General features: G+C 45.8%; 2 protein-coding genes across 3 annotated transcripts; one reads left to right on the forward strand and one right to left on the reverse strand.

Annotated features, from left to right (window-relative positions):
• Positions 1-28,530: 28,530 nt before the first annotated feature.
• Positions 28,531-101,775, reverse strand: NCAPH2 (non-SMC condensin II complex subunit H2). 2 transcript variants are annotated; one of them, XM_068133871.2, is made up of 19 exons: positions 101,584-101,775; positions 101,271-101,402; positions 97,806-97,907; positions 83,737-83,792; positions 67,827-67,905; positions 67,617-67,682; positions 67,391-67,470; positions 67,162-67,277; positions 60,774-60,839; positions 60,055-60,143; positions 59,253-59,339; positions 57,291-57,357; positions 50,402-50,500; positions 43,505-43,549; positions 43,339-43,409; positions 43,071-43,221; positions 42,579-42,802; positions 39,951-40,100; positions 28,531-29,166 (listed from the first exon to the last, which is right to left on the reverse strand). In XM_068133871.2, exons 2-19 carry the CDS (start codon positions 101,388-101,390, stop codon positions 29,029-29,031), a joined length of 1,806 nt encoding a protein of 601 aa, XP_067989972.2. In that variant the 5' UTR covers positions 101,391-101,402; positions 101,584-101,775; the 3' UTR covers positions 28,531-29,028. The 2 variants fall into 2 exon arrangements, with proteins under 2 accessions (XP_067989972.2, XP_078623254.1); XM_078767128.1 differs by lacking the exon at positions 101,584-101,775 and having other exon boundaries at positions 101,271-101,575.
• Positions 101,776-102,056: 281 nt separating this feature from the next.
• LOC137438649 (stromal cell-derived factor 2) lies at positions 102,057-111,165 on the forward strand. The gene is made up of 3 exons (XM_068133872.2): positions 102,057-102,296; positions 108,963-109,156; positions 109,643-111,165. Exons 1-3 carry the CDS (start codon positions 102,125-102,127, stop codon positions 109,919-109,921), a joined length of 645 nt encoding a protein of 214 aa, XP_067989973.1. The 5' UTR covers positions 102,057-102,124; the 3' UTR covers positions 109,922-111,165.
• The last annotated feature ends 12,082 nt before the right edge of the window (positions 111,166-123,247 follow it).

The following is a 123,247-nucleotide window of genomic DNA, read 5'->3' on the forward strand; positions in this document are numbered from 1 at the left end:
CGTTTCCATGTGCGTCCTCACCTGCCGGTCCTTCGTCTCCATTACCTCTATCACCTCGTCCAACCTCGTTGTCAGTCCCTCACGTACCATCTGACATTCCCTCTTCGTCGCTACCAAGTCATTTTTTAGGTCATTTTGTGTCGCTTTTAACCCTCCTATTACTGCTGTGTTCTTCTTTACCTGGTCCGTTAGTTCTTTTTGTCCCTCTGTCAGTTGTTCTACTTCCTGCGTGAGGTCCTCTATGCCCCCTTGTAACTTTACAGTCCCCTTTCTCACCTCCTTCTCCATGCGCTCCTTACAGTGCCTCACCTCCTCGCGCACTCCTCCGACCTCCTCACTCACTCCTCTTCTGATCTCCTCTCCCATCACTTGCATCTCCTGCCCAGATGCCACCCTCATCTGCTCCATTTCCTCCCTGTGAGCATCCAGTTTAGTTTCTACCCCCATTCTGACCCCCTCTATCTGCTGCCCCATTTGTTTAACTTCCCTTTCCGCTTGGTCCCTCATGTCCCTCAATTTGCCTTCCATACTGTTTTCTAACCCCTCTAACCCCTTTTGCATCCCTTCCATTTGATTCTCCTGAACGGCCATTCTGTTTTCTACCCCCATTAACCCCTCCTGTATTTCCCCTAATCTATTGTCTAATTTCCCAAATTTCTTGTCTAATCCCTTAAAATTATTGTCTAACTCCTCACCGGTACCCCTCGCTTCGTCCCTCATTACCCCCATTTGGCCCTCCAATCGCTCACTATCAGCCCTCATTCCCACAATTTGGTTTCCCAACCGCTCACCCTGAGCCTCTATACTGTTTTTCAAACCTCCAATTTGGTCTCCCATTTGTTCCATAAGGGCCCTCATTTGCAGGAGGAAAAGGTTCGAATCCACCAGCGGCGCTACCACGGTCGCGGTCGCCGTGGCCATGTGCGAGGCGCCATTTTGTGCGTCTGCTACCCTCACTGCTTCGCTCTCCTTATGTCCCTCATTTTGGTCCTGGATCGACCCTGCCTCACTCTCTTCTACCGGAACCCAGCCGTCTTGGTCTGCCATAGCGCGACTTTCAAAATTCGGGTTTTTATTTTTTTTTGTAAAACACAATCAAATTTCGCTGTTATAATTTTGAGCGCGTGAAACGCGCTCCGGATCGAATCCCACTTCCCGACACCAAATGTTACAGACGCGGTTTTGGATGTTAGTTTACCGAGCGGTTTGGTATGACCGCGTCTGCACAGTTTACCCGATTCCACTCGAACGTTGGCCAAATCGCGCTACGCTAGATCAATGAAGGAAAGGACACAACGGCTAGGTTAAATGACACGACACCAGGGGTACAGTTCTCAAGACCTCCGGAGGAGGTTATAATATTTGTATGCAGAACGTTTTAGATTACACTGACAAGAGGTACAGCATAGGAAGGTGGGCACTTAATCACGGTCTTATAGTAGCCCCGACAGACCACAGATAAACAGGACAAGACTGACTCACACAGGGATTGATGGCAAGGAAGGGCAGGTAGTCGATGGATAGCACAATGTGCACCTTGGCTCAGGGACAGGATAAAGCGCGGTCCAAAAGATGCAAGGAGGTATCGTCACGCTGGAGGTGGCGTCTGTTTCTCCTCAAGCTGGGGGCGCATCTTACGTCACCTCCGGTAAGTGGCTGCGTATATCCAGCGGGGAGTGACACGCCCTCGGCTCGTTAGCGCCGCCCAGATGGAATCGGCCCGCCGCTTCTTATTGGGTGCGGGGGGGTTACCGGGCTCCGCCCTTGACGAGGAGCTGACAGTCAGCCCCTTCGTGGTAACCCCGCCGGAGCACATGGGCAATGGCGGCTAACCAAGCCGGAGTGAGGACGCACACTCCCCGCGCGTTGTTGTTGTAGTTGTTGTTGTTGTTGTAGTTTCATGAGGAAGATGGGAGGAGGTATGGGGAGGTCCTAAACTCTCTACTGGTGCCATACAATCACATTCTGGTGCAACGAAGAGTCAGAATTAATGGAAACGAGTCCTTAACTGACATAGACTAAGAATAACTAGCAAGATGTCCTATAGTTGTCTACGTGAGATGCGGTGAACCTGGGCACGACAGTTAATGGGGGAAAAAGGGGAAGGTCGGTTCTACAAAGTGTTGTTTACAGACAATGGGACTAGGGAATGGGGGATTGGGGATAGTTGGGGAGTATTGGGGAAATAGGGGAATATTTACAAGCGGATATGGATGGAGGCCAAATCCCATATCCGCAACAATATATAGAAGATTAAAAACACCTCACAGCCACGTGATTTAAAAACACCTCACCACCACATGATTCAAAACCACCACCACGTTATTAAAAACACTTCACAACCACAGAAACAAAAGTTTCAGGGAGTAGTTCAGTGACAACAGACACTGCCCAGATATGTAGATATATAGATAAATAAACCTGAAAATCGCAGAGCCAGAATTATTTTTTGGTCTGGGAAGCCCATGCGAGGTTTCTTCTTCTTCAGCCTCTCACAACCCTGGGTGAATATGCGATCTTTTTAAAAAAAGTTCGAATTTTGCCAAATCTGTTTTATTCGTTTGTTAATATACCTCAGCCACTGACAAATCTGGAATTATAATTTTATTTGAGGTTCAAATTAACCCGGGAGATTGTGTCAAACGATGCCTGCAAGTCTGTACATGTGATAAATAATTAATCGTCCACAGTCGAAGACTCTTGTTCTTCACGCAATAACAACTTCCAGCTTCCAGACCGTACATCCAATCATCTTCAAATTCTGCACACTTGTTACTCTTCATGACTTCTACTACAGTATGAAGTTGCACGTCGATCAATGAAGTGGTCCAAGAGATATAAATGTTTTTATTATTTGCGTTTAATTAACGATATCTGCCAAACCACGTGACCTATCGCAAATTCCAAAAGGACATTTTAGTAGACTGATATGCTGAACAGATTTCTGAAGTTTTCCCTCGATTGGATCACAAATGAGGGAGGAGCTAGGTTTTAAATGTTTGTGCTTTAAAACGTCATAACTCTGAAACCATGTGATGCATGACGTCATTCTCGCTGACTTTTTTGTTCGTCATGGGTATGCGATTCTGCCTGCAAAGTTTGGCCTCGATCTGTTCAGGCGTTTTGGAGAAAATTGGATTTTAGTGTTTTTCACTCAAAACAATATGGCGGCCGAACCACGTGACCTGTGACGTCATAATTACCATTAAAATATTCTGCCGACAGAGTCCCTCCTATGGTAAAAATTTGCTCTCAATCGGTCCAATTATTGCAGAGAAAATGGTTTTTAAAGGAAAAAAGAAAAAAAAATCCCCAAAAAACTTCCTGGATCCGGAATAATTTCCTGAGCTTCACCAAAAACTAATCAATTCTTCCTTATCCCAAGTGCAATCATCCCACCAACTTTCATCCAAATCCGTTCAGAACTTTTCCAGATATCTTGTTCACAAACACACGAACACACACACGGACACACACACGGACACGAGCGAATGCATTACTCCCTGGGGGGAGTAATAATACATGCATCTGCTAAACAGACAAAAATCCTGGAATACATTTAATGAGCACCAACTTAAGAAGCCCACAATATTTACTCATTGTCATTAGATTCCCTGTTACAACATGATGGGAATCCACAACCAGAGGTATCTGAGCATAGCAAGCCTGCCCGTTCGCACTTGCATCGCACAGTCTGGCATGCAGTTTTGCAGATCAATGATGAAGATTAGGAAAAAGCTGGCGCCCAGAACACTGCCTTGGGGGCACTCCTGCCTTGGGGGCACTCCTGCCTTGACAGGTAGAGAAGAAGAAAATATTCAGTTGAGAGCCATAAATTGGCTTCGGGAATGGAGGAAGTCAGTAATCCAAGAGTGGAGTTGGCCTTAAATTCCATAGGCAGAGAGCAGGGCGGGATGCTAGACTCTATCAAAAGCACGAGATATGCCCAGGGAGATGGTCCTGATCTCATGTCTGACATTGAGGGCCTCCATTGATTGTTGGGAAAGTAGAAGCAGCAGCATTGAGTGATCTGGTATGAATCCAAATTGATGATCTGAGATGAGGTCGTTGGAGAAAATGAATGATTTTATGTCAACTGTGATGATGGATTCCATGACTACTGACCACTACTGACCACTACCACTACTACAGGATTCCACTACTGACGAATGGAAGTATGATAATTGGTTTGTGGTTGAGGCGATCAGTTTTTGCACCTTTTTATGGAATTCAGTGATGATGTCTGACTTCCAAGCAGAGAGAAAATGATTTTGGACAAATGACAGGGTGAAAATGGCAGAGAGAAGAAGTAAAAGAGCAGCAGAGCAGGTTTTTAAGACACGTGAGCTGATGTCGTCCGGCCCAGTTGCAGAGTCAGAGCCGAGGGTTGAAAGAACCTCCTCCACCTTCTCAGGTGCAAAACACAGAGTCCATTAGCAGTTGGGTACGATAAGGATGAGTGTGGAGGGGTTGGGGACAAGATTTGGAAGCAAACACAGAATTGAGGCATTCGGCCTTCTTACCAGTGGAGTCGGCTGTGCTGCCATTTGAGTAGAGGGAAGGAATTGAAGTGGAGCATACACCAGAAACAGACTTGACAAGGCACCACCAGGTTTTAGACAAGTTTTAAAGTTCAATCTTGAGATTGGACACATGTTGTTTTTGGCTCTTTTGAGAGTGGACAGACTTGTTGCGGGGTCTGTGGAATGATCTGAGGTTGCCTTCTGTCAGATTTGCCTTTCAGGAGGAGAATGCAAGTTGTTTGACGGCAACTGCCTCACCACAGGATTCAGTTTATCATGAGCGCGAGAATGGGCAAGATAACTGAAGACGAGATGGGAGGGAAAATGTGCATAAGGGTCTTGGAGCTTCAACTACCAAAGTCTTTTGATACTCCATACCCTCATTACATTTGGAGGACAGGATTTAACATCAAAGCTGTTCAGATTACTTTTATTCCTAATGAGTGAAATCCTTTTCACAGCGACTCCTTCAGCATATGAAACAGGCTTGACTGTACTTGACCTCCATTCCATTGTTTTCCTCTTGTACTATACAAGCATCGTACTTATCACCAATTTGATTTTCACAACTTTCACCTGGTGCCAAAAGTTTTCATTTTTCAAAGTTTCAAAGTTGTTTTCATTGCCAGATTTACTCAATTGCTGTTCAAGCACACTACTGGGTCATTCGTTTTTCATATGTCCACACTAACCACATTTATAACATACTGTAACGAATGTGGAAACGTTACAATGTGAACGTTACAAAAGTACGGTAACACCCTGTTAATGTAAATAATGGTCGCAGTCGGCGTCCTAGTTAATTCCATGAAACTTACACGCAGGTCACGATATATCTTTTAAATAGTGTATTTCCTTATTCCATGTAGGCTAAATATGTGTTTCCCACTAGATTGACTTTGCATTGTATCAAACAAAATAAGCGTAGGCCCTTCCAATTTCCCCAAAACCTCCCTTCCAATTGCCTTCCGCATTTTGGGCGGTTTTCTTCAAACCACCATTGGCCACGAGGTAGGTTTGGGGAAGAAAGGCGTGTCTCCACCTCGTCATAAGAGGGAAGGAGTGAACCAGCCCTAACAGCCAATCAACACCGCGGTGAGCGACCCGGTAGGCGTGCCCTCGGAGCCGGCGGCTTGATTTCGCCCGAGGTGATAAAAGCGACTGTAAGGGACTGCTTTAAGAGATGACCCTGGGAGATGAGAAAAGAGGCTGCACCAAGAGAAGCGGTGAGATGCGAAACGCTCCAAGCCAAAGAGGAGAGGTACTCGGCCAGGAAACCAGCTTTGGAGAGACGCGCTGAAAGGAGGGAGACGGCTCCACCCCAAGAAGAGGAGAAGGTGTGCCGAACCAGCGCGTGACGTCTACCGCAGCGGATACACGACGGAGGGTTTCCCGCCAAAACCGCGAGGAATTGCGAACTGCGGCCTCCCGACCTTGCCTCCCTCTCAAGCAATCCATCTCAAGCCCTACCTGCCTGCAATATCCCCTGTGTAAGTGTGAACGTCCTGTCCTACTCGTTGTCTTGGGGCTAAGTAAAAATGAATAGTGTAAGTTAACGATTCGCTGTGTTACTGCTTCTTCCATCCATTGCTTGTGTGTGTATAATAAAATCTGTTCTTCCTCCGTATTCTTCTTCTTCTTCTTTTTCATTCTCTTTCGGTCGCTTTAGAGATTTCCCGATTGAATATCTGTGGGGCGATCTGGTCAACGTCGGGTGGAATCGGGTTTTAATCGGGGAGTAACTGTTCGGACGCGGTTAAATACACCACCGCTCGGTCAATATAACATCTAAAGCCGCGTCGGTAACATTTGGTGTCGAGGAGTTGGATTCGGACCTGGGACTAAATTTGTTAGGCCCAAATTTTGGAACACCAATTGTACTATTAGAGTAACAATTGGTGTCGAGGAGGGAGATCGGACCCGAAATCGGACCCGAAGCGCGCTTAACGCGCTCAAAATTACAAGCTGCCGAAATTTATTTTGTTTTATAAAGCAAAACCCGAATTTTGAGATCGCGCCATGGACAATCAAGGCAATCGGATGTCGGTGGGAGAGATAGACAGGGTGGAATCGACCCAGGACCTCGGGGAAATGTATGTGGAGGAAAGGAAGGAGGAGAAAAATAGCAATGTGGTTGCGGAGGTTTCAGACGCACAAAATGGCGCTCTCGCGCACGAGGTTGAGGGGGCCACGGCCGCGGAACCAATGAGCGCGACCCAAATGCAAGCCTTCATGACCCAATTCATGGTGGAAATGCAGAAAAAAAACGATAGTGGGAAAATAGAAAGCAGAAAAATGGGGGCCCTTATGGACAGGCTAGTAGCCAAAATGGGGGTAATGGGAAACCAAATGGGGGTAATGGGAAACCAAATGGGGGTAATGAGGGACGAAGCGAGGGGTACCGGTGAGGAGTTAGACAAGAAATTTGGGAAGTTCGACAATAATTTTGAGGAGTTAGACAAGAAATTTGGGAAGTTAGACAATAATTTTGAGGGGTTAGACAACGGGATAAAAGAGGTAAAGAATGGGTTAACGGGGGTGGAAAACAGAATGGCTGCCCAGGAGAATCAGTTAGAGGGGGTGAAAAATGGGTTAATGGGGTTAGAAAATAGGATGGAGGACAAATTGCGGGAAATAGGGGAACAATCTGCCAGGGAAATCAAACAAATGGGAGAGCAGATAGAGGAGGTGAAAATCGGGGTAGAAACCAAACTGGATGCTCAGAGGGATGAATTGGGACAGATGAGGGTGGCATCTACAAAAGAGATGGAGGAAATACGACGAGGGGTAAGTGAGGAGGTTTCGGGGCTGCGCGAGGAGGTAAAGCGAGGTGAGAAGCGTATGGAGAAAGAGGTGAGAAATAATACGGCGAAGTTACAAGGGGGAATAGAGGGTCTGACGAAGGGAGTAGAACAGCTGACAGTCGGACAAAGGGAACTAGCGGACCAAGTGGAAAAGAACACTGCAATCATCGGGGGTTTGAAAGCGACACAAAAGGACATTAAAAACGAATTAATAGCAACACAAAAGGAATGTCAGATGGTACATGAGGGGTTGACGAAGAAGTTGGAGGAGGTGACAGAAGTGATGGAGACGAAGGACCGAGAGGTGAGGACGCACATCGAAACGGTTAAGGTGGCGTTAGAGGAAGAGATAGAGGGGGCGCACCGGGAGATGAAGGAGGTAAAGGAAAAATTAGAGGAGGTGGAAGAGGGGGTGAGTGAAATTAAGAAGAGACGGAGGGAAACTAAAAGGGAGATAAAGGAGGAAGTCATGGAATATGTACAAGGTCTGTGTTCAAATCATGATGAGGTGCTCACTAACCAAATAAAAAGTTTGCAGGTGGCAGAGGAGGTGCGACGACGAAGTACGGAGGTGAGTGGCAATGTATATGATGTGAGGGGAGATTCAGTCGGCTTGGGGGGTGGTGTAGACCCGGGTGTTCGTGAGGGACCAATGGTAAGATGTATGACTGGTCCGGAGTGGATGGACAGGGGAGGTGTGCAAGGAGGTTTGGCTATGGGGAGTGAGGGGGGTGCTGGTGAGCAAGGGTGTGGGGGTATGGCGTGGGTAGCGGGTTGCGGAGGGGCGACCCAGGCATCGACACCAGGAGGGGTAGTGTTTGGAGGGACGGGGGACGCGCGGGAGCCCCCCGGGAATAACGTACTGTGGGAGCCCGAACGGGTTGGTCCCGCGTTGATCCCGCAAGGAGTGACGCGCGGGGTCCGACCTTCGGGCGCCCACAAGGTCCCACTCGCGCCGTATGACGGCAAGAGTGATTTGAGGGCGTACCTGGTGCAGTTTGAGTACGTATGTAAAGGCAACGGTTGGAATCCGGACGAAGGTGGAGTACACCTGGTGGGGGCACTGCGCGGTGCGGTGGCGGAGGTGCTGACGGCTTTACCACCGGGTGCTCTCACCCTGCCAGCTCTCCGTACGGCATTAATTAATCGGTTCGGCATTGAGCAGCAAAGCGAGCTTGTTAAAGCCCAACTTGCGCAGCGAAAATGCAAGCCCCAGGAGACCATCGGGGAACTTGCTCACGATATTCGCCTCGCGGTCGGGATTGCACACGCGGACATGGCAGCGAGTTCCCAGGAAAGCCTGGCGCTGGATCACTTTATTCAGGCCCTTCCGGATCTGGAGCTCCGGCAACAGCTCGCCATGTGGCGCCCGCAAACCATGAGTCAGGCGGCCGACGCTGCAGCCCGTTGGGAAGCAGCGAGGCCCCTGGCCCGGGGAGGAGAGCGCCACGCAGTGGCGGTGCGTCAGATGGGGCCCGTGATGGGGGGCGGCCCCCCAAGGGGGCCTGCCCCCGACGGGGGCCCTGACCTGGAAAGCATGGTCCGGAGGTTAGTGGATCGGCGCCTGGCGGGACCTGGACCATGGCAGGCAGCCCCAGCGGTGGCACCCGGTAGTCCCCGACAGAGTACCCCAATTCGGACATACAGGGGGGGGGAATTTGGAATACCGGAGGCAAGCACCTTACCAGGTGAGGTGCTATAATTGTGCTCGGATGGGTCACCGTGCATGGGAGTGTCGAGCTCCGCGCCGGGACGTTTCCCGCCAACCAATGCCCTCAACTCCGCCCCGTATAGATCGGCCTAGCCGACCTCAGACACCCCCCCGCCAGGACCCGGGAAACTAGAACGTGCCGGGCATGCAGGGCGGTGTTCGGCAGTCGGGGATGGGAAGAAGCCCTCGTTGACGCGACAGGTCATTCATTGTGGCCGAATTGGGACGGGTAGTTTGACAATTCGGTGCAAAATTGCCGGCGTGGGGGTGGACGCCGTGGTGGACACGGGAGCCAGCGCCACGATCATCAGCCCCGTGGTCCTTAATTCGAGTGCAGACGGCTGGGGTAAAATCCAGCGTCTGGAAAATCATAGTTTGCAGTTGGCTACCGGGGCAACGGCTCCGATCATAGGGTGTGGTTTTGTGACCCTCAAGTTGGGATCGGTAAAGCAAGAGATAGAGGTTTGGGTGGCGGAGGTGTGCGACCCGTGCTTAATAGGGTTGGATTTGTTGACTGCCAGCGGTTGTAAAATCGACTTGAGTCGGGGGATCCTGCGATGGGGAGTGGAAGAGCTACCATTGGAGGGGGTGAGCACGGCCGAGAGGGTGGAGCTGGAGGCTCCTGAGGCCGTGACCATCCCTCCGGGGGCCGAGGCCATCGTGCCGGCCCGATGGTCAGCTCGCCCGACATGGCAGGAATCCTGCGGCCTGGTCGAACCGGTGGCAGCGCTATCCATACCGGGTTTAATCGTGGGCCGTACCCTTGTAAAAACGGACGGGCCGGTGGTGGCCGTCCGAGTAATTAATAGTAGCACAGAACCACGCACTATAGTAAGGGGCACGAAGGTAGCTGGCTGCACCCCAGTTAGAGAAGTCGCGTCAGTGAGGGGCGAGAACGTCCAGCCGAGCCGGCCCCAGGGGGAGCCTTCAATAAGTTCTAGGAATTGGCCCGATCCCATTTGCGAGATGGTAAATCGTAGTAGTGTAGAGTTGGGAGGTACCCAGAGGGAGGCCTTACACAAACTGGTGGGGTCCCATTTGGACCTCTTCTCCCTGTCCACCGAGGATATTGGACGTACGGGCCTGGTGAAACATCAGATCCACACCGGTGAGGCCCGGCCTATTCGTCAGGCCGCCCGACGGCTCCCTTGGAGCAAGAGGGCGGAAGCTGACGAGCAGGTTGAAAAAATGCTCGACGCAGGTGTGATCGAGCCCTCGGGAAGTCCTTGGATGTCACCTGTTGTGCTGGTCAAAAAGAAGGATGGGACCACGCGGTTCTGCGTGGACTATCGCCAGCTAAACAACGTGACACTCAAGGACTCGTATCCCCTGCCAAGAATTGACGATACCCTCGATGCCGTTGCGGGCTCAAATTGGTTCTCGACTTTGGACCTCAAGAGTGGGTATTGGCAGGTGGAGATGGATAGGGCAGGGAAGGAGAAAACGGCATTTTCCACAGGTAAGGGACTGTATCAGTTTACTGTGATGCCGTTTGGTTTGTGTAACGCCCCCGCCACCTTTGAGAGATTGATGGAGCATGTACTAGGCGGCATGCCATGGCAATCATGCCTGGTGTACCTGGATGACGTCCTAGTACATGCCAAAACGTTCCCCCAGGCAGTAGCTAATTTGGACCAGGTGTTCGGGTGCCTCAGACAGGCAGGGTTGAAGCTGAACCCGAGTAAGTGCACTTTGTTTGCAAGAGAGGTGGCCTATCTAGGTCACGTGATCGGCCGCGAGGGGGTAAAAACGGACCCAGACAAAATTAAAGCGGTAGAGGAGTGGCCCGCACCACGTACCATCAAGGAGGTGCGGGGATTTTTGGGACTCTGCTCCTACTACCGGCGCTTTGTGGCGAAATTTGCAGAGTTGGCCCGTCCCCTCCACCGGCTTACGGAGAAGGGGACGCGATTTAATTGGACACGGGAGTGCCACGAGGCCTTCCAAAAATTGAAGGGGTGTCTAACATCCGCACCCCTTCTAGCTTACCCCACTAGTGACGGGACATTTACCCTGGACACGGATGCGAGCCAGGAAGGATTGGGCGCAGTTTTGTCTCAGACACAGGAGGGCGTGGAGAGAGTGATTGGTTACTATAGTCGGGCCTTAAGTAGGCCCGAGCGAAATTTTTGTGTCACTCGCAAAGAGTTATTGGCTATGCTGGCTGCCATGAACCATTTACACCCGTACCTGTACGGGCGGAAATTTTTGGTTAGAACTGACCATTCCTCCTTGCAATGGCTCCTTCGGTTCAAGGAACCAGAGGGCCAAATTGCAAGGTGGTTGGAAAAGTTGCAGCAGTACGATTTTGATGTGGCCCATAGGGCCGGGAAGGCCCATGGTAATGCGGACGCACTCTCTCGGCGTCCTTGTCTGGGGGAAAACTGCAAATTTTGTGCGAGACACGAGGAGAGGCAGCAATTGGGCGATTCTGCCCCGATTCTCGTCGTCCGGGCAACCCGGGTGAGAGGGCCAATTTTGCCACTAACCGCGGACGAGGAATTTGGAGATATGGCATGGAGCACGGCCCAGCAGGAGGATCCTGTCCTGGGGCCGGTGTTCAATTGGGTCAAATTGGGGCAAAGACCAAAGGGGGAAGAGGTCACCCCCCTCGGGGCGCAAACAAAGGCGTATTGGGCTCAGTGGCAGACCCTGGAGTTGAAAGGCAACATCTTATATCGCAAGTGGGTGGAGGTTCCCTCTGATAGAACTTCCTGGCTGGTGATAGTCCCAGACAAATTCAAGAACGTCATCTTACAACAGGTGCATGGTACCCGCTCCGGCGGCCATTTGGGTAGGACAAAGACAATATCTCAGGTCCGCCGGAGGTTCTATTGGGTGAATATGGGGCGCGACATACAGGACTGGTGTCGGAGATGCGACGCCTGTTCTGCCAAAAAGGGACCAGCACGGAGGATGAGGGCCCCCCTCCAATTACATCAGGTGGGGGCCCCCCTTGAGCGGGTGGCTCTGGATATTCTAGGACCGCTGCCCCGCACCCGCCAAGGTAATAAGTATATCCTCGTTGTAATGGACTATTTCACCAAGTGGCCGGAGGCCTATGCCCTCCCCAACCAAGAAGCAGGGGTGGTAGCACAGGCCTTCGTAGAAGGATTTGTATGTCGGCACGGGATTCCACAGGAGCTGCACACCGATCAGGGTCGAAATTTTGAAAGTCAATTGCTAAAAGATGTGTGCAGACTCCTGTCCATTCGGAAAACCAGGACCACGCCCTTGCGGCCACAATCTGACGGGATGGTGGAAAGGTTCAATTGAACATTGATCCAACAACTGGCATTGTTCACCACCACCCGTCAGGATGACTGGGACGAACATCTCCCGTACCTGTTGATGGCCTACTGAACTAGCCAGCACGGGGCCACCGCATGCAGTCCAGCGTTGCTTATGTATGGGCGGGAGTTACGGGCTCCCGCCGACTTGCTATGCGGTCCCGTGCCAGACACCACGGATACACCGCCGAGGGAGGGTTACGCACGTCACCTGGAGGAAGGCATGGAGCGGGTCCATGCCTTCGCCCGCCGCCAGCTCCATCTGGCGGGGGTCAAGATGAAGCGTAGGTACGACGACCGGAGCCAGGGGAGTCAATACGCTCCGGGGATGAAGATTTGGTTCTTTAATCCCCGGAGGCGGAAGGGCAGGTGCCCAAAACTCACCTCCCCCTGGCAAGGCCCGGGAGTCGTCCTGTCGCAAATCTGTGACGTGGTCATTAAGATCAAAATGGGGCCACGGGCCCCCCCTCGGATCGTCCATGCCGACCAGATAAGACCTTATGCCGGCGAGCAGGCGCCCTCATGGATCGCCTCGGCTCTAGATGCCGAGGCAGGACCCAGTACCTCTTGCGACGGGGGCTCGTAGCGTCAGAGGACTGGGGGGGATGATAGTGGGAACGTCCCCCATGTGGTGGGATGGCAACTCTGTCATCCCTCACAGAGGGGGGCAAAGGAGCACTAGGTTTATGGGGTTGATGGCAGTGAAAACTAGCCCGGGTGGGTTAGGATATTGTGTGTCGGGATCTAGCGAAGATGACCTTAGGTGACGTTAAGGTTAGGTAGTGACTGATACCTGTAGTGGGGACGCAGGTAGATTAGAGTGGATGATAATGACGTGGTATGTGCTTAGTTTAAAGGGAAGACGGGGAGCACTAAGTTAGCAGGGCAACAGGTAGTTTAGATGATGCCGTGTGAGGATTGAAAGTGTGTGAGGCACAGGTGTGCAACTGAACAGGTGTATGGAGCAGTGTATGAGGGAGTAGTGGTGATTGCGTGTTGTGTTGACCAAATGGTCCAGGAAGAGGAGGAGGGTGCAGGTGGCACCAGGTGTGAGTGCACAGGTGTGCAACAACAGGTATGGAGAATGGTTGTGTGGAATACATGGAGTGTGGAGTATATGGAGTCTTGGAATGGATGGTTGTGGAGTGAGTATGGTGGAAACAATGGAGTGGAGTGGATGGTGCGAAGGTGTGAATGGGGGAAGAGTGGACCCCCATCACGAATACCCGGGGCGGGTAGTGTAAGTGTTAGGTAGAGGGTATAGGTAAATTGTGGTTGGATATTGGCATCTGTGGTGCGGGTGGAAGAATGGTATTTGGATGGGTGCATTAGTGTTGTGGAAATGGCTGGGCGTGTAGCCTGTTAGTGTGTGTAGTTGGTTTGAGCACTCCACCACTGTGAGGATGTCGGCCAGGTGAGGCCGCAGGTGGGCTCTGGGAGCCGGTAGTTGTTGTGGATGGGGCCCGAGGATCCGGAGGACGGACCCGGGTAGCCCAGTGCCAGAGGGCACCAAGGGGTGACAGAGCCAGGAGGGGCCTTCCCCAGTTAGATAGGTTAGGGTGAGGAGCGAGGTAAGCTCGGGTGGCAACTGCAGTGGTGGAGGTGTGCAGGTGGGTAGACCTGCTGGGAGAGCTACACGTCGAAGCCCAGAAATTGTGCAAGGGCACCGGGAGATGAATCGGGGGAGTGAGACCCCAAATTGAGAAGCACCACAGTTTGGTCAATGGGAATTGGTTTTTAGAACCCATAGTGTAAGTTGGCCAATGGATTGGCAGGGAAAGTCCCCGGGTAGTGTAAAGTGTGTTAAAGTCATTTAGAGGATAGTTAGGAAGAAGGATCTCCTCGCACCATCTGCATCCACTCACCTGAGGTGACAGGTACTCCGCACCATGCCATGTTTAATTATTTTTGATGCAAATGTTTTGGATTGTGAGACGCATCATGACGTGGGTGTGACATTGTGCTTGATGTTCCATCTCTTCCTCCTTATGAGGATTGATGACGAATTGGGTGATGGCAAATTTTGGATAGAGGGATTGTGGAGACGAATTTGGTATAAGGGAAATATGGGGAGACGTGACAGTAGTGACGAATTTGTAAATGTGTAGATTTTTGTACATATGGGGTAAGGGCAAGGGTAGTGTAGGTGACAGGGGGGTGACGTACGGTAGGGACGAGCTTTCTCACTTCGCCCTCCGTACGCATTTCGCCTTGCATTGCCTTATTGATGTGTACCCTTATGACCTTACCCCTCGCTCATTTGTCTCTTTTGTCTCCCACATGATCTGTGCGCCATTGGGCGCCGAGGGGAGCGTGCGTGAGTCCTCCATTGTGCGCCCGGAATTCCCAGAACCAGCTGTCTGCATCGATGCACCACATTATTGACCACATGCCTGTGGCCGAGCACCACTGATGGACCCCATGGGTTGGGGCATGGCCCTTCTGCTGGAACCGGCCATGAGGGCCCGAAATCTTGCTGGCGGACCTTGGCCACAGGGCACCGATGCCCCACAGGTGAACCACACATAGTCGGCCCCTGTGGGCCATAAATAAAATAAAAACGGACACGTTAGGTGCATTCTTTTATTGCAAATAGGCCGCCAGCAAGGGAAGATGACAACACCAGGAAAATAATGATAGCCAGCAGAGGGAGCCGAAGAGCAAGAGACCACCTGCAGGGTTAGGGGTTGTTGATTTATTTTTTATTATTGAACATGCATTGAACACTGATGAACTGTGGTGACTGCACCGATTGGTGCTTGAGGGTGTGTTGGTGCGTTTTTGGGTGCTTTCATGGTGCGTCGATGCAGAGCAGACTGTCTCCCCCCCAGAAAGAACAATTACAGGTCCTGGGTTAGTTTTGTAAATAAAAGCAGAGTCAGTGTAAATAATGCTCCCCACCGTCAGTGTGTAGTTTGAAGACCATTCCGCAATTCGGTTAACTGTGGGCGTAAGTCTGTTAGGCAGGGTGCAATGGAGCAGCGGGACACATTTATTTATGTTTTAAAAACTGTCGCACTCAGGGTCAGGTTAAAAGTAGAGGGAACTACACCTACGTGTCACATTAAATAAAAAGTTGTAGGCCCGGGACGTGCCTAAGAGGAGGAGGGTGCAGTGTTGCGGATATGAGGACTGTATTTTTTTGATTGTGTTGTATTGTGGTAAATTGGTGATGAATATTGCTTGAGTCTGCGCCTCCTGCCTCCGGAGCTGTGTAAAGGTCAAAAGGGCGTCCCATAATTAGTCCACAAGCATACACGTCAGCCAATCATAGAATACCCCTGTTCGATAGTTATATCTTATTCTGTGTTTTAGGGTAAGGCTGTGTCTCCCATTAATAGAAGTACTCCATTGCACCAAGTGAAAGAGATAGATTCCCTTCATTCCCATTCCCAAAACCTCCATTCCCCCTTTTCATCGATTGGAAACTACCTCCGCTCCAATTGCCGCCATTGACCACGAGGCAGGGTTGGGGAAGAAAGGCGGGTCCCCACCTCGTCATAGAGGGGAGGAGTGAGTCAGCCCCACTCAACCAACCATGAACAAGGGGTTGGACTTGGAGAGGGTGTGGAAAGAAACATCGAGGAGGTTCGCGAAGGTGGAGGGGTGGGGCCTATATAACCCACGGCAGGGCGTTTCCCAGCAGCAGAGAAGGGAGATGAGCTTTGACGACAGAGAAACTGCGAAAGAAGTCCAGGGTTGAACTGCAGCTCGAGCCACCGAAACTGCACTCTCTGCAGCTCGAGCCACTGAAACTGCATTTGCTGCAGCTGGAGCCACCGAAACTGCAGCCACAGCAGCGTGAGGCCTGGACGGCAGTTTGGAGCAGGGCCGCGAAGGAGCGGCGGCTGCCCACGAGTCGATCAGCTGCAGGACCAGTTGGACCTCCCTATCCCACAAGCCATCCATCACCTGCCATCCCTATCATCATTCCCCGCGTAAGTCTGTCCGTGTTTGTTCTGTCCCTGGGTTAAGACTGTAGGTAAGCTAGCGTTGCACTGTGTATCTAATCTCGTCTGTAAATAAACGTGACTACTTTCTTCTTGATTATATGTGTAAATAATAAATCCAATTACTCTTCTGTACGTCTCCTCGTCTTATTCCTTTTCCTCTTTGCATTCGGTCGCTTTAGAGTTTTCCCGATTGAATAGCGGTGGCGCGATCCGGCCAAAGTTTGGGGCAAATCGGGTATTAGTCGGGGAATAACTGTTCGGTCGCGGTAATACCAACCGCTCGGTAAATAACATCTTTAACCGCGTCCGTAACAATATTAAGGGATGTGTCTTTATTTACCTTTTAGGAAGCTTGTTAGTTTGGTATATAATGTTGAATGTCATTGACATATAATTATGTTATAGGTATGAACATATACAAGGGGTAGCTCACATGTTTTACAAATGGATACAGGTGGGACAAAGGAAAAGACCTTATCAAGACAAGGCGACAAATCAGGGGAAAACAAAGACTTCTACTTCGGATACTCCTTGAAAATGGTGATATTCATCCTAGGAATGAGTTCTCTAGTAGTGGGGACTCTGTGTTGCATGCATTACTTCGGGGTAATGAGAGAACAAAACGCAACATTGGTGGCCGACATGCAAATATATGATTATGCGGTACGACATAAACAAAGGAGAAGTTTGATGGAAGATAGGGACACACCTTTAGAACCCGATGGATTACACGGGATTAATACTTTTTTTACATTTAGCCCACACAAGGGCTGATATAGCAAATGAAAGTAATTGTTGGATATGCACACAAATGCCACATTCTAGTGAGAACGGAGTACCATTGGAGGCAGTTCCTTTTGGTTGGGATGAATTATGTAGTCGCTTCCCAAAGAGGTTGGTAGCAACGATACCTTATTTACCAATGGCGATGATGCTAGGGAATGTTGGTTGGGAAAAAGGGGGCTATCAATGTGAGAAATTTGCAGACAGTTATAGGCCTAAATATGACAATGAAGTTATGCCCCCCTCCGTAACTATTCAACAACAAATGAAAGGGCTCCTATGTTTCGTCCGACATCGAACCAAAGAGAATAATAGGTTTATGGGAAACTCCACCTGCCACCATTATAGTTACGAGTTGGGCTATATAAGATTGCTTGTCCCAGTAAGGGACACTAGCTTAAAGATGATATCTTTGTATTGGGAAGGAACTTGGATGACAGATACTACATGGACCTATAATAATACATACACAAGGCGTATGCGTATCTCCCACTGACATGGTCAGGATCGTGCTTTCTTGGTTTTGTACTTCCACACATGCGCTTGTTAACAGTCACCAATGCGCATCCTACATGCTAGGCAGAAAAGAACTGTTAGTATGGGGGAATGGGTTGGAATGGTAGTATTTCCATTTTATGGAACCTGGAAGGCAGGACATGAACTACGGCAAATGGCATTGGCTATAGAAACATTGGTGAATAAAACAGCTAGTGGTTTGACACAACTTACAAGTGAGCTGGGAGCAACACGAACCATGGCATTACAAAATCGTATGGCATTAGATATGCTATTAGCGGAAAAAGGAGGTACATGCGCAGTGATTGGTACAGATTGTTGTACATATATACCTGATAATTCGGGAGACATTTATAACATAGCCGACACAATAAGACAAGAGGGAGCAAGATATCATGATTATGTAAAAGGGGTGCTTTTGCATGGTTGGAAAATACATTTGGAGGAGTGGCAACTAAGATACTCCAATACTTGTTTGTTGGATTAGTTGTTATATTGGCAATAGTTTTAGTGGTGGCTTGCTTGAAAACCTTAGTGGTGGTGGGTTTGAATAAGATAACAAATAACACTATGATAGTGCATGAAGCACCACATGCAGAAATAAATGAAGCAACAAATGAGGAAATACATGTGGAACCACAAGAGTAAGACTTTTATGGCAACATAAATGTTGAGATTAAAGATTGAATCAAGTGATGTTGCAAATGAGTACAGTAGAGCTAAGATAAGGACATAACAAACCATTGTGAATGGTGTCCGTTTTACGAGTTAGTGAACTCATATCACCATAAGTTACACTATTAAAAGAAAAAGTGAGGAGGACTATGCTAATAATACATTATGCATAGTTTGCTGATTTGAATCAAGATTTGTTGGGAATTAGATATTCCTGTTGATGATTTTACTTATATACACTCAACTAATAATGCATTTATTTTCTTTGAGTAGTGTTACAATAACTGCATGAGTTTAATTTTTGAATTATGTTAACCTAAAAAACAATTGTGGATGTTATTCTTAGTTTAGTAGTATAAAAACACATACCTGATTTGAATATTATTCGTGTGAAGTTGTTATAAGATATACACGATTAGTTAAAATATAGTGATTTCATGTTACAATGTACCCCATCTGATTCAATCTGTGTGGCGAGCAGATATAAATGTGGCTGAGTAAAGCAAAGACCAGGTCCCATTTGAAATGGAGTGATAAAGACAACTGGAAAGAAGTTCGAAAAAGAAAATTTGTGACTAAAAATGAAGTTAATCTTGGCATACACCCTCCTTCTCAAAGAATGGTGAAGACATACTCCTTTGTAAGATTGGAGATGGATGTTTACCTTCACCAAGGGAGATTTATGTGACCATTGGCCTGGATCACACTGCAACATATGAAAGAAGGGCGATCACCTACTTTTGTTTGAATGCCTCGAACATTCATCACGTCAGCAATTGCAGGACGACGACATTTTACCTGCAACTTCCACGGGATGCGGTGACGTGTGTTATTACTTCACCAACTTCCGGGGAGTCAGCATGGAGCTACAAGCGAACGGCTGTGCCTTTTCTTCACAACAGCTGTGCACGATTCTGCTGGGTGCTCCTGGTATGGACCATGGACAACTTGAGTACCATGGTCCCAACATCATCATTGCGGATGCATCCGGCATCCCTGTTCCACATCTTGCTGGCCAATCAACATCACATCAACACTTGCTCCATACTCATGATGAGTGAGGAGGCAAGTCAACGACAATTGGATGAAGGCCTTGTTCAAATCTACTATGGCTCACAGCAAGAGTGGCAAAAATGTTACATGCAAAGCAGGGTCAGTTTGTGACTCTGCCCAGCTATCACAACAGCAGAAAATCCTACGCAAAACAGTGTAGGTGCCATGAAGACATCAGAAGATAATGTTTCATACTTGAATTTCAAACACGACTGATCAGCTCCTTCTTTTCAATAAAAAAAGTCAACATTTGTGTCAAAGCAAACGTATTGCCAAATGGTGCAGATGTTTTATTATTTTAATGGTGAACTGAAATTATTGTGTTTTGGCAAAGGTGAAGTGTTATATGCTTTATGCAAATGAAGTGAATTGCATTATCAATATGGAAAGAGAAATGTTTTGTGATCATATTCTTCCAGAATGACGGTGTATGCCTTAAGAATGGGAAAATTGGATTACCAAATTTATGGTTCGAATATTAAATAGGTTGATGTTTAGATTAATGCTTAATATAAACAACAAAAGAAAAAATGAGGGATTGTGGGAGAATACCCAAAATATATGTGTTCATATATTTCTTTTTCCAAAAGATGTGTTTTGTATAAATGGAATCTGTAGGAGAAAGAGCTTGCATGCACAGGTCAAGGAGTGACCTACAAAGGATAGATAAAAAGGTGTTTTATCACTTTAACTGTGACAGCTGTCTAAGAAATGGTCCTTAGAATTCTCCAAGATAGAACCCAGACTGTTCCACTGCCTGAGCCGGGAGAGTCTGTTCGGAGTCTTAAATTCCATACCATATATGGAAGTGAACATTGATAATATAAGGTAAATGGGACTTGGAGAAGGGAGAGCTGCGTTGGCCAAGAGTGAAGGACGGAGGAAGAGCTGCTCAGAACCAGGATTGGAGTGCCATGACCGGCAGGGAAAAGATGTTTCGTCAAAGCGCAGTTCATGTCTTCGTATAGTGATTATCTTGAGTCAGTACATTCTGCCCTTCCCCTTAAAGTTTAATAAACCTATTAAACCCAGCAAAAGTGGAGTCTTCCTTTTTACAGTTAAGGATTAGAACACTTCAGCACAGGTGTCTGTGCAAATGCCAACATTGATTTTCGGATTCTCCATGCTCTGATGATTCCAAAAATGTACAGGTTTGCTAATCTCCCAAAATTTTGAACGAAATTATATTTGTTAACATGGTGAACCTGATGTGTCAAGGGAAGTCCAGCTACAGCGCAAGGAACATTACCCAAAGTGCAAAAATTATTACCGGCACTAAATGCGACAAAGGCTGGAAAGGAAACGGATCGACTATGCCAACGTTTTCTAGTGACGGGGAAAAGCCACTGGCAAAGGCTGGGAACCCTCATGACGGAGTTGTACATTCACTGCGCCAAATGATAGATCAACAAAACCAAGAGGAACAGCATATGGTGCAAGGAATGTTTCCAGTGCATACAGTAAGGTTATATAATCACGTGGTCGGAGGATTTCAAAATGAAACAACATATCACCCATGGCGGCCTAGCAATTTGCAGGGTATTCGAGCCATGTTACCGGATGACAAGGAGGACCCAAATGTGTTTATTACAAAACTCAGAGAAATCATACTTTCCCACCATGCAATACATCCGGACATGGATCCGTTTGTTAGGGTAAATCTATTGCTCCCACAATATAAAAATACACAGAAGGAGCACACAAACAGCCACCTTTTTCACAACTAGATGGTATTCATAGAATACTTACCCTGAGCAGTCAACTTAGTGTGAGCCAACTCTTCTGTTTTTGAACATTTTTTTTCCTTTGACCCAATATGGCTGCCAGACCACGTGAGTGATGACATCATAAATTTATATTCTCTAATATAATTGTTGCATAGACCACGCTCAATACATTTCAAACTGATCAGACTAAGCGTTGTCCCTGTAGAATTATGACGTCATAATTATGGCACCAATGACGTAATTGTTAACAACACCTATTTCCCATATGGAGTTCTTTACAATGAGCCATGTTTCAATTTGTTTCCATGGAGCAGTTTTGGAGACATAGAGGTGCAACATTTTTCAGTTTTTCCAAGATGGTGAATGTACCACATGACCTATGACGTCATGATTATCATTAAAATATTCGAAAGGCGGAGGCGCTCCTATGGTGAAAATTGCATGTCAATCGGACCAACGGTTGCCGAGAAAATGAATTTTTAAAATGCAGACACGTACGGCACATGGACGCACCTGAATGCTTAACACCGTTTCGCTTCGCGAGCGCAGGGTAATTACTTGAAGATTGGTATTCCTGTCAGTAAAACGATGAAATAAAGTAGGAATACAATTTTAATTTCATCCACTGGAGAAATGTAAAAAATACGAGTGGGTACTCCAGCCCTCCGGGCAGGAGTACCATTGTCGGCCCACCTCCTGTGGGCAATGTGCTTCGACACAGTTTTGGAAATGCACTTTATAATTTTGTCATTTTTGAAATAAATTTTAGTGATCACAATGTATCATACTCTATATAAAACAAGACCGAAAGTCTAACAACGGTGTAGCCGCGCTTATTTGATACTTCAGTTGAAGAGGATAGTAAAACCTGGGTGGGGATACCAGTTATAGCAAATAATGTAAGTATTAATTACCCTGCGCTCGCGAAGCGAAAAGCGGGGTTAAGCAATCGGTAAGTACGTATGCCTTATGTGTGCCATGTCTGCATTTTAAAAATTCATTTTCTCGGCAACGGTTGGTCCGATTGACATGAAATTTTACCGTAGGAGCGCCTCCGCCTGTAGATTTTTTTGCTGATAATTATGACGTCATAGGTCACGTGGTACAGACGCCATCTTGGAAAAACGTTACACCTCTATATCTCCCAAACCACTCAATGGAAAAAAATTAAACATGGCTCATTGTCAAGTACACCCCATGGGGAATAAGATATGTTAATGATGATGTCATAGGTGCCTCCGTTATGACGTCATAATTCGGTTCGTACAACGCTTGATTCGATCTGTATGAATTTTTTTCTCTGCAATTCTTGGACCGATTGACACAAAATTTTCACCACAGGAGCGCCTCCTCCTGTATAATATTTTAATGATAATTATGACGTCATAGTTCAGCGGTAAAGGCGCCATCTTGCAAAAACCGAAAAACTGTGGCCTTCTTTATCTCCGATCCCGCTCCATGGAAAAAAAATTGAAACATTTACCTTTCCAACATTCCCTATCAAGCAATGCCAACTGTTGTCCTGTAGTCTAGTCAATCTGTAATTTGACCTCAAACAAATTGCAAAAGAAATACTTTCTTGATAAACATGCTTAGTAGTATTTCCTTAATGATATATCAAAAGTCTAGAAAAGTCTAGAGTGCGGAAACAGTTTTAAAAACGAAATAAATTTGACGGATTTTGCGTGCGACTTTTCGGCAGAGGTCAGATACAAAATAGTTTGAAATCTAAGGAAATTTGGTTTTCAAGCTATGCTAATACAAGTCTGTATCAAGGGCTGTCAGGGGACACTTTTTGGTTGACAAGGCCCTTAATGCTATGCTGATTTCAAAGGCATTCAGAGTACCCTTGTTTGAAGAGCATCAACATGACGACATGTCCAATGACATCAGAGATTCAAATGAACATGATGTTTCTGATGTTACGCCTAGGGAACCAGATATTGCAGATATTCCTCAAGTCATTGTCTCTGAAGATGAAGCAGCTCAAGGTCCTACCAGGATAACCAGCAACAATGTCTTGTCAGAATGTATTGAACTCTATGAATATCTACTGAAAGGAGACGTTACTGCGGAGTCAGTCTGTATGGAGAATGTTGTTGACAAAATGAATGAAAAGCTTGTGTGTGAAAAAGTAGAACTCATTCATCATCGCACGCCATCTCTTTGGCTTCAGTACATGGATATGATAGACATACTCCACAAGTTTATAAAAGCAGAACGTACAGGGAACTGGCATCTTCATCTTCAGTCTGTACAAGACATGTTGCCGTATTTTGCTGCTGCTGGACACAATTTCTATGTGAAATCAGCTTACATGTACTTGCAGAATATGCAAAATCTAGAAGCAGATCACCCTGAAGTGTACACCTGCTTTGAATCTAGACACCATGTACTCAGGAGAAGTGATCGTTTTTGGGCTGGCGTATCTACCGATCTTGTAATAGAGCAGGTTTTAATGAGAAGCATTAAAACAACAGGTGGATTGACTCGAGGACACGGAATGTCAGAATCTCAGAGAGCACAGTGGTTACTCTCCAGACCAGCTTGTGCAGACATCAACATTTCCATGCAGCAGTTTACAGACACTGAATTCTACACAAGTGAACAGCACAAAGAAGACACGCCAGCAAGAAAATCTAGAGATTACAATGACACCAAGACAATTTTGTCTTTCATTGAGGATAGAAATCCATTTGCAGAGGATCCAACCCTTCGGAACATAGCAACTGGTGTGACAGCAGATGCAAGTGTAAATGTTGACAGAGCAAAAGAAGTTGGCCTTCGTGTCCTCAAATCAATGGTTTCTCAGAATGTACAGAGCTACACCTTAAAGAAGGCAAACCAAGCTGTAACCCTTGGAGCCAAGACAGCAGTGAAGATAGATGGAGAATCAGTACAGGTTGACCCTCAGCTCCTGTTTCAACGTTTAATTACAGCAGCTAACGGCCTCTTTGATGACATCTCGGAAGTCTTCACTTATGAACTCTGTAGCTTTCCTTCTTCATTGTTTGACTCATCTGGTCTCCTCAGAGAGGCACAGAAGCCAGCACTTGCAGATGCAATATGGACTTTAGCCGGATATGACATGCCAGCACCAAACGTAGAAGATCTGCATCATGTTTTTGACGGTGGTTCTCTGCAACGCATACCATGGCCCCAAGGATCTAGTTTTGCATCCGTCTGCAAATTGTATGTAGAGTATGTCTTGAAGTACTCAAACCCCACAGTTGTTTTCGATGGGTATTGCAATGGCCCATCCACAAAAGACCATGCTCACATGCGACGCACTGGTGGAACATACGGACCTGAAGTCAGATTCACAGAGGATATGCATCTCAAATCCAAGAAGCAGCAGTTTTTGACCAACTCTGCAAACAAACAACGTTTCATCAATCTGCTCAGCAAGAAGATGGAAGAAAAGGGAATCAAGACGTTACATGCTACTGGGGATGCTGACCTGCTGATTGTCCAGACTACAGTGTCATCAGCATCTGTAAACGTGACAGTATTAGTTGGAGAAGACACCGATCTTCTTGTGCTTCTATGCTACCATGCAGACATCTGCTCAAGAGATATCTACTTCAAGTCGGAGGCCAAACAAACAGCTGTTAAGAAAAAGCGTGTGTGGAACATCAGATGCATCAAGCAAAGACTTGGCCCTGAAATATGTTGTTTGCTCCCATTTGTTCATAGCATAACAGGATGTGATACAACATCTCGTTTATATGGAATTGGAAAGGGAGCTGCATTGAGAAAACTTAAAAGTGACCCTCATTTCAAGCACCAAGCTGAAGTATTTTCCAGAAAAGCATCAAAGGAGGAAGTCGTTGTGGCTGGGAGAAAGCACTTACCTGTCTGTATAATGGTAATCCTGGGGAAGGCTTGGATCTATTGAGGTGCAGGAAATTTTGCAGCAAAGTCATAACTAATACCTCATTTGTCCATGTTCATGTCTTACCGCCAACGTCAGCAGCAGTCAGACACCACAGTCAGCGTGTTTACTTGCAAGTTCAGCAGTGGATAGGGCAAGATGGGGATTTGATTCCAGAGGACTGGGGATGGATTACAGCCGGTGACAGACTTCAGCCTATCCGTACCCACTTGCCTCCAGCACCAGAGAAACTACTGAAGATCATAAGATGTAACTGTAAAACAGATTGTGACAGTCGACGCTGCAACTGCAAGAAACATGGTTTGCAGTGTTCAGTTGGATGTGGAGACTGTCGTGGCATCAGTTGTTCAAATGCACCTTCTGTTGACCTTCAAGCCGACCTTCACGGGGAAACATAGACATTCCTAAGGCAAAGGAAAGTGAAAAAGGTAGTCCACATTATGAAGAAGTTTATTTGAAATGAGATTAGGCTGTTTAATAGATGAAATGATAATCTGATAATACAGTGATGTATAATCAAATTCCATAACAATCGGACTGTTTCATATCAAGGCGGTTAAAAACCACATACGGGGTGGGTCAAGGAAAACCTAATTTTGAAAATGTTCCCCAAGCTGAATGTTTTTAGACTTTTTATATGTCATGTAGGAAACCGTTCTTATATTGAAACAACTAAAATACATTCTTTTGCAATTTGTTTGAGGTTAGCATATTTTCGGTCATAGATTGACTGGACTACTGGGGGACTTTAACGATGATCAACTATCAGAAGCCAGCTCATCGAGACTGCTCGTGTTTTACCCTCCAAAGGCTTCTCACAACTTGTGAAAGTGTCCACCACAGACTCAGGTTTCTCTACTGGATCACATCTACTATAAAAGCACGACAACTGGCACTTTTTTGGATTTAGTAGATACGAACTACCCAGATCATGTTGCAACCTATGTTTCCCTACCTACATAGTCTGCATCACAGTCAAGACAAACAACTGAGGGATACATTTCCTGTCACAACCAAAATAAAGGTTGATAAAAATGACATGTCACGTGGTCTGGCAGCCATATTGGATCTAAGCAAAAATCTTTGAAAATATTCTCCTCTTAAACTGCTTAACTGATCAATGCAAATCTTTAACTAATTGATCAACTACCCATGGGAAATATAGTTTGATAAAAGTGACATCATCAGTCACTGGTCAGGCAGCCATATTGGATCAAAAAAAAACAACCTTCAAAAACAGAAGAGTTGGTTTGCACCAAGTCCTTTTCAAGACTGTGCAGGGTAAGTATTCTATGAATACCATCTGGTTTTTTTTTGCATTGAGATACAGGTTTATTCTATGTTTCGAGTCAACAATGAACCAACCATACACCGCTTCAATCTAGAAACTTTGCAATAATGACAAAGGGATTGCAGTGTTACAATTGTATTTACTATATTATTAGTATTACCCTATTATTATTATTATTATTATTATTACAAAAACAATACTACTGTATTAAGAAGCCTGGGCTAATTTTTCCAAAGTGGCCTGAAGGTGAGCCATGAAGGGATGAAGCCTAAGGCCTATAAGTACTGTGTCTTTGGAAGACCCGTAACGCCGATGCTTTTGATATTTGATGGTCATTTTAACAATCGGTTGGTTTGTGTTTCACACTGAATGAAAAACGTAAAGGTAGAGTATGGCGATTATGATATATGACGGGTTCGACAATATATTTGGCCTGAACGAAATTGGAATCAAAATGGCGATGTGCGGAGTCAGCCGCCATACCACCATAATGGCATCAGACGTAATCACATCACCCTGTCATGTGACCAGATCCTCAGCTCTGATTTGTATACGTTTGAGGGGACATACATACATACATACATACATACATACATACATACATACATACGGGGGGGCAAAGGGGGGCAAAGGTAATTGCTTTACTGGCTTATATAACTGAAGTGTATTATATACGCAAGTGCCATAAACAATCATGGGTGTGAACTGGAAGGCCTGGTCTGTAGGTTTGATGTAGCATGAGTGTGGAGTTGAGGCCTGGTCTGTAGGTTTGATGTAACATAAGTGTGGAGTTGAGGCCTGGTCTGTAGGTTTGATGTAGCATGAGTGTGGAGTTGAGGCCTGGTCTGGATGTGCATGTGTGCCATTCAATTGGATATCGATCACCCTGCGGTGCGTGTCATTGCCTTTTTCCATTTATTCAATAAATATTGCCTGGGTATATTTCCCAGAAAATAACATGGGAGGAAGGACATTCCTTCTACTTTGTGGTTGCTATTTTTCATTACAGTTTGTTACAATGTTATCATTATTTTTGTTATTACCCTCGCCTGAGGAGAGGGTATTGCATTTGAGTCCGTTTGTCCGTTTGTTACTTGCCGGAAAGATGGCGCAGTACTACGTTTGTTTGTTTCTGCACAGTACTACGTCTACATCGTTGCACATAGCATCGCCATACTTTACACACATATTTGTCTTGCCCTGGAATAGACTGTGCCCAATTTTTAACTCTCTAGGCCCAAGGCCTCCATTATGACGTCATAATTCGATAATTCGACAAGTCCAAAACTTCATCCAATCAAGATGCAATTTCTTGAGCGCCATGTCGGCATAAACTGGTGGAGGAAATAAATAATGATGACGTCATCGGTCACGTGGTTCGGCCGCCATCTTGGAAAAACCGAAAAACTTTGCACCTCTATATCTCCGAAAGTGCTGAATAGAAAAAATTGAGACATGGCTCATTGTAAAGAACTCTCCATGGGGAATAAAATATGTTAATGATGATGTCATAGGTGCCTCCCTTATGACGTCATAATTCGACAAGTACAAAACTTCATCCGATAAAGATGAAATTTCTTGAGCGTCATCTAAGGATAAATTGGTGGAGAAAAAATAAATAAATAATGATGTCAGCAGTCACGTGGTTCGGCCGCCATCTTGGAAAAACGGAAAAAATTTGCGCCTCCATATCTCTGAAAGTGCTGCATTGAAAAATTTGAGACATGGCTCATTGTAAAGAACCCTCCATGTGGAATAACATATGTTAATGATGATGTCATAGGTGCCTCCCTTATGACGTCATAATTCGACAAGTACAAAATTTCATCCGATCAAGATGAAATTTCTTGAGCGTAATCTAGGGATAAATTGTTGGAGAAAAAAAAAATAATGATGACGTAATCGGTCACGTGGTTCGGCCGCCATATTTGTTTTAACACAAAAGCCTTAAAAACCACTGAAAACACATCCTAGTGAGGGTCTGCAACCTCTGATTGCTCTTTCTTGTTTATTTTTTAATTGGAATGCTATGCCATGGAAGGACGTATTAAACTGCTCCATACACCTTAACATGGCACGTTAATTCTTCCGGAATCTTTACAGTTATTTAGCCTAATCAACTCAGGAGATCATAATGATCATTTGGGTGAATCACATTCCACATCAGAAAGCTCTAGTAGTACGCTGCAAAACAACATGTCTCACAAACACGCACAACTCATCCATTTATAGTTGAAGTTGGTTTGAGTTATCTCTTACGTAATTTTTTCCCTGAATCTCTCCCCAATAAAAACCGTTGGAATATCTTCATCGCCCTCATATAACATATTTATTTCTCACCAGTAAAAAAATGACAAAAAAATGCTTTCAGACTCAAGTAACCCTATGAATATGCAGATTAACCATTCCCTTGAGCACAGAACTTTTTTCCCCTTTTCCTCCCTGCATACCAATAGGGTTACTCAAGCCTGAAAGCATTTCCTCATATAGTGTGTGTAATCAATATCAAGGTGACATGTGACAAGAGGTCATCTTGTGTCATCGTTGTTGATGTTCCTTCTTGCAAGGAATAATACGCATCCATTTGAAAGTGAATTGAAACAACATCTTATCCATCCTCCAGAGGTTCATGCCTTCCGTAATCCTGTTAGTCAGATGGAAACCAGTCATATTAAAACCAACATATTGGTGCAATTAAACACCTGACCTTGCAGGGAAAAATATATGGCGACCTGGGCTGAATTGACACCGTGCAGCACGGCTGGACTCGACAGATATTAGTCAGGAATGTTGTTTCACATGCCAATCTATTCGATCACAGAGGGTGCTCGATATTCGTCGAGCATTTCATATCTCAATTCCTTGTGCAGCAACTGAAGCTCCAGGCAATCCAACGGCATATCTCCATCACCCTCGTGTATCAACTCCAAATTTCCATCATTAGCCTGCACAAAGATTCAACATGTTAACAGAATGGTGGTTTTATAACTTCACAAGTTAGTACATTGACCCTCTCCCAATACAACAACAACAACAACATGCATTTTAAAGGCCATTTTCCCTGCTAGAGCAGGGGTTAGCCTTGCGGTCCCCGTGACAATCTTCTCCATTTTGCCCTATTTTCTGCATCTCTCCTTGTTAAGCCCCTTGCCCGCATTTCTTCTTCCACCATCTTTAGCCAAGTCTTTCTCGGTCTTCCCCGTCTTCTACTTCCTTCTACATTCATTTCCATCACTCTTCTCAACCAGTCACTTTCATCCTTCCTCAACACATGACCAAACCATCTCAACCTGTTCCTCTTCACAGCATCAATCACAGGCTCTATTCCCATCATCTTTAGCAATTCATCATTTGTCTTCCTCTCTCTCAACGATACTCCACACATCCGTCGAACCATTCGCATTTCCACCCTTTCCAACCTTTGTTGCTGCTCTACGTTCATTACCCATGTCTCGCTCCCATAAATCATAACACTTCTCACACATGCAGCATACACCTTTCCCCTCAGCTTCAACGACATTCCCCTCAGACTCCTTCTCCCAATACACTGTCTTAAAGTACTCTGTAAACAAGAACCATTATCAATAAGTGTTAGCAACAAGGCAAGGATATATTTTACAAGTAGATTATGTAGCTGCCTTGTTTCTCAATCAATTGCTTTCCTCCACTCAGTTTTTTCTCAGACCATGGAAAACTTTGATTTTATATATTGTTGCGAATATGGAATTTGGCCTCCATATCCGCTTGTAAATATTCCCCTATTTCCCCAATACTCCCCAACTATCCCCAATCCCCCATTCCCTAGTCCCATTGTCTGTAAACAACAATCAGTAGAGCCGACCTTCCCCTTTTTCCCCCATTAAATGTCGTGCCCAGGTCCACCGCATCACACGTAGACAACTTTCGGACATCTTGCTAGTTATTCTTAGTCTATGTCAGTTAAGGACTCGTTTCCATTAATTATGACTCTTCGTTGCACCAGAATGTGATTATATGGCACCAGTAGTGAGTTTAGGACCTTTCCCATACCTCCTTCCATCTTCTTCCCCAAACAACAACAACAACAACAACTACAACTACAACTACAACAACAATTACAACAACAACGACGCTGCGCGGGGGGAGTGTGCGTCCTCCCACCAGCTCGGTTAGCCGCCATGACCATGCGCTCCACGGGGTTACCACGAAGGGGCTGGCTGTCAGCTCCTCGTCAAGGGCGGAGCCTGGTAAACCCCCCGCACGCACCCAATGAGAAGCAACGTGCCGATTCCACGAGGCGGAGCTAACGAGCCGAGGGCGTGTCACTCCCCGCCGGATATACGCGGCCACGTAGCGGACGTGACGTCAGATGCGCCCCCAGCTTGAGCAGACAAGACGCCATCCGAGCGCTGCGACCTCCCCGCATCTCTAGACCGGACCGGGTCGATCCTGCCCTGAGCCCAGGTGCACCAGGAGCCATCGATTCTGCCTTTCCTTGCCATCAATCCCCGTGTGAGTCAGCCTTTTGTCCCGTTTATCTGTCGTCTGTTGGGAATAATATAAGAGTGTGTCTAAGTGCTTGTCTTTCTATGCTGTACCTCTTGTAGTTGTAATCTAACCTTCCGCCTTAATATAACCTCCTCCGGAGGTCTTGAGAACTGAACCCTGGGTGTCGTGTCATTTGAAACCCAGCCGTGTGTCCTTTTCCTTTATTGCCTTTATTGACCTAGCGTAGCGCGATTAGTCAACGTTCGAGTATAATCGGGTAACTTGTGCAGACGTGGTCATACCAAAACCGCTCGGTAAATAACATCTAAGCCACGTCTGTAACAATATATTGTTGCAGACGCGGTTTTGGATGTTATTTTACCGAGCGGTTGGTATTACCGCGTCCGAACAGTTACTCCCTGATTAGAACCCGATTTCACCCGACGTTGACCAGATCGCACCACAGATATTCAATCGGGAAACCTCTAAAGCGACCGAAAGAGAATGAAAAAGAAGAAGAAGACAGAGTACGGAGGAAGAACAGATTTATTATACACACACAAGCAATGGATGGAAGAAGCAGTCACACAGCGAATTGTTAACTTACACTATTCATTTTACTTAACCCCAAGACAACGAGTAGGACAGACGACGTTCACACTTACACACTTACACGGGGGATATTGCAGGCAGGTAGGGCTTGAGGTGGATTGCTGGAGAGGGAGGCAAGGTCGGAGGTAGCAGCTCTCAATCCCTCGCGGTTTTGGCGGGAAACCCTTCGTCGCGTATCCGCTGCTGTAGACGTCACGCGCTGGCTCAGCACACCTGCTCCTCTCCTTCTGGTGGAGCCGTCTCCCTCCTTTCAGCGCGTCTCTCCAAAGCTGGTTTCCTTTCCGAGTACCTCTCCTCTTTGGCTTGGAGCGTTTCGCATCTCACCGCTCCTCTTGGTGTCGCCTCTTCGCTCACCTCCCAGGTCATCTCTGAAAGCAGTCCCTTACAGTCGCTTTTATAACTCGGGGCGGAATCAAGCCGCCGGCTGCGAGGGCACGCCTACCGGGTCGCTCACCGCGGTGCTGATTGGACATGCGACCCTCTGGCTCACTCCTCCCCTCTATGACGAGGTGGAGACACGCCTTTCTTCTCCGACGTTAGCACATGGGCAATGGCGGCTTGCGGGATTGAACACAACTCGCACCCTTTTTAAAGGAACTTTGGAGAGCGGAGATGTTTGGGGAAATTGCAAGGGCCTATGCTTATTTTGTTTGATACAATGCAAAGTCAATCTAGTGGGAAACACATATTTAGCCTACATAGAATAAGGAAATACACTATTTAAAAAGATATATCGTGACCTGCGTGTAAGTTTCATGGAATTAACTAGGAGGACGGCTGCGACCATTATTTACATTACCAGGGTGTTACCATACTTTTGTAACGTTCACATTGTAACGTTTTCACATTCGTTACACTTCCTCCAAAATTGTTACACTTCTCAAAAAACCGTTACACTTCTCAAAACCGTTACAATATATACATATTTCAAGTGTTTGTGGTTGTTTGTGCATTCGTACGTTATTTTTTCATGGCCGAACCATAGCACCTATATGCCACAAATTTTGGGTAGAGGAACTTCAGAATAACAGGAGCCATAGACTGTTTGTCATGCTATAAATTAAGAATGAATTAATGGATTTCAACGAAACCAACGATGGTGAATTCAAGGAACTCCCAGGAAGGTTTGTGAAGCAAAAAATAATAATAAAAAAGCAGGTTTGTATATGGGCGCATGGGCACACCGCAAAACTGCAAACGCCAACTGGTGAAGCTGTTTATCCCCACATGGAGGGCAGGATTTCCCAGGAATCATTTTTTGGTCTTGCCCCAAATATTAGCCATCGCAGCTTAGGCCAAGGAAATGAAAAGCCCAAATTGAAAAGAGTGCTCGAGATACGAGGAATCAGAGAGCACGCAGAGACGAGGAGACCTCAGAGTTTGTTTCCTGCCATGGCCGGTGCCTAGTACGTACCCCAGACAGTATGATCAAAATAAAGAAGAGAGAGGGCGAGAATCTTTTAAATTTTGATCTTCCTCTTAGTGTGTTGTATATTTTTTGCATCTAAAAAGGCTGTGATGAATATCCCATTAATACTCCCCCCTCCTCGTTCCCTGAATGTATAGCTAGGCCAGTAGCTATACACAGCCGAATTAATTTTTTTACCATCAACAACCGTTTTTATTGTAACAATTGCGCAAAGATTGGCATTTCCGTCAGTGAAGCGATGGGTCTTATATACTAGTATATGTAAAACTTTACATCAAGAGAGAATGTAAAACTATGTAGAATGCTTGTTCAAACATCTCACTTCGAGCAAATTCAAAACCTACGATGACAACTACTCGTTTATTTACCATTTCCCCATATTTATGCCATGAAATGAAAGGGTAGTTTACAATTTTTCCCTTGTTCTTGCAATTTTGGCAGGAAAGGACGGAGGCAATACAAAAACATACGGGCAATACCCCTGGTGCTCACCTGGTAGAATAAACAGTATACTGCACTGACTAAAGGTATTTAAAACCAATTTCAGTGGTTGCTAGAAGACAGGGCAGCATATTATAAAAAAATAACCACCTTTAGAGGCCATTTTTCCCCGCAGAGCGGGGGTTGGCCTTTTTCGGGAACCGTGGTTGTTGTTGTTTTTCGGTCCCCTTTTTTCGGGCAGCATGTTGAATCATACTAACATAATCATGACTTTAAACAAACAAACAAAACCTATTTTGGGGAGGCAACATCTCACCCCACCCCCCACCCGCCCACCACCCCGTGTACCTCCTCAGACCACAATTTTCCAATGCCTTGAACAAACATTGGTACATCACGAGTGATGAAAGTTGTGGTGAAGTATCATTGAAATCGTTTATGTACCTTATGAGAAAAGACAAAATACCTATTTTGCGGGCAAGTCTTTTTTGGGGGCAACCACATTTACAAGCTGGCCTCCAAATCCAGTCACCGACTGGGCATCCTCCATCGTGCGAAGTCCTTTCTGGGCACTTCTGAGCTCCTCACCACATACAAGGCTTTCATCCACAGCTCAATGGAATACTGCTCTCCCCTCTGGGCTGGTGCTCCTTCCTCACACCTAGCTTGGCTTCACGAGGTTGAAACTAAAGTATTCAGAATCATTGGAATCTCCCGCAATGAAGCTGATTCTGAGGGCTTTTCTCTCTCTCTCACCGTAGGCAGGTAGGTGGTCTTTTTGTCTTCTACCGACTCCTCTCTGGCCTTGCTCCCCGAACTCTGTCTGTGCTCTGTCCCCCAAATATTCCTGCAAGATGCACAAGATCTGCCAGCAACCCTCTTCTGGTGAAACTGCCAAAATCAAGACTCTCTGCTCACCTTCACTCTTTCATTCCCCTTTTCTCCCGTCTCTGGAACAAACTCCCACACTCTCTTCAATCCCTCTCCTCCCAACAGCTGTTCACCACCATCTCTTGTCTTTTCCCATCCAAACCTTGATCTTTTCTATCCCCCGTTAAAACACCCCAAATCCGCCTCTTTCAATCCCCAACTTCTTTCCTGAAATTCCTAGTAGTGAAATTCCTAGTAGTGTTCATTTGCTTTATACCGTGTGCCCCTCCCTCCTCTCCAGCCCTCCCCTTTCCACAGATCTACCGACGTCCTTGTTCTCTACTGTTGTGCTTGTGTGCTTCCCTCTCCCTCCCCCTCTTGTCTCCCGCTCCCTTCATTGTTTGTTTTATGTGTCTGTGCATGTTTTCATGTTCATTGTGTTAGCTCTTACACAAGCCTCGATTCTTTATACAAAAAAAAAAGTCCCCCCCCATCCCCCCATAAATCTTAGGCCCCGATTTTTTAAATGCCAGGAACAAACTTTGGAACAACACGGGTGATTATGGTTGTGGTCAAGTTTCATCAGAATTGCATGTGTGGTTTCTGAGAAGAAAGCAAATACCTATTTTGGGGGCAACCCCCCCGTAAACCCCTAAAGGGACAGATTTTTTTCATGCCGTGAACAAACTTTGGTACATCACAGGTGGTGATGGTTGTGGTCAAGTTTCATCGAAATCGTTTGTGTGGTTTCAGAGAAGAAAGCGATGTGTTGTGCGGCCGCAGGTGGCCACATAGAGATTCTGAAACTGCCAAAAGAGTGGGGTGCGACCGACTTCAACAGGACCATGTTATGTGCGGCCTGCGGTTCCCCAAGTGTGATCGAGCATCTGCTGATAAAGTAGCGTGGGCACACATCCACTCCTTCAATATCGTTGTAGTTGGCTCGTTAAAGAACCTACTATTAAGCATTGGATGGTCTTATCAAAACACTGCGCAGACGCTGGCAATTAGCAATGACTAATTTACGAGCTGTGTCAACATCATAGACAGCGTCTGTGAAAGGGGGGCACATTACCCCAACCGTGTTGGGGTTGTGGAATTGGTAAGCGAGCAGAGGCACAACTTTATTGCGGCTGTGCGGGGTGATGAAGTGCACCATACTGATACGCTAGTATACAAAAAGAAGAAGGCTCACCAGGTGTTTCAGTCTGTACTAGCAGAGCTGCTGCAGGTCCGTCAGACTATTAGATATAGTTATCCCTAGGTATATTGGGTCTGAAACATGCCAACTGTTAAAGACCTTCGTGCATTAGCACTGCAATACGGGCTTACAGGCATATGGAAGCTCCTTAAACCCGGCCTCATCAAAGTCATAGATGAGACCCGTACCATGAGCGGAAGAGGCTCGTACGGGCTAAAAAAAACCAGGCAGTTTCCTGTCCTATGGGGTGTTGAAGAGAACCCACACAAGAAAGGCCAGCGTCAAAGAAAGGCATGGCAGCTCGATGATGCTGTGACAGCTAGCCTTTGGGCTAACGCCTACAACCAGCGGGTCAAAAGGAAACCACTCTTGCGTCGATCGGCCACCCAGAGGATTGGAAAACGAGCCCGTCGATCCCATAAGTTTGGGCAGTGGCCCGAACCCCTTGCTCTTTCAATCGCTCGAGAAGGATCCCAGCTCGTGACGTCTCGATGGAAAGATGAACCACTCACTCCTCTGGCCATAAAAGCAGTGCAAAAGCTTGACCTAGCTGGCTTCTACAGTTTATATGTAGATCGTGTGAACCTACTGTTTACCGATGGCCAATATATAAAGAAGGGTAGCTACATCACTCTGGATGAAATTGCTGATTAGACAAGAAGCTCGTCTGCAATAATAAATTCAATAACTGTTCTCTGCCTCCTACACAGCCATTTTGAAAGCATGGTGTGATCTTGTCACGTGACTCATCACAGTACCGCTCAACTTAAAATGGGCGGGAGATGCAAACCTTTCAATGCGATCGTGCGCAGCTTTCCTACGATGATTTGGTTATGAACTGAGGGGTAAAAGGCGTAAGGCAAAATAAAAGACATGTGACAACCTCTCATCTTCTTCCACAAATGGATCTTTTGGTCGTAAGCCAAAAGTATCTCCAACAACTTCTGTCGCTCTACCTTTCCCTCCCTTTTCCGTTCCGATGATACTACAACTGTCACTCCAACTGATAAAGCAACTCTTTTTGGTTCTCTTTTCTCTTCTAATTCCACACTGGATGACTCCAACATTCCATCTCCCTCTGATGCACCTCTTACCAATCTGATGCCCCTCCGTATAATCTCTTTCCATGCAGTCAAAAAAGTACTCCTCTCTCTGGACACAAGCAAGGCACACACAAGCAAGATGGCATTGCTCCGCATGTCTTAAAGGAGTGTGCCTCAGAACTTGCTCCTGTGCTTGCTCGTTTATTTCGTTTTGTTTAAAAACCCAAACGTTTCCTTTCCTGGAAACATGCCTGAGTACAGCCTACTTTAATGAAGGGTGATCGTTCAAACCCTTCCAACTAAGGTCCTATTGCTCTGACTTCTACTCTTTCCAAAGTCTTTGAATGTCTTCTCAATAACCATTTCCTCAAACATCTTGAATCCCACAGTCTTCTATCTGACCAACAATATGGCTTTCACAAGGCAAGATCTACCGGTGATATCCTTTCTTACATTACAAATGTCTGGGCCTCTTCTCTGAGAGACATTGGGGAATCCTTTGTTGTAGGCCTTGATATCTCAAAAGCCTTTGACAGAGTTTGGCATTGGGGTCTGATATCCAAGCTTCCCTCTTTCGGCTTTCCTCCTTCACTCTGCCCTCTCATGCCAAGCTTTCTCTCCGACACTCTATATCCGTAACTGTTGATGGTTCAACATCTTCCTCCTTCCCTATTAACAGAGGTGTCCCTCAGTGTTCTGTCTTGTCTCCAACACTCTTCCGTCTTTTTATCAATGACCTTCTATCTTCCACAAAAAACCAAATGCACTCGTATGCTGATGACTCGACATTACATTCCTCCATGTTTTTTCCCATCTGCCCCATCTTCCCTCACTCAATCTACATCTTGTTTGATCACAGCCCCCTCTTTAAATTCAGATTTGGACAAGATTTCTCAGTGGGGCAAATGTAATCAGGTTAAGTTTAATGCTTCTAAACCTCAAATTCTTCCCATCTCTCTCTCTAGAACCCCTCTTAAATCTCCATTGAAAGCTCCACAATTACACCATGTGATTCAATAAACCTACTAGGTATTACCCCAACATCAAATTTATCCTGGAATCCATACATTACACAAATAGCTAAGTCTGCCTCGAAGAAACAAGGAGTCCTGTTCAGATGTCGAATATTCTTCTCCTCTCACCAGTTGCTTCAACTTTATAAAGGATTGATTCGTCCTTGTACAGAGTACTGCTCTCACATCTGGGGAGGTTCTAGCTCCACATACTTACTCGACAGAATTGAATCCAAAGCAATCCGACTAATCAACTCTCCCAAAACCTACTGGACCCGACTCCCAAAATCTGACCTCAAAACTCGACCTGCTTGAATTACTCTCCTTCTCTTCTCAACAAAGTTGGCTCTCCTTCTCTTTCTACAGATATTACTTCGGTTTTTGCTCACAAGAACTTGCTGCTTGTGTACCTCCACCATGAGCGAGACCACGGAATACTCAACAAGTCACTATCATCTGGTGGTTGGTGTTGGCTTAGCGGTTAGGGTGCTGGCTTGGGATCCTAGGATCCTGAGTTTGAATCCCGGTCGATCGCTAAATTAACACCAGGGGGGTTGACTCAACCTGTCATCCTTCCGAGGTCGGCAAATTGAGTACCAGCTTGCTGGGATGAATGATCCCGGTGTGTACACCAGTTTAGAATAGGTACACCGTATCCCTGCGCATCGTAAGAGGCGACTAAGGGTTGGCGTCAGGAAGGGCATCCGGCCATAAAAACATTACCTCAAACAGGGAACCATGATTGTCATGGGGCCCGCAAGGCTAACCCCCGCTCTAGCGGGGAAAATGGCCTTAAAACGATCATTCATTCATTCACTAACATCGCATGATTATTGTGTAGCCATTGGTAAATCAAGGGTGGGCTGTTATGATGTTTGTTTCTTCCCCTCCACTGACAAACTCTGGAACTCTTTACCTTCTCATGTCTTTCCAAACCTTCCAAACGGACCAAGTCGACCTTCCCCTTTTCAAAAAGCATATTTTTTACTTCCTCAAAAACTTAGACCATTCTCTCTTTCTTCACTTTTCTATCAATGCAGCTCTTTTATTTAAGGACTGGCCTCAATGAGGACTATATAGTCCATGACCGGAGCCTTCAACATTAAAAAATAAAAATAAATAACTTTCGTACCGACCCTCGTACATATCAAACTGCTAGCCATTATACCTAAATTTCCCTTAACTTCACTGCATTCCCGATAACTCTACCGCTTGCAAGACACACAAATAATATAATATAATTTGAACGTACTCCTTTACCACAAGTCACACAGGGCCATTTTCCACTCTCATTCCTTTCTCCTTCACAACTAACCATCAGTTTCATCTTGTTGAGATTAATCCTTAATCCCTTACACTCCATTGCTTCCTTCCAAATATGAAGCATCTGTTTCTAATTCTGTTTTTGCTGTCAAGGCTAGGTCATCTGTATATAATAGTTCCAATGGAAATCCTAAACTCACCTCTTTCGTAAGCTCTCCCAGAACTATTACAAAAAGCAAAGGTCTCAACACTGATCCCTAATGTAAACCTACTTTCACTTCAAGTAACTGTATATAGCCTCCACAAGATCTTACTGATGTTATTGGCATCTTATACATTGACAAAACTACCCTCACAAAATCCTCTGTTACTCCTCATCTCCCAAGTGTCCATTCCACAACTCCACTTAGTACTCTAATCGCATGCCTTCTCAAAAACTACAAACACATGGTGTAACTTATTCTTCTTTGCTAAATACTTCTCTTGAATCCACCTCACTATAAAGATTGAATCTGTCATTGGCCTTGCACTCACCAAGCCAAATTGGTTCTCATCTCTATTGACAACTCCTCTCAATCTGTTCTCAAGTATGGTCTCTTCAATGCTTAACCTAACAACTTCACGCCTCTGTTTGATAAAGTAGTAGGTCACCTTTCATCTTAAACAAAGGTACAGTTATACTGTCCAACCAATTGTCAGGGTTATATCCATTCCTCCATATCATCCCGCACAACTCAGTGATCCACTTTACACCCAACTCTCCTGCTGCCTCCACATCTCAAACACAAAAAACAGTCGGGTCCTGCTGCTTTACCTTCCTTCAATTTCTTCATAGCTGACTGAACCTGTCCCTCTGATATTTCCTCCTCTGCGCCTTCTACTAAATACCAACTAGAATGACACTGATGTCAAGACGTCAACCAATATGCCTTCGTCCACATCAACACATAATTATACATACTTTTATTAAGTTTGATATTAATCCCTTCAGCTGTTCCCAAGTATCACATTTTTACCTGACATGACCTCAGACATTTGACCTCTTGATGACAAAATCTAATCAGTTCATCTTTCCGTCACAATATATACTTTTACCAAGTTTAGTCATAACTCCCATCACTGGTTCACAAGTTAGCTCAGTAACAGAATTTTTGTTTTTACCTAATTGGACCTCCGACCTTTTGACCCCAAAATCGAATCAGTTAATATTTGCAAAATTATAAATATTGTACCAAGTTTGACTTTGATCCCTTCAGCCATTCTTCCATTATCGCGGAAACTAAAACCTATCACGGACGGACGCATACACGGACGGACGGACAACCCCCAAAAATAATGCCTCCGACGACTTAGTCAGCGGAGGCATAGAAAAGTAAAGTGACCTTCATACCATCTGCAGAGATGCAAGCAACCAGCGAGAAGCCTCATGTGGCTGCAGTCCTTCAACCATTTTGGCAAATGACCGCTGCACTCCAGGAGATCCCAAGGCATTCAAGATCTTCTCTTGATAAATGCGGATATCGCAAACACTTCTATCCTCCTAAGAGGCAGGAAAAAATGGATCAGAGAGCTAGATTGCAACATTCATCATCCTTTATCGTTTTGCTAACATGTGGTAAAAAGTGGGAAAGATACACAGTGCACTGAAACTGGTATACAGAAAGGCAAAACCTGGTGGCAGATTGACAGTTGATGAATGACCAAAGGTAAGAAGAAAACAAAACACATTCATAAGAAAAGACTCCAGTTAGAACATGCATAGAGTCAACCACATTTGTATTGCAAATAAGGATTGTTTAGAGGAAACTCCATCTCAAAGGAAAGGAAACCATCTCACAAGGAAACTCCATCTCACACTCTTACGATGTCTCTCCGAAAAGACCGACCGGACAACCCTCCCATCCACTTTCTGAATAATCCTCTCCAAGAATTTCTGTCACTCAAGCTTTTGGGTCTCACTATCTGCCATGATCTTTCCTGGGAAAACCACATTTCAAATCTGGCCTCCAAAGCCAGTCGCCAACTGGGCATCCTCCGTCATGCGAAGTCCTTCCTTGGCACACCTGAGCTCCTCACCACATACAAGGCTTTCATCCGCAGCTCAATGGAATACTGCTCTCCCCTCTGGGCTGGTGCTCCTGCCTCACACCTAGCTCGTCTTCACGCTGTTGAAACCAAAGCGTTCAGAATGATTGGAATCTCCCACGATGAAGCTAACTCCAAGGGCCTTTGACTCACTCACCGCATGCAGGTTGGTGGTCTTTCCGTCTTCTACCGACTCCTCTCCGGCCTTGCCCCTCCAGCTCTCTCTGGGCTCTGTCCCCCAAATATTCCTACAGGTCGCACAAGATCTGCCTGCAACCCTCTTATGGTTAAACTGCCAAAATCAAGACTCGCTGCTCACCTTCACTCCTTCATTCCTCTTTTCTCCCGCCTCTGGAACAAACTCCCTCACTCTCTTCAATCCCACTCCACCCTCCAGGTCTTTAACCATCTTTAACCTATCACGTTTAACTTTAACAGCTTAAACTTAAACGTTTAACAGCTTAACTTTAACAGCTTAACCTAACAGCTTAAAGGTTAACAAGGAGAGATGCAGAAAATAGGGCAAAATGGAGAAGATTGTCATGGGGACTGCAAGGCTAACCCCCGCTCTAGCAGGGAAAATGGCCTTAAAATGCATGTTGTTTGTTGTTGTTGTTTAACTTTAACAGCTGTTCACCACCATCTCTTATCTTCCCCCATCCAAAACCTTGATCTTTTCTACCCCCGCTAATTTCACCCCAAATCCACTTTTTTGAAATACCAACTTCTGTCCTGGAAGTCCTTGGTGTCCTTGTGTTTTATACTTCTCCCACCCTCCCCCCTTCCCACGCCTCCTCCCCCCAAGCCCTCTCCCTCCCACACATCTCCCGATGTCCCTGCTCTCAAATGTTGTGTTTGTGTGCTTCCCCTTCTCTCGCCATCTTGTCTACCGCTCCCTCTTTTTATATATTTTGTTTGTCTGTTTGATTTGTTTGTGAAATAAATGTTAGCTCTTTCACAAGCCTCGATTCTGTATACAAAAAAAAAAGGAAAAAAAGGGAAGTCAAATATACAAGGGCAGCTGGGATAAGAATATTCCCAAAGCTTAAATTATGGAGACAATTATCTTATGTAACACAGACTGTTTTTTCTCGCAAAAAAATTCTGCAGTCATTTATATGGCCAAGACAATATGTACCAAAATAAAGCACATCCAGATTTCAGTGGTAGGGAGGTCAATTACCACAGACCATTGAATGAGGGCATTTGACCTCTCGGATCCAATGCTTCCAGTTGCAACACTTTGCCATCCTCAATTACACCCCTTGAAATATCATGGTTTTGATTGTTCCTTCAGTGTAGTATGACAATAATTTACTTGAAGGCAAACTTTATTTGCCTTCAACTAGGTATAGTAACCTCTTATGGCATTGTCAGGCTGGCAGGATGGCCGCGAGGTACGCACAATTGCCTCCAAGCTGTCTAGCCTAAGTTATAAATTTGGCCCAGCAATAAACTGTCACAGGAAGGGTGATTCATCAATGTGTGTGTCATTCCTCGGATAGATGTTAAATGGGTGTCCCATTTGTTGGTATTAGTTGGTGGATGTTAAAGACCCCACGGTGTCCTTCACGAAGAGTAGGCAAGCTATTGGCAGCACGTTGAGCAAATTCCAAATTCCTGCACCAACTACTGCTCGGAAAGCAATGGCAAACTACCCAGTCAGTATAACCCTTGCTCAGGAAGCTGCTTCAGCGGCACCGACGCTGTGAACAGTATTGTACATCAACAAGAGGCACCTGCCTCAATGACTGCCCTCGGCCTACTGACCAATCCTACAGGCTGCGACTCCATATTGCTCATGTCAATGTGTGAATCTGTTGTGGAAGTTGAAGATCAGTTTTTTAAGATGGTCAGATTGATAAATAAAAAGAGATTTTATTTATCAAGAATAAGTACAAAAATGAAACAGATAATAAAGTCAGCTCAGCACCTGTTCCTGGAGTGCAGGGCAAACCATCTCCTGCCAAGATTGAACCCTCTTCGAGACTTGTGTGTCATTAGAGAACTTCTGTGCCTGTACAAGGTACAGCTCAACGCACTGTTGCACCAGTTCCTCGTAGCCTGCACAATGCTCTCTCCCCCCTCCTATGCCCTCCACTTCATTCACTGGGTGCTCAACATCCAGGCCTCCAGCAGATTCTAAATCTTCGATTGCTGAGGAGCAGGTGAGGGCAAAGTTGACAATTTCATTGAATTGATCATTAAATCTCCTCTCCTCCTCATTTATCACTAATTACAAAAATACTCACCAATTACTGCTGTCAGAGGACCTTGGGGGGTTAGATTCAGATCAGATTCAAAGTCATCACCATCGAAATAAAGAAATGAGATGGTCAAGCAAATATTACGCACAAGGTAACAAAAGGAAAAAGACAAAAGAAGGAAGTATTGATGTGGGGTGGAAAACGTTGACAAAATGTACCTGATTGTGCAAAAGGTAACTCCTCTTGCTCTTCATTTCTAAAGTGCTCTCTTTCCAACTCCAAACTCTCAATTTCATTTCCTTCGAGGTCTCGTGCTTCTTCTTCTTCTTGCCTCATTATCTCCACAGTCTCACTACATCCTTGCAGGATCTGTAAACACGAGTGGCACGGAAATGAGCAAATCCTTTACCCTGGGAAAAAACAAACTAACAACATAAACCAAAAAGCTAAACAGGATAGAACGAATTAAGGGAGGGTGGGAATTACCAGATGCTTCTGAAAGTGCTGCCGAATACTCAGAATCTTCTTCTTTCTCATCCAGTAAAGCGCATCAAGCTCTTAAAGATGACAGTTCAAAAGCCAGCATGTTACACCATATCCGGGTCAAAAGGAACATTTTAATTCAGTTGCCAAGTTAGTATCAAAAGCTTACCAGGCAACATGTACGACACAGCTTTCTTACACTGGGAAGGGTAATCTGTAAGAAATGGAAAAGTGGTTGAACATATTAAATATTATTTTTAAAAATACCCTCGAATCTGTCCCTCCTTTTTACATAAACAAGCAGAGTTCAACATTCCCTCACCTCAACACCTCTCCAAACTTAAGTACAACTTAGCAAATGCAATCCACATTTTTGTGCCTCATCCAGAAGGTCTTTGTGGGTTACATAGTTGTCGGTAAACACTGGTGGCTTGTGTCTATTTAACCAAACTATGATGGATGAAAAAAAAAAAAAGATTCAAATTAAAATATCAAAGTGAAAAAAGATCGATTTTACCTTTTGCATAATTTTTTTGGTTTTAGAATATATAATGTACCAAAGACAAACTCAATGCATTGTCGATAATTACCTTCGCAAAAGCGGAAGGTTATGTTTTGATCGCTGTGTATTTATTTGTATGTCTGTGTGTGTGTGTGTGTGTATGTTATTCGCATAACTCAAAAAGTATTCAACCGAATTGCATGAAATTTGGTGGGATGATTGGTTATTATACGGGACACATTTGATTAGATTTTGGGAGCAATCGGGTCAAAGGTCAAGGTCAAGGTCACGAAAAGGTCAAAATCGTATTTTTACCATAGCGCGGTCAATTTTTATCCAATTGGCATGCAACTAATGCCAAAATGTTCAGAATTCAATGCCCGATCTTGTGATATACGACATGACCCAGTGAAGACATTACCCTTGTTAGCGGTTGGGGGTCAAAGGTCAGGGGGGTCACGACCTTGCAAAATGTGCGTTTTTTGTCATAACTCGGTCAATTCTTATCCGATTTGCATGAAATCAGCACCAAACTGTTCACTGTTCTGTTCCCTACACTCCCATGCCAAGTACAGAACAGTAGCTGCGGCGAAGGTATGCGCTCTACCGAGTGCCCGTTCTAGTTTGCTTTGCATTCCAACATTCAGTGGTTCCAGTATTTCCAAATCATTCAGCAGTATTCGAAGCATCCAGTGATTGATTGAAATGCATACAAAAACGTGTCATGTAATACACATTTACAGAATGGAGTAATAACCTTCCCCAGTAATTCACGTACTTGACGAAGAAGACAACCGCTTCTCTGATAAAACAATAAATGCATTCTACATTTCTCTGAGCAACTATTCAATGTTTTTTTGTGTCTTTAGCTCTGATTGCTATGTAATATAACAACAGGATATGCAACTATCGGGGACGCCTCTCTTCGCGGTGGTTGTACACCCAATGCAACAACAACAACAACAACATGCATTTTAAGGCCATTTTCCTGGCTAGAGCGGGGGTTAGCCTTGCGGTCCCCATGACAATCTTCTCCATTTTGCCCTATTTTCTGCATCTCTCCTTGGTAACCCCCTTGCCCGCATTTCTTCTTCCACCATCTTTAGCCAAGTCTTTCTCGGTCTTCCTGTCCTCTACTTCCTTCTACATTCATTTCCATCACTCTTCTCAACCAGTCACTTTCATCCTTCCTCAACACATGACCAAACCATCTCAACCTGTTCTTCTTCACAACATCAATCACAGGCTCTATTCCCATCATTTTTCGCAATTCATCATTTGTCTTCCTCTCTCTCTCAACGATACTCCGCACATCCATCGAACCATTCGCATTTCCACCCTTTCCAACCTTCGTTGCTGCTCTACGTTCATTACCCATGTCTCGCTCCCATAAATCATAACACTTCTCACACATGCAGCATACACCTTTCCCTTCAGCTTCAACGACACTCCCCTCCTCATCAGCACGCCACTCAGTTTCCCGAAATTTCTTCCATGCACATCTCACTCCAGCAACCGTTGCCGAGTCTGATCCACCTTCCCCATGTCTCCGAGGTAGCAAAATGTTTTCACACCTTCCAGCTTCACGCCGTCTCCAGGATCCAACTCAACATTTCCTCCATCTGCAGCTCCCTCTGTGCACACCTTACATTGAAAGTAGCTGCCACACTGGTTAATGACCCTCTCAGACCACCACATTTTTTAAGGAACCCACTCAGCGCACATTGTACATTGAATGGAGTTCACTCTGACACCCTTCCTGCACACAGCACAGGGCCACTTCCCAGTTCTTTCCAACTCACCACATGCTTTACCACTTGCCATCACCTTCGTCTTTCCGATATTCACCTTCAGACCTTTTGTCTCCATACATTCCTTCCACTTGTTCATCTTTTCCTTCAGTCCATCCATACTTTCCGCAATCAACACCAGATCATCTGCATACAACAACTCCCACGGTAAACCCTCCTTTACGTTCTGAGCCAGCACCTCCATCACAGCTACAAATAGTAGTGGACTTAGTACCGACCCCTGATGTACTCCCACCTTCGCCTCAAACTCACCACTGTTCCCGTCCTTTGTCCTTACAGCTGTGCGCGCTCTTTTGTACATTGCCATCACTACTCTGATCAACCATTCCTCCACTCCTAACTTCCTCAATGCCCATGTCAATACTTTGCGTGGAACCCTATCGAATGCTTTCTCCAGATCAACAAACCCAAGAAACAACTTCTTCCTCTTCTCCTGCAACTGCCTCACAATAAAAAGCACATCTGTCGTTCCTCTTCCTGGCATAAATCCAAACTGCATTTCGTCGATCTTCACTTTCTTCCTTATCCTCCTCTCCAACACCCTTTGCAATACCTTCATTCCATGCTCCAATAACTTTATCGCTCGGTACGAGCCACACTCTAGAGGGTCACCTTTCCCCTTGTATAGAGGGACCAGGGTACTCAGTTCCCAATCCACTGGAATGCGGCCTTCTTTCACCGCCAGATTACAGATCTCTGTCATTCTCTTCACACCCCAACTTCCTGCTGCCTTCAACATATCTCCCACAACTCCCGTCGGCCCTCTCGCTTTTCTACTCTTCATTGCTTTTATCGCTTTGGGCCAGCTTCTTTGGGCCAGCACCCCTTTCTTGTGCCTCACCCTTCTTGATGCTGTGGAAAGCAAGGCCCTCAAAATCAATGGGATCTCTCACGATGAAGCTGAGTGTCTCGGTTTGTTACTTTGACATCGAGACCGGTCCGTGGCCTCTTTGTGTTCACCACATCATTTTTTGGTCATTCACCCTCTGCGCTCTCCTGGCTCTGTCCCTCCCAGGTTTCTGCACATGGTCTGCTCGGAACCCTCTTCTTGTTAAACTCCTCAGATCCAGCCTCACGACTCACCTCGAGTCATTTGTTCCTCTTTTCTCTCACTTGTGGAGCCAACTTCCCCAGTCTGTTCGGTCCCATTATTCCCTCCAGGGCTTCAAGAGAGCTGTTCACCTCTACCTCTGGTTATCCACCGTCCATAATCATGATATATTCTACCCCAAATGACCCCATTCCTAAGCACGGTTGTGAATTGTGGACCAGCCCTGGTGTTGGGCTAGCGGCTAGGGTGCCGGCTTAGGATCCTAGGATCCTGGGTTCGAATCCCGGTCAATCGCTGAATTAACGCCAGGGGGGTTGACTCAGCCTGTCATCCTTCCGAGGTCGGCAAATTGAGTACCAGTTCACTGGTAATTCCCTGCTTGTCGTTAAAGGCGGCAAAAAGGGTTGACGTCAGGAAGGGCATCCGGCCGTAAAACATTGCTTCAAAAAGGGGACCGAAAAACAACAACAACCACAGTTCCCGAAAAAGGCCAACCCCCGCTTGCGGGGAAAAATGGCCTCTAAAGGTGGTTTTTTTTTTGCGTTTATCGCTTCCTCAACTTCCTTCTCAGTTATCTTCTCTGCCGGTCCTAAAACTGGGTTACTCTCTATGTTGCCATCCCATTCATTCTCTGTATTCAACAGCATTTCCATATATCTTTTCCATCTTCCTTTAATTCCATCTGGGTCCACAACGATTTGTCCCACTTCATCCTTCAAGCAACTCACCCCCATCACATCACACCTCTCTTTCGCTATCTGCTTTGCAATCCTGAATACTGCTCTCTGACCCTCTCCGAATCCAAGCGTTCTCCGAACATTTTCCTGCATGCCTCCTGCGCCTTTGCTACCTCTTTCTTTGCAGCCTTTTTGGCTGCCTTATAACTTTCATGCTCTGCTGTTTCTGCTCCCGTACCCTTCGCCTTCTGCCACTCCTTGAACTTCTTCCTCTTCTCGTCAATCCTCTTTCCAACTTCATCATCCACCACCACGTTTCCGAGTGCCTCGGTGGTCCTTTTGTCCATCCACATACCTCACCAACGGCTCCCAACAGACTAGCTTTCATTGACATCCAACCACTTTCAAGCTCAACCACATCACCCTCTACCCTACTCAGCCTCTCTTTTAATGCCTCCCTTACTGTCACCTCTTCCAACCTCCACACCTTCATTCTCGGTTGGTACTTCACCCGCCGAGCTCTCCTCGCACCTTTCACCCTTATGTCGCAGACAACCAAGTGGTGCTGTGAAACAGCCTCCTACCTCAGGATCACCTTTGTGTCCCGGAGGTGCCCCCTATCTCGCCTACGCGCCATCAGGTAGTCAACGGTTGTCGTCGACCCACCTGACGTGTATGTAACAAGCTTATTATCCTCTTTCTGGAACTGAGTATTACAAATCAACAAATCAGCTCCATCAGCAAACTCCAAAATCCTTTCACCTTCTCCATTTCTCACACCATATCCATAACCCCCCATGAACTCCCTCAAAACCATCCATACTCCTTCCCACATGTCCATTTAGGTCTGTACACCCAATGCAAGTCGGGGGCAAATCTTCCCCATTCTTCCCTGCTGCCCGGATTCGTTTGTGCAGCTCGGTCATGCTCATAGTGACGATCAGTCTCCATGGACCAGTCCTTTCCTTCTTATCTGTCTTTTTTTCTTCTTTTTTTTTTCTTCTTTTTTTGTATGCTGAATCGAGGCTCGTGAAAGAGCTAACATTTATTTCACAAACAAATCAACCAGACAAACAAAATATATGAAAAGAGGGAGCGGAAGACAAGATGGGGAGAGAAGGGGAAGCACACAAACACAACATTTGAGAGCAGGGAGATGTGTGGGAGGGAGAGGGCTTGGGGGGTTGGGGGGAGGAGGCGTGGGAATGGGGGTGGGGGGGGGGGGTTGGGAGAAGTATAAAACACAAGGACACCAAGGACTTCCAGGACAGAAGTTGGTATTTCAAAAAAGTGGATTTGGGGTGAAATTAGTGGGGGTAGAAAAGATCAAGGTTTTGGATGGGGGAAGATAAGAGATGGTGGTGACCAGCTGTTTTAAAGACCTGGAGGGTGGAGTGGGATTGAAGAGAGTGAGGGAGTTTGTTCCAGAGGCAGGAGAAAAGAGGAATGAAGGAGTGAAGGTGAGCAGAGAGTTTTGATTTTGGCAGTTTAACCATAAGAGGGTTGCAGGCAGATCTTGTGCGACCTGTAGGAATATTTGGGGGACAGAGCCCAGAGAGAGCTGGGGGGGGGGGCAAGGCCAGAGAGGAGTCTGTAGAAGACAGAAAGACCACCAACCTGCCTGCGGTGAGTGAGTGAAAGGCCCTTGGAGTTAGCTTCATCGCGCGAGATTCCAATGATTCTGAACGCTTTGGTTTCAACAGCGTGAAGACGAGCTAGGTGTGAGGCAGGAGCACCAGCCCAGAGGGGAGAGCAGTATTCCATTGAGCTGCGGATGAAAGCCTTGTATGTGGTGAGGAGCTCAGGTGTGCCAAGAAAGGAATTCGCACGACGGAGGATGCCCAGTCGGCGACTGGCTTTGGAGGCCAGATTTGAAATGTGGTTTTGCCAGGGAAGATCATGGCAGATAGTGAGACCCAAAAGCTTGAGTGACAGAACTTCTTGGAGAGGATTATTCAGAAAGTGGATGGGAGGGTTGTCCAGTCGGTCTTTTCGGAGAGACATCGTAAGAGTGTGAGATTTGTCAGGATTGAAAGACATGTTCCACTTGTTTGCCCAGTCTGTGATTTTGTCCAGGTCTGGTCTTCTCCCTTTCCCTTTGTCTCTTCTCCCCCCCCCCCCTTTTTTTCTTTTCTTTCTCTCTCTCTCTCTTGATTGCCATGTCAGATTGTCATGGGGACCGCAAGGCTAACCCCCGCTCGAGCAGGGAAAATGGCCTTAAAATGCCTGTTGTTGTTTTGTTGTCTCTCTCTCTCTAACTCTAACTCTGCTGTGGCCCCGACTTTGTGAAGGCAGCGGTAGACCATCCTATATGTGGGGGGTCTCTGGGTCGCTCCTGGGAGATGAATCGGCTGTCTCCATGCCACGGGCTTGTTCAATAGAACTGTCTGGGCCTATACAACAACAACATAACAAAGTTATCCTCTAGAGCCAGCTGCAGACTGGGCATCCTGTGTTAATTGAGGTTTTCTTGGAAAATTAGAACTACTAATCATCTACAAGATATTTGTGCATAATTCAATGGAGTACAGTTCTTCGCTATGGGATGGCACCCCAGCATCACATCTGTCTCTCCTGAATTCCGTGGAATCTTTAGTTCTCACAATTATTGGAATATCCTGGCTCCCACACAGGGTTTATTGCTCTCTGGTCGGTGGTCTCTGTTTTCTTCCGTCTATTCTCCGATATCACTCCTTCGGCGCTCGATCGTCCAACCATCCCTATGTACAAGTTCTTACAGTAATCCCCTCTTCGTTAAACCTGCAAAATTCAGGCTGACTGCACGCCTAAACTCTTTTATTCCTCGCTTCTGCCATCTATGGAACCACTTTCCAGAGGCTGCTCTGTGTCCTGTTTGGTCATTCCCTTGATGCTTGTCCCACTGTTAGTTCTACTTTGCTCTTTTCTGAGCTCCCTCCTGTAAAGTAAAAACAAAACAACAAGTATAAACAAAAGCTTAAGCCAAATCTGAAGCATCCTCATGAAAGATCCCCAATTTTAAATCCAACCACCCCCAAGATCATACATGATTGTGCAAACCACTCGTGAAAGCCAGGTATCTTGATGGCTCCTTTCCTCTTCCTTTTGTGGCTGACAAGTGAATGGGGAAGAACCCAACACTTTCCTACAAGTGAAGGGTTGGGACACAAAGGTGGGGAAACAACAAGGATATTTTAACAAAAATGTTTCACATTTCCACATTAACCCTTGTGTGTAGTGTTACGTGCTCCTCCCCAGACCCTGGTCACGGTGTACCTTCGAGCCCCGAGAGGAGTCACGGCAGAAAGATGTGTTATTCTTTATGCCAAGGATCAATGGTGAAACCACACCAATTGTTACCAAACAAACAAGTATTGTATTAAGGTCACACAAGAATAACAGTACAATAACAATATTAATCAAAAGTACAATCAATGTATATCATTCCTATGATGGTACCATCAGTTTCGTAATATATAACTCACTGTGCTCCAAGTGAGCGAAAAGAACATCCCCAATGTCTCTTTCCCGGCTTCAAGCCAAAGTCGATCCACTCCAGTGATCGTCTGTACGATGTCGTATCGAGACCAGAATCCCGTTGGGTTGACAGTTACACTGCCAAAGATGGGCGAAGGTGTCCTCGAGAAGCGACGGGGAAATCACACCTTCAGGTATGGACGTTTGACGGCTCTCAATCGGCGAACCGCAGATTTCCCACTCAAAAGCCACGTTACACACACACACCAAATTAACGTCTGGATGCGGTGAGAATGGTTGAAGTGAAGTGAAAAACCTTGAGCGATGCGCAAAGCGCGCGAGTCAAAATGGCCGACGGCCCGTTCTCGTGGCGTAACGGCACTCCGATGATTCTCGTCGGAATCAACCACAAAACCTGTCACGCAGGTTTATCTGTCACAGCGATGACAACTCTGTCGCAGGAATCCCTTTCCCGGGAAACCCAAAGTTCACTCGTGACCCTCGTTCGCCAATCGTCCGACTCACTCGCTCCGCCTTCTCTTCCTCTTCGTCCGGTTCCGGTTTCATTTAAAACATTAACTTTTTTACCTTTTGAAAATAGTAATCTATATTTCCCTTAAACGACAACAATAATAGTACATGGAACCAAAAATGTTTACAGTGGATGAAAACCACAACAACGGAAGTGACGAATCTGTAACACTTCCCCCCCCCCCCCCCTCAAGAAAGAAAGCTTGAACATCGTGAAAACTTTCTTTGCAGGCAAAAACTCTTTTAACAAACAAAAGTAAAACTCACACCCAAATGGTCAATTCACGTGAACAACCATAATTCATATTCCCTAAAATAAAGCAACAAAACTTCCAAACCACCTACAGGAATTTCCAAAGTTAGTTCACTCTGGATAAAGCATCGGCAACGACATTGTCCCTGCCCTGTACATGCTCAATTTCCAAGTTGAACTCCTACAAAGCCAAACTCCATCTCATCAACCTCTGGTTTTTATTTTTCATTTTTTGAATGAAGGTTAAGGGGTTGTGATCAAAAATCAAAAGCAAAGCAAATCTATAGCACTTTCTGAAGGAGGCCGAGCTGAGAGCCAGGTTTCATGGTGGTTGGGTGGTGAGGCCTGGAAGTATTCACTGCATGGACGCATTTAGGAACATGGAGTTCACGGGTTAATCCGTGTAGGAATCTTGGCTCAGCTGCTCCTGAGCACTCAGTGCTTCCAACTCGTCTCTTGATCATAAAAATCATAATCACAGTTGTGGAGTCGGGTGTTGTAGTCACGTGAGTAGCGGTCCCCATCTCGGCTACCACCGTAATAGTCATCCCGTCGAGAGTTGCCAAAACTGCGCTGCTGCTGCTGGGAGCCTCTGGAGTAATCACGACTGCGGCCGCCACCAAAACTACTACTCCCACCCCAGGAGCCATAGCCACCCCTGAAACTACCTCCACGTTTTCCTCCTCTGTAGCTCCCTCGACGCCCATGGCCTGCCTTCTCTACTGTTATGGTCCGACCATCCAAATCCTTGCCATTCAAATCCTTTTCTGCATCTTTGGTGTTCTTTGTGTTTTCAAACGTGACAAAGCCAAACCCTCTCGACTTTTGCATCTCCCTGTCTTTTATCAGCAGCACTTCCAAGAGTGGTCCATATTTGCCAAAGATAGAGTCCAGAACATCTTCACTTGTGTCAAAGTTCAGTCCACCTACAAAGAGATTGCCAACATTGCCTCCATCCATGACTTGTGTGTGCTGACACTTAGTTTCAGGGTACTCGACAAGAAGTGACTGTGCAAAGCGTGACGTCAGTACCTTCTCCTTCTCTTCAGAGCGCTTCCTACCCATAGCACAAGTCGCAGCACAGGATGGAAAGATACCCGGAATCTCCTGCTCTAACTGTGCGGTGTTATTTTCCATACTAGGCTTTTCAACAAACATCGGATTACCAGAAACTCGACCACCGGCCAAATCATTCCCGATAACAAAAGAGATTCCCTTTACAGGAAGAGTGGCTTGTAAACCTACGGTGACCGGTCCTGACACCAAATCAGACTTTAAATGGATGACATGAAGTGGAGCTTTAACATAGCCACCAACCCCCTGTAAAAGAACACTAACACCAGTTGCCGTCTTCTCTGACAATGGCAAAATGCCCTCAAGCATCAAAGATTGATGTGCTCCTGTGTCCCTCAATACCCAAACAGGTCTCTGGTTCGTTAAGTTTCCATCCAGTGACACAAATCCCTCTGAAATAAAAGGTTTGTAACCCTCTTGAACAAGGTCGTTCTGTGATGCCATAACTTTGGCATGGGAACCTTTACAAGGCACTGTCCTCCAAGGACGATTTCTCGCATTTGCCAATGCATTCGGAGTTGTACTAGATTGACTCCGCTCCTGATTTTTCCTTTTCAGGACATAACATTGGGACATCAAATGCCCAGGTTTCTTGCAAAAAGCGCAAGTAGGCCCGGAGGAAAAACTTGTGGTCTGCCTCGGGCCCCCCGGAAGATAAGTCTGTCTTGGAACTGCAGGGGCAGGGGCAGGGGCATCCCTGACAAATCTCACTCTCTTACTATGTCTCTCCGAAAAGATCGACTGGACAACCCTCCCATCTACTTTCTCAACAATCCTCTCCAAGAAGTTCTGTCACTCAAGCTTTTGGGTCTCACTATCTGCCATGATCTTTCTTGGGAAAACCACATTTCCAAGCTGGCCTCCAAAGCCAGTCGCCGACTGGGCATCCTCCGTCGTGCGAAGTCCTTCCTCGGCACGCCTGAGCTCCTCACCACATACAAGGCTTTCATCCGCAGCTCAATGGAATACTGTTCTCCCCTATGGGCTGGTGCTCCTGCCTCACACCTGGCTCGGCTTCACGCTGTTGAATCCAAAGCTTTCAAAATCATTGGAATCTCCCGCGATGAAGCTATCTCTGAGGGCCTTTCACTCACTCACCGCAGGCAGGTAGGTGGCCTTTCTGTCTTCTACCGACTCCTCTCCGGCCTTGCTCCCCCAGCTCTCTCTGTGCTCTGTCCCCCAAATATTCCTACAGGTCGCACAAGATCTGCCAGCAACCCTCTGATGGTTAAACTGCCGAAATCTCGGCTCTCTGCTCACCTTCACTCTTTCATTCCTCTTTTCTCCCGCCTGTGGAACAAACTCCCACACTCCCTTCAATCCCTCTCCTCCCTCCAGGTCTTTAAAACAGCTGTTCACCACCATCTCTTATCTTCCCCCATCCATAACCTTGATCTTTTCTACCCCCACTAATTCACCCCAGATCCACCTTGTTTGAAATTCCAACTTCTTTCCTGGAAATCCTGGCAGTGTCCATATGTTTATACCTCTCCCACCCCCCCCCCCCCTTCACATGCCTCCCCCCCTTCACATGCCTCCCCCCCAAAGCCCTCTCCCTCCCACAGATCTCTCGATGTCTCCATGTCTCTCGGTCCCTGCTCTCAAATGTTGTGTTTGTGTCCTTCCCCCTCTCTCCCCATCTTGTCTACCGCTCCCGATGTTATTTGTTTTATGTGTCTGTTTGTCTTTCTGTGTGATTAATGTTCGCTCTTTCACGAGCCTCGATCTTGTATACAAAAAAAAAAAAAAAAAAAAAACTGTAGTCTTCTGATCCCTAAAATTCGTGGTATCAGATTTGTCCCCATAGTCATCTCTAGGCCACCTCCATGAATATTTGTTCTCCGCCCCTGATTTACCATAACTCCCCTGGCTAACTCTAGGCGGGAAGTTAAGTTTGTGGAACCCCATCCTGTGTGTCAATGCATAGTCATCTGCCACGGTTTCTGCCTCATACAACTCTGGTACTTTCTTTTCATCCAGATGTACTTTAATGTCCGCGTGGACACACTGTTTGAATTCCTCCACCAAGATCAATTGTCGCAACAGGTTGAAGTCTTTCCCAATCTCCTTCGAGTCACACCACCTATCAAACATGGTTTCCTTCATTCTGGCAAACTTCACATGGGTCTCACTCTCCCTCTTCCTGGCATTCCTGAATTTTTGTCAGTAAGCTTCAGGGACCAATTCATAGGCTTTGAGAATGGCTTTCTTCACTTTCTCATAATCTGCACATTGGTCAATCGGTAAAGCCGAAAATATATCTTGAGCTTTACCCACCAGAACACTTTGCACTAACATAGTCCAGGACCCCACAGGCCATTTTAGCATTGGAGCCACTTTCTCAAAGTGTAAAAAAAACTTGGCTACCTCCTTTTCATTGAAGGGTGGAACCAGCCTCACATGCCGACCAACATCCCAAGTGTTCTGACTAGTTGTCGAACTAGCCGGCATGGATACTACTTCTCTCCGTTCTCCCATTAATTCCAGCTCCTTGAGTTTAAGTTCCTTCTGATACTCCATGTCACGTTCCTTTAACTCCCTTTCGGCTCTCCTTTCCTCTGCTCTTTCCTCTGCTCTTCTTTCTTCTTCAGCTCTCCTTTCCTCTGCTCTTCTCTCCTCGAGATCTCGTTCCTGCTCTGCTCTTCTTTCCTCGAGTTCTTTTTCAGCTCTCCTTTCCTCCGCTTTTAACCTTTCCTGGCCCTGCAGTTGCATCTCCATTTTCCGGAGCTCCACATTTTCTTTTTCCTCAGGTAACCAATCCAAGGCTACCTCTTTCCATGTTCCTTGTCCCACCAGAGATTCTCCCACCAATGTCTGCATCTCTGCTTTCTTCATATTAACTCGGACCTCCAAGTTAAAATATTTGGCCAATATCAAGAGTTCCAATCTTTTTAACGCTTGGAACTGTGCCTCATTAGGGGACGCCGCAAACTTTTCTGCGTCAAACACCATGGTGACTATCAGTTAACACCTGTTAACCTTCACACAAAAAATTTCAATTTTTTTTTTTAAATTTGGGAATGTTAGAAAAATTCCAAATTTGGGAATTTTGGGAATGTTAGGGAATTCTATCCCGGACAAGCCCCCAATTTATGTTACGTGCTCCTCCCCAGACCCCGGTCACAGTGTACCTCCGAGCCCCGAGAGGAGTCATGGCAGAAAGATGTGTTATTCTGTATGCCAAGGATCAATGGTGAAACCACACCAATTGTTACCAACAAACAAGTATTGTATTAAGGTCACACAAGAATAACGGTACAGTAACAATATTAATCAAAAGTACAATCAATATATATCATTCCTATGATGGTACCATCAGTTTCGTAATATATAACTCACTGTGCTCCAAGTGAGCGAAAAGAACATCCCCAATGTTCTTTCCCGGCTTCAAGCCAAAGTCGATCCACTCCAGTGATCGTCCATACGATGTCGTATCGAGACCAGAATCCCGTTGGGTTGACAGTTACACTGCCAAAGATGGGCGAAGGTGTCCTCGAGAAGCAACGGGGAAATCACACCTTCAGGTATGGACGTTTGACGGCTCTCAATCGGCGAACCGCAGATTTCCCACTCAAAAGCCACGTTACACACACACACCAAATTAACGTCTGGATGCGGTGAGAATGGTTGAAGTGAAGTGAAAAACCTTGAGCGATGCGCTAAGCACACGAGTCAAAATGGCCGACGGCCCGTTCTCGTGGCGTAACGGCGCTCCCATGATTCTCGTCGGAATCAACCACAAAACCTGTCACGCAGGTTTATCTTTCACAGCGATGACAACTCTGTCGCAGGAATCCCTTTCCCGGGAAACCCAAAGTTCACTCGTGACCCTCGTTCGCCAATCGTTCGCTCCAGACCTCGAAGCAGCTCGGCTTCTTGTCCGACTCACTCGCTCCGCCTTCTCTTCCTCTTCGTCGTCGTCCGGTTCCGGTTTCATTTAAAACATTATCTTTTTGACCTTTTTAAAATAGTAATCTATATTTCCCTTAAACGACAACAATAATAATAATAATAACAAAAAAAAAAAAAAAAAACCCCCCCACCGTTTAGAGGCCATTTTTCCCCGCGAAGCAGGGGTTGGCCTTTTCGGGGACCGTGGTTGTTGTTGTTTTTCGGTCCCCTTTTTGAAGCAATGTTTTACGGCCGGATGCCCTTCCTGCCGCCAACCCTTTTTGCCGCCTTTTACGACAAACAGGGAATTACCAGTGAACTGGTACTCAAATTAGCCGACCTCGGAAGGATGACAGGCTGAGTCAACCCCCCTGGCGTTAATTCAGCGATCGACCGGGATTCGAACCCAGGATCCTTGGATCCTAAGCTGGCACCCTAGCCGCTAGCCCAACACCTTGAGCGATGTGCTAAGCACGTGAGTCAAAATGGCCGACGGCCCGTTCTCGTGGCGTAACGGCGCTCCCATGATTCTCGTCGGAATCAACCACAAAACCTGTTGGGTGTTGGGCTAGACAACAATAGTAGTACATGGAACCAAAAATGTTTACAGTGGATGAAAACCACAACAACGGAAGTGACGAATCCGTAACAGTAGCAAAGATGAAATGAAATAGGAGAGATGATGAGGTGAAGACAAAATGCTCTTCACCCTGTTTGAAGGGTTTATTTGCAGGGCCCAGGCTGTAAGCATCAAGGTTCTCCCATGGATCAGACACCTGTGCAAGAGGAAAACAACATTATAAATACAAATGTTTGAATTTGCAATAATTATTATCCACTTCGAAAATCAGCTTTAATATCAACATTATTACCAGCCATGAAAAATAAATTGCAGTTTTGCGAACATCATTTACATTTTGGTTGAGGTGGGCCAAAGGGCATTGTAAAGCCAATTGGTTTGAGGTCATAAAGTGATGGTTTAGACTGAGGCACAACTTAACCTGCTTGCCATGTTACATAAATGGAAATGGAAAGCAGCAATTAATATATGGATAGATGGATAGACAGACAGACAAAGAAAGATGTCGTGCCTAGCACGATACTTGCAAAATCCAAATAAACAGGAGTTGCAATGGAAACTGTAATTTGGTAATTTCCAAAATTTGACCTATCAAGTGTTTTACCTGATGGAATGTTGGGCAGAACAAATTTGGTTGACACATTTTCTAATTGCCACCTAATAGGTGTTTTACATGTTCCGGATGACCTTGACCTTTGACTGATTTAACCAAATTTTCCTCACGTATACTGCACATACGTATAAATAAGTTGTGGAAGTTTCAATTTGATATCTTGAAACATCATGAAGGTATGGTAATAATAAATTCACAAAAAGTCACATTTGATTATAATGGGGTGAAATTGTCGTCATGGAAACCATTGACATGTGACAAAGGCCAAATCGATCAGTTTGATTTTTGGCAAACCAATTCAGTTGCAAACTAGAACGGCTTTGGGTAGAGCGCATATCTCCGCCAGGCTGAGCAGTTTATGTTTTGTATCCCACTGACAGGCCGATCTGCATCTGGACGTGAACCAAAATCAAATCGACTTGATCTTAACACCTACTCGACTCGTCCACTGAGGTTTGTCACAACCCGTACATAACTTTTTAGAGATTATCGTACTACATATCATTTATCGCACAATTTATTTTAGCAATGCCACTCATCCCCCCTGCCCTCAGGCCCTAACCTTGGGTATTTCTATCTCATTGGCCTAAATCAGCATGGAGTAGATTCCCCCAAAAACTCCACTACACTTTTTTTTTTCTTCATCCTCTTGCCTCGTTGGATTTATATAAGCTGGATGTGAGCATGAGGAAAAAAATGAACTAACTAAATAACTGCACTAGAGGATTCTTAATCATTACTGATCATTATGTTTGTTCTTATGTCTTTCAGACCGTGTTCATTGTTGAAGTTGCAATAAACCGCCAACTGGATTAACAAAGAGAACTGGTCTTATTTATGAACACGGTCTGATATTGAAAAACACGCCTCTTGGGGAATTCCCACGTAAACGTGGAAACAGCTAGAGAATTGGATTTGCAAAGGTAAGGAATAGCGCAAAAAGACCGTCTTCACCGAATATGAAAATCCAATCGGAAATTAGTATTTAGAAATTAGTACACCGGAAGGAAGCTTCAAATTAGTATTTTACGATAATTTCTCAGCTTCCAGTCTTCATGGATTGCTTATGATCTATAAAATTGGATGTTCAATACATGTACATTCGAAATTATTTGCATTTAAAATACCTGTACACAGTTTTCATACATGTAAGCAGGTGTCAGGATAAATAAAGGGCTTCTAATTTATAGACAATGGAAACAAAAAAGCATTGTAATGATGTGCCGCATAATTGACGGCAACCAATTAATCTCTGTAATCGTTGCAGGTAAGAAGCAAATCTTTCCAGGGGAGGGAGGTGGTGGAGGGGTGGGTCATGATAAGACTTGTGTATACACCGAGCTACATTTTGTGTATGTCATGTAAAAATGCAATAATTTAATATCGTGCAATTTGGAACAAATCTACTTTTGTTGATGAATGTCCTGTGCAATCATCTTTTCATCTGCCAGTGTGATGCCAAAGTACTGGCTCCATACCTTTTTAGGGACTGCCTTAATACAATCAGGTTGATTGGGTTGAACCCTCTCTCGCAGCTGCATGGCACCTTCACATCCTCCAGCCATCTGAATATATGGAGGTGAAGTCGATGAATGCAGTCATGGGTAGGAAAAAGACAATAGATGATGAAAGTGGTGTATTTGAAATCTATATTATAAAACAGGAGTGTCTGTCTGTCTGTCTGTCTGTCTGTCTGTCTGTCTGTCCGTCTGTCCGTCCGTCTGTCTGTCCATCCCAAAACTACTCCCTCAGATTTGGGGCTAGCCCCGCCAAACCTTCTGTGGAATGTTTTGGGGGTCCCAGCGGATGTTGAAAGGTAGCTAGGTATCGAACACATTGAGCTCTTTTATCCAAGCTCTTTTATCTTCCCCTATTAATCTATTCAATTGTTTTCCTTTGTAATCTGTTGATGCGTTTCTTTTATAAATTGCTAAAAATGAAAATAATTACTTTTGTCTATCGTTTTACACTTCGACTATCCCATTATTAACGGTGAGCAATAGATAGTGAGAGATGGCCATCACAACTCAACTCAAAAACCATGATTGCTCAAAATTAAGCCCCCCCCCCCCCCCCACCGTGATAACTAAATCAGAGTACATAAAGCGGTCAGCGCAATTGGTCAAAAGCCACGATATTTGAGGGATTACTGTACTCCGAATGCTGTCTATTTAATGCTGCTATCTCCAGTTCTCTCTTTCAACCCACACAGCCTCCACCAGAAACCATCACCTCCCACACTCACAAACTACCGATTACCTGTGGCCAATTATTCTTTACCTGCAAATTCTCCACAACCACATCAACCATTTCATCACCGACGTCACAATCTGGAGGAGCCGCAACATCTTCGATATCCTCTTCCTCTTCTATACACCAACAAAAACAATAGTGATAAAATGTTTTGCCAAATCCATTTTCCCAGCATTGTCCCTTTTTTACAGCAACTTTTGAATAAGGAATAAGTTCTGACTACAAGCAGACCCCCGATGGCAGGGCATTGCCTCGTGAAGCATGCCTTCACTTAAGCCTTAAGGGAACGATTAATTCCGCCGTCACGTGGAAGTGATCTGTAAAAAATCCGTTTAACCAAAGAGTTGAACACAGTGGACCATCATAAGCTACAAACAAGCCAGTATTGCATGACCAGCACACAAGCTCCTACCTCATTGCTACCTCATTGATACCGAAATTGCTACAGAAAGGACATTTTCCTCTCGATTGCCAATAGATCAACTTATGGTCATAAGGTTCTAGTTTCTGAAGCTCCTAGAAAAGCTTTTAAAATACATTCCACAGAGGACAGAGAATAAGACCACTAATGCTAAGGGGTTTGCACCGAGGGTAACATATATCAAGACCCATTTTTTCCCCCTGCTAATCTCATAACTTTATCCTTCGATTCAAAGTTTTTTTATCATTTATGAACACCTGCCCTTCCCCCAAGCCGACCCCTCCTCTATAGCCTGAAACTTCACAACAATCTGCCTTCCTCCTACCGTTCTCAATCGCAGGTGCTTGATTGTCAGGAAGAATCGTGTTGCTTTCCACAGGAACCATGCAAACTGCACACACACACACACACATAGTGACATCATATCCAAATTCATAGAGGCTTTGGAAGGAAGGTAATTTAAATTTATTTTCTTGAAACTCTATAGACTTAGACGATCGTTCAGACAGTTCACCTTTGAGCTATCCATTTGGGATTCCATTCCTGACGAGACTACAAATGGTTATCGTGGTGTTTCCTAGGTACAGTACAGTGTTCCTTCAATCTGTGTGTGCTCTTTCAGAAGGGATGTTAAGCCAGCTGTCCCATCTGCTAGCATTCACATGAGGCCACCAAAAGATTCCACAGTACAAGGTACTGTTGAAAAAAGGCACGCCATTGTTTTACCGGTACCCTGGTCACATTGTTAATGAATGTGTCGTACGTACTGCATCAGCAACACAGCCTTTCCCTCAGAAGTAATTCGAGTTTGTGCACCTTCGCATATTTAAAATTCCAGGCTATGGTAGTATTTTCCAGGCCAATTTTACCACAACTCAACTCTTTTATTCTTCACTTCTCCCATCTATGGAAACACCTTTTAGAGGCTGTTTTGTGTCACTCTTCCCTCCAGGACTTCAACTTCAACTTCAAGCAAGGAGTGCACCACCATCTGTTGTCATCTCGAATTTTCACTTGTGATCTTTATTACACCCATTATCCCTTCCTGACTCAACTATCTTGCTAGTTTCAGCTTCATCCCCTACTCCCACTCCTCTTTTCCTGTCCTTTCAGTTCCACATTTCTCTTCCCTCAACCTCGTTTGCTCCTGTATACATGAGAAGTGTCCTTCGATCATGGTGTTGGAGTCCCCCTCCCCTGCTCTCCATTGTTATTCTTGTTCCATTATGTTCTGGCCCGTTTTATGTTCCAGCTCTTCCACGAGCGCCAATTTTGTATACAAAAAAGTACAGCCGATTACTCGACAGGTGTTAGCTCATTTCCTAATGGTCATTTCAGAAAAAATGGTCTGCGCTGTGAGTGGATGGGATGGACAGAAGGTTATGCCAGGGTTCAAACCACTGACCATTACGACACCGAGTCTGGTACTTTTTCTTTCAGTCAAAATCAGTTGAACTTAACAGAACATCAATGTGACTGATCTGGAACACCTACAGTACAATCCACATTCCACAGTATGTCAAACTAAAATAAGACGAGAACGGCACTCAGTAGAGAGCATACCTCCGCCTGGTTGGACACATCACTCAATGGTCATAAGGTTCTAGAATCACTTCAAATTTTTTACTAGCTGGATCCGGATCTGGATCTTCACCAAAATTGAATCGATTCTTCCTTGTCACACACACAACCTGTCCAACTAGTTTCGTCCAAATCCATCCATAACTTTTTGAGATATCCTGCTATGTATCGTTTTTAGCCTGATCTCCCAATGGTGACGAATCACTTAAAAAATTCTAGAAGCCGGATCCGAATCCGGATCTTCACCAAAATCTAATCATTTAGTCCGTGCCACATATGCTTCATCTATGCCAAAGTACATCCGAATCCGTCCACAACTTTTTGAGATATTTTGTTCACAAACGGACAGACAGGGGTAAAAACATAACCTCCATCCACCTTTGGTGGCGGAAATAAATATGGACACCAAATCAAATGGAAATTACATTCCTTCATTTTACCAACAAAATACTCAGAAACATAAATGTTCTTCACCAAGTGATGCTGCAATGTTGTCTGTGGCCTTACAATTAAAATGGCGCAACGCTAACAAATCAACCAGACTTGGTGGTGTAATGGTTAGAGTGCCCACTCTGAGTCTGGGAGGTCGGCGTTTAAACCCCGGCCGAGTCATCCTAAAAACGAACAATGACCTACTTGATGACCAAAAATGACCTACCTACCTTCGGCTTTCTTGCTTCAAGCTCGGCATTTAAAAATAAAGTATAGAGCACGGACAAACAACCATAGCCTGGCAACACCAGCGAAGGCTTTGATGAGCCTAATGGCCTCCTCCTGCATTGAAGTTAATTGTAAGAGAACTCATAACAAAAACTGAAGTTTTTACAAAGAAAAGTTTTATTTCCGAATGACTCGCTTTGTTCTGAATGGGTGATTAAAGCAGCTAAGTCATGGGATCTCACGGCATTTGCTTTCCTCAAGTTTTCCATGTTTTTCTGCAGCCATTTGGCTCCTTTTTGGATAGTGGAAGGGATGGGCAGAAGGTTCACACAAAACGGATCAACAAAAAACAAAGCAACAGATGAAAGATAATGGGGGAAATGCCAACAGCAGGGATGAGGGACAAAATAAATATAGACAGATAACAAAGGAGGCGGGTAAGAATGAGGAGTATGGGGGCACGCAGGGGTGGATAAGATGGATACAGAAGCTCTCAGGAAGGAAAAACTGAAAATTTGAGGGAGTGGGGGAGGGAAGTCTTTTATTATCCCCAATTTTTTTTTTTTTTTTGTATACGAGATCGAGGCTCGTGAAAGAGCGAACATTAATCACACAGAAAGACAAACCGACACATAAAACAAGTAACATCGGGAGCGGTAGACAAGATGGGGAGAGAGGGGGAAGGACACAAACACAACATTTGAGAGCAGGGACCGAGAGACATGGAGACATCGAGAGATCTGTGGGAGGGAGAGGGCTTTGGGGGGGGGCATGGGAATGGGGGGTGGGAGAGGTATAAAACATATGGACACTGCCAGGACTTCCAGGAAAGAAGTTGGAATTTCAAACAAGGTGGATCTGGGGTGAATTAGTGGGGGTAGAAAAGATCAAGGTTTTGGATGGGGGAAGATAAGAGATGGTGGTGAACAGCTGTTTTAAAGACCTGGAGGGAGGAGTGGGATTGAAGGGAGTGTGGGAGTTTGTTCCAGAGGCGGGAGAAAAGAGGAATGAAAGAGTGAAGGTGAGCAGAGAGCCGAGATTTCGGCAGTTTAACCATCAGAGGGTTGCTGGCAGATCGTGTGCGACCTGTAGGAATATTTGGGGGACAGAGCACAGAGAGAGCTGGGGGAGCAAGGCCGGAGAGGAGTCGGTAGAAGACAGAAAGACCACCTACCTGCCTGCGGTGAGTGAGTGAAAGTCCCTCAGAGATAGCTTCATCGCGGGAGATTCCAATGATTCTGAAAGCTTTGGTTTCAACAGCGTGAAGCCGAGCTAGGTGTGAGGCAGGAGCACCAGCCCATAGGGGAGAACAGTATTCCATTGAGCTGCGGATGAAAGCCTTGTATGTGGTGAGGAGCTCAGGTGTGCCTAGGAAGGACTTCGCACGATGGAGGATGCCCAGTCGGCGACTGGCTTTGGAGGCCAGCTTGGAAATGTGGTTTTCCCAAGAAAGATCATGGCAGATAGTGAGACCCAAAAGCTTGAGCGACAGAACTTCTTGGAGAGGATTGTTGAGAAAGTAGATGGGAGGGTTGTCCAGTCGATCTTTTCGGCAAGACATAGTAAGAGTGTGAGATTTGTCAGGATTGGAAGACATGTTCCACTTGTTTGACCAGGCTGTGATTTTGTCCAGGTCTTCAGAGAGTGAGGAGGCTGCAGACTGCCGATCTGAGGGAAGAGGCATGGAGGGGCAGAGAGTGGAGTCATCAGCAAAGAGATAGAGAGGATTTTCCAGAGAGTCGGAGAGATCATTGATAAAGACCAGAAAAAGCTCAGGGCCCAGCACACTGCCTGGGGGAACTCCAGCCTGAACAGGCAGGGGAGATGAGAGAAATCCATTCAGGGCCACACGTTGACTACGACCAGAGAGGAAGTCCGCAAGCCATGCATGGAGATTTCCATGGATACCATAGGAGGAGAGTTTGGTGAGCAGAGCTGGGTGCCAGACCGTATCGAAGGCACGTGATATGTCAAGGGAGACAGCTCTGATTTCCTGTTTGGCATTGAGGACCTCCATCCATTGTTGAGACAGCAGAAGCAGCATGTCCAGAGTAGAGTGACCTGGTCTGAAACCAAATTGATGATCAGAGATCAAGCCATTGGAGAAGAGGAAAGATTTCATATCTGAAGCAATGATGGATTCCATGACTTTGCTGATAATTGGGAGCAGGCTGATTGGTCTGTAGTTGCAAGGATCTGTTTTTGCACCTTTTTGTGTAAAGCGGTCATGTTTGCTGATTTACAGGATGCTGGCAGATGACCTTGAGCAAAAGAGAGGGTGAAAAGAACAGAGAGAGGGTGAGATAGAGCGGCAGAGCAGGATTTTAGGACCCGTGGGCTGATGCCGTCTGGTCCAGTTGCAGAATCAGAGTCGAGGTTAGACAAAAACTCCTCCACCTTGTCAGGAGAGAAGGACACAGAGTCCAGGAGCAGTTGGGTTCGACTGGGAAAGGTGAATACAGAGAGAGATGGGTTTGGGACTAAAGATTTTGAGGCAAACACAGAGTTGAGGCATTCGGCTTTGTCATGTGCGATGTCAACTGTGTGGCCATTTGAGGTAAGGGAGGGGATGGAGGGGGAACAAACACCAGAAACGGATTTGACCAGACGCCACCAGGATTTGGAGGAAGGAGACAGGTTTGAGAGTTAAAAATTATCCTTTCTCTTCACCTTCAGCCTCATTATTGTCACCACTATCCCCTTATATCCTCCCTCAATTCCTCCCAACTACATACCCTATGTTTAATGTCTTAAATTAAAAAATTAAAAAATCAAAATAAATTAATTAATTCCTCGCGATTATTATTTTTTGTATTAGTGACTGTCCCTATTCACCGGTAAAACGGGGTGAATAGGGACAGCCATAAAAATCCTATTTATTCCTATTTAACCCATATATGGGGTTAATAGGGGCTATAAGTTGCTTTTTAAAAAAACAAGAGAACACTTTCAACCCAAATATCAACAAATCAGTATGGTTATCAATTTTCAGCGAAAAAAGTTTCCTAACTTTTTTTCAGTTTGTGTCCCTATTCACCTTGCTGTCCCTATTCACCCCATTTCACAGTATGTGAGAAGGACGTCAGCCCAGGAGGGAGCCGCTTCATAAATATTCTGTATGTCAAACCCATGTTTGCACACTCGACGGTACGCTCAGTGAGTATCTTGCATATCTAAAACCATTGCCAGTTTGTAATCACCTCTATCCAGCCAATTATCCTGGAAACTCAATTTCCCCATTGTTAAGAAAAGAGCTCTTCGTCAGTCAGGCAGCTTAGGACCACATTCGAGAATGATGTGGACATTCCAAACAAAAGCACCAAATTTTTTCTGCAGGCTATCCATTGCCTTAGCTTTCAATTTTAATGGGAACCACTTCCTTAAGATACAGTATGGTGGCCATCTGGATTTCCAATGCAGTCGCCATGCAAAGACCTATAAGTACCAATATCTCGGCTTCTAAGCCATTTAGGCTCTCAATCTGGGTGCCTAAACATACATTTTCTGGGGCAAAGAATGCAATTATACCATTCAGAATATCATCAGATGATTATTTGCTCCAAGACTAAAGCAACAGGTTAATTATGGCAATATCAATTGATCATTTCTAATCATTTTCTGTGTTTTATGTTTTTGCAGATAGACTAGCAACATGGATGGGAACAAGTGTTTGATATACCAATAAAAGACTGCAGAGCCTTTAAAATACCCACTCAATGCAAAGGGAAGTGGAGACAAGTCAGAACCATACATCGCCTTTATGAATAATGTCAGTGCTTTCAGAATCCTGGGTACACCACCAGTGGCTCTTCACTTCCACAAAAGATGGAACGTTCCACATCAATTTTTGAGTTGTGGACAAAACGTTGTGGACGGATTCGGACTAAATTTGGTAGAGATGTAGCATATGTGACGAGGACGAAATGATTTGATTTTGGTGAAGATCCAGATTCGGATCTGGCTACGAGAATTTTTAAAGTGATTCATTACCATTGGGAGATAAGGCCAAAAACGATACATACAGGCCAAGCATGCCTCACCTGGCTGAGTGTCTGCGTTCCTCTTCATCAGCGGAAACCCATGGTGGTGTATTTCGCCATTAGTCCCGTGTCAAAATCTTTTATCCATTTCAAGTCACATATGCTGTGAATTCCGATCGTTTCCCATGATTGCGCAAAATCATTGCTTCGATAATTTGAACCATTAAAAAGTCACGACCATTTCCCTTTTTCATTTTCTCTTTCCAGGTTCAGAGAACAATGACAAAAATCCATGCTTTCAAGGCCTTGGATTTGAGGCAACAAAATTCCATACAATTCAATAATTTCCAGGCCATACAAACCCTGAATAATGCAACCAGCAGCCCTGTGATGCCTACTTGAGGTGAAGATTTGGAATTTATCCTGATCGCCAGTTAAAAAGGCCTCAAAAGCTGTTGGATAGTCGAGAAGGGAAATTCCAGAAGAACTCACTGACTTCCTGCTGCCCATCGCAAGATCCGACACTCTCAAGTAAGTAAACTCCGAGCTGTGGACGGCACATGTTCATCTTGTAGTCCTTCTGGCTCCCAAGTAACTCTCCTTTGCGACTAGTGAGAAGCAAAAGCACACCGTCCCACACACACATCGAGAAAACAGAATTGTGAGCTTCTGCATTTAAACATTTTGTGCCGGTGGATATAATTTTATTCAGTTAAAGTACCTGTAGAGTGGTGTGTTTCGCCTTTCTACATCATCCACCGCAATCAAAGTGATTGGGGCTAGCAGCAACAAGCTATCTCTCTGAGCATTCGAGTTGAATGAGGGTGGAAATAGGGGAAAAATGGAGGGCAATGATTGTCGATCTGAAAATGTGCATTATGGTTTGAGAAGCAGTGAGTGGTGAGAGATGTTGAAATATATATATTTAAATTAAGTGAGCATAGTACAGGCATGGGCATGGTTTCACGTGGTAGTTGTGTTTTTCCCATGGGGAAGTCATCAAGCATCAGAAACTGGGGATGGAGGGAAGAGAATAACCAGCAAATTAGTGGAAGCACTGTGGCACAGCAAAGCAAAATGAAGGGAGGAGGTTGGAAGAGGAAAGTGGGAAAGAATGTGAAAGGGGAGAGAGAGGTGGCGAGGAGGTGAACTACAACCTCCTCATTGGTTTCATCGAAGTTGGCATTGTGACCACTTGCACCGTCGTCTTTCCCCGATCCTTTCTGAGTTTGACGTCTGGTGAATGAAGCAAATAAATGTGAAAGAAGCTCAAAAGAAGGATTTTTGAACATCGTGCATCAAATTACAGAGGCAAAGCCAAGCACAATGTGGAGATTATGGACATGAGGAAAGGATTCAAATCGATAGAGAAACGTGGGAGTGAAATATATATATATATATATGTCATTTCCCCAGATTGGGACACATTGTGTGACATGAAAGTGAATTTTTTTAATGGCAATGAATTACATCCTCTTGCACCTCAAATGACAGAGTACATACATTGCTTTCATATTCCAAGAGATGTAGTGGAAAGCTTGTTGCAAAAAAATGTAAGCATGTTGTTAATGACTGTGTGTGCACATATTGTCATGTGGCCACCTTTGATAAAAATCAGACGGTCACGGAAGCCGATTGCGAAAGCCTTAGCTATTGAGGCGAAACTCAATGGCGGACTCAAAGACAGAAAGCTATACAAAATTGCGCGGGATGGAGGGGCAGCACGAGACCCCTGCAGTCTTACCTGTTCTCGGGGCGTCTCCAATGCCGCTGCAAATTAAATAAACCACACGGAAAACTGCGTTCAGGTATATACAGAAAATAAAACAAGGATTTATTCACAAGGATAGCGGGACAGGAAAATACGCGCAGGTAATAAATGTCCTAATCGGGACGTCCCCACACACAGATTTCGGATACGCCACAAGGGAAAATGAATTAAGGAAAATAAAACGTTCGTTATGTACGGGGAAATGTGGTGCGTCCTTATCTGTCTGTAGTCTTGTCCACCGTCCAAACGCGGCTCCAAGCTCCGGCGTGAAGAAACCCTTCGTCCGCTCGCTCGCACGCTTCGCCAGGCCCCGATGCGACTCGCTCCGCGGCACGCCACGAGGTCCCTCACTCCTAGCACCGATGCACCACAAGGAACCAAAAGCACCACGCGGAATCAACGCAGGGCCAGCGATCCCCACACGAAGCCAATCTCCAACCTGAAGGGGCCGATCTCCAACACAAGGTCCAGCGCGAAGAGAGACAAAAAGACAAAGAGCACAGAGAGACCGTGCAGCACCAGGGACCAAGAGAAAGAGAGGGCCAAAGGGAAAGAGAGCCAAAAGAGAGAGACAAAATGTCGTGCAGCGCGCCCTTTTATAACCTTGCGTCGAATCTTCTCCAATGTTCTCTTTCGCTGGTGCCCTGTCATTGGCCGAGTTCCTCCCGCACTGTGGTGTTGCTTGCCCCTCCCCCTGGCCAATCAACAGTCCTCCTGGGCATGGATCCCAGCCTTGCTCGATGTCTGATGCCCACGCCGGTGTTGTACGTGGCCCTTGCCTGCTTGTCTTCCACAGTCTTTGTCAGGGAAGGGAATTTAATTACTGTTGTGCTAAGGGCCTATCTAAGTGTTTATATGAGTGTGTTGCCATAAGGGACAAAGGAATGATTAGCAGGTCTGACACACAGGGGTTTATCTTAGTCCCTACGCTATTTAACACCCGAACATCCTTGTATGTTCACAGATATACACTTCCCCGACAAACCGCCTAAAACACAGAACTTATTACAGGGGAGATTCCCTATCGCGAAAGTCGAAGCATGTTACCGATACAGATCTACCTGGCTCTAGATATTCCTTTACCCGCCGACATAACACAGCCCCCCCCTTCCCCCCCCCCCCCTCAACCCCCCTGGAACCATAGCTCCTGCTAGGTTCACTGCAGGCGCTACCATTCCAGCCTCAACACTTATTGTCTCATACTTAATTAACCTATGAAATAAATCAGGAGGGCTGTGGGAAGTGAGCCGGACTACCTACCTATTCTCCTAAACATGCTAATCCCCTTAACAATCATGCAATCAAATATGTACATTTCATTAGAATTCGTCACTCCTGTGGTGGGAGGAAACAAACAAACACTCAAAAATCCTACCTTAACCACAAAACTTAACCAAACCTGCAAAAATTCAGAACTCTATAAAACATTTGTACAACCCCAGTCTGCAGACCGCGTCCCCCGGTGGATGCCATAAGACGCAACCTTACCTGCGGGGCCATCCCAAAGCACCCCTAAATTTCCACGGGCCCTGTCCATGTGTTACAGGTGAGTGACATGGCTCGGTGGATTTCACCCTCATTCATGCAACACAAACCCCTTAACCACTCATACTCATTCCAAAACTCATTACACACAAAATCATTTCAAGCACTTATTTCACCTCCCTGCAGGACCATGGCATTGATGTCATTCGTGTGTGCGTTTCTCTCAACTAGGCAGCACGGAGGTACCGCACCAGTAAGATGGTGGGGGTGCTTCAGGCTGTGGTGCCCGCAGTCCCAAACACAAGTCAACCGACTTACAAGTTCATTGCCCCCCCCCCCCCCACCTCTCTTTACCTCTTGGCCCCATGACAACCCAACAGCCCTTTCCGCCGTTACCCCGCCGGTGAGGGTCTCCACACACCAGGCTCCGTTGCCTCCTGCTTCAACGCAGCTACACTGGTCACCGGGAGTCTCCTTTACCCCACGCCGCCCAACCAGACCCTCCACCGGCGAGCTCCAATTTCCAGATACCACTGGCTGCCATGGGTAATTGCCGGAGAGAGGGGGGGCCGCAGGCATCGCTCCCCAGAGCTTGATCTGTACCTGCGGACAAACACACCTTCCCCACCCACAAGATCCCAAAAACACATTTCCTCCCCCGCTGCCATTCAATTTTCAACACATTTCCATAGATGATGGTACCAAAAAGATGTTACAAGAGAGTTGCCATGGCCTGCCTCATGTGAAATCCCCGGTTCACATTTTATCATTACATTTCCACAAGCACATTTCAAAACTCTCAATAATTACAACTCACTCATATTTCCATTCTCCACGACCACAACACAAAAACAAATGCCACCCACAAGACACTGTGTGGCACACATTCCATCCCCCTCACCGACCATGTCATCACTCTCACCCGCCCCCAACTCCAAATTACATGTCCCCAAATTTCTATAGCAAGTCCTGAAGCCTGGGACAGTACACATCAAGGCCTTACCTCTACCTTGATGTACAGGTAACTACGGTTGGTCAGGTCCAAAAGTGCCTGCCATCCACCCTTCACAATCCCAAAATTTATCATTGGGCCTACCAAATTTTACCAAATTTCACTTTTGTCCCCACTATACTGGCAGGTATGTGGGTCCGCATCCAACGGTGAGTATCACTACACAACTACCTGTGGCCATGACAGCTCCGCACCTCTACAGTGCAAGGGTAATCGGGACAAGCCGAGCAGTCAAAACACCAACATGGCCCATGAGTGTCCATAAGGGTGCGACCCACCATCCATCCTTCGGCCCCCCTGCAAGGAACACGGCTGCACCAGCCCCAGCTGGCCAATGTGGTGAGCACCTGCTGCCAGCCAACAACACAACCGCACACACAACCTCGGCCCTGGGGGAGACGGTCGCAGTGCGTGGCATTCCCCTCACGTCACCTACGCTGCCCTCGTCCCCCAGTCCACAGAACTGCAGCCCCCCAGTGCCCACCCACACTTGACCACACCAAGGTCCAGTCAACAGCCATGCTCCACCAGGAGACCAACCCAGAAGACATGGTCGACACACCTCGGACACCCATAGCACCACGTTGACCCTCAACTAAGCAACTTCATCCCCATAACCCCGCGTCCCAAATATTGGCACAGTCGCCCCCGCAACCAGTTGAAGGCTGTGTCTTGCTAAACTGTCAATTTTTTTCCAGCCTCCAACACTTTGGTCGACGCACCTGGATCAATAATGGTGACACTGCTCTCAGTATCCACCATGCCATTTCAAAATTCACCCTTAAATTTGCATCTAACCTTAGATTACCCATGCCAAACATTTTTTTTCAATTCACAAATCTCACCAAAGAAAGATGCTTTGCCATACACATGCCAGCCGAGCATGGCCCATATGCTCGGCACGTTACAAATTCCCATTCAACACTCCCATGGCTCTCTTCCCAAACCGAAAGTCCACAAATCATAATGAGACATCTGTGGAAGATCATTCTCACCATCATGTTCCACAGATGCCCCAATGGTTGTCCGGCAGGCTATCTCCATCCCTGTCCATGCGGTTCGACCCGCGTCCATAGACCAACACAGCATGGCAGGTCACCACATGCTGGCTGTCCCAGAGTCTCAGGGAGAGGGTGTCAGGCCGCATGCTCGGGTGGTCACCACATCAGGCCCATGTTGGCCGTCCGCGATGCCACCACCAAAGCGCGACCCACAACACCTCCCCCTAGTGGTCCTCAATATACGCCATCCTCAATATAACAATATAACACCGAACAATTTTCGGTGTTAATTTTTCGTACATGTATACACAATCGTCGGTTAATTCGTGTCGCGTATTCTGAGGCCCAGTACGAATACTAGTAGGCTTAGGCTACCGTCTCTGACCTTGTGGTTTTGTTTTCTCTCAGCGGTTCGTCGAATGCGCTGCAATTAATTTCGTTCTCTGTTTCGTCCCAGTCGTTCACCCCATACTTCCTTGTTTAATATCTCGACAAAAAAAAAACCCCCCAAAAAATATATATTTCCTTCTCAGTTCTTATTCGTTTATTTGTTGTTCTTATTTGTTCGTTCGTTCTTCGTTCACGTTGTTCATGATCACGCGATCACGTGGTTAGAAATGTTTAATCTCTCCCCTGAAGAACTGTATTCTGTCATATATTATAACACCTTTTTCTTCTTCTATAAAAGGATGTTTTCGTCTTGCTCACCAAATCTATTCATTCCAAAAAAAAATTACCATCTCTTACAGTTCCTCTTTTCTACATTCCCGAAACTCTCCAGCCCTCCTTCAGCGTCCTCAAACGTATTTTTGACTCGAAGGTCTCAAACTCATTTTGCAAAAAATGTTCGTTTCCCATGAATCGTACACTTTTCAAAATCCAATCTCACCCCTTCCCTCCAAAACTTCCCCATCCCCCCTCCCCTCCAAAACTTCCCCATCACCCCTCCCCTCCAAATCTACCCCCTTGCCCCTCCCCTCCAAATCTTCCCCATCACCCATCCCTTTCAAATCTCCCCCCTTGCCCCTTCCCTCCCCTCCCTCCAAAACTCCCCCCACACCCATCCCCTCCGAGACTCTCCCTCGCTCCTCCCCTCCTAGACTCCCCTCTCACCCCTCCTCCTCAAAGCGTCCTCCCTGCTTCTTCCCCCTTCCAACTTTCACCTTCATCTCCCGCACCCTTCTGCCTTGCTCTTCCCCCTCCTCAAATAACACCTCACTGTGCCTCACCCAATCTCCATCAAACCTTTTGTCCACCCCATTCTTCCCTTTCTCCAAGCTATTCTGAAATCTCTGACACACCTTCAACAGCTCTCCCTACCTCTTCCTCCTCTTCCACATCTTACCCTACCCCTCCCCCCCATCCCTGTTCTGTATCCGATGCTCCCCCTTCCTCTTCAGTAACGGTATGGACCTCAAACATCCGGGGCCTTCGCTCAAACTTGACTGATCTCTCCATACAGGTTGCTTCTGACAAACCAGACGTGATCGGCTTAACAGAAACTTTCCTCCTTCATGATGTCTCTGATTGCTTGGTATCTCTCCCAGGTTACTCCCTCCTCCGGTATGATAGACCTGAGCCTCGTCCTGGAGGTGGGGTTGCTATCTTTATAAAAAAAACTCTCTTCCTCACTCGCCCTCCACTGCCCTCTCTCCACCTCACCCCCAGGAATACCTTTGGCTATGGCTTCCCCTTCGCTCCCACATTTTGTTCATATGTGTGTTGTACCGTCCACCAAACAGTGATGACTCCATCTACATCTCGCTGTCTGATAATATGGACCAACTTCTATCTACCCATCCCAACTCTCTCTTCCTCATGTGTGGTGATTTCAATTGTCACCATGCCAGTTGGATGGGTGTGGGTACCTCTCTCACCAGCCATGGCTCTTCAGCAAAGGACTTCTGCGACTCACTGGGACTGACAAAATCTGTCAATTTCCTGACCCGGATCTCAGTCAACGGAGCATCTTCTCTTCTGGACTTGGTTATGACTAACTTCCCTGAAAATGTCTGCTGCTCTTCCTCTGCTCCAATCGGCTCATGTGATCATGTGCTTGTCAAAGTGGACATCTCTCTGACCATTCTCAGAGAGCCTCCTCAGCGTCGACGAGTCTGGCATTTCACTCAGGCCAACTGGCACGGTCTTCAAGCAGCCATCAATCATCTGGACTGGTCTCCCATCTCTACCGCCTCTGACATCAACTCATCCTGGAAATTCTTCCAAAGAAAATTGCTCTCTCTCATGCACAGATTTATCCCATCTCGTCTTCAGTTGTCATACCCTTCCTCCCGTCCATGGTACACGGATTATTGTGGTGAGGCTGTTGCCCAGAAACAACTTGCTTTCGTCTCCTGGAAAGCAAATCCAACGGAGGGAAATCTCAGTTCCTCCCACCAAGCTCAGAACAAGTGTGTGTCTACCCTCAGGAGTGCCAGGAAGCACTATCTCTCCACACTGAAGAATGAACTCTAAAACCTGTCTCCTTCCTCCAAATCCTGGTGGCGTCTGGTCAAATCCGTTTCTGGTGTTTGTTCCCCCTCCATCCCCTCCCTTACCTCAAATGGCTACACAGTTGACACCGCACGTGACAAAGCCGAATGCCACAACTCTGTGTTTGCCTCAAAATCTTGTGTCCCAAACCCATCTCTCTCTGTTCCCACCTTACCCAGTCGAACCCAACTGCTCCTGGACTCTGTGTCCTTCTCTCCTGACAAGGTGGAGGTGTTTTTGTCAAACCTCGACTCTGATTCTGCAACTGGACCAGACTGCATCAGCCCACGGGTCCTAAAATCCTGCTCTGCTGCTCTATCTCACCCTCTCTCTGTTCTTTTCACCCTCTCTTTTGCTCAAGGGCATCTGCCAGCATCCTGGAAATCAGCAAACATCACCGCTTTACACAAAAAGGTGCGAAAACAGATCCTTGCAACTACAGACCAATCAGCCTGCTCCCAATTATCAGCAGTCATGGAATCCATCATTGCTTCGGATATCAAATCATTCCTCTTCTTCAATGGCTTGATCTCCGATCATCAATTTGGATTCAGACCAGGTCATTCTACTCTGGACATGCTGCTTCTGCTGTCTCAACAATGTATGGAGGTCCTCAATGCCAAACAGGAAATCAGAGCCGTCTCCCTTGACATATCACGTGCCATCGATACGGTCTGGCACCCAGCTCTGCTCACCAAACTCTCCTCCTATGGTATCCATGGAAATCTCCATGCATGGCTTGCGGACTTCCTCTCTGGTCGTAGTCAACGTGTGGCCCTGAATGGATTTCCCTCATCCCCCCTTCCTGTTCAGGCTGGAGTTCCCCAATGCAGTGTTCTGGGCCCTGTGCTTTTTCTGGTTTTATCAATGATCTCTCCGACTCTCTGGAAAATCCTCTCTATCCCTTTGCTGATGACTCCACTCTCTGCCGCTCCAATCCTCTTCCCTCAGATCGGCAGTCTGCAGCCTCCTCACTCTCTGAAGACCTGGACAAAATCACAGACTGGTCAAACAAGTGGAACATGTCTTTCAATCCTGACAAATCTCACACTCTTACTGGATCTCTCCGAAAAGATCGACTGGACAACCCTCCCATCTACTTTCTCAACAATCCTCTCCAAGAAGTTCTGTCGCTCAAGCTTTTGGGTCTCACTTTCTGCCATGATCTTTCTTGGGAAAACCACATTTGCAAGCTGGCCTCCAAAGCCAGTCGCCGACTGGGCATCCTCCGCCGTGCGAAGTCCTTCATAGGCACACCTGAGCTCCTCACCACATACAAGGCTTTCATCCACAGCTCAATGGAATACTGTTCTCCCCTATGGGCCGGTGCTCCTGCCTCGCACCTAGCTCGGCTTCACGCTGTTGAAACCAAAGCTTTCAGAATCATTGGAATCGCCCGTGATGAAGCTATCTCCGAGGGCCTTTCACACACTCACCGCAGACAGGTAGGTGGTCTTTCTGTCTTCTACCGACTCCTCTCCGGCCTTGCTCCCCCAGGTCTCTCTGTGCTTTGTCCCCCAAATATTCCTACAGGTCGCACAAGATCTGCCAGTAACCCTCTGATGGTTAAACTGCCGAAATGTCGGTTCTCTGCTCACCTTCACTCATTCATTCTTCTTTTCTCCCGCCTCTGGAACAAACTCCCACACTCCCTTCAATCCCACTCCTCCCTCCAGGTCTTTAAAACAGCTGTTCACCACCATATCTTATCTTCCCCCTTCCAAAACCTTGATCTTTTCTACTCCCGCTAATTCACCCCAGATCCACCTTGTTTGAAATTCCAACTTCTTTCCTGGAAGTCCTAGCAGTGTCCATATGTTTTATACCTCTCTCACCCCCCCTCCCCAAAGCCCTCTCCCTCCCATAGATCTCTCAATGTCCCTGCTCTCAAATGTTGTGTTTGTGTCCTTCCCCCTCTCTCCCCATCTTGTCTACCGCTCCCCATGTTATATGTTTTATGTGTCGGTTTGTCTTTCTGTGTGATTAATGTTAGCTCTTTCACGAGCCTCGATCTTGTATACAAAAAACAAACAAACAAAAAAAAATACAGAAAATAAAACAAGGATTTATTCACAAGGATAGCGGGACAGGAAAAAACGCGCCGGTAATAAATGTCCTAATCAAGACGTCCCTACACACAGATTTCGGATACGACACAAGGGAAAATGAATTAAGGAAAATAAAACGTTCGTTATGTATGGGGAAATGTGGTGCGTCCTTATCTGTCTGTAGTCTTGTCCACCGTCCAAACGCGGCTCCAAGCTCCGGCGTGAAGAAACCCTTCGTCCGCTCGCTCGCACGCTTCGCCAGGCCCCGATGCGACTCGCTCCACGGCACGCCATGAGGTCCCTCGCTCCGAGCACCGATGCACCACAAGCACCACGCGGAATCAACGCAGGGCCAGCGATCCCCACACGAAGCCAATTTCCAACCCGAAGGGGCTGATCTCCAACACGAGGTCCAGTGCAAAGAGAGACAAAAAGACAAAGAGCACAGAGAGACTGTGCAGCACCAGGGACCAAGAGAAAGAGAGGGCCAAAGAGAAAGAGAGCCAAAAGAGAGAGAGACAAAATGGTGTGCAGCGCGCCCTTTTATAACCTTGCGTCGAATCTTCTCCAATGTTCTCTTTCGCTGGTGCCCTGTCATTGGCCGAGTTCCTCCCGCACTGTGGTGTTGCTCGCCCCTCCCCCTGGCCAATCAACAGTCCTCCTGGGCGTGGCTCCCAGCCTTGCTCGATGTCTGACGCCCACGCCGGTGTTGTACGTGGCCCTTGCCTGCTTGTCTTCCACAGTCTTTGTAAGGGAAGGGACTTTAATTACTGTTGCGCTAAGGGCCTATCTAAGTGTTTTTATGAGTGCGTTGCCATAAGGGACAAAGGAATGATTACCAGGTCTGACACACAGGGGTTTATCTTAGTCCCTACGCTATTTAACACCCGAACATCCTTGTATGTTCACAGGTATACACTTCCCCGACAAACCGACTAAAACACAGAACTTATTGCAGGGTAGATTCCCTATCGCGACAGTCGAAGCATGTTACCTATACAGATCTACCTGGCTCTCGATGTTCCTTTACCTCCCGACATAACAATATTATGCAGACGTAACATGGACAACATATTTTTAACTTTTGCTCCTGCAAATTTTTATTGCATACATATTTCTCTCTCTTCACTCACTGTCACATAACCTTATGGGAGGGGGTTAATGTAATTAAAACCACCAGCAACAGTACCCGCCCTACGTGTGGGTCTTCAATTGGGAGGCCCAAATGAAAAGGCAAAATTTATATAAACATCCGTTAAATCATATCACATGCAAATCATCAAAATCGAAACAGTATTTGTAGAATTTCAATAAAAGCGACACTGTTCATATCGGTAAATATTATTCCAGCGTGTTTGGAAAAACTGGAAAATTGGAAAAAATTTTGGAAAAACAATATAGCCTATTTTACTCAAGGGTGTCCCAGGATTACCCACCCAAAATTTCGTTGCGATCGGTTCAGCCGTTTTTGCGGTACCTGGGAACAGACAGACAGACAGACTGAAGGACAGACGGATTCAAAGAATCAATAAGATTCCAAGAATCAAACCAGTGTTTTGGAGAAAAATGGATTAAAAAATCCATTTATTGTGGCTTTTTCAATAAAAGTGAAACATTGACATAAACGTTTCAACATCAATGGAAAAATTGCTTCAAAGGAAAAGAAAATGTATTAATTTGCCTGTTCACAAATTCTTGAACCTTTTGTGCAACATTCATTTACAAAGAAAGGTCTAAAAGTGATATTCTAATGTGTCAGTTAATCACTTCCATCACGGTCCCTGACGTTTAACTGATTATTAAATCTGGTTAATCTGATTAAATCTGATTAAAGTTAGCGATGCCGCGACCACGGAAACGACCCAATATCATGCCAGGAAAGTCGTCTGATATCGAGTAGGGACGTTCCCGCTACGATCATTGGTTGATACCATTTCCGGAGAAGGTGTGAATTTTATTCTTTAGATGATGAAATACTCCGACGTAACAAAAATCAACAAGACACCCACGTGGCAAATATTATTTTTATGAGTTGGTGAAAAAAAGAACGTTTCAGAAAAACTTCATACCATCATTCTCTGTATTAAACCCCTCAATTAAAGTAGTAAAACTTGCCTCGACTAACGAATATCATAAGGGCTCTTGATTACAGGCGAGTATATCACACTTTGGTACCATTTTTTTGCCCTGGACACCAGTATGATTTTCAAATCTAAAATATAGTATCTTTCTCTAAAATTTTGCATTGTTCATGAGATATACAAGCATACACACACCTTTTACCTTTTACCACAAACCAGTTTACATCAGAAAACATATAATTTCTGTAATAGTTTGCCCCTTTCATACATGAACTATGCCCAAGTCACAGTGTGACCCAACCTGGTGGAATGACATATATATATATATATATATATATATATATATATATATATATATATATATATATATATATATATATATATATATATATTGTTACGGCCCGCGGATAAGGATGTTGGTTTGCCGAGCGGATGGCACCGCGGCCTAACAGTTACCCCGACTAACCCGATTCCCGAACGTTGGCCGGATCGCGCCACAGATATTCAATAGGGAAAAGACTAAGGCGACACGGGTGTGAAGAAGAAGCAGACAAAAAGGTTGGAAATACGAATATAATTTATTTGCTATTTACAGGCTCAAAAAAACCAAGGAGAAGGAAAGATAAGAAAATAATATACAGAAGATATTAGACACAGTGCAACGCTAGCTTATACAAACTTAATTAACCCAGGGACAAAACAAACAGAACAAACTCACGTACACAAAAGGATGGATGGGCAGGAGGTGGATGGCTGGAGGGAGAGGAAAGTCCAAGGGGTCCTGCAGCACGATCGGCGCGTTTGGCAGCCGCTGTTCCTTCGCGGCCCTGCTCAAAACCGCCGTCCAGGCCCCAAGCGGCTGTTGAGTGTTGTTGCTGCTGAGGCCGCCGCTGCTGCTGCTGCTGTGGACGTCGCGTGCTTTGCCAGGACTACAACAGGCTTTGTGCTTCCCTGGATGATGATCTCCTTAATGTTCTCTATGTTCTTTTGCTCACATGCCAGCCTCGGACTCTGTTCGGAAAAGCACCAGCTCAGGAACAAGCATCGGTCCACTTGATCAGCCGTTGCTGTGTACAAAGCTTCCTTGGGTGATCTCAATGTACTCTCGCAGTTGGTTCTCTTACAGTTGGTTCTCTCTGGATGATCTTTTTACACAACTCAGCAACTACTCCACTCTACAACGTCCTTGCGCGCGCGCTTTTATAGCGCCTCCGGCGATCAAGCCGCCGGCCTTCAGGACACGCCCATCGGTGTGCTCACCTCGGCCCTGATTGGTCGGCACGGCCCTCTAGCTCCGCCCTTGATGACGATGGGCGGGCACGCCTTTCTTCCCCGACCCGAGCACATGTTCAATGGTGGTTTTGGAGGGGATGTAACTGGCAATCGAGGCTTGGCAATGATGAAAGGCAATGGAAGTTTTGGGAGTGGGAATGGGGAATGAAAGGAATCTACTCTATTTCACTTGGTGCAATGGAGTGTCATCTTAATGGAAGACAAAGCCTTACCCTAATACACATAATAAGATATAACTATCAACCAGGGGGAAATCTATGATTGGCTGACATGTATGCTTCATGGAATTAACTACGGGAACGCCCTTTGACCTTCATACAACACTGGAGGCAGGAGGGTCCAGACTAAAGCAATAATTCACACAATTTACGATACAATACAACACAATAAAAAAACCCAATCCTCATTTCCGCAACAATATATATATATATATATATATATATATATATATATATATATATATATATATATATATATATATATATATATATATAATGGCACAATATTCGCTAACTTTTGTGTCTGCAGTTTATTCATTCTTCTGGCTTGCAAAGTAGTCATACCATGAAAGTATCCTTGTTATATGATATGTGTATATGTATAAAGATATAAAAGAAATAAATAAAAAAACTTTGATGTGTGTATTGTGTGTTTTATTCACTATTTTTATTGCGAACATTAGCCCAAAATGGCATCCAAAAATGGGACATCACGTGACAAGTATTGTTGAAAATGAAAAATAACATATGTACAGGATATTGTCTTTGTTTACATTTTGACCCTAGTTTGGTTGTGGATGAAAGAAATATATCCACAAACAATCACTTCCGGAAAGGTGGTTACCTAATCAATAAATCGATCAGACTGTTACCGGGAACGTACGTTACCTCCGTGTCCACTGAACTTTCACAGTTTGGTTAATCAATTATAACAATTCCTAACTATCTGTAGAATACTGACTACGTGATGAACACTTCTTGCATTGAATACTTTTCCTTAGTATTCACACAAGTTCTGAAACCCTGACCTTGGGGATGAAAATTTAAAACTTTCGCCTAAGATAATATCCGTGTCCACTTTGTAACGTACGTAGAACCCCCTTAGGCTTTTACACCGCGAAAGCAAAAGACCGGTTTTCAAGCCTCGTGGGGTCGTGGGGTCACCAGGATAGGTGGAATGCCTATCACTCATCATCCAATCAGATAGATGCCTGAAGCAGCCGCCAGTTCCGAACGAACGCTGAAATATGAAACGCATTTGATGATTTGAATGAATGATGATGCGTTTGAATGATGATTACTTATAATTTTGGTTTTTACAGAATGGAGGAAACGCGTTACCACCCGAGACTGAGACTAAAGCAACCAAAAGAATCGCAGCCAACAGCACCAGACGTGAAATCAGTGAAAGCGAAAAAGAGTAAAGCAGAGCGTCAAAGAGATTGGAGAAGAAATATGAAAGTTAATCCACAACGCTATGCAGACTTCAAACAAACGGAAAGTTTGCGGGTAAAGTTGCACCTAATTAGTCTGAGTGAAGAAAAGCAAGCACAATACAGGGAGAAAACACGGTTGCGAGTCCAGCGGTATCGTGCTAAAAAGAAGCTGGAGTTGGATGGAAGTCATGCAACCACAAACAAGTACACACCCAAAACGCGTTTTGGGAAAGAACGCCAGCGAGAAATCTGGAGACAGCAGAAAACCAAGCAGAGGGGTCACAACCAGGGTCTGCTGAGCAGGCACGTAAGACATCGGCCATTATAAAGCTCGCAGTGTCAGTGTGAGAAATCTCTGAGGATATCCCGGAGACTCAATAGCTCAGTGGGCTGTCACCGCGTAAGTGATGAGTTACTGGGTTTGAGTCCCGGGTTGAGTCAGAATTTTTTCACACTAGCCCCACGCAAGAATTTACTTCCCATTTCTTAAATATATATATATCTCGATAGAGCGCATGCCGCTGCCAGGCTGGGCAGTTTACGTTTGGTATCCCACCGATAGGCGAGATCTGGATCCGGACCTGAACCAAAATCGAATCGGTTAGTTGTGGTCACCTAACCAACTCATCCACATAGTTTTGTCATAACTCGATCACAACCTTTTCAGATATTGTGGCTTTATATCAATTTTGGCCCCATCTCTCGATGGCGAAGAATCGCTTAAATTTTTTTTTTAATTCTCGTATCCGGATCTGAATTCGGATCTTCAGAAAAATCGAATCAATTAGTCCTTGTCACACGCACAACCAGTCCATCAAGTTTCGTCCAAATCAGTCCAGAACTCTGAGATATCGTGCTATATAATCGGTTTTAGCCCTATCACTCAATGGTGAAGGATCACTGAAATAGTTCTAAGATCCAGATCCAGATCGTCACCAAAATATAATCATTTCATCCTTGTCACAAACACAACTTTTCGACCAAATTTCATCCAAATCCGTCCACAACGTTTTGAGATATCCTGTTTGAAGACAAGCATACAGACAGACAGAGATAAACAAACAACAACAACAACAACAGGCATTTTAAGGCCATTTTCCCTGCTAGAGCGGGGGTTAGCCTTGCGGGCCCCATGACAATCGTCTCCATTTTGCCCTATTTTCTGCATCTCTCCTTGTTGACCCCCTTGCCCACATTTCTCCTTCCACCACCTTTCGCCAAGTCTTTCTTGGTCTTCCCCGTCCTCTACTTCCTTCTACATTCATTTCCATCACTCTTCTCAACCAGTCACTTTCATCCTTCCTCAACACATGACCAAACCATCTCAACCTGTTTCTCTTCACAGCATCCATCACAGGCTCTATTCCCATCATCTTTCGCAATTCATCATTTGTCTTCCTCTCTCTCAACGATACTCCGCACATCCACCGAACCATTCGCATTTCCACCCTTTCCAGCCTTCGTTGCTGCTCTACGTTCATGACCCATGTCTCGCTCCCATAAATCATAACACTTCTCACACATGCAGCATACACCTTTCCCTTCAGCTTCAATGACACTCCCCTCCTCGTCAGCACGCCACTCAGTTCCCGAAACTTTTTCCATGCACATCTCACTCTAGCAACAATCGCCGAGTCTGATCCGCCTTCTCCATTTCTTCTCCATCTCCACAGATAAACAAACAAACAATTGATAAATCACTCAGAGCGACACTTGGCAAAACAGAACAAAGGAGAATGGCACTTGAAAGAGCCACATACCTCCGCCAGGCTGAACAGTTTACGTTTTGTATCCCACTGAAAGGCTGGATCAGAACCAATATCGAATTGGCTTGTTCTTGTCAACTACCCAACTCAAATTCACATAGTTTTGTCATAACTCATCTCCAACTTTTTGAGATCTCTACAGAGATTACGAGACGGCCTTTTATTCAGTATTTAGTGCCAGCAATCGAGATAAAGATTCACGGCGATGCTCGTCCGAAGCAGGTGCAACTGACGTGAACGGAGCATTGGCTGTGCTCGCTCTCCGGGTAAAGGGTATTCTTTGTGCATCAAATTGTGGTGTATATTTATTTTATTTTTTTACTACTTTTAGCAATTACGTTGTGAGAAAGTGTATCGGTAGTCACCAATTCCATCCGTTTTCCGTGATCGCGGAAAATCAATGGCTCTACAGTAGCTACGATTGTCCCGTACGTTTATCCTCAGCGAACGAGACAAATTCACAGCTGTTCGGCATTAGAGGGAACAGCTCGATTTACTTAGGCATCGTCATTATCATACAACTGGGTACATCATCATACGATAGCTCATCATCATACAATTGAGCCTGAGAATAAAAACCCGAGAGTAAAATAAAGTTATCACAAAGCGCCGACATTTCGGACTTTACTCTCCGTCAGAGCAAAATAATAGATTGGGTAGGAGTGAGGAACGCAGCACTTACGTTTTGCTATGTAGCATGTCCAGTGTTTGAAAGACGAGGGTGTACAGATACTCAACCTGAAATAACAGTCATCCAATGACATGTTAACAAGCAGTTATCAATATCCATGAAATATAGCAAAAATAATCCTAATGTTCGTTAATGTAACAGCAGTTATGGGGTGAATACTGTATTATGTACTTCAATGAGAAGAGGAAACAAGGGCAGGGAGGGAGGAAAGATCTGTGGCAATGCCCTATGTTTCAAACTAGATCACGTACAATGCTCCATACAGAACGTCGGTGCCGTTGAAGCAGTTTCTATGGGTAAGGTTACAATCCAGGATGGGGTCGCCACTCCAACACAGGACGCTATGGCAGGAATTTGTTCAGGGTACCGGCGATATCTCACCTACCCTTCGCGAAGGACACCGTGGGATCATTAAAGTCCACAACCAATGTCGGCAGACGGGACGCACCGTTTAACGTCCATCCGAGGGACGGCACACACATTGATGAATCGCCCTGCTTGTGAAATATCAGGATGACAGTTTATAGCTAGGTCGGGATTCTCACCTAGCTTGGAGAGCTTAGAGGCGAGTGTGCGTTCCTCTAGGCCATCCAGTTGCCCAGATGTTTGAATAAAGATAATAAATGTTTTAGCACTGACTGCAGTTGAAAATGTGCACCATCTTCAACTCAGCAAAATATCCTCATTTACAAGTCACCTTTAGTGAAGCATAATTAAAACAGCAAGTAGTTTTGCTGCAAAGCAAATACTGTAAAATAAAATACAGTACTGTATGTTTCTACCACAAATACCAGAATCATGCTAAATTTGTTTTTGTTTTTGTATACAAGATCGAGGCTCGTGAAAGAGCTAACATTAATCACACCAAAAGTCAAACCGACACACAAAACACAAAAAATAAGGGGAGCGGCAGACAAGATGGGGAGAGAGGGAGAGAGGAGAGAGGAGAGGGGGAAGGACACAAACACAACATTTGAGAGCAGGGACAACGGGAGAAATGTGGGAGGGGGAGGGCTTTGGGGGAGGTGGGAGAGGTATAAAACATATGAACACTGCAAGGACTTCCAGGAAAGAAGTTGGAATTAAAGAGAGAAAAAAAAGTGTATCTGGGGTGAATTAGCAGGGGTAGAAAAGATCAAGGTTTTGGATGGGGGAAGATCAGAGATGGTGGTGAACAGCTGTTTTAAAGACCTGGAGAGAGGAGTGGGATTGAAGGGAGTGGGGGAGTTTGTTCCAGAGGCAGGAGAAAAGGGGAATGAAAGAGTGAAGGTGAATAGAGAGCCTAGATTTTGGCAGTTTAACCATAAGAGGGTTGCAGGCAGATCTTGTGCGACCTGTAGGAATATTTGGGGGACAGAGCACAGAGAGAGCTGGGGGAGCAAGGCCAGAGAGGAGTCGGTAGAAGACAGAAAGACCACCAACCTGCGTGCGGCGAGTGAGTGAAACGCCCTTGGAGTTAACTTCATCGCAGGAGATTCCAATGATTCTGAAAGCTTTGGTTTCAACAGCGTGAAGCCGAGCTAGGTGCGAGGCAGGAGCACCAGCCCATAGGGGAGAACAGTATTCCATTGAGCTGCGGATGAAAGCCTTGTATGTGGTGAGGAGCTCAGGTTTGCCAAGGAAGGACTTCGCACGAGGGAGGATGCCCAGTCGGCGACTGGCTTTGGAGGCCAGCTTGGAAATGTGGTTTTCCCAGGAAAGATCATGGCAGACAGTGAGACCCAAAAGCTTGAGTGACAGAACTTCTTGGAGAGGATTATTCAGAAAGTGGATGGGAGGGTTGTCCAGTCGATCCTTTCGGAGAGACATCGTAAGAGTGTGAGATTTGTCAGGATTGAAAGACATGTTCCACTTGTTTGACCAGTCTGTGATAATTAAGGATTTTTATGGAAAATTAAACAGCCCAAACTAATGTCTACAGTCTGAAGAGAGAAGAGTTGAAAACATTTCAAGTGTAAACAAGGAAAGGGAAATACACATGGACATCCATATCCATGAGGGTTACATTCCTGGAAAATTTGTGAATACGGATACCTTGGTGTAATGGAGAAAAGAGGATTAGGTTCCCGGGTCAGACTGAACAACGGGAGGGAAATGTTAAATGTTCAAGAACAATAATTGAAATAAATAAATGACAATACAGTGTATACAGAACAAAATGTTTTTATTGACATTTGATGAGGATGTTGATGATCATGGAGGGGAAGTCAGGATGATTCGTGCCCACGGTGGACACACACGCACCCGTAGCCATCCAAGATAGCACGTTAACCTTTTCGCTTAAACTCATCAGTTTTATGTGAGCACGTCGTTCATGTTTCCGCTATCTCTTTTCAGAAGACTCACATTCCCCACTCATCTTGTGGTCGTGATTAACGGAGATTAAAATTTAACGACAGTGAGTCGAGAAACGCAGCGAGGTGTTTGCGGTTTGAGACCCAAATATAATACAGTGCAGTATGAGCATCATCGGTGCACACCACGCTCATGTCCCTGGTGTTGTTGGGAATGGATGGGAGGGAGTGAACGCATGGGAGTAGTCATGGAGTTTTTTGTTTTTTTGGGGGGTTTTTTGTATACTGAATCGAGGCTCGTGAAAGAGCTAACATTTATTTCACAAACAAATCAAACAAACAAAATATATAAAAAGAGGGAGCGGTAGACAAGATGGGGGAGAGAAGGGGAAGCACGCAAACACAACATTTGAGAGCAGGGACATCGAGAGATGTGTGGGAGGGAGAGGGCTTGGGGGGAAGAGGTGTGGGAAGGGGGGGGGGGGTGCGAGAAGTATAAAACACAAGGACACCAAGGACTTCCAGGACAGAAGTTGGTATTTCAAAAAAGTGGATTTGGGGTGAAATTAGCAGGGGTAGAAAAGATCATGGTTGTGGATGGGGGAAGATAAGAGATGGTGGTGAACAGCTGTTTTAAAGACCTCGAGGGAGGAATGGGATTGAAGAGAGTGAGGGTGTTTGTTCCAGAGGCGGGAGAAAAGAGGAATGAAGGAGAGAAGGTGAGCAGAGAGTCTTGATTTTGGCAGTTTAACCATAAGAGGGTTGCAGGCAGATCTTGTGCGACCTGTAGGAATATTTGGGGGACAGAGCCCAGAGAGAGCTGGGGGAGCAAGGCCGGAGAGGAGTCGGTAGAAGACGGAAAGACCACCAACCTGCCTGCGGTGAGTGAGTGAAAGGCCCTTGGAGTTAGCTTCATCGCGGGAGATTCCAATGATTCTGAACGCTTTGGTTTCAACAGCGTGAAGACGAGCTAGGTGTGAGGCAGGAGCACCAGCCCAGAGGGGAGAGCAGTATTCCATTGAGCTGCGGATGAAAGCCTTGTATGTGGTGAGGAGCTCAGGTGTGCCAAGGAAGGACTTCGCATGACGGAGGATGCCCAGTCGGCGACTGGCTTTGGAAGCCAGATTTGAAATGTGGTTTTCCCAGGAAAGATCATGGCAGATAGTGAGACCCAAAAGCTTGAGTGACAGAACTTCTTGGAGAGGATTATTCAGAAAGTAGATGGGAGGGTTGTCCAGTCGGTCTTTTTGGAGAGACATCGTAAGAGTGTGAGATTTGTCAGGATTGAAAGACATGTTCCACTTGTTTGCCCAGTCTGTGATTTTGTCCAGGTCTGCAGAGAGTGAGGAGGCTGCAGACTGCCAATCTGAGGGAAGAGGAATGGAGCGGCAGAGAGTGGAGTCATCAGGAAAGAGATAGAGAGGATTTTCAAGAGAGTCAGAGAGATCATTGATGAAGACCAGAAAAAGCACTGGGCCCAGAACACTGCCTTGGGGAACTCCAGCCTGAACAGGAAGAGGAGATGAGAGAAACCCATAATCATGGGGTTGGCAAATACTGTCAATGGGTCCCGAATTAGAAATCGGTATACATTTACCAATTCGCGAATACGTGAGACTGGCGAATACCGAGGGTTTATTGTAATGAAAAACAACTGAGGAAATTTAATTATTTTGGGGGCTTCAAATTTAGCCTGCTCGGGTTCTAAGTGATATTACTAATAAAATACTGTTTATATTGTTCGAGTTATCAAGGTCGTTCATGTACTCGATCTACTCCAAATTGCTTCGATTCCTCCCCGATAAGGCACTGTAGTCATTTGATAATCTCCCGATAACATTTGGAACTCTTTCTCTTCATAGGTGCATTTTAGGCCAAGGGAGGCGAAATATAGCACAGGATCACACGTATTGTTGGAATAGCGGAAACATGAACAGCATGCTCACGTAAAACTGTAAAGGTAGAATTATCTCGTCTGTAAATCCACAATTTGAATACTTCCTGTATACAGTATGTCTAAATCCTCAATGAACATCACAATAATAAGTAAGAATGACGTAAAAATAAAGTTCGACAAAATGCTCCAAAAAAAGTTTAACATATTGTTACAGATACGACTTTGATGGTATGGTGGGCCGAGCGGGATGGCCGCCGTATCCGTACAAGTTACCCGATTGTGCCCGAATGTTGACTAATCGCGCTACGCTGGCTCAATAGGAAAGAGAAGACACCCGGCTGGGTTATAATGACACAATACGACACCAGGGTTTCGATTCTCAAGTATATTCGTACGGAAAAAGGTTAGATTACAGGGGCTAGAGGTATATTACAGGAAGACAGGCACTTAGACACACTCTTATATTATCCCCGGACAGACGACAGACACACGGGACAAAATTACTGACTCACACGGGGGTTGATGAAAAGGGGAGGCAGGTCGCGATGGCTCAGGTGCACCTGGCTCAGGGACAGAATCACGTACGGTGGTGTCCAGAGATGCGTGAAGGTATCACAGCGCTTGTGGGTCGCGACTTTGGTCTCAAGCTGGGGAGGTCGCTCAGCGCTCGGGAGGGTGGCGTCTTTTCCTTCCAAGCTCGGGGCGCATCTGACGTCACGTCCGGCGCGGGGCCGCGTATATCCGGCGGGGAGTCACGCCCTCGCTCGTTAGCTCCGCCCCATATGGCATCGGCCCATGGCTTCTCATTGGGTGCGGGGGTTACCGGCTCCGCCCTTGACGAGGGGCCGACAGGGAGCCCCCTTCTGGGTAACCCCGTCGAGCACATGTTCAATGGCGGCCAACCGAGCCGGAGTGAGGACGCAAAGCCGCTGTTGTTGTGGTTGTTGTTGGAGCTTGAGATGATGGGAAGAGATGCGGGGAGGTATGGGAAGGTCCTAAACTCCTACTGGTGCCATATCATCACATTCTGGTGCAACGAAGAGTCATAATTAATGGAAACAAGTCCTTAACTGACATAGATTAAGAATAACTAGCAAGATGTCCTATAATTGTCTACGTGTGGTGCGGGGGACCTGGGCACGACATTTAATGGGGGAATGAAGGGGAAGATCGGCTCTAATGGGTGTTGTTTACAGACAATGGGACTAGGGAATGGGGTAAGGGGAGAGTTGGGGAGTATCGGAGAAGATAGGGGAATATTTACAAGCGGATATGGAGGCCAAATTCCATATTCGCAACATTGCACCCTTCTCTACCCTCGGGGCGTCCCGACCCGATAAATTTTTACCTACTTTAGTGTGGCACGCAATGTAGTTCCCTCTACTATTAACTCTACCCTGAGTGCGACAGTTTTACAGATATTCACAAATGAGTAAATATGTCCCCCTGCGACGTTGCACCCTTCTCCTCACAGAAACACACCCACAGGATAACCGAATCCGGAAAGAATTCTCAAACTAAACATACAGCCGGTAGGGAGCATTATTTACAAGACTACGCTGCTATTTACACTACGATCCAGGACCTGTTTTTGGAGGAACACATGCAGATGTTATGCATAGAGAGAGCGCGCTTGCCAACATCGATACACCAACCCACGAGTGCTCTGTGGCCGACGGCCTTTAATAACGTGCAGAGCACCCTTTCCGAGCATCAACAGCACCACCCCACCACCAATCGGTGCAGTCACCATTGTTCATTGGAATAAAAATAACTTCAACAACCCCTAACCCTGCAGGTGTCTCTTGCTCTTCTTGTGGTGCACTTGGTGGTAATTATTAGTGGTTCACCTGTATGGCATAGGTGCCCCGTTGACCCATAGGTCCATCCCCGGGTGGTGCTTGGCCGCAAAAGAACTACGGTCCATTGTGGGTGGCCACCAACATTGCGGTCCATATGGTGTATCGATCCAGGCAACAAGCAGCGAAAGTGCAGGCCCACAACTGCGTAGCCAGCACCTCTCTCTCCTCTCTCTCTACCCCAAAGCCAGATCCTCGGAGGTGGGAGACAAAAGAAGAAACAAGTGAGTAAGGTGGTAAGGGCGCAAAAGTGCACGCAATACAAGATGATGCACACTGGGGGCACATGGGAACCAGGTGAGACAGGTACGTTCCTATCGTACGCCCCCCCCCACCAGGTAACCTACATGGCCCCTCCCTTACCCCTTACTGCATCCACACAACACAACACTACTCATAAACATCTACTTTACAAATCAACAAACATCCCTACTGTCTTCCCCGTTCCTCCCATATACCAAATTCGTCTTCTCTCCCTCCTAACCAATCAAATTTGCCATTTTCAACTCTCATCAAAATTTGCCATTTTCAACTCAACATCAATCCCTCCTAAGGAGGGAGAGATGGAATCACCCCAATGTCTCATCCACGTCGTGATGCGTCTCACAAATCCACACAGCGATTCATCTCCTGCAACAAAACAAAGAAAACACAGGTGTGGAGTCATCATCATCACCACAGGTAAGTGGCCGCGTATGGTGCGACAGGTTCTTCAATCCTAACTATTTCCTAAATGACTTTAACAACTTTACACTACCCGGGGTCTTTCTCCGGCCAAACCATTGGCCCTCTTACACTATGGGTTCTAAAAACCAATTCCCATTGGCCAAACTGTGGTGCTCTTCAATTTGGGGTCTCACTCCCCCGATTCATCTCCCGGTGCCCTCGTACAATTTCTGGGCTGCGACGTGTACCTCTCCCAGTGGGTCTACCCACCTGCACACCTCCACCACTGCAGTTGCCTCCGAGCTTACCTGCTCCTTACCCTAACCTAACTACCAGGGGAAGGCCCTCTGGCTCTCTCCCCACTCCGTGCCCTCTCTGGCACTGGGCTGCCCGATCCACACCCGGGATCCTCAGGTACCCACGCACAACTACCGGCTCCCAGAGCCCACCTGCGGCCTCACCTGGCCGACATCCTCACAGTGGTGGAGTGCCCAACCAACTACACACACTAACAGGCTACACGCCCAGCCATTTCCACAACACTAATGCACCCATTCACAACACCATTCTGCAACCGCACCACAAATGCCAATATCCAACCACAATTTACCTGCACCCTCTACCTAACACTTACACTACCCGCCCCGGGTATCCGTGATGGGGGTCCACTCTTCCCCCATCCACACCTTCGCACCATGCACACCACTCCGTACCACTTACTCCAACTCTCTCCACACACCTGTACCTGCACACCTGTGCTCTCACACCTGGTGCCACCGGCACCCTTCTCTCCCCAAGCGCATTCGCGCTGATCCACAACACTCACTACTCATACACTACTCCACACACCTGTCCAGTTGCACACCTGTGCAATCACACCTGTTCAATCCTCACACACACAGCATCATCTCAGCTAACTACTCCCTTCTGAAACTTGCGCTTCCCAGTCGTCCCTTTAAACTATTGCGCTCCCACGTCATTATCATCCATACTAATCTACCTGCGTCCCCACTACAGGTATCAGTCACTAACTAATCTTAACGTTACCTAATGTCAATCTTCGCTAGATCCCTACACACCATATCCTAACCCACCCGGGCTAGTTTTCACTGCCATACACCCCATAAGCTATTGCTCCTTTGCCCCCCACATGGGAAGGATGGTGGATTTGCCATCCCACCACATCGGGGGTCTCTCACTACCAATTTTGCACATCAAATTTCAACAAATTAAAAATTTGCCAATCACTACTCATCATCTGCCAATCACTACTGCCAATCCCTTGCCAATCATCAAATTTTGTTTTTTTTCTCTAATTTTGGGTCCAAAACACTAACCTCATCACCCAGTCTACTCACTACTGCCTCTCGGTGCGCCAATTCCTGTCCAAAGCCCGGCTTCGTAAAGCCAAGCAATGGATGCTGGTTGTTTTGTGCCAGCGGCTGGATGCGTCCGGCATTCGGGGCAGGGACGGGGGCTTACCCGGGCCGAGATCCCACGCATCACCTCGGCGTGGAGCCATCCAATGTCCCGATCTCGACCTGCCGGCACGTCTCAACAAAACGTGGTCGCCATGACGACCCTTCCTATCCAGCCGCCCGCTCCGCCTAGTGGAGCACGGACGCGGCCGTTCAAAGCGAGGCCCGGCACGCACCGAGGGCCCGATTCGGCTATAAGTCGTTCTAAACTCTACCCCGTCTAACGTCGATGCTTCACCTGCATGCTTACACCCCGAAGCCCGCTCCTTTCTCACACATCCAGCTGTGCCCATGCTCCTCGTACCCTTCCTTACACACCCAGGTACACCCATTCCACTCACAGCCTTGGTCACACACCTGACCACCGAACACTTTGGCACACATTCGTTGGTCGCACACCTCACCAAAACACCTCTTCGCGCCCCCTCCTCAGTCACCTCCTCTGTGACAATCACAGGTGTGCTCTCATTCGCACACCCAACCACGTGCCTCACCACCAACTCCAGCGTGCATTCCCACTCACGCTCTACCATTCCAGGTGTGCATCCTTCCATCCCAGGTGTACATCCTCGCTCACCTGTCACAACTAACTCACGCTCCATGTCACTCTCACTACTTTCACCTCCATTCCTGACAACGCACTCACCCTTACTCTTGACAGCGCACTCTTTCCTCGTGCACCTGTCCGTCACACACCTTTCTCGCGCACACTCTCCCGTTACACCCTCTGTAACACTCACCACAGCTGTGCATTCTTCCTTGCCTTTGACAGCGCACTCTTTCCCCATGCACCTGTCCGTCACACACCTTTCTCGCGCACACTCTCCCGTTACACCCTCTGTAACACTCACCACAGGTGGACACTCTTCCTTACTTCTGACAGCGCACTCTTTCCTCATGCACCTGTCCGTCACACACCTTTCTCGCGCACACTCTTGCGCACACTCTCCCGTCACACCCTCTGTAACACTCACCACACCGCGCTTCCACGTGCTCCCTCGCACACGCGCTACGACCGACTCACTCTCGCCAGCACACTCACTCCTTGGCACGCACTTTTTCCTCACACACCCCAGAGTCGGACTTTCTCGCACACCTCCTCTTTCGCACACCAGACCTGTCGCACACTTCACCAACGGCCTCTCACGAACACCCGGGTCTATCTCGACCCCCAAGCCTCTTAAATCACCTGGCGCATCATACGCACGACCATATTGGTCACCACTTACACCGGGTCCTCTTCCTCTTCGCTTCTGCTCCATCACCTCCGAATCCCTCATCCGGTTACTGAGCACATCATCACGATCCAAACACAGACTTTGGACCAATTCTTTTATCTCCTCTTTGATCTCTTTCTTATCCCCTCTCCGTCGCTTCTTAATTTCGCTCATCCCTTCTTCCACTTCTTCTAATTTGTGCTTCACCTCTTTTATTCCCCGGTACGTCTCCTCAAGCTCGTCCTCCAAGGCTACCTTGACCGTTTCCATGTGCGTCCTCACCTGCCGGTCCTTCGTCTCCATTACCTCTACCACCTCGTCCAACCTCGTTGTCAGTCCCTCACGTACCATCTGACATTCCCTCTTTGTCGCTATCAAGTCATCTTTTAGTTCTTTCTGTGTCGCCTTTAAACCTCCTAATACCGCAGTGTTCCTTTGAACCTGCTCCACTAACTCCGTCTGTCCCACCGTCAGCTGCTCCACCTCCTGCGTCAGGTCCTCTATGCCCCCTTGTAACTTTACAGTCCCCTTTCTCACCTCCTTTTCCATGTGCTCCTCACAGTGCCTCACCTCCTCGCGCACTCCTCCGACCTCCTCACTCACTCCTCTTCTGATCTCTTCTCCCATCACTTGCATCTCCTGCCCAGATGCCACCCTCATCTGCTCCATTTCCTCCCTGTGAGCATCCAGTTTGGTTTCTACCCCTATTCTGACCCCCTCTATCTGCTGCTCCATTTGTTTAACTTCCCTTTCCGCTTGGTCCCTCATGTCCCTCAATTTGCCTTCCATACTGTTTTCTAACCCCTCTAACCCATTTTTCACTCCCTCTATCTGATTCTCCTGGGCAGCCATTCTATTTTCTACCCCCATTAACCCATTTTTCACTTCTTTTATCCCGTTGTCTAACCCCTCAAAATTATTGTCTAACTTCCCAAATTTCTTGTCTAACTCCTCAAAATTATTGTCTAACCCCTCACTGGTACCCCTCGCTTCGTCCCTCATTACCCCCATTTGCTCACTCTGAGCCCTCGCTTCGTCCCTTATTACCCCCATTTGGCCCTCCAATCGCTCACCCTGAGCATCCATCCGGTTCCCCATTTGTCCCATTTTGGCTTCTAGCCTGTCCATAAGGGCCCCCATTTGCAGGAGGAAAAGGTTCGGATCCACCAGGGGCGCTGTCACGGTCGCCGGCGCGGTGACCAGCGAGGCGCCATTTTGCGCGCCTGCTACCCTCGCTGCTTCGCTCTCCTCACGTCCCTCAATTTGGTCCTGGACCGACCCTGCCTCACTCTCCCCTACCGGACCCCAGCCGTCTTGATCCGCCATAGCGCGACTTGCAAAATTCGAGTTTCGTAAAACAAAACAAATTTCGGCCGCTCCAAATTTTGACCAAATTTTTTTTTTTTCCTCTATTCGTTTTTTTTTTTCTTCAAAATTTGGTCGGGCCTCGAATCTCACTCCCGACACCAATTGTTACAGATACGACTTTGATGGTATGGTGGGCCGAGCGGGATGGCCGCCGTATCCGTACAAGTTACCCGATTGTGCCCGAATGTTGACTAATCGCGCTACGCTGGCTCAATAGGAAAGAGAAGACACCCGGCTGGGTTATAATGACACAATACGACACCAGGGTTTCGATTCTCAAGTATATTCGTACGGAAAAAGGTTAGATTACAGGGGCTAGAGGTATATTACAGGAAGACAGGCACTTAGACACACTCTTATATTATCCCCGGACAGACGACAGACACACGGGACAAAATTACTGACTCACACGGGGGTTGATGAAAAGGGGAGGCAGGTCGCGATGGCTCAGGTGCACCTGGCTCAGGGACAGAATCACGTACGGTGGTGTCCAGAGATGCGTGAAGGTATCACAGCGCTTGTGGGTCGCGACTTTGGTCTCAAGCTGGGGAGGTCGCTCAGCGCTCGGGAGGGTGGCGTCTTTTCCTTCCAAGCTCGGGGCGCATCTGACGTCACGTCCGGCGCGGGGCCGCGTATATCCGGCGGGGAGTCACGCCCTCGCTCGTTAGCTCCGCCCCATATGGCATCGGCCCATGGCTTCTCATTGGGTGCGGGGGTTACCGGCTCCGCCCTTGACGAGGGGCCGACAGGGAGCCCCCTTCTGGGTAACCCCGTCGAGCACATGTTCAATGGCGGCCAACCGAGCCGGAGTGAGGACGCAAAGCCGCTGTTGTTGTGGTTGTTGTTGGAGCTTGAGATGATGGGAAGAGATGCGGGGAGGTATGGGAAGGTCCTAAACTCCTACTGGTGCCATATCATCACATTCTGGTGCAACGAAGAGTCATAATTAATGGAAACAAGTCCTTAACTGACATAGATTAAGAATAACTAGCAAGATGTCCTATAATTGTCTACGTGTGGTGCGGGGGACCTGGGCACGACATTTAATGGGGGAATGAAGGGGAAGATCGGCTCTAATGGGTGTTGTTTACAGACAATGGGACTAGGGAATGGGGTAAGGGGAGAGTTGGGGAGTATCGGAGAAGATAGGGGAATATTTACAAGCGGATATGGAGGCCAAATTCCATATTCGCAACAATATTATAAGGACCATTTTTTTTATAGATACAATAGTTATTATTGAAAAATAAACAAATAATTATGATAAATTAATAAACACCTACATAGTGGCTACAAAGTCCCGATGCATAATAGTGTGTCCTCTTATTTGTTTTCCAGGTACGGCTTCAGCATGACGGACATCAGTGAGTACACGATAGAAGAGAATCTGATTACTTGTGTTTGGGTTCACGACTGCGCGTGAGATGGAGCAAGTTTTGAAGACATAAGGACAAGATTTTCGCAGAGGTTCGATAAGCTAGTTCCTACGCGCGACACGATGCGGGCATGGGAGAAGAAGGCTTTTTCATCAAGGAGTGTCCTCGATTTAAAGTGTTCTGGTCGTCCAGCATCACGTCAACGCCATGTGGACATTATTGAAGCGTCCTGCTCGAGATCACCACTGAAATCATCTCAAAAAAGATCTTCTGAGTTCGGCCTTCCACGCTCAACAGTCCAAAAATAATGAAAAAGGATCTGGGATTGAAGCCATTTAAGCCTGGATGTGTTAATGAGCTTTCCGATAGAGACTTGGCCACTCGTGAGGGCGCTTGCAAGGCTCTTCTGCAGAGACTGCTAACCTACACTCATTTAGTTCCTCTTTTCTCGTGCCTGCGGAACCAACTTCCCCAGTCTGTTCAGTCCCATTCTTCACTACAGGACTTCAGTAGTGCTGTGCCACCACCACCTGAGGTTATCATCCCCCTTCATACTCATGATCTCTTCTATCCCAAATTACCCCATTTCCAACCACTCCTTTTTTCTACTTTATTGTGATTTCCTCCACCCCTCTCCCTTACCTCTTTTCATTTGTTAGTTGCCAGTTCGTTTGTTTCTTTTCTGTTTCACCCTCACCTTCCCCTTCCTCTTCTTGCAGTGTTTAATTTAGCCTGTTCACCACCCACATGCCCACTTCCTACTCCTCCCCTTGATCTCACTCTAACTTGTACTCTGCTGTTGGTGTTTCCCCTCTTTCCGTTTTGTTCTCGCACTTCCATGAGCCTTGATCATGCATACAAAATAAACAAATTAATAAATTAATAAATGTGCAACTAACTCTAACGCAAAATTTTGGGCCCGGCTTTGTTCTTGCCTTACATTAATGACCTCTTCATTCACCGAGAAAGCTCCGTATCATTCAACATTACGATGATTCGATTCTCATGACATGTGGCCTTAAGTTCCAAAGCTGGTGCAATATCTAGAACATGAAATTTCATTATTTGGCATTCCAAGTACTTCCTCAATGCATTCCAACTTCTCATTGAATAAAAAGTATTGGTACACGGTACTAAGACAGCTAACAGGATGGCCTAGAGGTACACACACTCACTCGAAGCTGTCTAGCCAAGGTTCAAATCTCGACCCAGCTATGCATTGTCATCCCAGCGTTTCACAGGCAGGGTGATTCATCAATGTGTGTGCCATCCTCCGTATGCATGTGTGTGCCATGCCATCCAATTCACCATCTGATCTCATCCACACCAAGTGTGCCATCCTCCGTATGCATGTTAAATGGGCATCCCGTCTGCTGGCATTAGTAGGTGGACATTAAAGATACCACGTCATCCTTTGTGATGAGTAGGTGAGCTATCGCCAGCATCCTTAACAAATTACATATTCCTGCCCTAACCAGCAGGGGGCATTGCGTCAACGACACAGCCACACCCTCGGCCAATGATGCTACCCCACAGCCTTGTGTTGCATACGAACGAACAACAAACAAACTGTACTAAGGCATTATTGCTCTCTCATGTGGGCCACCACTTCTGCATTTCACTTTTCACTGCTGGATACTGTAGAGTCCAAGCTCTAAGCATGATTGCAATCACCCACCAATAAACTGAGACACCACAAGAGTTTCACCTGCTCCCACATTACACCTGCCACCTGTCCATTAATCCCCATCACTATGTTGTCAGAATAAAAATGTCACCCAACCTGCCATTAAGCTTCTTCAGACCTTAAAAAAAGTTCACATAATATCATAGCAGGAGCATAATGTGACATGCAATGTGTGAAAGCACTGTATGTACATACACGTTACACTATACATGAACAACCTTTCTGCTGTAGACACATGCTGAGCCTTGGATCAGCAGAGCAGCTTCTACAAAGTTCATGGAAGTTTTTCCTCCATCAAAGGATATGCACACTTTCTCCAGCTGCAAGGAAATAGAGGGCAGTAAGTGAAAGAGTATTTATTTACATTGACAATCCTTCTATTCCCCTCAATCAGAGAAAAAAAAATGGGGTCTGCATATATAGTACTTGCACACGGAGGTCCTTCGTCTAGGATACTCCATTTAACGATCCAGCCAGAAATAAAATGCAAAATACCAACCAAAGTAATTAGGATGAAGAGGGTCTTGATACACAGAAAAAAATGTACATCTTCTCCTCCTCTTCCTTTTGTTCGGGGTGAGGTTCAATGGAACAAAGCTCCGTAATCTTGACCACGATAGTCCTCCACTCCCCTCTGTCCTCATCCTAACTCTCTCTACCCTCCCATCTCGACCGCAGTCTACCCCCATTTCCTCCGACCTCGTTCCCTCAACCTATCTGCTCTCTTTGCCATTCTCTCTTCCCCCATCCACACAAGTGGATGTTCACCACCATCTCTTATCTTCCCCCATCCAAAATCTTGATCTTTTCTACCCCCGCTAATTCACCCCAAATCCACTTTTTTGAAATTCCATCTTCTTTCCTGGAAGTCCGAGCTGTGTCCATGTGTTTTATACATCTCCCACCTCCCCCCAAGCCCTCTCCCTCCCACAGATCTCCCGATGTCCCTGCTCTCAAATGTTGTGTTTGTGTGCTCCCTCCTCTCTCCCCATCTTGTCTACCGCTCCCCTTATTATATGTTTTATGTGTCTGTTTGATTTTTTTTGTGTGATTAATGTTAGCTCTTTCACGAGCCTCGATCTTGTATACAAAAAAAAAAAGAAAAAAAAAGTGTCCAGCCCATCTCAGGTGGTATTTCACCAATCTCCCCATCAAGCTCATCTGCACACCAATCTCCTTCCTCATCTCACCCATTCTCCTTCTATCCACCCTCTTCACTCTCGCAATCCTCCTGACACAGTTGGTCTTGCAAACCTGCAGCCTCTGTTGTCAGTGCCACCGTTTCCAGACCGTAAAGGTAGGCTGGCGTTACACATGACATCAGAACCTTTCCTTCCAATCGCCTCAAAATCTTTCTGTCTGCCATTACTCCCTCCACCTTCCTCCATGCATGCCCACCCACCTGAATCCTCCTTCGCACATCTGCCTCTGACTTACCATCCCAACCCAGATACTCCCAGACTTATTCCCAACCCAGATACTCAAACCTATTTCCTTGTCTGATCTCCTTCCCCTCTAACCTGATATTCATTTCCTTTCTCTGCTGCCCGACCCACATCACCTCCATCTTCTCCATGCTCATTTTCAGCCCATGTTTCTCAAATGCCTCCTTCCACTCACCCAGTACTTCCTGCATCTCCCGCCCACTCTCCACCGTAACAGCAAGATTGACCGCATACAATATCCATCCCAGCCTACCTTTCATGTTTACCTTCCAGCTTACCGGCTCCATCACCACGATAAACAGGAGTGGGCTGAGAGCGCTTCCCTGTCTCAAACCCATGTTTACACCAAACTCCTCCAACATCCCAGGACCAACCAAAACTCTTCCCATTCTTCCATTGTACAGCGCCTTCAGAAAGTCACATCCCTTGAAGTTGTTCACATGTTGTTGTGTTACAACCTGAATTTCAAATGGATTAAATTGAGATTTTTTTGTCACTGATCTACACAAAATACCCCATAATGTCAAAGTGGAATTTATTTATTTTTTAGAAATTTTAACAAAATAATGAAAAAGTGAAAAACTGAAATGTCAGAGGAAAACTGAAATGTCAATAAGGATTCAACCCCTTTGATATCCAATTACCTTTGATCATCCTTGAGATGTCTCTACAACTTGAGTGGAGTCCACCTGTAGCCAATTCAATTGATTGGACATGATTTAAATAGAAACACACCTTTCTATACAAGAACTTCCTTATCTGCATCATCTCCACCACCTCAACCCCTCTTCCCCCATTGATCCCACATTCAAACTACTTAGCCGAACGTCACTTCCTCATCTCTGCCCGCCTGGCAGAGCTAGTACCACCTTGATTAATTTGGGACACTCAGATCATCAATCAGAAGCGCTGCCCTGGGTGATCTGCTGGATCTACTACTTGAGGCTGTTGTCATAATCCCCTCCTCCCTCCCGACTCCTGTTCCCCACCCCCAAGGCACTATCGCCACCTCCACCCCACTCACTCCCTCCATCACTCTTTTATCCCCCTCACCCTCTCACTCCCTCCCTCTTCACCTCCACACCACTCACTACCTCCCTCCCTCTTCTCTTCCTCTCCCACACACTCTACCCTCCCCTTCCTTATGTTGCACTCCCCTTAATACCTTGAAGTTGAGCATCTTACAACAATTGAATTTGAATGCTTCTCACAAAATCACACACAAAAAAAAAATCAAAATGCAAAAATCACTCACTTTTCATAAAAATAATCACTCAATTCTCCCTCTAAAATCACTCAGCTCTTCCACAAAAATCACCCAGCGGAATAGGGAGGCAGGACAAGGAGCAGGTGAGCAGGTGAGCAGGCATGACAAAACGAAAGCACGAAGATTTTTTAATTATTATTATTTTTTTTTGCATGCAGAATCGAGGCTCGTATAAGAGCTAACACATTGGACATTAAAACATGCACATACACATAAAACATACAATGAAGGGAGCGGGAGACAAGAGGGGGAGAGAGGGAAGCACACAAGCACAACAACAGTAGAGAACAAGGACGTCGGTAGATCTGTGGAAGGGGGAGGACTGGAGAGGAGGGAGGGGTATACAGTATAAAGCAAATGAACACTACTAGGAATTTCAGGAAAGAAGTTGGGGATTGAAAGAGGTGGATTTGGGGTGTTTTAACGGGGGTAGAAGAGGTCAAGGTTTTGGATGGGGGAAGATAAGAGATGGTGGTGAACAGCTGTTTTAAAGACCTGGAGGGAGGAGTGGGATTGAAGGGAGTGAGGGAGTTTGTTCCAGAGGTGGGAGAAAAGAGGAATGAAAGAGCAGAGAGCCTAGATTTTGGCAGTTTCACCATAAGAGGGTTGCTGGCAGATCTTGTGCATCCTGCAGGAATATTTGGGGATAACTTACGATATTATCTGTTGCTTATTTGCTTTGCACATTTCCATGTGCGTGACATAGTGCACATATTTTGTGTGCACACACATACACACAGTCCTCCGCCCCTCTCATTTCCCCCCTCACCCATTCTCCCTCCAAATGTCCCTCTATCCCGCTGTTGCTGTTTAACCACTTTCAACGGTGTCCTCGGCGTTCTGTTCGATGCTCCAGCTCTTCCAGGAGCCTCGACCCTGCATGCAAAAACAACCTGTGGTGACAGCGTCAGCCGACCACTCGGATGGGAGCACCATGCTCTATTATTTAATAGTAAAACACCATTAATTACCTGTTCCAGGTATTCCTCGAGCTGGCTGGCAACATCCACATTCCAGTTCTCAGCAAGATCTCGAATAGGTTTGAGAAGGTGAACAAACCTCGTTTCCACATCGGCGTCTATTGACTCCATTCCCGACCTTTGCTGTATTTCGGACAATAACGTTTTAAAATGGACATACGGAAGTGAGAAAAGACAAAATATTACATATCACTTTTTCTTTTCAGGTAATTAGCATTTGAAGACAGCGCACAATGAGGCTACAGTTCCTGCAATGGCGCCGAGGCCGGGAGCTATAAACATTTCGATCGGTGAAAGAACTCACCAATATGAGGTACTCAGTGAAAACTCAAATAATGTTGTAAAACCAAAGGTAATGTCATATTAACTCTTGAACGTTCAATTTAATGTTCGTGTTCGCGCCAAAATCGTATTCGCGCAAAAAATCGGAAGTAACAGCGATTGGCTGCTGCGACTGTTATTGTGGTCGTTGTTGTTTGAACGCAAAACCGGATATGACGTTCGTCGCAGCTCTGAGGAAATCGTTGTTACGAAGCGTTTCCGCTTACAAAATCCATTTCCTGCAAAGACGTGACGGAGAAGAAAAACCGAGCTGTTATAACATAAATGTAAAACCAGTTAAACAAAAAGAGAATGCGACATATTATGTTGAGTACTGTATGTAACGAAACTGAAAATTATACAAAAAAAAAACAACCACCGCTGTTTGAGAAGTTATGAAGAAGAAGAACGCCAAGGGCCAATGAAAGGACAGCAAATGTATCCGTTCATTCAATTGGCCATAATCATGACAGGAAGTGTACGCGTTAGCCAATTGGGAGCTGGCGCGTAGCTAAGGCGTAAAAATGGATGTCCACCTCTTAACTTGGGCTCTACACTTGCATGTTTGCGTGTGCCTTTCGCTGTTTGTGGGTATTCGAGGCCAAGAGGGCACAGTGACCTGCGGATCGGTAGTGAAGCTCCTCAATGGGAAGCACGACGTGCGCCTACACTCGCACGACGTCAAGTATGGATCCGGTGAGTGGCCAAGTGAAGAAGGCGAAGGCGAAGGCGAATGGTTCCGCTCAGAGTCTGAAACGGCGGTGGTTCGAATCCAATCGGAGTGCAGACTATGATGGGCCTAGTGAATTATTATGAAGGAAGCAAATGGGAATTATTTTCAGGGTCCAACTGTGCGTTTAGACTGATGTCCGTGCACGAATTATGAAGGGGGTTTGGAGTGGGAATGGAGGAGTGTTTTTAGGGTGGAAGATGCTATTGTATTGATGATGATGATGATGATGATGATGATGATGGGATTAAGTCTAAGCAGCAAAAAAAATGATGACAGGAAGGTAAAAGTTTAAATATTCTATCGATACCGAACCCAGGAAATGAAATAATAAGATGGAAGAGCTGAAAGGTAAAAATAGATCTTAAAAGATGACTACGTAGCTCCAGTAAGTGAGACCTGGTTGAATCGAATTGAAAACTACAACCTGAAAACGAGGAAGCGTGGGAGGGGTGTAGTAATTTAGGTAAAACACAATCCCATGGTATCGAGAGAAAGGGATGACGTCAATGTGTAAAACACAATCCCATGGTATCGAGAGAAAGGGATGACGTCAATGTGTAAAACACAATCCCATGGTATTGAGAGAAAGGGATGACGTCAATGTGTAAAACACAATCCCATGGTATTGAGAGAAAGGGATGACATTAATGTGGAGAATTCTGTATGGATTGAGATTCGAGATTGTAAGAGGAGAAAGATACCTGCAGGATACATTAATAGGTAAGATACATGTAGGATACATTAGGTAAGATACATGTAGGATACATGAATAGGTAAGATACATGTAGGATACATTAATAGGTAAGATACATGTCAGGATACATTTATAGGTAAGATACATTAATAGGTAAGATACATGTAGGATACATTAATAGGTAAGATACATGCAGGATACGTTTACAGGTAAGATACATGTAGGATACATTAATAGGTAAGATACATGTCAGGATACATTTATAGGTAAGATACATTAATAGGTAAGATACATGTAGGATACATTAATAGGTAAGATACATGCAGGATACGTTTACAGGTAAGATACATGTAGGATACATTAATAGGTAAGATACATGCAGGATACGTTTACAGGTAAGATACCTGTAAACGCTGCTTGCTAGCGACACACACAAAGCAAACTGCTTGCTAACAGAACACAACATGCAAGCTGCTTGCTAACAGAACACAACATGCAAGCTGCTTGCTAACAGAACACAACATGCAAGCTGCTTGCTAACAGAACACAACATGCAAGCTGCTTGCTAACAGAACACAACATGCAAGCTGCTTGCTAAAGGCACACACAAAGCAAGCTGCTTGCTGAAGGCACACACAAAGCAAACTGCTTGCTCATAGAACACAACATGCAAGCTGCTTGTTAGCGGCACACACAAAGCAAGCTGCTTGCTAGCAGAACACAACATGCAAGCTGCTTGCTGAAGGCACACACAAAGCAAACTGCTTGCTAACAGAACACAACATGCAAGCTGCTTGCTAGTGGCACACACAAAGCAAGCTGCTTGCTAGCAGAACACAACATGCAAGCTGCTTGCTAGCAGCACACACAAAGCAAGCTGCTTGCTAGCGGCACACACAAAGCAAGCTGCTTGCTGAAGGCACACACAAAGCAAACTGCTTGCTAACAGAACACAACATGCAAGCTGCTTGCTAGCGGCACACACAAAGCAAACTGCTTGCTAACAGAACACAACATGCAAGCTGCTTGCTGAAGGCACACGGAAAGCAAACTGCTTGCTAACAGAACACAACATGCAAGCTGCTTGCTAGCGGCACACACAAAGCAAACTGCTTGCTAGCAGAACACAACATGCAAGCTGCTTGCTGAAGGCATACACAAAGCAAACTGCTTGCTAACAGAACACAACATGCAAGCTGCTTGCTAACGGAACACACAGAACAACATGCAAGCTGCTGGCTAGTGGCACACACAAAGCAAGCTGCTTGCCAATTAAGACATTTGTGGATAAATTAATATGACTATCTTCAGACATTAAAAATTCTGTCTTTGATGTGGAACTTCATGAATAACAAGTCAAGTGAATCCACTTGGATTCCGCCCAGGTTGGCACATGGAAATTATGATGTAGCATAATTATCATCTCGGGTCAAGATTTGAAATTATGCCATGGTTTTTGTAAAATTGCTACTAGTATTCACATTATGTACTTTCACCAAAACATACATCATCATAGAAACATACATAGAATTTGGGTCCTCTGGGTCATTTGGGTCCTCTGGGTCATTTGGGTCATTTGGGTCCTCTGGGTCATTTGGGTCCTCTGGGTCATTTGGGTCCTCTGGGTCATTTGGGTCATTTGGGTCCTCTGGGTCCTCTGGGTCATTTGGGTCCTCTGGGTCATTTGGGTCCTCTGGGTCATTTGGGTCCTCTGGGTCCTCTGGGTAATTTGGGTCCTCTGGGTCATTTGGGTCATTTGGGTCCTCTGGGTCATTTGGGTCATTTGGGTCCTCTGGGTCATTTGGGTCCTCTGGGTCATTTGGGTCATTTGGGTCCTCTGGGTCATTTGGGTCCTCTGGGTCATTTGGGTCCTCTGGGTCATTTGGGTCCTCTGGGTCCTCTGGGTCATTTGGGTCCTCTGGGTCATTTGGGTCCTCTGGGTCATTTGGGTCCTCTGGGTCATTTGGGTCCTCTGGGTCATTTGGGTCCTCTGGGTCATTTGGGTCCTCTGGGTCATTTGGGTCCTCTGGGTCCTCTGGGTCATTTGGGTCCTCTGGGTCATTTGGGTCCTCTGGGTCATTTGGGTCCTCTGGGTCATTTGGGGCCTCTGGGTCATTTGGGTCCTCTGGGTCATTTGGGTCCTCTGGGTCATTTGGGTCCTCTGGGTCATTTGGGTCCTCTGGGTCCTCTGGGTCATTTGGGTCCTCTGGGTCATTTGGGTCCTCTGGGTCATTTGGGTCCTCTGGGTCATTTGGGTCCTCTGGGTCATTTGGGTCCTATATTCCTATCCTATAACATATATATCCTATAACCTATCCTATATATATCCTATATCATATAACATATATCCTATATATCCTATAACATAACATATAACAAATATATCCTATATTATGTACTAGCGAGCGGCCGCGTACCAGCCAAAGGGGTAGCCCATGGTTAGCCTAAATATAGATTTGATGACGTCATGTTTACACATCTGAGCGACAGAAACTGGCTACACATCTGAGCGACAGAAACGGAGCTTCACTTTTGGAGAGACAGAAATTCCCAGGCAAACGCTATAACGCACCAGGTTTACAACCTGTGCGTTAATAAATGCAAAGCAATCCCATGTTGAGACAAAGATGTGATAAACGAATAAATAAATGAAACACGACACACCATGTTTCTCGCTCCATTCGGTCCAACAAGAATGGTGAAAGGAGAGAAAAACGAGATTACCTGCTTGTCCTTGTCCTCAGTGCCAAAACTCCACACACAATATGCTAATGTTCTCTGTCTTTGACATGACGTTGCCTTGAGTGCTTAACGTTGCACACAGACAAAGCAAACTCAAACAGATCGCTGATTTTGACACGGGAAGCACCAGCGCCTTGAGTAGTTGTTTGTTTGTTTTCACATTTATTGCTTAATGATATATCATTTAAATTACATCTTGGAGAATACACATTCCATGTTATTTCACCTCCTTTATTTTATAGTGCTGCATTTAATATGGGCATATCTTTTGAGAGAAGCGAAATGCAGTACCTCAATACCTCAATATCCGAGTTCCAGGTGTGATGTGCCTACTATGGCTTGAGCAGCAGTTATTGCAATAATTAATCTCCATGATCGTTATTGCGATAGTCAATCGAAAGCACGATCGTGATTATTGCCCAGCACTAACTTATAGGTAAGATACCTGTAGGATACTTTTCGAGGGCTCTTGGTGTGAGGGAAGAGCAGAAGAGACAGAGGAGTTTGTGAAGAGTATTGATTATGGGGGGTTTTTAATTTGCCAGGTATAGATTGGATCCAGGAACTGGGAAAGGGGAATTGAGGAGAGCAGGATTTCCTCGATCGAGTCTAGGATTGCTTTTTATCCCAGTTTGTGGATAAGCACATGAGTGTAGTGTTGGACCTCCTTTTAAGTAACGATCCCAATGTGGTGGAGGCCTCGCACGGTTATTGTTTTCTCTCCCCGTCCGTACTGGAGTCTGGTGCGTGGCGACGTATATTTTCTTTATTTCTCTTGTAAATACTTATTTATTCTTCCCCTGTTATTGTAGCGGGGAATAAACCGCGTTAAATCAGAGCTAAAGTTCTTGCGTTCTTTTTTCAATTTCCATGTGTGATTCCGCCATGAATTGACGCAGTCCAAGGGAGTAAAAGCCAGTTTGGTCTATCCATCCAGTCGTCAGTGTTAACAGACTGCTGGACACGACAATATTGAGCTGTTTTGTGCATATTACTTTAATTATTTTATGGGATGACCTTTAGGATAAATTCGGAATGTAAATAGTTTTTTTGCACGTTTGTTATCATATCGAGGTTCAGTGTTCAAAACCTTCAGGATCATTATGAGTACTGGTTCATAGCACATTATATTTTGTCTCAGTTGACTACTCTTCAATAAAAGTCAACAAATGACACGTATTATACTCGTAATAAAAGCAATCGATGTTTGTCTTCCTAGCTTTGCAGACACTATTAGCCTTTTGTTTTTCTCAACACAAGATTCGTCTTCGTACAAATACGGTATTCGTATTTCCCCATCTCTCAGATGACAGCGTCTCGCACTCCGGATTCACTGCGGCCCGTTCAATAGCTCGATCGGAGATTTCTCGATTCCAGCTTCGCCGCACAACTCACCTAAAAGCACTGTATCGCTCCAAAGTGGTAGCTCATGGCCTGCAATATGCAGAAATCAATGCACGTTTGACTTTGAGGAAGCAACTTTTGTTTGTAGTTAAGACACACGATTCAACACATCAAGTGAAAACTCTGGTTTTTGTTTGTGATAGACGATTTTTAAATGATTGATCCATCATGGATACAACAACAAACAACAACATGCATTTTAAGGCCATTTTCCCTGCTAGAGCGGGGGTTCGCATCATGGATGTTGTGATTATTTACATTTGTTAACAAAACAAGTGAATCCTCTTGGATTGCGCTGAGGTTCGGGCATGGAATTTCGAGCCTCGATCATGGTTCGAGCCTCGATCTTGTATACAAAAATAATAATAATAATAATAATAATAATAAGAACCTTGGGCCGAATCTCGCGCTTCACCAGTGCGCGTGCGCGAATTTACGTCACGTCGGCAGCGAGAAGGGGTTCCCCAACACGAACCAATCAGGAACTGCCACGTCACACTTATATGATCTCAGAATTCCTGTGACAGGAATTCGCGTTACACTGGCTGGAAGTCATTCGCTAGAGGCGCTTCCTCAGCACTAATAAAATATCTCCAAGAGGGGCACAGCCAAGTACACAAAACAATAGAAATTGCAAATGAGTCGAGGAAAAACCGGTCAATTTATTCGGAGCAAATTATATCAACTTACCTTCTCCACAGGAAAATTGTGGTACGGTGCTCGACGAAAAGGCCTCGGGCCCGTCACAAATTGAATCTAAAGAAGAACTGAAGGTTTTGGAATCTTTGCGACGGATCTTTTTACAACAACGATGTAAATCCAAAAATAATTACGATACAGATCAACAAAAACATTGAACGGGCACAAAATGTGATGAAAAGAATCCGAGTATTAAAACTAAAGTCGCCATTATGAATCATCAGATCGTCATGACGATGGACGATGTAACAATTGAAGGTTTGAATTACCCGATGAAGTAGTTCAGGATTGTACTGCACTTTGTTCTCCAGAAGACAATCCAGAAAATTTTGCCTTTCGCTTAGGTGCCGAATCTAAACGCTGCATTTCAGGAATTAACACAGAGCTAGAGGAGAAAAGTAACGTCGGATCTGAACCAAAATCGAATCGGCTTCTTATTGTCGCCTAACCAACTCATCCACCAACTTTAGTCATAAAACGTCGACAACCTTTTGAGATATCTTGCTGTATATCGTTTTTAAACCTATCACTCTGGTTCCCGAAAAAGGCCAACCCCCGCTTTGCGGGGAAAAATGGCCTCTAAAGGTGTTTTTTTTTTTACTCAATGGTGAAGAATCAATTATATAATTAATAACCGTATCTGGATCCTGATCCGGATCTTCACCAAAATCGAATCAATTCTTCCTCGTCACAAACCCAACCTGTCCACCAAGTTTTGGCCGAATCCATCCACAACATTTTGAAATATCGTGAAATATCGTTGTTGCCCTATCAATCAATGGCGAAGAATCACTTTTAAAAAATTAATCATTCTCGTATCCGGATCCGGATTTTCACAAAATTCAAATCAATTCGTCCACGTCACACACTCGACCTGCCCACCAGATTTCATCGAAATCCTTCAATAACTTTTGCAGATATCTTGCACGCAAACAAATTGACAGTTGTGAAAACGACCTCTGTCCATTCCAGATAGCAGAAGTAAAAAATAGGTAGGGGTGGAGGTGGGGGTTCTTCCCCTGGTGTAAAAATTTTTGAGGGTTGCAAGTTCGGTGGTAATCGATGACTAAATCGAATTGTGCACTTTCAGGTAGTGGGCAGCAGTCTGTAACAGCGGTGAAGGAAGCGGATGATGGCAACAGCTACTGGCGACTGCGTGGAGTGAACGCCGATTGCGTGAGGGGCCGGCCTGTGGCTTGTGGCCAGACTTTGCGGTTGACCCACATGAACACGGGACGAAACTTGCATAGCCACCATTTCTCATCTCCACTTTCTGGACAACAGGTAATAATTATTGGATTATGGGGCCTGCATTTATACCTCTTCAAACTTTAATCCAACCACCATGTGACTGTTTGATTTTTGTCTTTCCTCCATTCCCAGGAAGTAGCCCTGGTGTTGGCTTAGCGGTTAGGGTGCCGGCTTGGGATCCTAGGATCCTGGGTTCGAATCCCGGTCGATCGCTGAATTAACGCCAGGGGGGTTGACTCAGCCTGTCATCCTTCCGAGGTCGGCTAATTGAGTACCAGCTTGCTGGGATGAATGATCCCGGTGTGTACCCCGGTCTAGAATAGGTACACCGTATCCCTGCGCATCGTAAGAGGTGACCAAGGGTTGGCGTCAGGAAGGGCATCCGGCCATAAAAACATTGCCTCAAACAGGGAACTATGATTGTCATGGGGCCCGCAAGGCTAACCCCCGCTCTGGCGGGGAAAAATGGCCTTAAAACGATCATTCATTCATATTCATTCATTCATTCTCCATTCCCAGGAAGTGAGTGCATTTGGTGAAGGAGGAGAAGGTGATCAGCTGGACCACTGGGTGGTCGAATGTTCTGGGAAACACTGGCGCCGTTCTGAAACGGTAAAGTTCAAGCATCTCGTGACGGGCGCTTGGCTCTCCGTTACCGGTGAGCAGTACGGCCGACCAATCAGTGGGCAGCGGGAAGTAAGCGGAACTAGCTCACCAAGCCAACACAGCTCTTGGAAAGCGATGGAGGGGGTGTTTCTGCAAGCCCAGGCAGAACACGCATCACACACCGAATTGTAGCGACACCAGGAAGTCAAAACGCAGGAACCTCGATTCATGGGTCCAGGATTGAAATTCATGATGCAAGATGTTGTTCTCGCATCGTGCTGAGTAATAAGAAATGTCGTTATCATTTTGGAGTTATACTCTTTTTTTTTTTCTTTTCTTTTTTCTCCTGTGACAACACAGTTGTGGTTCGTTGTTTGTAATTAGTTGAGGTATTTCTTGCTGTAACCCTATTTTCTAATTTAAATGGTTATCCCATCTCTCCTTTTCTATTTAAACCCAGAAGTGAAAAGGTTTTTCATTACAAACCCGAATACTCTCGTCAGGTGTAAGTTGCAAGTATAAGTTGCAATAAACCTTAGCTACTCGGTCGTCTTGTATTAGTCGTACAAGAACAAAAATGGTCCGCAAGGGGAAAATGTCTTTCACAAAACTGTCTGTCTATTAAAATGGGAATAACTTTCTACAAACTCTTGTGACAGAGAAACTTGTGGTGCCACACATCCGTCATTATGTACCAGGTACATAAACCGTAATCGGACAGCCGAATGACGTCGATTAACTTTGTAGAGGAAGGGGAAGTAGTTTTTGTATATATTGGTAGAGGAGCTTGGATTAGGGTTAGTCTGTCCCCTGTTGGACAATAACGGGGATGACGACTTACACGAACAGCAATAGGGGGTTTGAACCTGTGTTTTTACACAAGGGAAACGGATTAACTAATTACCTGAGTGATGGGAAAGCCAAACAGGTGAACCCAGATTTTGTTTTTTCTAATTTTAATCCACCAGATCCTTCAGTAAATTATTACAATTGACGTAATTTGTGTACATTTGTGTACATTAATGACGTCGTAACAAAAGGTTCCGTTAACCCCTTCCATTGGACGCAGTGCCGATGATAAATGTCATACCTGTCATCCTGATCTCCATCCTCTTGAATGTACCTGCTGCTAAGTGGATAACCAACCTTTTGATCCCAGGAAGCGTAGTAACCTCATTGAAATGTCCTTAACACAATGACCGTGAATGTGTTTACCTCTTCAATGGATATAAAAGGTTTTCGAAGCTCGGTGGATTCTTACTTTGTGAAAACTTTCCAGGTGGATTTCAACTCACCTGTACCACCATCGATTCAACTGTACTGTCGTGTGGATGGCTTATTTACTGAGGCTTTCTGACATGACCATGGCTGTAGTAATAATGCCATTATGTTACTATGGGAAATTACCCGACAGCAATAAATGATGATTCAGCGTATGAATGAAATTTTTATGCATCCGCCCCCGAAGGTGGCCGGAGGCATTATGTTTTCAGGATGTCAGTCCTTCCGTCCGTCCATACGGGCTAAACCTCGTTTTTCTCAGCAGCCATATGTCCAATTGAGACAAAACCTTCAGGGTAGGAGTGACACCCATGCAGAATATTTTTATTATAATTGTGACGTTATAGGTCACGTGGCACGGCAGCCATATTGGATTAAACGCAAATAATTTAAAAAAATATTTCTCGGAAACCGCTGAATAGAAAAATTTGAAACTTGGCACATTGTCAAGTACTCCCAATGGGGAACAAAAGCATGATAATGATGACATCATAGGTGAAGTGGTATACCAGCCAAAAGTTTTAATCGAATTCCTTATCATAAAAATCTGAAATGGCATGCACATGATCTATGACACATTTTATTGAAATATTAAATTTATGACATAGGTCACATGGTTTGGCAGCCATATTGGATTTAAACTAAAACCTTTTTAAAAATATCTTCTCCCAAACCACCAAATCGATTGACAACTTTATGTGCGTCATAGACTAGACATGGCAATTAAAAGATGACCATGAAAACGTCATTGGTCACGTAGTTTGGCAGCCATCTTGGATAAAAAAACGAACCTTATCCGATCAACACGAAACTTCACAAATGTGATCCGCTACCCATACCTATCCAGAGTGCACATTTTTAAGGTCATATGTTGTGGCAGCCATATTAGGTTGAAAGGCGCTAATTTAAAAAAAAATCCCTTCTCTGAAACCGCTTCACCGATCGATGTGAAACCTGTCATGTCTGGTGAAAATGTAAACCTTGAAAACAGTGGAAGGGATTTAAATCAAACTTGTTTATTTTTAGGACAGTGAATGAGGGCATCTACCCATTGTGGGACGTTGCGGAGGAATATTGACGACACAGTCTCATTGCTCTCGTTAAATTATGTATACAAGGTGGAGTGACCGTCACCGTAATCAGAAAAGTTGGATTAGTACAAATCTAGTGTATTGTGTTGGAAATGCATCAGTACTCCATCCCATAGCAAAACAGTGACGTCACCGCCACATTGTGCTTTACTGTGACCCCAAGGAGGCGTCTCAAAGTGTGAATTAGGCCTCATGAGAAAAGGTTCAAAAAGCCAAAAACTGCTGAAAATAGAAGAGCCGCTGACCCATTTCACCCTTATAGTGGGGCAGATATGTGAAAAAGATGTTCATTTCTGGCAGAAAGTGTGAAATTTCGCATACAGGGGTATTTTGGGGCGCTGATTTCAAAAATTGGCGGATCCAAGAGATCTAACCAATGGACCGGCCGCCATCTTGAATTCCAATATGGCCGCCAAGACGAAATGTTGAAATTCCCTATCTTGGGTTCTAAATGACCTGTGGCGCTGAAATTTGGTACACAAGGGTATGTTGACATGCTGAGTTCAATAATGCAATAATTTGAAATGTCTGACAAACGGTATGGCCGCCATTTTTAATTCCAATATGGCCGCCAAGACAAACATCGATGTTTTCATTGCTTTAATAGCACAGTGTACGGTAATGTCATAATGTTAAATCATTTGAGCATTATTATGATAACTGGAAAATTGTTGCATCTCAAATCTACTGATGGGTTTGTAATTTTGTCGAAGGCAGTAGAAATTTGGGAAATTCAGTGCCCCAAAATACCCCTGTATGTGAAATTTAACACTTTCTGCCGGAACTGAACATTCACATGACATTCCAATAATTTATTTTTTTTATGTTTTTTCTCTTTCAGATCCAATGTCGAAATCAAAGAAAACATCGTCAACAATTCCAATGCCAACAGACTGGAACATTTGCGCTCTTTGCCAGAAACGTTCTGAAAATGAACCACTAAGAGATGCACGTAAGGGCAGCAATCAGTCGTGTCTAGACGTCTACGAGAATCTTGCTCAAAATCTCAAGGCATTGAATGATTTAGGTGCCTTGCCTTGCGGGATAAACATTTCCCGACTAGATGATGGTTGCGGTATTGCAGAAACCCTAGCTGCGCATGCTGCCAAATGCCACAAAAACTGTTATGTGCAGTGCAGCAGCTCTCGTGTGGCCAGGGCTGAATCAAGGGAAAGAAAGCAAAGTTCAGACCTTAAACTTGGTGAAGAAACTTACTCGCCTGTTAAGAAAAGACTCAGAACAAGTTTCAAATCTCCATCCGTTGAACAGAGTACTGCTAGCACATGTTTCTTTTGTGATAGCATTATCAGTAATGAAGAAATAGTCCACAGAGCGGCAACAAAAAATGTAGATTCCAATGTTCGATTGATGGCAACAGAATTGAGGGATACAAAACTCCTGGCTAGATTGTCTGTAGGTGATATGACGGCATCAGATGCTGTTTATCACAAGAAGTGCATGACTGTTCTCCACACTCGATACAGATCATTTGTAAGAAAGAATGAGGAAGCCAGTTCAAGTGAAAATATGCCACCAGAATCAGTAGCTTTGGCCGAATTGATAGCCTATTTGGAAGAAATGAAGTGTACAGATGACAGTTACACTTTCAAGTTAGCCGATCTCACAAAGCTTTATACAGAACGTCTGGCACAACTGGGAGGTGATATCTCAAAGAGGATTAATTCAACTCACCTTAAGGACAAGCTTCTCAGACACCTTCCGCAACTTGAGGCACATAAGAGAAACCATGAAGTGGCACTGTCATTCAAAGAGGACATTGGTGAAGCTTTATTGCATGCTTGTAGACAAAGCTCTGACAACGACGCGGTCATTCTCATGAGAGCTGCCCAGATTGTGCGCAAAGATATTTTGCAAAAGCAATACCAATTCAATGGATCCCTAGTTAACGAATCATATAACAACTCACCACCATCATTGGCAGCGTTGATGGAAATGATTCTTGCTGGTACAAACATACAAAAACAAAACGCAAACAACAAGGGAGGCGTCTCTGTGCAATCCTTAACTCAACTTGTAACATTCAACACTATGAAACGAGGAAGGTTGGAAACTACAGCAGTACGTCACAATTTGAAACGTGAAACATCACTGCCACTTTACCTGGGTCTTCTCATTCATAGCAAAACAAGGAAACGGGATCTCGTTGACGTTCTTTTTCAACATGGTTTGTGTGTTTCCTATGATCGCATACTGGAGGTATCCACAGATGAGGCCAACAGAGTCATAGAAATATACAAACATGACGGCGTTGTGTGTCCAACAAAATTGCGAAGTGGAATATTCACAACAGGCAACCTAGACAACATAGATCACAACCCATCATCAGCATCAGCACAAAGTTCATTTCATGGAACCGCGTTATCACTGACACAACATGTTTCACATGACAAAAGTGGCAGCATTCTAAATCATGAGAATGTCACTGAGAATGAGAACAAACAGCGCTCCAAAACCATAGCCGCCCTTCCTGCATCTTACAGTGATGTGCCTCCTGAAACATTTCCAACTAATAATCCCATTCCAAGAAAACCAAAAGGTCCATCCACTCCAAGTGTGTCCTCCGGAATACAGGACAAAGAAAGTCAGTGGCTTTCGTTTGTACAAAGTCTGCAGGAGAAGGAAGGTCTTGAGAGTGAAGATATCTCCTGGTCAGCATACATGGCAAATCTGCAGGTTGAAGTTCCTCGGCCTCCTGCAATTACAGGACTGCTACCTCTGTTCCGCGAGAGTGCTCACACATTGGCAATGGTGAAGCATGGAATGAATTTAATCAAGCAGGCGACAGAACTAGTAAACTCCGGACAAGTTCCAGTTCTGACCGTTGATCAACCACTCTATGCAATTGCAAAGAAGATTCAATGGACTTGGCCAGGTATATATGGTGAAGACAAGTTTGTTGTGATGATGGGAGGACTTCATGTAGAGATGGCCTTGTTGAAAGCGATCGGCAGCTTCCTGGAGGGGAGTGGCTGGGCAAGTGTAATGACCAGTGCTGGTGTAACAACAGAGGGAAGAGCAGATAGTCTTCACAAAGGTTCGCAAATATCGAGGTCACAATGGGCACACCAAGTCACAGTAGCGGCGTTGTACGCTCTGCAGCGAAAGGCATACGATGACTACCGGAAAACATGTGAAACTGAAGATTTACAATCATTTGATCTTTGGAGCAAGAAGATGGCTACAAAGTACCCCCAGTTTTGCTACTGGAATAAAGTCCTGCAGTTGGAGTGTCTTCTCTTGGCATTCATAAGATCACAACGGGAAGCCAACTACACGCTCTATGTGGAGACTCTCACGGCGATCATTCCGTGGATGTTTGCCATGGACCATTACCATTACGCCAGATGGTTGACAGTGCATGTAACAGACCTTCAGGAACTTTCAAACGATTCCATGGATATCCATCGTGAATTTGTCAAGGGGAACTTTGTCACTCAGAAGTCATCACACAAGTTCTCTGCTATGGCACACGATCAGATACACGAACAGCAGAACGCTTATGTGAAAGGTGATGGTGGAGTCATTGGAATTACTGAGAATGAAGGGGCTCTTCGCCGGTGGATGGTAGCTGGTGCAGAAATAGCCAGAATCCTGAATGAGTTTGAGGACCAGTTTCAAAGACAGAGGCAAACTGATGTCCGCCACCACGAACAATTGCCTAGTGTCCAGAAATCCTTTGCATCAGATCTCAATAATGCAATCAGTTCCTTTGAAAAACTTGGAAACCCATTTGCGGAAGACAGTAATGACTTGTATGTGCTTGACACAAAGGTCATCATGCCTGATGAAGTGATAGCCGCAGTGCGATCCATGGAGGACACTGGCAAAACACAATTTGACGGATTTGTGGGGCAGCGAATCAAGGATCCTTCTGACAATTTCTATGATAGCATTTCAAAGAACAATCTGCCACTGTTGAAATCGAAGCCCAAGAAAACACCTGGAAAGTCTGAGGCGAAGATTACACGTATGAAAAGTAATGTGGAGCTCTTCTCACGAATGTACATTTCTTGCCAAACTAGAGATGGTGATCTTAACACATTTTATGAATATGAGTGTCATGGGTGGCCACCTGCATTGGCTGAAGGTATCAATACAATGCGGCCACCAACCGGCAAGGCTGATCTTTTGCCCTGTTTGGAAGCTTTAGCACAACGTCCTCGTGATGCGCCCAAAGGAGAAGTTCGTATTTTCGATGGGGCTGCCTTAGTCCATCATTTGGAGCCTAAGAAGTGCAACAGTGTGATCAGGACATTTGGTGACTATGCACAGAAACAGGTCCTCCGTACATTGCCCGAAAGTTAAATGAGGGGACTGTGATGCGTGTTGATGTGGTGTGGGACACCGACAGAACGGACAGTCTCAAAGAAGGCACCAGGCTTGGTCGTGGCACTGGCATACCACTCCATGTGACTGAACAGACATCCGTGCCACGAAACTGGAGCAGCTTCCTTCGTGTAGATTCCAACAAAAAGACATTATTCAGTTTCCTTGCTGATTCCCTGCAAACGATGCCTATTCCAGAGGGAAAAACACTTCTTACAACCTTAGAAGAAGAGGTTAAATCAAAGCCCCCTTCTGATGTTTCTCAAATTCAACCATGTACGCATGAAGAGGCTGATTCACGAATGATGCTACATGCTTGGCATGCATATCAGCAGGGGTACAGAAGTATCGTCATTCATGCAACAGACACGGATGTGGTTGTGTTGGCTATCGCAATGGCAAGCATTATGGACGGTTGTGCAATGTGGTTGGCATTTGGACATGGAAACTATTTCAGGCACATTGCTGCTCACACTATTGCGACTCACATTGGCCCTGAACGCTCATGGGGGCTTCTATTCCTGCATACTGTTTCCGGATGCGATACTGTTTCTGCCATATGTGGGATTGGCAAAAAGACTGTGTGGAGCATATGGAATTCCATGCCAAACTTGGGGGAGGTCTTCAATCATCTCTCACATGCACCAGCGGAAGTAACAGATGATGACATGGACAACATAGAGAGGTTCTTCGTTGTTCTGTACAGTAGAACTTCCCCTCTGAAGAAAGTGAACGAAGCACGCAAGCAGCTGTTTGCTCAGGGAAATCGGCAATCGGAAAATATTCCACCGACAAAAGAGGCACTGCGTCAACATGTGAAGAGGGCAGTCTTTCAGGCCGGTCACATCTGGGGACAGTCCCAAATTGCTAACCCAGAGCTGCCTTCACCTGCAGATTGGGGATGGGCTAAAAATGCAGATGATGTCTGGCATCCATTTTGGACAGTAATGCCAGAGGCGTCAAAAGGGTGCCGAGAGCTGATCAAGTGCAAGTGTAAAAAACGGTGTGCTGGAAATTGCAAATGTGCTGCTGCTAATCTACCATGCACAGAACTATGTTTCTGCTCTGGACAATGCTTCCGAGATGAGCAGTAGGAGAAGTAAAACGGATGGAAAAAAGCTTGCAGCATGTTACGGCTGCCAACTGGTACGAAATATACTTTGAAATGAGCTCTTTGACTTGTTATATGATTTGTCAACTAGGGATCCATTGAATTGGTATTGCTTTTGCAAAGAACCCGGGATTTTCAACATTTCGTCTTGGCGGCCATATTGGAATTCAAAATGGCGGCCATACCATTTGTCAGACATTTCAAATTATTGCCTTATTGAACTCAGCATGTCAACATACCCTTGTGTACAAAATTTGAGCACCACAGGTCATTTAGAACCCAAGATAGGGGTTATCAACATTTCGTCTTGGCAGCCATATTGGAATTCAAGATGGCGGCCTGTCCATTGGTCAGACCTCTTGGATCCGCCAATTTTTGAACTCAGCATGTCAAAATACCCCTGTATGCAAAATTTCAAACTTTCTGCCGGATGTGAACATCTCGTGCAATTTTTGTTACATATCTGCCCCACTATTATTAGAGCTCATTGGTACAGCATAATCCTCAATCGTTTACTTGGCCAGAGCTTCCGCTTGATTAATACATCAATGGTAAGATCCCTGAACTGTACACAGGAAGTACATGATAAATCGGATCCCATCACAGACGTTGCTGCATGATTCATGACCAAGCGTCGTCTGTCAGACGAACACCGTTTATTGCCTGCCTATAACACCGTTAGGACATAGTTTTGCGGTTGGAATAAAATATATATATATATATTTTTTGTATCCAACATCGAGGCTCGTGTAATAGCTAACATCAATCGCAAAAAAAAAAACGGACACAAACATACAATAAAGGGGGCGGGAGACAATATAGGGAGAGAGGGGAAAGCACACAAGTACAACAGCAGAGAACAGGGACATCGGAAGATCTGTGGGAGGGAGAGGGCTTGGGGGAGGAGGCATGGGAAGGCGGCCTCGTTACCTCGAACAACCAAATATCAAACCCGAATGCATCATCACGCCGAACAACAGAATATCAAACCCAAATGCCTCGTTACCTCGAACAACCGAATATCAAACCCGAATGCATCGCCACCTCGAACATAGGAGTATCAAACCCGAATGCATCGTCACCCTGAGGAGCCTGATATCAAACCCGAATGCATCGTCACCCCGAGGAACCGGATATCAAACCCGAATGCATCATCCCGAACAACCAAATATCAAACCCGAATGCATCATCCCGTACAACCGAATATCAAACCCGAATGCATCATCCCGAACAACCGAATATCAAACCCGAATGCATCATCCCGAACAACCGAATATCAAACCCGAATGCATCATCCCAAACAACCGAATATCAAACCCGAATGCATCATCCCGAACAACCAAATATCAAACCCGAATGCATCATCCCAAACTACCGAATATCAAACCCGAATGCATCATCCCGAACAACCAAATATCAAACCCGAATGCATCATCCCGAACAACCAAATATCAAACCCGAATGCATCATCCCGAACAACCAAATATCAAACCCGAATGCATCGCCACCTCGAACAACTGAGTATCAAACCCGAATGCATCGTCACCCCGAGGAGCCCGATATCAAACCCGAATGCATCGTCACCCCGAGGAACCGGATATCAAACCCTAATGCATCGTCACCTCGAGGTACCGGATATCAAACCCGAATGCATCGTCACCCCGAGGAACCGGATATCAAACCCGAATGCCTCGTTACCTCGAGGAACCGGATATCAAACCCGAATGCATCGTCGCCCCGAGGAACCGGATATCAAACCCGAATGCCTCATCACCTCGAGGAACCGGATATCAAACCCGAATGCCTCGTCACCTCGAGGAACCGGATATCAAACCCGAATGCCTCGTCACCCCGAGGAACCGGATATCAAACCCGAATGCATCGCCACCCCGAGGAACCGGATATCAAAGCCAAATGCATCGTCACCTCGAGGAACCGGATATCAAACCCGAATGCATCGTCACCCCGAGGAACCGGATATCAAACCCTAATGCATCGTCACCTCGAGGTACCGGATATCAAACCCGAATGCATCGTCACCCCGAGGAACCGGATATCAAACCCGAATGCCTCGTCACCTCGGGGAACCGGATATCAAACCCGAATGCATCATCACCCCGAACAACCGGATATCAAACCCGAATGCCTCGTTACCTCGAACAACCGAATATCAAACCCGAATGCATCGTCGCCCCGAGGAACCGGATATCAAACCCGAATGCCTCATCACCTCGAGGAACCGGATATCAAACCCGAATGCCTCGTCACCTCGAGGAACCGGATATCAAACCCGAATGCCTCGTCACCCCGAGGAACCGGATATCAAACCCGAATGCATCGCCACCCCGAGGAACCGGATATCAAAGCCAAATGCATCGTCACCTCGAGGAACCGGATATCAAACCCGAATGCATCGTCACCCCGAGGAACCGGATATCAAACCCGAATGCATCATCACCCCGAGGAACCGGATATCAAACCCGAATGCCTAGTCACCCCGAGGAACCGGATGTCAAACCCGAATGCATCGTCACCCCCGAGGAACCGGATATCAAACCCGAATGCATCGTCACCCCGAGGAACCGGATATCAAACCCGAATGCATCGTCACCCCGGGGAACCGGATATCAAACCCGAATGCCTCGTCACCCCGAGGAACCGGATACCAAACCTGAATGCATCGTCACCCCAAGGAACCGGATATCAAACCCGAATGCCTCGTCACCTCGAGGGACAGGATATCAAACCCGAATGCCTCGTCACCTCGAGGGACCGGATTTCAAACCCGAATAGGTACATCGTCACCTCGAGGAACCGGATATCAAACCTGAATGCATCTTCACCTCGAGGAACCGGATATCAAACCCGAATGTATCGCCACCTGAACAACCGACTAATGCATTTCCTCGCTTGTTGTAATGGGAGCAAATGAAGAGGGTTATGAGTGCACGGAGCCACAAATGTGTCGACCGAGTTAAATATTGTTACAAAGATTGGAGAACAAAGTGTGATGCAATTGGACAATTGTGTCCAAATGCAGTATGCTCATTGTTCATCGGGGCAATGGTAGGTTTACGGGAGAGGAAAGGTGTTTGTTTTTACATTTTAAGATCAGATTTGATTTCAAGAAGTACAGTTCTGATGCAGGTTGTGCTTATCTCTTAGCTGTTTAGCCTGGGTTCTAATCCGACCCAGCTATAAACTGTCATCCCGGTGTTTCACAGGCAGGAGTGTGTGTTCAAATGAGTGTGAATGTGACTGTTGACTTGCATCTGACAAAGGATAACATACATCAAAGCTGCAACAACCCAGAAGTTTCATTCACCACTTCAAAGCTGCTGCCATGGCTTTTATGTCCAGGCCCTTGAACGTCTTCCTTTTGCCACGAGCATTGTTACTTTATTTTTATTTATTTTTTACACATTTGTTGGACATGACCACACCAAACAAGTCTTCTCTTCCTAACTTTTTCAATATAGTTTTTTTTTTTTTTTTAAATCTCTTGCTGGTTTCTCACTTCTGAATTATTTATTTCATAAACAAGTCATTCATCCATCGTATTGTTACGTTTGTGGGGGTAGGCATGAAATACCTTCGGAAAGTTAGGAATGTATATTTTAGCATGGATCGTGTGATGCAAAGAAGAAGAAGCCACTATGTACAAAAGCAGGGTAAATGTTCAGATTAAGAGTGTTTGCATGTCGCCATAAGGGGCGTGGTTTTGTGTTAACTAGTTCTTAGGCATAAGATTAATAAACCCCAGTCTGTAATTTCCCCTGTGATTTTTCCCTTCGTTTTTATTTCATCAAAAGGGCCATAACAAACATAAAACATAACATAACATAAGTGTTTCAAAAAAGGGTTCTGGGTTGTTTCCATTACACCAGCCATAATCGTCTGACAGTATAACCGGACATTGGAATCGGCAAAAGGAACCCCATCATCCGAACATTCCCAAACGGAGATTAGACTCCGCCGCCAAACGACTCGTGACGGGGAGGCCACGCCTCGACCTTCGTCATTGGGCATCAAGCAAGGCCGTGAGGCTAAGCCCCGAAGACGACGATTGGTCGTGGCCATGGACTGATGAACAGAACTCGGTGGTGATTGGCCAGAGTGTGATGTCAGCGGTGGAACATTTGAGAGCTCGGGGAGCAAAAAGAAGCCGTCTCGCCATCTTGGTCTCTTCTGGTGCTGGCATTCGTCGAAGGTGGTCACATTCTCTTCTGGTGCTAGCATTCGTCAAAGGCAGTTGCATTGTCTTTTGTGCTGGTGTTTGTTGGAGGCAGTCGCATTCTCTTCTGGTGTTAGCATTCGTCAAAGGCGGTCGCATTCTCTTTTGTGTTGGCGTTTGTTGGAGGCGGTCGCATTTTCTCTCATTCTGGCTCTCGGCTCGAGTGGGCGCAGTTGTCTTGGGTGCGCAGGTGAGGAGACGTGTCGGAGCTTTGGAAGTTTTGCAATGTCGGAGGTGGGGGTGTTGTTGACTGTGGTGCTTTTCGGGGAAGGAGAGAGCCGCGTCTCGCTTGGCGGTGGAAGCGAGGAAGGGCCGGTTGGCTACTTGTTTACGCCTGGGCGTTTTCGGCGCCATTTGTTGGTGTGCTTCCCACGCAGTGGTTTGGAGACGACAAACGCCAACCCCCCTCATTGAGACCAGAGTTAAGTGCTGGCCGGCAGGAACATCATTTATTTTTATTTAATCTTTCCCCTTGTTTGTATACGAGTCTGAATGGAGACGTCTCAATTAGGAATTATAGTTTTTACCTCACTTTTCATTTTGTCTCTTGCATTTATTTTCATTAAATCCTGTTTTTGCATTTCATTCTTGTATTGTGGATTTTGCTTGTCCTGTATTTGTGTTTTTGGGTTCAGATTAATTCAGTGTCGGCCGTCCGATCAGATAAGGCTTCGGGCCTTTCCCATGCGCACCAAAGTCAATCCCGCTAAGGTTTGAAGTACGCCTCCAATTTAAAGCTCGTTTAAGTCAGCCGTCACCCAGGGGTCTTAACCCCGGGGATGCCACAGTATCATTGCCTCTGCCAACGGAGGACAGATGTTGTTTTCACCCCCTCTTTGTCTGTTTGTGAGCATGTCTCAAAAAGTTGTTGATGTATTCAGACGAAACCTGGTGGATGAGTTGGGAGTGTGATAAGGACGAATGGATTCGATTTTGGTGAAGATCCGGATCCAGATAATACCATTTTAAAAGTGATTCTTCACCATTGAGTAATGAGACCAATAACGATATGCAGCATTATATCGCAAAACGTTTTGGACGGATTATGACTAAACTTGGTGGATGAGTTGGTTCGGCGACAATAACAAGCCGATTCGATTTTGGCACAGATAGGATACAAAACATAAACTAATCAGCCTGGTTGAGGTATGCTCTCCACCGAGTGCCATTCTCGTTATTTCCATCCTTCTTACATCTTCGATCTACATTGCCTGCATTTTGCTTCTCAACATTAATACTGACTGGTCTGATACAGCGTTTATAAATGGTAATATCGACAAATAATGGAATGTTTCTGTGCTTCCTGATACCACCTACTGGTCTCTCCTTATTCCAGGCTCACTTTTCTCGAAACGACATTCTGCTCATCATGATTCCTCTGTTTCCATGGTAACAGTAGCCTTTTCTGAAATTCTGAGCACAGGAGCAATTATTTTGTTCAACTTTTTGTTTGA

This window comes from Myxine glutinosa, chromosome 13, assembly GCF_964187855.1.
Source record: "Myxine glutinosa chromosome 13, kmMyxGlut1.1, whole genome shotgun sequence".
Classification (NCBI taxonomy): domain Eukaryota; kingdom Metazoa; phylum Chordata; class Myxini; order Myxiniformes; family Myxinidae; genus Myxine; species Myxine glutinosa.

What these genes read in the sequence shown, in the direction of transcription:
- LOC137438649 (XM_068133872.2), top strand. Translation starts at nt 102,125, where the DNA reads ATGGATGTCCACCTCTTAACTTGGGCTCTACACTTGCATGTTTGCGTG. An exon ending in CGACGTCAAGTATGGATCCG is followed by an intron (nt 102,297 to 108,962) that starts GTGAGTGGCCAA and finishes GTGCACTTTCAG; the next exon opens with GTAGTGGGCAGCAGTCTGTA. An exon ending in CTCCACTTTCTGGACAACAG is followed by an intron (nt 109,157 to 109,642) that starts GTAATAATTATT and finishes CTCCATTCCCAG; the next exon opens with GAAGTGAGTGCATTTGGTGA.
- NCAPH2 (XM_068133871.2), bottom strand. Translation starts at nt 101,390, where the DNA reads ATGGAGTCAATAGACGCCGATGTGGAAACGAGGTTTGTTCACCTTCTC. An exon ending in CATGTGTCTACAGCAGAAAG is followed by an intron (nt 83,793 to 97,805) that starts GTTGTTCATGTA and finishes CTGTTATTTCAG; the next exon opens with GTTGAGTATCTGTACACCCT. An exon ending in TTAAGGCAGTCCCTAAAAAG is followed by an intron (nt 57,358 to 59,252) that starts GTATGGAGCCAG and finishes CCTCTTGCACAG; the next exon opens with GTGTCTGATCCATGGGAGAA.